Below are 144,179 nucleotides of genomic sequence, written 5' to 3' on the forward strand. Positions count from 1 at the left end.
AATAAGACAAATTTTACGGTAGTCCAACTAGCTGGTGAAGGTGACTTAGAGAAACCAGCAGACCAATTGGAAACCTTGAATAAAGAGGCACTGCAGGACATCGCTCTTGCAGCAAAAACCTCTTTACTTCGCATGCATGATGAGTCAATGCCAACAATGCATTTTTCTACTATTAAACAAGGGATAGAGGAAAGTTTTATCAAATTTGTGGACAGATTTAGAGATGCTCTGGAGAAACAGATAGAGAGCACAGAGGCAAAGAAGGAACTCTTATGTAAGCTTGCCTTGAGTAACTCAAATGAAAAATGCAAAGCCATTTTGAGGTCTCTACCCATGGATACAGACCCCACCATAGAGCAAATGCTAGAATGCTGTACACGTCACATGTCCACTGAAAATACAGTGGCCCAAGCAGTTGCTAAATGTATTGCTGAAGGAGTTTCTGGTGCATATGCAGTAATAGCTTCTAAAGACCAAGCTAAATGCTATCACTGTGGGGATCTTGGACATTACATAAAGGACTGCCCAGAGAGATCACCCCCCCAATACCACCGTAACAATTATCAAAGACCCCAGAATCAGCAGCGCTACCAGCAGCGTCCGTTAAACTCCTTGCGCCTCCCAGTTGAGCCCCGGGCGCTGACAACAAATCAAAGGCCACCCAGACCCAACCCCGCACCAGCCCAGGACATTCCGGACCACAAGAAGAGGATCCAACCCACGGGGCAACCCAGATGGGAACCTGCCGCCAACTGGTAACTGCTTTGTCCATTGACTTTAAAAATGAGAATGTTCACCGTGTTCCCACAGGCAAATATGGGCCAAAAGGTGGTCCTTGGCACATTTTAATTATAGGAGACTCTCTTAATAGCCCAAAGGAGATCTTCATTGTTCCAGAAGTGCTGACAGTGCAGCCAGGACAAGAGATTCTCGTCCAAGTATACTACATAGACTCACCATTTTTTCTTTCAAAGGGAACTCCAATAGCACAAGCCTTTTTACTCCCAAAGGATCACAGGGAACAGATTCCTCTCAACCCTACAGCTATGTGGACACAAGTCTTGGGACCATCCAAGCCTACCATCGAGTGCGGCCTCACCTGCAAAGGCGAGAAGACCCACCTGCCAGGGATGCTGGACACCGGTGCTGATGTGACCATCATCGCCCACTCAGAATGGCCAGCAGACTGGGATCTACAACCTGTTGCAGGCATGATTTCAGGGATTGGCAGAGCTACAGTGTCCATGAGAAGCAAGAACAACATGCTCGTGGAAGGGCCTGAAGGAAAGCTGGCAACCATTCGTCCATTTGTGGTAAGGGCCCCCATCACCCTTTGGGGCAGAGACGTTCTATCCCAGTGGGGAGCTTCCCTACATATCCCCACTCAGGATTTCTAATCGGGGCCACTGAGCTAAGCGCACTGCCAGAAACACCTCATCTCAACTGGAAAAGTCACAAGCCAATCTGGATTGAACAGTGGCCCCTCAATAAAGCCAAGCTGCGCGCCCTAAACACCCTTGTGGAAGAACAGCTCAAAAAAGGCCACATAGTAGAGTCTGACAGCCCTTGGAACTCTCCAGTCTTTGTTCTACCAAAGCCTGGGACAAACAGGTGGAGGCTCCTCCACGACCCACACAGAATCAACGAGGTCATCGAGGACATGGGCCCTCTCCAGCCTGGCCTGCCCTCCCCATCGATGCTGCCTAGAGACTGGACACTTGCTATCATAGACATTAAGGACTGTTTCTTCAGCATTCCTCTGCACCCTGAGGATGCTCCACGGTTTGCCTTTTCCGTTCCCTCTCTTAACAAGGAGGCCCCGCTCAAAAGATATCATTGGTGTTACCTTCCTCAAGGCCTGAAAATCTCGCCCACTATTTGCCAGTGGTACGTGGCTCACATCCTGTCTCCCGTTCAGAAATCATTCCCCGATGCTATCATCCATCACTATATGGATGACATCCTGGTGTGTGCTTCAGACAAAGCTTACTTGGACAATACAGTTAAAAATACTATTGAAACCATAGAAAAGGCAGGAATGGAGATTCGTGAGGACAAAATCCAGTACACCAAACCATGGACTTACCTTGGAGTCCAGATCCGGGAAAGGACCATCGTACCTCAGCAGCTCACCATAAATGATGACCCAAAAACCCTCAGGGACTTACACAGCCTTTGCGGATCCATCAACTGGGTACGTCCACTGCTAGGAATTACAACAGAGGACCTCGCTCCCCTGTTCAACCTTCTTCATGGACCTAAGGACCTGGACTCTCCCTGCACTCTCACAGAAGAAGCCAGAGGTGTCATCACCAAAGTCCAGGAAGCCCTGTCTTCACACAAAGCCCATCGCTTCGAGCCCAGCCTGCCTTTCCAGTTCATCATCCTGGGAAAAGCACCTCGATTCCATGGACTGATTTTCCAATGGGACTCCCAGCTTCAAGACCCTTTGTTGATACTGGAATGGGTCTTTACAAGTAGCCAGCCTACAAAGACACTTACCACCTACCAGGAGGTCATAGCATATTTAATAAAAAAGGCTAGGACTTGCCTTCGCTCTCTTTCAGGTTGTGAGTTCGAATGCATATACTTACCAATAACTCTTACAGACTTGGAGGATTTGATCCAGACCAATGAAAGCCTCCAGTTTGCCCTGGATAGCTACACGGGCCAAACTTCAGTTAAGATCCCAAAACACAAACTTTTTAACCCTGATGTAACCTTCCATTTGATTCCAAAACAAATCCAAAGTAGAAAACCTCTCAAGGCTCTAACCCTCTTTACAGATGGCTCAGGGTCTTCCCACAAGTCAGTGATTACATGGAGAGACCCCCAAACACAAGATTGGCACTCTGACATACAAATAGTGGAGGGATCTCCACAGATCGCAGAATTAGCAGCTGTTGTCAGAGCCTTTGAAAAATTTAAAACCGAGCCTTTCAATCTGGTTACAGATTCATCTTATGTCGCTGGGATAGCGATGAGAGCAGAACATGCTCTTCTCAAAGAGGTTTCTAATCCAAAGTTGTACCAACTGCTCTCTAAATTAATATACCTAATCTCCTACAGAAAGCAACCTTACCATATAATGCATGTGAGGTCACACACAGACCTCCCAGGTTTTGTTGCAGAAGGCAACAGGAAAGCGGATGCATTAGCAATGGCAGCAGAAACTGCTAATGTTCCTAACATCTTTGCCCAGGTTAAGTTGTCACACGCGTTTTTTCATCAAAATATACCTGCCCTTATGAGAATGTTCAAGCTCTCAAAGGATCAGGCAAAGGCTATTGTTGCCAAATGTCCTAACTGTCAGAAATATCAGATACCATCTATGGAGACGGGAGTCAATCCCCGAGGTCTGAATAGCTGCCAGCTGTGGCAGACAGATGTAACTCACTTTGCACCTTTTGGAAGGTCAAAATACGTGCATGTATAGGTCGACACATTTTCAGGAGCAGTATTTGCATCATCACATGCAGGAGAAAATACCATGCACACAATAAAACACTTTCTCCTCGCTTTTGCCGCCCTGGGTGTACCAAAAGAGATTAAAACAGATAACGGACCAGCCTACACTTCCCGCAAGTTAAAGGAGTTCTTCAATGAATGGGGCATAGCACACAAGACCAGCATACCTGTAAACCCCACAGGACAATCCATCGTGGAAAGGACACATCAAACCCTCAAAAGAGTCCTCGATCAACAGAACAGAGACACGAGAATCACATCTCCAGTGGAAAGACTTTGCAAGGCTCTCTAGGTCATCAACTTCCTGAACTGTACAGCATCAGAGCCTGACCCACCAATACTTCGCCACTTTGCAAATACCACCCAAGCAAAGCTCACTGAGAAACCACCTGTGCTCGTGAAGGACCCTGAAACACCCCAAATTTCTGGGCCTCACCAGTTGATTACCTGGGGTAGAGGATATGCGTGCGTGCTACTACCATCCGGTCCAAGGTGGTACCCAGGAAAAAACATAAAGCCATACCTAGGCACTGCAAACACTACTCCTGCAAATGGGGACAAGAACGCTCCTGAGGCAAACACAAGACCACCTCAAAACCAAACCAGCTCTGCCTGGAGACGAAGACATCACCGGATACCCACGAACACAAGAACAGAACGCCCCATTACAAGACAGCAGACAAAACTGAAAGCTAAACAACAGTCTGCTGCATCAGGCCATAGATAGCCTTAACACAAAAGTGTTCTCTGATCTATATGTTGTTACACAGTTTTTTTGAAAAAAAAAAAAAAAAAAACACAAAAAAAAACCCACCAAAAAAACCCCAAACCTGTTATTCCCTCTCCCTAACCTTTTAAAACCCCTTAACCTTCTACCCACTCCTCCTCCCTTAGTGTAGCTTAGAAATTAAAAGAAAAAGGGGGGGAGGAGGGGAACACGTAAAGAACGAGGCAGAAAACCCTCTCATCATCAAGATAACAAATTCTGCTTATATTCCCTATCAGAAGCCCTATTCCTGCCCAAAGATGAAAAATATCTCCGTTGCTGCTGTCCTCACTACTGCCTGGATGTTCTTCACTGTACCGCGTGCCTTCGGCTGGATTAGCCCACAGCCTAGCCATAATGTTTGGGTAACCTTAGCAAAAACATTAAAACAGGACAACATGTGCTTGTCCATGGGAAGCATTGATAACCCACTCTCCACATGTCTAGTAGGAATTCCCTTTGTAGCAGATGACTGGCCTGTCTATAACTCAGAGCTTCTCCGCACCACAGGTAAGAGACCCAATGTGGCTGATACTTGGGATGAGTGGACAAAGATTCTGCCAGATGCTCGAGAGGAACCCCAAGAATTAGATCTGTTGGGGTCCTCCAAGGCCACATACTGTGTCAAATTTTACTTTAGACGTTCAAAAAACAATTGGCCAGAAATTGACCAGAACAAAAAAACATATCGAAAAGAGATATCACCAATTAACAAAGCCTATAATTCTCACGATTGGTGCAATTACACGGCTTGTGTGATTTCTGTGTCCTCTCTCCATCCCAAAGTATTACCCAAGGGAATGTTTCTCATCTGTGGTGACAGAGTATGGGCTGGGATCCCCTCCCGACTCCAGGGAGGTCCCTGTACCCTTGGAAAACTTTCTACCCTTACTCCAAACATCACCCTGTTACATAATTGGAAAAAAGAAAGCAAATCAAAACGACAAAAAAGGTCCTACACTGAATTTGATGAAAATTGCGATCCCAAATTATACGATTGGAACAAACCAAAAAAGATTGCTGTCTCCCTGTTTTTACCCTGGGTAGCTGCAGCTAAAGCCCTCGGTGAAATCAATCACCTTGGGTGCTGGCTCAGTAAACAAGCTAACGCTACTTCTGCAGCCTTGAGTGATCTCTTAAAGGAAGAAGAAACCACAAGACAGGCTTCTCTCCAAAATCGAGCAGCAATCGACTTCCTGCTGCTTGCCCATGGACACGGCTGTGAAGACTTTGAAGGGATGTGCTGCTTCAAGCTGTCTTCACGCTCGGAATCCATCCATGCGAACATCCAGAATCTGAAAGATCTTGTGAAGGACTTGAAAATAGAGAGAATCCCAGACTGGGTCAATGAACTTTTCGGGCAATGGGGATTAACAGGATGGGCTGCATCCTTGGTTAAGGGAATGTTGTTGATTCTCCTTCTAGTTGTTATTGTGTTAGCTATGTTCTCGTGCCTTGTTCACTGTTTCAAAAGAACTATAACGAAAGCCTTTTTTGTAAAAACAGAAAGTGGAGTTTTAGTAAACCCCATAGATTTAGGAAAAGCATCATGGAGAATATGAACAATAGGAATGCTGAAACAGCAAAAGAAAATTCCTGTTTCCCTGTCCTCCGCCCTTAACCTATCTCTGTAACCCTATAAGGCAATGTCATGTTAACCCCTTACCATTGGTCAAGCTTGGATCCTTTCCAACCCTATAAAAGAAGCATACTGTACCCCATTAGTTGAGAAAGAAGAAGAGCAGAGACCCTTCACGGACCTCCCCAAATAAAGCCATCTTCGTGGAACAGCCTGCGCCTTCTCCTTTTCCTCTCTCTCCGTCTGCTGCAGCCTCAAGCCCGGGGCACCACTACCTAGCAAGCAAAGCTGAAATCCTAAGAGCTTGCAATCACTATAGAGCTGGTAATCACCATGCTTGCTAGATGGTAGCCCCGCGGCGTTGGCATGAGCGAGCTAGCCTCGGGCACCCGGTCCCTACTCAGGGACTGAGCTCCTGAGCCCTATTGCTCTGCTTTATGATAAGGCCAAATCAGAGAGGTTATTAATAAGTGATCAGTTTCTAAGGGTCTGGGGAGGCATAGGAATTTTCGGGATAGCTAAGCAGATGACTGAACGGTGTGTGATATGTCAACAAGTAAATAAGAAGGTCATGAGGAAAACACCCAGCGGAGGCTGAGAACTAGCCTTACCGCCCTTTATAAAAAATCCAAGTAGACTTTACTGAGGTTCCCCAGGTACAACGGTGGAAGTTTTTGCTAGTGATAGCGGATCACTTGACTCATTGGGTAGAGGCAGTACCCACTGTGAAAGCCAATGCCAATGTTGTGAGTAAAATACTCCTAGAATCAATCATTCCCTGATATGGGATGGTAAACAGGATTGATTCAGAACAGGGAACTCATTTCACATTGAAGATACTGCAGGAAGTTGTTCAAGCCCTGGGAGTAAAATGGGAATTACACACTCCATGGCATCCACAGAGTTCCGATCAGGTTGAGAGAATGAATCAAACTCTTAAAAGAACTCTAGTTAAACTGATGATTGAAACCCAGATGTCATGGATAAAATGTCTCCCTTTGGCCTTATTAAGAATTAGAACCCAACCCCGGTCAGATTTGTGGGTGTCACCTTATGAAATGATGTTTGGGTTACCCTTCTTGACCTGACCCCAGAAGGTTGCCACCTATGAGGAAGGGGAAGCCAATGCCAAGAAAGATGTTATGTTTATAGCACAAACCTTAGAAGGGCTAAGACATAAAGGGGCAATTCCTCAAACTACCACCCTGGATTTCAGAATCCATAATATTAATCCCAGGGATTGGGTGATGTTTTAAGCCATGGAGAGATCAGCCTCTAACTCCTCAGTGGGAAGGTCCCTTTCAGGTACTGCTCACCACCAAACCAGCTGTGCGAACTGCAGAGCGGGAATGGATTCATGCCCACAGAGTCAAAGGCCCAGTAGAAGAACCCAAAGAATAGACTATAACATCCAGGCCAGGTGAAACGAGATTGACTCTCAAGCAGAGACCAAGAGACAACCAGGAAAACAGCAAAACAGCAAAACACCCAAAACGTAGAGTCAAGTTTCCACCATCCAGCTCGAGAACTGTTTTCCTGTTTTACTGGGTGAGAATTACAAGCATCTGTTGGGGGGAAGTACACAAGGGACTATAAATGTAATGGAGCAGTATCTTTAAGAAAATAAGAAAAAGGAAGGTGGGCAAGTCCAGGTTGGCCCCTTTGTTCACTACCAAGAAGACTTCATAGCCCTGCTGCGGGTAGCAACCCCGTAGGCATGGTAAGGTGGGGGCAAAAAGCCATACCGGACCTCTATAATTCCCCAACTGTCTTTTAATATAAAAGAGACTGGAGAACAAGACCATTTTGGCCTCTGTACTCATCACTTAGAGACACCTGCTATGGGTAGCAAGCCTCTAGGCAGGGTAGATGGGGGCAAAAGCCATACCGGACCTCTGTGATGTCCTTTTGTTCATTCTGGATAAGGGTGTCCAGGGAAAACTGGGGATTTTTTCCTTTTTCCTTTGTTTCCCTCTGTCCTTGCCCACATCAACAGATGCTAGTATGACTCATTGAGTTGAATTTGTAGAGCCAAATAGCTTGTGGAAAAGGAAAAGGGGGATTGTGATAGATGAGTAATGTGATGGTTGACTCTCACAATTAAAAGGCAAATACCATGTATATATGTTAAGAGAAGTTTTATAGATTTATAGTTATTTATAACCCCCCCCCTTGCATTGTTATAAGGGGACGGCCTGGGTTTGGGACATTTGGGAGGGTCAGCTTGCTACTGTGGCAAGATCTGATCTGACCTCCAATCAAGATTTGAGGAAGTAAACTTCACTACTGGACAGCGAAGGAGTTTATGGACAGAACTTTGGGTGGGGCTAAAGGGTTAAAAGGAGAAACCTCCATTGTGTGGGGGAGCACATGGTGGGAAAGTTCCTTTGCTCCCGGTGCTGTAATATTTTCTCTCTTCAGTCTTCTGTTGTGTTTTTGATCAGGTTTTAATAAACCTTTTAAAATTTTTGGAAGTGAGTAACATTTCTCACAAAGCTAAAACTTAAAGCATCATGTGAGCCACAGGGTGGTGTGCGGACATAAAGAATGAAGTTGCATGTTTCAAAACACTGTCCCCATAAGATAAACCACCACAACAGAACTTGAGATAAGTACAGACAGCACAGCAGGAAGGAGCTAATTCTAGGCCTAACACAATTGAAGATTTGGTTAGCATCCATACAAAACTCCCCACCATGGCAAACTGGGAAAGGAAGAAGCTGCTTACACACATTCCAGCCCAAGTTGTGGGAACAGCATCTATGCTCTGTGGATGCCTGGGACTTGGACTGTATAAAAGTGGTACCCCCAGAAGAACACTTCAGGACTCCCACCACCAAGAAGACCAGAAGAATGGCCAGCAAGATGCTGCAGGCATATCTTTTGCTTAATCTCTCTCTCTCTCTTTTTCTCTTCCTCCACTCCCTCTCTTCCTTACATTTACTGTTAAATAAAATCTGTACTATTGACTTTGGCATATGGTCTCTTTTGCCCTTTAATTTGGGCAGAGGCATCTCTTAATAATCGGATCCTAATATTATTTTGGTGTCAGAAGTGGTATCATAACACCCTTGAAGGACTGACACTAACAGTTTATGAAATTATACTCTTTATTTATATAATAGAAAACTGTGACAGGTTAAGGTTTGAGGATTGTTGATGATATTATCTGGCTGCAAAAACACATTCAAAGCAGTATACAGGTAATCTCTAATCCCTAACAAAATCTGGCTCGAGATACTCTATGACACACATAAAGTATAGGTCTTACCCTAAAGGCATCCATGTACGGGAGAAAACAGGTTCAGCCTGTCAACTGATCCCAGCAGTTGCGATGCAGTCTTCCCTACTTCTCCTCATTCTTAACTTAATTTTATACTATTTATTTACATTTAGGTGGAGCTTGAGTGATTCTATTCATACATGCCTTTGTCACTGATTGGTGTAAAATTCTAAGGTATAGTCAATAAAATAAATGCTCTGTGAGGGATGGCCATACTTTGGAGATGAGTAACTTTGGGATGGAGGTATGTGTCAATATTACATCTGAGGTAACCTTTGGGATGGAGGTGTGTGTCAGTTATTACATCTGTGAGCTTGCCATGGTTACTGGTTCAACAGCAAGACATCCTCATTCTTCTCCCTTAATTGACAGCTGTTATGCAGCTTATCAGCTACAAGGTACCACTGAGTTCTCTTCCTTTGCAAGGATTTTGAATAATATTGGAGCCTGGCCATGCCCCCTTCCCAGCTACTGCAAAAAATTAACTTTATCCTGGCTGGAACTTGAACATGCACATACAGATCTCACAAGAGCTGTCACTTAGTCCTTGTAAACACATACACATATGGGATAGACAGCGAGATTATGCAGAGAAATAGTTAAGAGAAGATTTAACGAGAATGTATAAAAATAAAATGATAGGACAGAGAGTGGTAATTAGGCACAGGCAAGTGTTTTCTCTGGCAGTTGTCTTTTAGCCCTTCATTCACACATGGATGCATATAATACTAGAAAAGTAGATAAAATTGTGTCCATTGAAGACAAACCTTGAACAAACTGATGCCTCGTGTGTGACCGTGGTCACAAGGGTTTTCAGGATGAAGAAGAGACGAGAATGTTGACTCCATATTTCAGAAGGCTTGATTTATTATTTTATGATATATGTTACATTAAGACTATACTAAAAAGAAATAGAAAGGAAAAGGTTTCTTCAGAAGCTAGCTAAGCTAAGAATAGACAAGAATGAATAACAAAGATCTGTGTCTCAGACAGAGAGCAAGAGCCAGCTCTGCCATGAGTGGTCAGTAAATCCAAACATCCACAGGAGACCAATCACAGGTCTACCTGTTGCATTCCACAGCAGCAGATAACCATTGTTTACTTTTGGTTGCTGAAACTGCAGCTTCTCACATGGAAAAATCCTAAGAAAGGATTTTTCATGAAAGATGTCTGCGACACTCGTGAAGGCTGACCAAGAACAGAGACTAGACGGAGCTAAAGAATCAAGTAGATATTTATTAGGAGACCTCAGTAGATCCATCTTGGGCAGCACAAGAGCCCAGCCAGGGCTACACCCCAGATGAACACAAAATGGTCACCAAAATGGGCGACCGGTCACAGGGTCTCACACTTTTATAAGTTTTGGGCCATTAGCATATTGGTGCTAATTGTCCAATTACAGCTTTAGCCCATGAAGTCCCATCCTTCTTGTTTTTCTCTCTTCAGTCCACCGTGGTTTATGCTCTTGGGCCTGAAATCTGGATCGGTTGTCCTTAGGTCCCCAGCTAGAGAAGGAATTGTTTTGTCTACCTACTCTGTGAAGAGAGCTTACTGTCCCCTTATATGAAGCCCAGACCCACACACTAAAGCAGCATAGAATCCGAAAAATATAAAAGCTAAAACCTGAGGCATCAAAACCATGGCTGTAGCAGCTAAGAACTGGGTTTGTTGGCAGAACCATTGCATTGTATCAACTTGTTCTGTGTCTGTTCTCATGAGTGTGGTTGGGTCCCATGATCTCTATATAAATTGGGGACAGAAAATAATGGGACTAGATAACCAGGTGTGATGGGTTTAGTGTTGGTTAATTATTAGTGCATTTAATAGAATGTATTTATTTATTTCTTGTTGTGAGATAGGATTAGGAGAAAGTTAAAGTAGGTTTAAAACTTTAAAAGGGTATAAAGAAAAATGTATTAATAGTAACTAAAAGAAAGAGTAATAAAAATTAGAATAAAATTTTTAGGATACTTTTCTTCTTTCTATATATTTTTTTTCCTTATTGATAATGTAAAGAAATAAAACTTAAAATTTTTGTTAGTTTACTACTTTTAGAATTGTTTTTCTTCAGTTTATTTAGGGAGAGAAGTACTTTTTTGTTAATGTAATGGAGATTTTTTTACAAGAAAATAGGTTTTTTTGTGTTTCTCCTTATGAATAGCAGCTGCCTGGGGAAATCTGTAATTGTGAAATCTCTTATTTTTTACAAGCTTTTCTTACATCTCTGTTTATGGCCAATGGCAGCTTATGGGGTACTGTTTTAAAGATTAGCTGATCAAAGGCAAAAGTTCTCATTATCTCTCTCTAAAATAATCTTCATCTCTGGGAACAGAGGTCATCTTCTTCTCTCCCTGGGGGCACAGGGTCTTCATTACTCTTCTCTCTCCTCAAACTTCTTATAGATCACAACTACTTTATCATCTGCTTACTTTGGCATGGAGGCCTTTGCTCGATATCAATTTGAACTCTTCATCTCTTCATGCTTTTATGTGTTACAGGGAAACAGAGTCTGATATATCAATTACATCTTTCTCTACAGCTTTACAAGAGGATTTCAGACTCAGGATTAGGGCATCTCCTCATCCCTCCCATCTGGGACTTGACTTCTCCTTCACTGACTTTGGTGTCTTCATGTTGTTCCTCTTCATTGACTGTATTTTGTTCTTTTTTTCTTACTTAAGGGAGGATTGAAGTACTGAAAGACTTAACATCCCGCCTGGGGCCAGTAGATAGTCACCTGACCCCTGCCAGGCTTGGTAGCTTGTGGCGGGAACTGTGGATGGGGCTGTGTCAGGATTGGTTACATGGCTGGTTTTTGGTTTTTGCTGCATTTAATTCTAGCCATAGGGCCACTCTGTGCAGGCTGCAGGGCCGCCTCTGGTGTTGGACACATGATCTCATGCGGCAGCCATGCTGGGGGAAGGGGACCTGGCAGCAAGATGTTAATAGCAGCAGCCCTGCCCTGCCTTGGCCAGGACCCCGCAGCCTCCCCGCCCCCTGCCTGGTAGCTGCTGGGGCTCAGCCCAGCTGAGATGGGGCCCAGTAGGCTCCTCAGAAAGGGGCCTGGCCCCATGGCAGAGTCAAGACAGAGGCTGGGCCAGGCCTTGCTACCTGTTTCCAGGCTGGAAGGAAAACAGGAAGTTCCTGGGTTTCTTTCATCTTTAATGTGTGTCCTGGGTTGACAAGGAAGTGAGGTTTTTTGGAAGTTGTAGTCAAACCAATCAGTGGTCAGATTTGAATATTGGCACCTGGTGTGGCCACTGGAGACATGGATATGCCTCTGAGAACACAGGGGGTTAAAAAGCAGAGAACTCCCAGGGAAACTCTCTCTTGGTTCCGGTGGTGAAAGAGGTGTTTTTCACAGAGGTGTGTACAGCTTTCTAGTGGTTGGAAGCTTTGCATCACTTCTGTAAATGCGTTTCATGCAAAACCAGGACACCAGGGAAAGCCATCCTTAGTTAATGGAAAGCAATTACTTTTTTACCTCATCTTCCTTCTCATTGAGTCTAATTGTAAAACACAAAGGTAGAGAGCCCAGGCTTCACTTTCTGTGAGCATTGGCAACCTGTTACCATTCCCCACTGTATCTTCTGAAGGTAGAGCATAGCAGTGGTTTATTGCTATTTATGATTATTCTTTACTCAACTGGTGTCAGAATTAGAGGTTTCTGGAGCTTGACAGCATTTCCATGCTTTTGAAGCACAGTTCTTGAGGAAGGATCTAAAACTGCCTGTGTGATTGAGTTAAATTAGCATTATTTCATTATATACCATTTATGCCTCCCATTTGATCCAGTGTTGATATATTTCCCATAAAATCAAAATACACAAGATTTTAAGTCTGTATACATGTGAAAAAATTAAAATCACCCCTCATCTTGGTTTAAGGCAAATTTGGCAGGAAACCTCCGAATGGGGTCCCTTCTATAAATCTATCTAAGGTATAGCACACTACAGGGGCCAACATCAGCAACAACCTTGATAATAAATAACAAATGCATTTACATTCCCACTAAAAAATTTAAGCAAACAAAGTTTTACTTGAAGAACTTGCAACAAAGGTACATTGCAATAGAATATCAGTTTTGCTTGAGTTAAATGCTAAAGGCCATAAGACTAGCTGTTTACTAGGATGCTTTTTAGATGAGATTAAGTTCTTTGTTCTGCTTTTGGAAAACACTAGGCACAGTAAGATCATGAGTATTCCTACATTCTCTTACAATAGAAATCATTGAATGGGCTGATGCATAGCAGGGAAATGAAAATTGTACCACCATTATTTAATTGCAATTTCATCACAGCTATACATTGCTAAAACAGTTACTAAGAATGTACTTTATTCATGCTTTACACAGTAGTATCTTTATCTTACAGTGCTTCCTCATATTTTTGCTGCCTTCTGCAAACATCTCTTCCTTATATATTTCCTTCTTTCACCAGATACTGAAGGATGCCAGCAAGAATGCCTGGAGGGACTTCCACCGTGAGGCAGAGCTGCTGATTAACTTGCAACATGAGCATATCATCAAGTTCTATGGTGTCTGTGTCGAGGCTGATCCACTCATGATGGTCTTCGAGTATATGAACAATGGAGATCTTAACAAATTCCTCAGGTAAATCCACCAATATGTGTCATGTTGGAGAGTCAGAAGTGGGCAGAGAAGGTAGGCATGACTAGAACTTAATGTTAAATTAACAGTTCTCACTGAAAAATACAGAGACCTAAGTGCGAAAATCTGTGCAACACTGCTGATTTGTCTTATGTACTGTTATGTGGGCCTTACTGTTTCTTTACCTATTTGGAAGTACTCAATTTTTACACTTTCCACCAAAAGAATGATAATCAAAGGATAAACTCTATTTTATCATATTCTGAAATGTTTGCTTATAAAACTTGCAGTAGCAATGACTTCCTTGTCTCTTTTCTACTGGCACTTGAGAAGATCCCACTCGACAACTGTCCTGGGTTGTAAGATGTGTATTCTATTTCCCATCTGTTAGAGGTAGAGCAGTTATCCTCTGTTAATTGGGCACTTTATCTCCTTCACAGCCAATCCTCCCTCTGGGGAGATATCTTCTGTTAATGGGCCATTGAATCTCACTACATGGCTGATAAAATTACTTCATCCCATTGTGAGAAGCTCTGCTCAGGGGAAGGAGCCAAGCATTCCTACCTGGATATAATCTGAGATTTGGAACACCACAAGCAGCCTTTCCCCACTGGATTCCAAGAGGAGCAGCTTTCTTTTCCACTGGATTCCCAGAGGAAGACCAGGCCCATCTACACCACCACTGGACTTTCAGAGGAAACCTACACCCTTCTACCAGATCACTGCTTCAACAGAACCACACCTGTCACTCCAGGAGGACTGCAGCCACCATTCAATTGGACTGCTACCAACACCCTGACTAACAGGGTGTCAGGTCGTATTCTGACTCTGTCAGTGTTTGTGGGTTTTCTTTGTTTGTACTATTGCATTTGTATTTTTAATTTTCCTAGTAAAGAACTGTTATTCCTATTCCCATATCTTTGCCTGAGAGCCTCTTAATTTCAAAATTATAATAATTTGGAGGGAGGGGGTTTACATTTTCCATTTCAAGGAAGGTTCCTGCCTTCCTTAGCAGACACCTGTCTTTTCAAAGACAGCAACCTATCTCTGTCTGTAGATGTCGAAAACATTTGAGAATCTACCTCTCTGAGTGTTTTGAAAGGATACCATTAATCTGCTGCAAGAAAACTTTTAGCCATGGAAATTTCAGTGCAATGTGAATTACTACATTTTGGGAGGTAGTTTGGGGCTTTTTAAAAAAAGCTATTCAGAAATGCACATCTGAAATTGAAATTTGGTGGTGAAACAGTCCTAAATAGATGATACTTAACATTCACAAGAATAGATAACTTATGAACCAGTAAGTTATGCCCAGTGGCCTCATGCATGTACAATTGCTTCTAGCTTAAACGTGTTGACACAAAAATAAAGAGTTAAGAGGCAATGTTAGCACTTACATAAAACATTTGCATAAGGGACTGTTGATTCAACATCTCCTGTACTGTTTCCATCAAAGGGCATGTGCTGGCTTTGCCTGGGACACGGAGGTGATTCTATGTCACCTCATGTCATTGCCAGTGGCAGGGAAAAGGGACTCTCTTCTGGGAAAAAAGGGGTTCCTCCCAGGTGAGTAAATGTATCAGGGGGAGCCATCTGGTATTGTCTATTGTCAGAGGCCATTTTTGTGTGCATAGTTTCTTTTCTTGTACCCTCTGTCATTAGTATTCTTGCTGTTACTGTTCTTTTTTTTTATCTAATGTCTGTTTCCAGTAAATTATTCTTATCTTGACCTGTGATCTTTTCCTTATGTGCCTCAAATTCTCTTCTCCATCTCCCCACAGCATGGGGGATGGGTGTGGGGGGGATGCAGGGGAAAGGGGAGAGCAGGAAACTGAGAAGGGAGAGTGGGTGAATGAGACAAAGTGGCATGTGGGTTTTAGAGTCTTGGTGGGGGCACTGAATAGGGGAAAACCATTCCTAAACCAGGACAGCCTCATTTGGCACCCAATGTGTGACTTGAAGGGCTGAAATAATAACAGATCTGCCCAGAGTGGGTTAGAAACAAATTTGATCCAAACATTTGTTGTATTATGTCTGGAGCCACTGGTCACAATGTTGCTTGGTGTGTTCATGTGGGTGTGGCACCTACCCCTGTATATATTCCCACATGTGCTCCTTGTGGTGCTCTTTCTTAGAGTAGGGAGAGGGTTCAGGATTGATTTGTTGCTGTACAGTGGGACATCAGTTTATGATATGATAACATCAAGGGCAAAGAGGGTCATTTGGGATGTGTATTGTGTTGCACTCCTACCCTTAACTGGAGCACTACATTTGGGACTCCATTAATAATCATACCCAGCCTGAGGGAAGAACAGAAGAAGATGATTTTCCCCAGCTTTTCCCCCTTTTTCTCCTTCAGGCTTGTTAAAACACCTTTTGAGAATTCTGAACTCCTTTTGGATGTTATGGAAAGCATGTTCTTGTTGCTAGGTTTGCTAGGTCCCCTCATTGTGGCCCACACCATGTTTAGAGGCAAGAAAGAGATTTCTAGGGAGGTTGTTCAGAGATCTTCACTGAGGGTGGATAGTCATGAGTGGTATGGAATGTGGGAGAAAATGAGCCAGCTTTTGAAAGACTATTATGCTGCAAAGGTTTGGAAGTTCAACCCTGAACAACTACAGGACCTTGATAAAGTGCCAGAAGATTTAAATGAAAAATGCTGTGGCAGTTCCAGAGGGGTACAAAGTTATGCAACAACAAGCTATTGAACAAATCAAACAGAAGATTGTTCATGCAATAGCCCTTGGGACAGTCAGGACAGAGCAGGATGTAAAAAAGGTGCTTTATGCTGCAGCCAGAGAGAATGGTCCATCCTGGAGCCTCTGGCAAAAAGTATCCAGGGAGACTCTAGGATGACCCCTGGGGTTATGAGGTCAGAGATACAAAGGACATGAGGGCTCTTACACCCGGTGTTGGTTTTGAATGGCCTGGTTTTTGGTAGCAGGGGTCCACAAAGGTGGCTTCTGTGAGAAGCTGCTAGAAGCTTCCATCATGTCTGGCAGAGCCAATCCCTGATGGCTCTGTAGATGGACATGCCACTGACCAAGCCTGGGCCAATTAGAGATTATGGTAATGCCTCTGTGATAACATATTCAAGAAGAAGTCAAAACAAAGGTGGACACACAATTTTGATTCCAGCTAGAGAAGAGGAGGAGATAAGAACACATCAGGGAAACAACATGGTGACACCAGGTCAGTGAAGAAGAAGGCGGAGGAGGTGCTCCAGGCACCAGAGCCAAGGTTCCTCTGCAGGATGCGGTGAGGACCATGGTGAAGCAGGTTGTCCCCCTGCAGCCCATAGGGATCCACAGAGGATGCAGAGATCCACTGGCAATCTGTGGGGGAGGTGCCCATGCGGGACTGGGTGGATGCCTGGAGGAGGCTATGATCCAGTGGGAGACCCGGTGGAGAGAGGGGCCCCTGCTTCCAGACTGGAGCAGCCTGTCTTTGGACAACTGCACCCTGTGGAAGAGTGACCCACACTGCAGCAGTTTTGGAAGGACTGCTGCTCGTGAGATTGGAAACACACTGGAGAAGTTCGCAGAGAACTGTCTCTGGTAGGAAGGCACTCCACGGTGTAGCAGGGGAAGTACTCCTCTTCTTGAGCAGCGGAAGAAAACCTCGGGTGACAAACTGAACAAAACCCTCACACCCTGTCTCCCGTGCTGTCGGTGGGAAGGAAGGAGGGGCTGGGGGAAGAAAAGGTGTTTTAAGGGCTTATTTTACTTCCCAATATCGTCCTCTGATTTTGTTAGTAATACATTTACTTTATACTTTTAAGTTGAGTCTGTTTTGCCCTTGGAGTGTTTTCTTCTGGTCCTTATTTCAACTCATGAATCCTTTGGTAAATTTTTCCCTCCTCTGTCCAGCTGTAGAAGGGAAGGGTGAGTGAGTGGCTTTCATGGGTGCCTGGCATCTGGCCAGTGTCAAACCATGACACACCCCAACTGAAAAGGAGATAGTGGCACCTTATGAAGGAGTTCAAGCTGCTTCAGAAGTGATTGACAAACTCTTACAACAGACTCTGGGTTTGTTGCATCATGTGCAGTCCTGTGGTACAAGGCTTCAGGAAAGACTCTGGGGGACACTTCAAGGGGCCTTTGATGGATTAAGGCACACCCTCAGCTGCCTCTTGTAAAGCTGATCTCTCGGGGCCTTTTGGGTCTGATCCAGCTAGCTTTGGACCCTGGCCCCTTGCAGCCTTTCAAGGACAAAAGTAAAAGATTCAAGGTGCTCTTTCCTCTTGGGACCAGAGTCCCACTTTATTCCTTGATAGGAGCCACCTGGGGATCAAGGCAACGGCCCTGGGGGGAAAGAGAGCTGAGGGTTTCCTCCCAGGCGATTTTAAGCCCAGGGGAAGGGGGGCGGAGGAAAATGGCCACAGCCAATGGGATATATGTGAGGGGAGGGGCGAGGGGAGGAGTAAACCAAGAAGAAACCACCACCAGTGGGGCTTATGGGAGAGGGGAGCATGGGACAAACCATGTGATAAAAACCACTTTGGTTGTAGCTTCTTCATACAGTTTTTATTATAATGAACAAAACTTTATATCAATGTTTGAGGCATGAACTATTTCAGTCTCTGACACTCCTGACTGCCAGTGCTGGGCTGGGTGTGTGTGCAAAGGGAAAATCCCTGCCACACATGCCATTGATGCTACTTGGAGTAAGAAGGTCGCACTGATCCCACAGTGAGCTCACAGAGGAAACCACAATTGCCCAGGAATCTTGGAAGTCTCCATGAATTGGCACAAATTATCATCAGAAGAAGAGGAGAAAAGGGTGATGTGCTGAGAGGGTTCCATCCTCTAATCAATTACCTGATAATGAAAAGTGATATGGTCTCTTCACTTATGATTCCTGCTGTATCATAGGGATACATCAAACATGGAAAGCTGCTGTATGGAGTCCTACACGGCAAGCCACAGAAGTTGTTGAGGGACAAGGTGGATCAAGTTTGGTTGCAGAGCTGAAAGCCATCCAGCTGGCTTTCGATATTACTGAATGAGAGAAATGGCCAATGCTCTACCTCTGCAATGACTTGTGTATGGTTACAAATGCTCTGTGGTGGTGTGTCTTGGTTTGAAAGACAGGTGCCTACCAAGGGAGGCAGGAACCTCCCTTGGAATGAAAAATATGACCCCCCCATTCCCTCTAAATCATAACTTTGAAATTAAGGGGCTTTCAGGCAAATATATGGGAAAAGGAGTAACTGTTCTTTATTTGTATGTATATGTATAACAAGATAAACAAACAGCAACAACAGCAGCAACAACAAACAAAACCAGAAACCCAACAACAGCCTTCTCTTGTCTGTCGAGTACCTTCCCCTTGGTGTAGTGTCGAGTTATGAGTAGGTCTTGGGTCTTCAAAAAGACAGGAGCAGTTGCTGGTTGTTGTAAAGTTGTTCATTGCATGAGTACACCAGCCTCGAAGGTGAAGAATTCAGAGTATTAAAGTCCGTGTTAAAAGCTTTCTGGCATAGAGTCCCGATGTTCCGAGCAGAAGCAGCAGAAGCAGTAGCAGCTAGCAGAAGCTACTACCACTTTTTTTTTGTACCCCAATAGAGTGGGATTTTATTAATAAATTATCCAATCAGCTAAAAACACAATTTTAAAACATTCTTTCTACACCTATCCAAGCTTAATTCTAATGTGCAAAAGTAGTGTCAGTTCTTGCACAAAATCTACGCATATAGTTCTATCTGTTCACGCAAAGAGTTTTATCTGTTCTACCTAGAAATACAAGCACTATTTTACTATGTTTTCTTTATGTCTGGAGTGAAGTTAATATTGTGAAAGGTGACACTACTGAACTTTAAACTAGGCTTTAGGGCTTTTTACTAGCTAACACAGTCTCTTAAAGCACTTACGATATATTTCTACTTACTTAAAACTAAAACTTACACTCCTACTTCATGTCTGTGTGGCTTAATATATTTCAGTTTCTCTAAAGATTCCAATTAAATCCCTGCATTCCTTTCTCTCTCTGAGGGGCTCAGAGAGGCTTCTATTTCAGGCATTCCAACAGTGTAGTTACAGTCACAGCCAGTAGGGATGTTGTTGGCTCCCGGAAAGGCAGTTGCGATGATTCCCCCGCGGCTACAGGGGGTGCTGTGGCGCAAGCTCAGCCACCTCATTCACTTGGGTAATAGTGGGTGCAGAGAAATGAGCAGAAGCCTTGGAAGCAGCAAGCAGGAATGGCAGAGACCAGCAGACTGCAGAGTGGCAAACAAAATGTAACAAAAACTCCAGAGCCATAGCAGGATGTGTGGGGTGTCCCAGCAGGCACAGGGTGCTGAGTTACAGTGTAGCGAAGAACCCAGAGCAGTGGCAGAAAAACAGTGGGGCTGGGCAGCAGCAGCCAGGCCCCCAAATGCAGCCAGGAGTGGCTCCTGCGAAGGGCAAGGGGCTTGAGGTCCTAGGTTTTCCCCTGAGGCACACAAGTAGATAGAGAGGGTCCTTTTCAGTGAGATAGGGTGTTAATAAGGTCCCAGTGCAATGGCCGCCCTTATGAGCAAAGGCTCACTTATGGAAAGGAAGAAGCAGTACAGGAGCTGGACTCTGACATTGCAAGAAATTCTCCCCGCAGTAGCAGCAGCTCGACCGTTCCCCCCCATCCTGAGAGCGAGAGAGCTAGCAGCTAAGCCCAACCCCTCACCTCCCAGCCAAAATCTCCTGGTATCTCTGTCCTTCCCAAAACAAAGCACCTCAGGTAGGAGAGTAGCCAGCTGCCCCCTTCCCCCATCTTGGCCATTTCTTTTGCCTCTTAAGTATTGATATTTATCATATCTTAGCAACAAATGCAACAAAATTACCTGAGAGAAAGAAAAAAATTGAGAAATTCTAACCTCCAACAGGGTGGCTAGATTGACAGAAAAAGACCAATTCACAGTGTAGAGGGAAACCCATCTAGGCTGCTGAATGCAGCAAGTCATTACTGCCTGGGTAGAGAAGTTGGCTGTAAAATACGCCATGTAGATGCACACGTACCCAAGAGTTGGGCTAGTGAAGAGCATTGCAACAACAAACAGGTGGGTTGGGCTGACAAGATTGAAGTGTCTAAGGTGGATCTGGACTGGCAACATAAGGGTGAACTATTTCTGGCTTGGTGGGCCCATGATGCCTCAGGTCATCAGGGAAGAGATACAACAAACAGATGGACTCGTGACCAAGAGGTGAACTTAACCATGGACACTATCTCCCAGGTTATCCATAACTGTGAAACATGTACTGCAATCAAGCAGGACAAATGGGTACAGTCTCAGTGGTATGGGGTATGATGGTCAAAATATAAATATGGGGAGGCCTGGCAGATCGATTACATCACACTGCCACAAACCCACCAAGGCAAGTGCTGCATGCTGACAGTGGTGGAAAAAACCACTGGATGTCTTGAGACTTTCCTGGGCCTCATACCACTGCCTGGAACACCATCTTGGGCCTTGAAAAGCAAGTCCTGTGGAGACATGGCATCCCTGAAAGAACTGAGTCAGACAATGGGACTCATTTCAAAAACAGCCTCATAGACACCTGAGCCAGAGAGCTGGGGATTGAGTGGGTGTATCATATTCCTTATCATGCACCAGCCTCTGGGAAAATTGAACGATATAATGGACTGTTGAAAAGCACATTGAATGCAATGAGTGGTGGGATATTCAAACACTGGGATCTTCATTTAGTGAAGGCCATCAGGTTAGTTAACCCTTGAGGCTCTACCAATTGAGCTGGCCCTGCCCAATCAAAACCCCCACGTATCATAGAAGGGGATAAAGTCTCCATGGTGCATATGAGGTACATGTTTGGATTAGTCCTGCCTCAAGAAAAGGCAAAACCATCAGTGGGATTGTTTTTGCACAAGGACCTAGTGTCCCGTCCCACTGTAAAAGGGGAGTCAGGGAGGATTCTTTTTGCTAGATTTCTCAGATGAAAATAAACAGCAAATGTGGCAATATTATATGTGAGAACTGTTTATTGATAAAGAAAGATAAGTGTTACTACCAAATGGGGGATAGAAAAAGGAACCAAAGAGGGAAAAAGATAAACAGAGAGAAACAGAAGACAGGGACAGATTGTTACTGCTGTGTCCCGGGCACCCAGTTAGCATCAACTTGACAGATGGAGTGTGTGTGCTGCGAGCAGCGACAAGCCTGTGCAGCTCTCATAAGCGACTGGGCGCGACTTCCAAGCAGCAGTGGCAGTGTGAACAATGGCTGTGAGCTGGCTGCTGCGGGCTGGCTGCTGCAGGTTGGCTGCTGCAGGCAACATGGGAAACATGGTGATGGTGATGGCTGCAGGCTGGGGGCAGGCAGCATCTGCTCCATCAGGGAAACAGCAGAACACTCAGTTGTCACAGCAATCTGCCTTGGGGAAGCAGTGAAGCAGGGCAGGAGAGGTGTGGACAGGGAAGCAGGACCACAGGGAAGAAAAGGTGAGGGGGGGAAGAAGGCCAAGCTGACCCTCTGGGAGAGCCCCTGTTCCCCCCAAGAAACCCACAGAAAAATGGCCCTGTTGTGTCACAGTTCACTGCTTTTATGTGCTATGGCTCCTCCCACAGCCCGATTTCCTGGCCATTTTTTCCTGAGCATCTGGGGCTCTGGTCCACCAGCCGGTGGGGGGGCCGCTTGCAGCCTGATCGTGGAAGCTTTCTCTCCCCTGATTGGCTGCTAGGCGAAGTCTCCCTGGGGATAGGGCTCCTAGCACATGTACAGTCCTCTATAGTAATTTTTCATCTCATATATAACATGTTGAGGCATAAATAAAAATCAGATTGGTCCCTCTCACCTAGGTGCACTTGGTGAGTAATGCAGAGGGATGGGAAAACATGATGTGTACCTCAAGGGGATTTGATTTTTGGGTGAGAACAGTCTGAAATGTTGAATTGTATAATATTAGTCACTGAATGACTCTGCCACTGTATGTCATAACTCCCATGGACAATGATGATGGGCTGCTCCAGATACACCAGTCATGAGCTTCTAATGCAGCTTACAGTCAGGCAACAGCACACCAGCCCTCATTCCCTGGAAGACATCTAAGATGGATAGAATCTACAGTCATGGACTAAATGAACTCAATAGATGTCTTGGAGGGATGGCCATTGACTATGGAAATGATAGTCGTGCTTGTCTATATATGTACATATATATGTGTGTGTATATATATCTATATATTTTAAAGGTGTAGGATCTGGGCATGAGGAAGAGGATATAGAAGAAGGGGTGGATAATGTCCTGATTCCAGCCAGGACAGGATTAACTGGGACAGGGAAGGGGTCCCTTCCAGGTTGCATAGCATGGCAGAGGGAACGGTTGGGTATTGCCCCTCTGCCCGCAGAGCTGGCTTTGCCCCCAAGCAAGGCAGCACGGACCGGATAGCTCAGTCCCTCCTGGGGACAGTGTCCGAATTCCCAGGCCGCTCGTAGCCATGGCTACCTTAAGCAAGCTTAGTGGATTTCAGCTCTTTAGTGATTATCAGCTCTTAGGATTTCCAGCTCTTTGCTTGCTTGCTAAGGTGCCTGGTAGGCTAGAGGGGAAGCAGATGAGAGAGGAGAAGAAAAAATCGTCCTGGGGTTTCACACTGATGGTTTTATTGAGGGGTCTGGGAAGGGCTCCAGCGATGGCTCTTCTTCTGCCGAATGGGCTAAAACAGCCCCTTTTTATAGGGTACAAAGGGATCCAAACTTGTCCAATAGTAGGGGTTAGGGGAAAGTTACCTATGGGGTTACAGAGATAAGCTAGGGTCCAAGAGGCAGAAGACAGGAGCTTATTTTGCTTATTTTGCTATCTCATCATGACTCAGCAATTCCTACCGTTAAGCCTCAGCTCTCCATGGAGCCCTAGCCAATTCCATGGAGTTCCATGGAGTCTGCTACAGTTGGGTATTGTCAGTGGTTTCCTTTTTAACTGTACACTATGTCATTAGTTTTGTTGCTGTTATTGTTGGTTGTTGTATTTCATTGTTGTTTCTAGTAAATTGTTCTTATCTCAACCCATGATCTTTACCTTTTGTGCCTCCAATTCTACCCTTAACCCCTCCACTGGGGGAGGGGATAATGGGGAGTCATCGAGCAGTGTGTGGTCTGAAGGGTTTTAGTGGGAACACTAAATTGGGCAATATCATTCCTAAACCACAACAACCTCCAAAATCATTGAGTCCAACCATCAACCCAGCACCACCTCAACATTCACTAAAACATGTCTTCAAATGCCATAACCACATGTTTTTGAACACTTCTAGGGAGATATAGGACTACAGTCTCAAAGTCACACCTTATCTGTGCTTGTTCTAGCTAGCAGAGACCCATGTCGATCCAAAAGAATCTCTGTCAATGTTACCGATCATTACAGGTACTGAGGATCTAATTCACAGCCAGCAGCAAGAAGATAAGTAAGATGTATTAAAATAATACAAAAGTTTCATTAGATACTAGCTTTCTCCTCAAGATAAGTAGTGGAAGATAAAGAGTTCTAATTAAGCAGATCCAGACCTTCACGCTTGAGAAAGTCATTAAAATAAAACAACAGTGCAATGAAAATGTACAATGCTTTTCAATAGAAATTTACCTCTGAGTCCTGGTTGGGAATTTCATATCTTCCCTTTTATTCCCCCCCCCCCCCCCCCCCCGACACAGCTACCTGTGGCAGAACAAGTGTAGTTCTTTACATTGTATTAGATGCAATCCCAGCAATGCTATGCACCATCCTTCATCTGTCACTTTGCTCAGGAAGTTCTTTCCCTGGGGCAATTTTATCATCATATTTCTAATAGGTAGTGTCAGATTCGGTCCCATAAATTTTGATTAATTTGCAGCTCTTCCAAAGTCCTATGCCCTTCCCCAAGGGAGAAATTAAGGATACACTTCAACTCTATTGATGTTACGTGGAGTCATGGGTTGGAGACAGACACACGACACAACACTATGAGTCATCAGCAAACAGCAGCAGCTTTAATATGGCTGCCCCTTTTATAGGGGCTTTGGATTTCCTGGGCTCAGAGAGTTGATAAGGATGAGACCTCTCTCCACCCAGCTCTCTGGCCAGTGGTCTATCTGCATCTAAGCTAGAACAGGGTTGGCTGAGGTCTTTGCTTGGGTTTGAATCCAACCTATCTCTGCCTTATCTGGAGACTTGTTTTCTTCTAGGTTGGTTGAGTTTAGGGGGCAGCTTCAGATCATCTGCAATGCAACATATTGATTAGAAAGGCGACTCTGAATATCCTCTTTATAGGAAGGAAGGACTTTTGACAAAAAATTAACATCAGTTCTAGGGTATTTCTTTTTAAAAGTTCAGGGCAGAGGTGATCACTGAAAGATTAGTCTGTGGGAATGGAATAAACAAAGAGGCTTCTGTAAAATCAGACGAATGGAGTGGATAAAAAGGGATATTTAGACTATTATAGGGGGTATCAAATGAGGAATAACCATCAGATAACCTGATTCATTGGCTAAGTACTGGATAGTAATGCTTGCCATAAAATGGTACATATAGGAAAGCTGATATCTGTACCCTCAAGGTACCACAATGTGACGTATGTGTGTGACACTGTTGTGACACATCAATGTCACTGGTGTAATACAGTTAAGGTAAATTAAGTACGTTATAGTGCTTTGATGGGTTTTCCAAATGCAAAATGGTTTTGTTTGCCCTAGAGTTCCCATGAGTCAGTTCATGAGCATCTCTTTCAAGGGATTGTGAGATCTTGAAAAACTCATATTTTTGAAGTTCTTTAGTTGTTCTAACAAGCCTGTGTTTTGTGTCCTCTTCCCATTGTCAAAAAATCCTGTATTGGACAGTGATATAAGGTCTCCTCGAGCCAGATCTTATAAGTTCTTGGAGATTTATATCACATCTGAGATAACTCAGCCACCTCAGATAGCATAAAATCAGCAGGATGGCTTCTGTGGCAGTGTTAGAAACAAAAAAAAGTTTTAATAAAAGGCAAAATAACAAAGCTCTTTACAGAGAAAAACCGAGTCAGGGCAAGAGGTTCTTGCACCTGGTAAAACACATCACAAAAGCAATTAGTTTCTTTGTTCTCTTCTTTTTCTAGTAAATTGCTTAGGCGGGACTTTTTGGCTTCTGTCCAATTGGCTATCCTTAAGTTTGAGGTGAAGTCCCCAAGGTCCTATGAGGTGTCTTATTACCTAATTGAGGAGAGAAACTTCTGTGCTTTTTTCCTTTTTAAGACAACAAAGGATAATTTTGTCATTCCATCAACAGGGGGCACATTCCTATAGGACAGAACTTGTCCTCAGTGGTGAAATTAGCAAAACAGTGTTGTGCTGTGTATATGAATGGAAAATTAGAATTCTAAATCTAAAATTACTGCACTTGTTTCTCTGATGGCACCTGTCTTAGGTTACAATGTAAGATGTAACTAAAACTATGTATTCTATTACCATCTATGTAATATGTTAAAAGGAGGTGGGGCAGTATTCTTTATCTCTTCCATGACTCATCCCTGATAACTCCCTCCAGGGGCTATCTTCTGCTAATGGGCCATCAAGTCTCATTGCATGACTCACAAAATTACATCATCCCATTGTGAAATGCTCCACCCAGGGGGAGGAACCAAGCATTCCTACCTGGATATAATCTGAGGTTTGAACAGCATGGGCAGCCTTACCTGCTGGATTTCCAGAGGACAAGAGCTATATAACCACCACTGGACCTTCAGAGGAAGACCAGACCCTTCTACAGGATCACTGCTTCAACAGAACCACATCTATTACTTCAACAGGACTGCAGCCACCATTTAATTGGACTGCTACCACCACCCTGACTAACAGGGTGTCAGGTTGTATCATGACTCTGTCATTTTAAGCCAGTGTTTTCTGCCTTTATTTTTATTTTCCTATGAAATTGTAGTTCTGACTTGGAATCTCCAGCTAGTTTGTTTTTAAACTAGTACAGTGCCTGAGAAAAAAGTTAGCTAGGAAGTTACTGGAACAGAATAGGAGAAAGGTGGTGGTTTAGGATGGAGATATATTGTTATAAACTACCTGCCTTATTTTCTTAAGCAATTTTACCCATTGTGTAACATTTTTTAAATCACCTGTCTTTCTCACCATGAAAGAAAACAGAATAGGGAAAAAATTCAAGAGGCAAATTCTCCCCTATTTCACCAATGAATTTATAGCCCTTTTTTCATTATATTTGAGTGAGACAATTTTGTGGTTTAGAGCCTACTAATGCCTTTCACTTCTCTAGCTTACAAGTGGCCAGTTACCTCCTTGGCTTGTATTTTGGTGCACGACACATGGACCAGATGCAGTACTGATGGCAGAAGGCAACCATCCTGCTGAGCTGACAGTCTCAGATGATTCACATTGCCCAGCAAATTGCAGCTGGTATGGTTTACTTGGCATCACAGCACTTCATGCATTGGGATCTTGCTTCCCAGAATTGCCTGGTTGCTGAGAACCAGCTAGTTAAGATTGGGGATTTTGGGATGTCTAGATCTGTGTACAGCAAAGACTACTATAGGGTAAGGGAACTGCTATAATCAGTAATAATGGAGATTTTGTTCAGTCATTTTATTGCATTCATGTGACTGATTCTACTTTTACACTGGACAATCTCTGTGAGATGATTTAGGGGCTGGCATACGGAGAAGCTGGTTCTGAGTAAACACCAATGGTATTTAACTCAATTTGGTATTAGTTTTGGTAAATTTGAAGTGAGTTAATCAGAATAAGATTGGCATGTCCTGTTGTTTATATGTGTTAGTTTTCTCTTCTAATAATAAATCATACAACAGTCTCTGGGCAGAAATTTGGCATGTTTGGCTGTAGTAAAGAAGCAGCAGATAAAAAGGTACTCAAATTTGGCTCAACACTCAGAAGATTTAAAATATCTTCTTACACATTCCTAAAACAAATGTAAATTGTAACTTGATTATTGTATAATGTTTCAGTTTACCTAAATAGATATAATGGCCAGCAGCACCGGACAGAACAGTTATTTTACTTGCTGACAGCAAGCATTTCTTGCTTTAAGCCAATTCTTTAGTCTTACTGTTTATGGCATGTCACCACATTTCTCTTCACAGAGAAAAGCAAGGCACAACTTCCCAAGGAATTTCTGGGATTCATATTCCATGAACCTCAGAGAAAAGAAAACCAATTCTTATCTCATTTGCTGTGCCTGTGTTTGTTCACAAGTGGAATGCATTGTGGAAGATTGTTTACCTGAAGAGAATTGGTAATTGGATTCTGGTGTGAGTGTTTTGATTCACTGACCAATTGAATCCAGGTGTGTGTGTGTCAGGACTAGTGGCTGACAGTCACGAGATGTTGTGCAGTTGAGCGCTTGGCAGATTCAGTTTAGATGTAATGTAATATAGTGTAATATAGTATAATAAAGTAATCATTAGCCTTCTGATAAGATGGAGTCCTCCTCATCATTCCTCTCCTTCGTCAGGGGCAAAAATATCCGATAATGGCACTGTTTGCCTCACTCTGGTGAGGGCTGTAACTCAGTGGTGGGTAAGACCATGATGCTTGTTCATATTCTGGCCCTGGCTATTTTCCCTGAGCTCAGTTGTCATAAAATGATCTGTAAAGTTTGCAAAGGGCTTCTAGGATCTCTAGGATAGATAGGACTGTGTACACTGATTATTGTCAATAACGTTGGCTTTGTACTATGTGGCAAGTCATGTAGTTTACAGCATTTGCTGTTCAATACCATGTGTGCAACTTCATGATTGGAACTGGAGTAATAGTGGCCGCTATCAGGTTTTTGTAGTATGGGGGAAGCAATCCATGGCCAAGCTATTAGTTTATAAATGCTAGAGCTGTATCCTGTAACATAAGCTATTCAGAATCTTTAAACACATTCTGTGTTCCATATGTTTCCATGTCTTCCAGGAGGATCTGCTCCATGATCTTCAGTTGCGTGAATCATCCCACTGTAATTCCATTATTACAATTGCATCATAGTTGTACATCCAGCTGTACAATGGCTTCCCACTCCTCCTGTTTGATGCTCATGCTTTGTGCATTGGTGTAGTGTGGCAGGAGAAGAGTCAGAGATCACTTGGGCAGATCTGATCTAGTAGTTTATTGAGTTCTAACCAGTAAATTTAGGTATGTAAAATATTTAATAAGTACAGGTGGATTGGCAGACAATACTTTACTATTTACTACTCTCTTGGGGCGATTTTATGATGATACTTTATTACTTAATCATCTGCTTTATACCCAGAAATGTTTGTGGTATCTTTAAGATGAACCAGGGGGTGGGACTAGAGCCTGGAAACCCCGGGCACGGGCTCTGTTGAATGTCTCTCTCTCTCTCCTCTCCCCCCAGCATGGTTGGCATCTACACAGATTGTTACTTTGTTGCCTTTTTGCTGGATTAATTTTTGCCAACTTAGGCAAGAAGCTTCTGTGTTTTTTTGGGGTTTTTTTCCTTCCCCTGGCCTGGAGGCCTTTCACCAGCAAATCCTTTCAGTAGGTGTTGGAATTTTTTGGGGGGGGTTTTTTGGTTTTTTGTTTTCCTCTCCGGCCTGGGGAGCCTGCGGGGCGGCTCTAGCCAATCCAAACCCCAGAAAGACCAAGCCAGTGAAAGAAGTGACATTAAACTCCACCAACTTTGCCTGCTGAGAGGACTTTTACTAGCTTGCTGGAGCGGGGTCATCTGTGGAACTTGCCCCAAGGCAGCTCAAACCCACCAACTGCAGTCTCTCAGAGATGGGGAAAAAAGCCAAAACCAAAAAGAGAACCCAAAGGGGGAAGAAAAAGAACCTTTGCCTGAACAAAGCCCAAACAGCCTGTGAAGCAAACACCATGCAGTGAAAGGCAGCAAAACCCCCTAGGCAGGGAGATTTTAAAAAATGCCCATGATCACACACACACAAGGTCCCCAGCTGTAGGGTCTTAAAGATACAGTAACAATTTTTGGGCGCAGATACATATGGAATACAATAACATTGTGAGAAACAACTGCTCACTTTGAAAATTTCAAAAGGTTTATTAAACTTTGATAAAAATACAACAAAAGGACTATATAAGGAAAAATTCGCAGTGCTGGGAACTGCCCTTGTGGATACCACATGGTCAGTTCATCTTCAAGAGGGATGCTCAGTCTTTTATAGCCCTGGGGGTTGCATCAGCCAGCCCTGGCCCCTCCTGAAGTCTGTCAGTCAGCTCTTCTTTGCCATTTACTGGTGGAGACTGCTTTCTTGTAACTTGATTGGAGATCAGGTGTTGCCATGCCGCACCCCCTTAGCAACAAGCTTTTCCATTCCAAAATGCCCCATGGAAGGGGCACATGTGCATGCCTTCTTTCCACCTGTCCTAGACAACCCAGGCTGTCTGATGGCAACAATACAGAGGGAGGGGAAAAGGGAACTATGGGGAGAACAGAGGACATCTAAACTACAATAACATAACTGTACATCACTAAAGCTTTTCTTAACATTCACACAATAGTTATCCCTTAATTGCGAGAGCCAATCATCTCATTACCCATCTATAACAACATGAATCACCCCAGGACAGCCACTCACTTCAAAAAGGACACTGAGGTGCTGGAGCATGTTCAGAGAAGGGCAACAAGGCTCATGAAAGGTCTAGAAAACATGTCTTCTGAGGATTGGCTGAGGGAGCTTGGTTTGTTTAGCCTGGAGAAAAGAGAAAAGGAGGCTGAGGGGAGACCAGATCAGATTAGACATTAGAAAAAAAAATTCACTGTTAGGGTGGTAAGGCATTGAAATAGGTTTCCCAGGGAGGTGATGGAGTCAAGTTGGAGGTTTGGATTTTTTTCCTTTTTTTTTTTTTTTTTTTATCTTTCAGGGAATTTTCTCCCATTTGTTGCTTAAGAGATGATAATGACGATACTTAAAAGACACAAAAGATGTAGCAGAGGAGGAGGAGGGGTGCAGCTGGCTGCAGTCTCAGCTTAGCCTTTCTCTTGGGAAGGGCAGAGATACCTTGAGATTTTGGCTGGGGGTGAGGGGCTGGGCTTGGCTCCTCCCTCTCTCCCTCTCCCTCCCTCCCTCCCTCCCTCCCTCCCTCGGGAGGAGACCGGAGGAGGAGATAGTGCTGTTGCTGCTGTGGGGAGAATTTGCTGCCACCACAGAGTTCTGTCTTTTACTGCTTCTTCCTTACCACGGGTGAGCCTTTGCTCGTAAGAGTGCCCATTGAACTGGGACCTTATTAATGCCCGATCTCACTGAAAAGGATCCTCACCATCTACTTGGGTGCCTCAGGGGAAAACTCGAGACCCCGACCCTCTCCTAGGGAACATCCCCCAGCTGTTCGCAGGAGCCTGGCTGCCACTGTCCAGCCCCACTCTTTTTTGCTGCTGCTTTGGGTTTTTCTCTACACTTTTAACTCGACATCCCCTGTCCGACAGACTCCCACGGCTTCTGCTACAGCTGCGTAATTTCTGCTACACTTTGTTTGCCACTCTGGGGTTTGCCCACCTCTGCCGTTCCAGCTGGCTGCTCCAAGGTAGCTACTGTTATAAATAACAAATCGGCCAAATTTTTTTTAGGAAAAAAAAAAAAAAGAATTGCAAACCAGTCAAGCCAGTTGTTGCTGCTACAGTTCTACCTGTTTGTTATTATAATCACAAGTCGTTGTAGTTAATGGCTCCTTTTGTATCAGTAAAGGCCCTGGCTAGGGCTAAGTTAATAGCTCTTCTCCCGGGACAGTGAGGGGAGGGGACGGGACGTGGGAGGGGGGCATCAGAAGTAGCAAAATAACTTCGGGACCAGCATTCCATGGGAAGTGTCAAACTTTCCGAAAAGACCCCAAAAACAATGAGCCAATACAGAATTAAGAAATTAGAGTGATGTCTGGATGTGAGGAACAGAGTGCTGAGCCTGCAGAGATGCTGAAAACCTTTGTTGCCCCTCACCCTGAGCAAAGACATCATCTAAAACAAGACCCCGAGCCAGGAGTCAGTGGAGAGTAGATACCGGGGTATAGCCCTGCTGCTCCCGTGAGGACGGGACCCCCAGCTCTGCCCCTAGTGGACAAAGCTGTGTATATCCCCCGAGTCACCCTGGGAGAGACCACGGAGACTGCAGACCCGTTGGGCTTCCCAATCTTGAGCTGATCACTTTTAATAAAGGCATTAAAAGGAGAAAGAGTCTCCTGCCCTGTTTATTTCACCTACCACAGTCCATTTCACCATCCAGAGGGGCACTGGGAGCAGCTGCCCCTGTGGGTTTGTAAAGGAAGCCCCTTTTCTCTCCCACTGGCTCACCTCCTATTACCAATGTGAGAGAGGCAGCTGAGCTTGCATCATAGCAACTCCTGCAGCCACGGGGAATCATCATACCTGCCCTGCCCGTTCGGGGAGCCCACCAGCACCCCTGCTGACTGTGACCATAACTACATCAAAGGGGAAAGTGCCTGCAGTTGAAAAGGCTGCTACTGGGTTTCTGGTCTTGTTTGTTGTTGCTGCCATTGTCGTTGATTGTTTGCCTTGTTTTACATATTAGTAAAGAACTGTTATTCCTTTTCCCATATTTTTGCCTGAAAGCCCCTTAATTTCAAAGTTATAATAATTTGGAGGGAAGGGGGTCAAATTTTCTATTCCAAGGGAGGTTCCCGCCTTCCTTGGCAGACACCTGTCTTTCGAACCAAGACAAGTCACCATCCCTGGAGGTGTTCAAGAGGCATCTGGATCTAGTGCTGGGTGATGTAGTTTAAGGGTTACAGTGGTAGTACTGGGGGATGGTTGGATTAGATGATCATGAAGGTCTCTTCCAACCTTGATGATTCTATGATTCTATGATCATGTCCTGCCTATGTGTTACTCTCCCTTTGACCTAATGGTGCTACTCCTAGCATACATCCGGCCTTAGCATGAGCTGTGTGTTAACCAAAATCTGAGCAGGGGTTAAGTGAACAGTCATAGGAGGCATCCCTGACTACTGGGGGATCGTGGCATTTGCTGTCCAGAATATCTCATGTGCTGTTAGCCTTCCCTGTTCCATAATGGGTGCTACCATATTCTGACAACAATGCTGTACAAGGTGTTAGGAGCAGGGGGTACTGATCACACTGGGCATCCTTGATGGGATCCACCTATAAGTGCTGAGGGAGCTGGTAGATGTCATTGCAAGGCCACTCCTGATAATCTTTGGTCAATCATGGTGACTGGGAGAAGTCCCCAAGGGCTGGAGTAAAGAAAATGTCAAGAAAGGCATGAAGGAAGACCCAGGGAATGACAGGCTGGTCAACCTCACCTCAATCTCTGGAAAGGTGATGGAGCAGCTAATCCTGGAAACCATTTCCAGGCACATGAAGGACAAGAAAGTCATCAGGAATGGTCAGCATGGATTCAGCAAGGGGAAGTCATGCTTCACCAACTGGAGAAACTTCTATGATGAAATGACTGGCCTGGTAGATGAGGGGAGAACAGTGGATATTTCCTACCTTGACTTCAGAAAGGTCTTTGACACCATCTTCCATAAGATCTTCATGGAGAAGCTGTTGATGTATATGGACTGGATAAGCACATGGTGAGGTGGATTGAAAGCTGGATGAACAGCTGGGCTCAGAGGGTGGTGATCAGTGGCATAAAGTTTCCCTAGAGGACAGAAACAGTATATGATAAGGATCAATACTGGGTCCAGTCCTGTTTAACACCTTCATTAATGATCCCGATGAGTGTACCCTCAGCAAGTTTGCTGATGACACCACACTGGGAGGAGGGACTGATACGCCATAGGGCCCTGCTGCCATCCAGAGGGACCTCAACAGGATGGAGAAATGGGCTGACAGGAACCTCATGAAGTTCAACAATGGGAATTGCAAAGTCCTGCACCTGGGGAGGAACAACTCCATGCACAAGTACGTGCTGGAGGCCACCCAGCTGGAAAATAGCTTGGCAGAAAAGGCCCTGGGGGTACTGCTGTGCACCAAATTGAACATGAGCCAGAAATGTACCCCCTTGCAGCGAAGAGATTTTTTGTATCCTGGGCTGCATTAGGAGTGTTGCCATCAGGTTAAGGAAGGTGATGCTTCCCCTCTTCTCAGCACTGGTGAGGCCACACCTGAAGTCCTCTGTCCATTTTTGGGGTCTCCAGTACAAGAGAGGCATAGATATACTGGAGACCATCCAATCAAGGACCACTAAGATTAGGAGGATTAAGGGACTGGAACATCTCTCCTATGAGGAAAGGCTAAGAGCTGGGATGGTTTAGCCTGGAGAAGAAAGTTCAGGGGAGATCTCATCAATATATATAAGTAACTGAAGGGAAGGTGTAAAGAAGATGGAACCAGGGTCTTTTCAGTGGTTCCCACTGACAGGATCAGAGGCAGTGGGTGCAAACTGAAAAACAGGAGGTTCTGTCTAAACATCAACAAAGATTTTTTGTTTTTACTATGCAGTTGACTGAGCACTGAAACAGGTTGCCCATGGAGGCTGTAGTGTCTCTCTCTGTGGAGATATTCAAAAGGTGCCTGGACATGTTCCCTCTCTAGGTGGCCCTGTTTGAGCAGGGATGTTAGACCAGATGACTTTCATAAGTCCCTTCTAACCTCAACCAGTCTGATGCTGTGATAACACAGGCCTACTGCTTAAAGAAAAGGTCCTGCTCTTTTGCTGCTCCCAGCAGCTGATTCCTGCATCATCCTCTTTTTGCAGCAGCACAAGTGTTCATGCAGCCACTGAACAAACTGCATTGATAAAACAATTCAGCTGAAAAAAATAGCCATTTTTTTCCTGGTTGAGAAGGACAGGATACTTTTTTCAGGAGAACTGCCAGGGACTTTCTGCTTAAAATCTATGCTGATGGAGAGTCTAAAGTAACTATGTTATATGACTGCATCAGAAGGGTAAATAAACATGAGGGAGGAAAATCCCTGTTTGAAGGATGATGTTTGCATAAGAACAAGTAGAGTATACACTGGCCATGAAATAATTTGAGGAAAAGATTCAAATAGTATTTCTAACCAGCAGAGGAATGAGGTTATTGGACAATCTGTGAACAAAGGTACTAGGGAGAAAGTTGTCATCTTAAAGTGATAATGAGAAATTTATGGGAAAAAAATATATAATGGAAGTGAACTATGTGATAGGATGGAAGTAGACCTGAGGGCTCAGAATGCCCGTCGCTGGTTCCTTGAAGCACATTTAAGAAAAAAAAAAAGATATTATTTGTGTCAGAAAGTTTTAGTCCAGCAGTGTCAGCATGAGTAGCAAATTCAAGTGTAGATACTTCATTTTGTCAGGATCACTTCACCTCATCTTTAGTTTGCACAGAATATTCATAGTAGAGTTACTAGCTGTGGGAAATCCAGGACTCCTGTACAACTAAACAACATGATTAAGCAGAAGATGTTTATTGTTTACATTATGCACTTATTTATAGTTTCTAAAACTACTGTACATGCTAGTCACTCATTTCTTCATTGGTGCTTTTATCTTGTCCATGTGTTCCACACGCCCTCTTCAGAGTATGTGATTGGCTACAGTCCAGGTGGCTCACATCTCTCTGTTAGCTAGTTCTTGCAGTCTTGGTATTCTGTTTCTCAGCCTCTTCTTTCTTATTTTAGAACAGTTTATGTCTTAGTAACCTTTATGCATTCCAGAGGGCTCTGATAAGAACTACAAAAGCGGTATGGCAGGTGCACAATGTGGTCTAAGTTGTTCAGATACATTGCTACAACCAGCTGGGTTGGTTTTGGCTGGAGTAGGGTTAATTTTCTTCCCAGTTTCTGGTGTGGGGCTGTGTTTTGGATTTGTGCTGAACACAGGGTTGATAATACAGAGATGTTTTTATTATTGCTGAGCAGGGCTTGCAGACAGCCAAGGCCTTTTCTGCTCCTTATACGACCATGGAGGCTGGGGGTATGGGGAAAGTTGCGAGGAGACAGAGCTGGGGCAGGTGACCCCAACTGACCAAAGGGATATTCCAGACCATGAGACATCATGCTCAGTATATAAAGTGGGAGGAAAGAAGGAGGAAGAGGGGCATGTTTGGAGTGATGGCATTTGTCTTCTGAAGTCATCCTTACGTGTGATGGGGCCCTGCTCTTCTGGGGATGGCTGAACACCTGCCTTCCCATGAGAAGCGATTAATTAATTCCTTGCTTTGCTTTGCTTGCATGTGCAGCTTTTGCTTTGCCTATTAAACTGTCTTTATCTCAACCCATGAGATTTCTTCCTTTTACCTTTCTGATTCTCTCCCTGGTCCTGCTGGTGGGGGAGTGAGCGAGTGGCTGCATAGGGCTTGGTTGCTGGCTGGGGTTAAACCATGATACTAGCATATGTGAAAGACAGCTCCCAGTGGCTGATTTTTGCAAGAAGGGAAAAGTTTTGAAAAGAAAATATTGTCTGACCACAGACAGAGCCAATATTGTTTTTTCCTTTTCTTTTTCCAATGTTGTGTATTTATCATAAGATAAAGTCAAGAGAACAAAGAAAGGGTGAAAACATATAGGTAGTTTTTGAACTCCATCTGTATCTCTTCTTCTTTCTTCATCTTATAATTTCTTTCAAGTAGCATGATGATTTGAATTTATTTATTCAGTTTATGCCCATTTCAAAAACATTAATGGCTTCTGATTGTGACAAGGTTTAAACCAACCCTTTCTGGCTCAATAAGGCTGAAGTTCCATCTCAGGTCAAAAAGGTACAGCTATGAATAGAAAGTGGTAGGAAAGTAGAGGCTTTCATACTGGATTAGACCACTCTTTTCACCTGAGTTTCAAAAAGTACTGCAAATATTACAGTGTATTGGTCATTACATATTGTATGCATTGCTCCATACTTATTTCATAGAGAGTATGAACCAATTAGAACCTTAGCTGCAGTCTAGAGCTTTAGCACATGTTCTGTGATGGTAGCCATACAATAGTCCAGCACTGACATGAAAAAGAGGACATTCATCTCAGACTTCTTTTCTTTTGCACAACAGAGAGAGGGAAATGGCCTGAAGGCTAATCTTCCTGGTGGAGATAATAGTAGAAGATGTAAAATGAACATTCTTTCTGTTATTCTCAAAAGCTCAAAGGCATTTTTGTCTCCCTTCATCTTTCCCTACCACACCTAGCAAAATAGTATTCTCTTAGAAAGATTGTGATGAAGGTTGCCTTAAATTTAATTTCATTATTTAATCTTTTCTGTTGCTGAGACTGGGATCGGGGTGAATAGCATTGAGATATGTTTCTTGATTTCCAGAAGAAGTCTGGGTGTATTGTTCTGGTTTTGTTCTTCACTGCAAGAACTGGGAACCTAGAGCAGCTGGAAGCACGTGTCTCAAGGTGACTGCAGCTTTTGTTTCACATTGAAATCCCATAGAGTATCTTTGGTAAGTGTGACCGTGTTCACAGGGGTCTTAGGATGAGGGAAGAGACAAGGATCTGACTCCATGTTTCAGAAGGCTTGATTTATTATTTTATGATATATATTATATTAAAACTATACTAAAAGAATAGAATAAAGGATTTCATCAGAAGGCTAGCTAAGAATAGCAAAAGAAAGAATGATAACAAAGGCTTGTGGCTCGGACAGAGAGTCCGAGCCAGCTCACTGTGATTGGCCATTAATTAGAAACAACCAACATGGGCCAATCAAAGATCCACCTGTTGCATTCCACAGCAGCAGATAACCATTGTTTACATTTTGTTCCTGAGGCCTCTCAGCTTCTCAGGAGGAAAAATCCTAAGGAAAGGATTTTTCATAAAAGATGTCTGTGACAGGTAAGCTATAATCTTAATTATATAGGTTGTTCCTCTGCCTTTTACAGAGCAACTACTGAATTAAAAAGTACTCAGGATACTTATGGAAGAAACAGGTTAAGTTATAATTATTACCAGCTATTTAATGACTGCTACCCTCTGAATTACAAATCCCTCATCCCCATGAAACACAAACAAAAAAACTTTGCTTGTCATTCCAGAGCTCTTCTGGCATTCACGTCTTAAATTGCAATTACCAGCCATTCACCCCAATGCTTTCTTCTGCTTTATAGAGAAAAAAAACCTTCTTTATTGTTTCCAGTATGTCAGACTGTCCTAGGGTGACGTTATGATGCTTGTATCCCCATTCATGTGTTCTGTTAATGTTGGATATTATGTTCTGTACCTTTAAGACTGGCTCTGAAGAGGGAAAGTTTTGTTTTGGTTTTCTTATCAGCCTGGCGGGACACAGAGACTGCAGCTTTTGCTTTTTCTGCTTTTGCTTTTCGCTTTGCTCTCTCTCGCTCTTGCTTGCTTCGCTTCTGCTTGCTTTTGCTCATTAGCTAGTTTAGCTAAACTGTCTAATTTCTTCCTGGACTGTTTCTCCTTTCCTTTTTCTGACCATTTCGAACCTGCTCTGGACTGGGACCTGGGAAACACCGAGAGTCTGCACCTTGTGGCCTGCAGCAGCTGCCCCAGCGCCGGAGGGACTGAGAACAGAGTGACCACCCCCCCCAAGAGAGACTTTCTGAATTTGTCATCTTTTTTCAGAGCGGTGTCATCCGGTATTGTTCATTTTGTGTGCTGGGGGGTGCTGTGCCTATTAAATAAACAGGTTCTTTCCACTTCTCTCCGAGGAATCCTTCCCGAACCAGTTGGGGGGAGGGGCCGTGTGGGTTTGCTTACTGGAGGGGCCCTAATTTGGAAATTCTCCTCCAAATTTGCCCTAAACCAGGACACAGACTCAAGTAATGATATTAAAAGACACAGATAATAATTTGTTTCCAATAAGTTTTGGTTTGTAAACATTCAATTTGGTTCTCTTATATGCATGAAAGGAGGCGTGTGTGTGTGCACGTGGAAATCTGTGCGCTGCTATTATTCTTACCGTGATGGATTGCCAATTTACAACACCCTTGTAAGAGGTCCTTGTGACCTCTATTTCACTGCTTAGAACTGGGCTTACATGACTACCCAAGGCACAGTAGCCCACCGCTGGAGAAGTCTTTGGTTCCTGCATCAGTATCTGAAGAAAGTAGGGCTATGTTCTCTTCTACCACAGCTCTCCTGTTATATGCCTACCAGGGAAGCTTATCTATCCTCCTGGGGTTCCCACGTAGGACAAAGTCCATTCTTCTTCCTGACTGTTGGCAAAGAGGTAACAGGATTCGTTTTGCCATAATCAATACCCCTGTGCTTGGTCCTAATAATGACCCATTCTGCATTCTTCTAGTAGAGTAATTTGGAGATAATATAGTCTGATAGCCAAGGACCCAGTGTGATACATTAGTAATCTATGAATCAGAGAGTGCAGGCACTGTGCAGAGTACATGCACTCTACCTTCCCAATTTCTATCAAGGTTAGGGTTGATATTTGAACAAAAACACCACACGCTGTCATCCAGCATATGCCAGACCCATCTGTTCAAAACATTAAAACACAGAGTTTTTATTGTGATCTTTAACTGCAAAGCAAGTAGACCACATGTGCTTCTCTTCTGGGAACCCCAAATTAACCTTAGCAGTTTGGCACATAACACTTGCTCTGTTCACTACAATGATTTTAACTCTTTGCAATCAGGGTTGTACACTGTTGTGGTTTTGGAATGGTATTGCCCAATTTAGTGTTCCCACTGAAACACTCCAAACCATGCGCTGCTTGCTCACTCCCCCATCCCCCCTCCTCCTCCCCTTCAGCGGGATGGAGAGGACAATTGGAGGCACAAAAATTAAAGATCACGGGTTGAGATAAGAACAATTTACTGGAAACAGCAATCAAATAAGAAGACAAACAGTAACACCTACAATATCAATAACAAAGTGTACGAGATAGGCAAACAATTAGTATGCAATTGCTCACCATGCCGAACTGGTACAACCCAACTGCTACCTCCACCATGAAGTGGTATAGAATAACTGAGTTGGTGAATAAGGACTTTACAATTAAAATTTTAAAGCGGGTATGTTTTATTCAAGCTGGGATGCATGGGGGATATTTTTACCTTACATGCGTACCTGGCGAGGGCAGGTTTCAGGTTTAAGTACACATTGATCCCCCAAGCCCACACTTCCCATTCCCCACCCACACTCCACCTCCTTGCGCTTCATATTATAATTAGTCTTCTGTGGTGCCATGCCCCCTGGGGGTCGTGGGCAGGGGTCTTCTTGATGAAGTAAGAGATCTTCCTCAGGTGTTCGCTGCTTGCCCTCATCTCTGGGCAGGCGCAGTGGAGGTTTGGCTAACTCCTAGGTCAATTTGTCCTGGCCAAAACCAGAAGCCTGGTTCTTACTGGCTCCTTAAGTGAAAGGTTCTGCTTTATTGGGTTTCCACAATACTTGTATCTTGCTTTACTGAGTTTTCTTATCTTTAAGGCCTTTACCTAGCAACTAAATTCTTATTTGTTCTGTTAAAAGTTGTTTCTACCTAACAAGTTACATGAGTAAGTTTTGGGTTATCTTTTATATTGCTAATTTAGAATTGGAGAATACTGCAGCGAGTGGCTGTGTTAACCTCCTTATCAAATGTACATGATAAAGCATTAAGAGACACTTATTATCGTAGGGATTTGCATTAGGTAAAAGAATTTACTTATTTTCTAGGAAAGGGGGGGATGAAACAGAGTGGAAATTTTCCAGATTAGAAATCCATTTCAGATTTAGGTGAAATGTGCTGCTTTGAATTATTAAGTCTGTAGCTTGCAAGCATAGCTGTTTGGTCTGCGTTCAAGACTGCCTGTTCTTGAAAAAAACCTATGCTGAAAAACCGCTTCAGCCGAAGGACTGAGATAAGAGGGGCCCCTTGAACTTTGAAACAGACAGAGGCCAGGGCTGAGGCTGTAGGAGACAGGGCAGGGTGACCCAGGAGTTCTTTCTGTACTTTCTGAAAAAGAAATCTAGCTGCAAGTGTAACTCGAAATCAGTAAAATGAATATGTATGAATCTATTGTGAAAGTCTATGCATATGAATCAGTAAGGGAGATAAAAAAGGATCAGGAGTTCTCAGAAGTACGCATGTCCTTTAGGGGGAACAATGATCCCCACATGTGTCCAGGGTTGTAATAAACATACCAGCTTTACAACTTTTACAAAGTTGTGGAGTTAGTTTCTTTTCTTTCTGCAAATCATGGTACCTAATATTTTGTGGATGACTCCTTTGTCTTTTCCATCATTTGTATGGCCCCTGGCCACCTTTAGCTGTTCCCCCATGGCTTCCCAATCATGACATTTATCATGAGCCCATTCTTCTGATAATTTGGGACTTGAACTTATTCCATGCTTTTATAAGTAATCAGTGATATCACTTGCTATTCTACTGACTATGCTAATTTGTCATGAATGAGTGGTTTAGGTCACTTAAAGAATCACCAGCAAAGGTGTTGGCAAAAGCAAGTTTAATATAAATTTACAGAAGCCCAACAAAGTTCAATGGCAAGGTTCACTCCCTTACTTACTACATTGATAAAGCACACAAAGGAAAATATAGTAGAGGAAATGTATTGTATTTGAATATCTGTATAGAGGCTTTGCCCCAGAGGTCCTGGTTGTCCTTGATGGACTGCAGCTGTGATGTCCTTAATTGGGCTGCAGCTGTGACCAATGAACTGGGATAACTGGGATAAAAGGGGGCAGGTTAGCCAGTTGGGGAGAGCCTTGAAGGAGCCCTGAACTGAGAGAGAGTAATGTGCAGAAGAAGGTGTCTGTGCTGTGATGATCTGCAGCCATAAGAACACACCAAGGAGGTATGGACTTTACAAATCTGATAACAACAACATGAGACTCTAGAAATAGAACAACAACAGGAAAATGTGATTAGACTCAGCCTTCAGTGATTTACAGAGACCGGGAACACAAAGGAGTAAGGATGCAAAAGAGTCAAGGGTGGAAAAGCAGTAAAGAAGACTGTTCCATTGGGTAATGAGGGTCAGAGTGGACCCCCATCATTGCAGCGGGCCCCCTCTGGGTAATAATTAGCCTAGACTCCATGCATTACAGAAGGCTGACCAATAATAATCTTTATTAAGAAATCCATTGCTCTTTTATAGACAGTTATGATACAAGTTGACTTGATTGGTCCTCCAGTCCAAACACCATCACCATTGGCTAATTAAGAAACCACCCTTTGGTAAACAAATCTCCATAACACATTCTTCATGTTCACAATACCAGGTGCAGCAAGTTAAGATAAGAATTGTTTATCATTCTTTTCTCTGATCTTTTCACAGCCTTTCCCCAGCATGATGCCTGGGAAAGTTGTGTTTCTCTCTGTGGCCAGAGAGCTGCTGCCACAGAACCCCTTGCTACACTTAGACTCAGACTTGATCAACAGTTTATGGCTAAAGGATTTAGCAGTACTTAATCATTGACTAATTTAATATTTACAGAACAATTCAGTAGGATTTACTATAAGCACTACAGTAACTTAATTATAAATCTAAGATGGCAACATTCATGCTACATTTGCTATAGCATATTTAAATCAATTCACATGCGTGCTTACACAGACACAGAGATGTATATATGCATATGTATATGTACAAAGGTACCTGTTAAAAATTCCCCTTGAGTTCAGTGAAATATTAATGTAGGATGCCTTTGCATCTCTCAATGGGCTAAGGGTTGAGCCTTAAGGAGTAAGGGTATCAGTCCAGGCCCCATCATCAGCTTTTGTCGATAGTCCTCTGAGTATCCCAAAATTGAGAGCTTGCAACCTCTAAGAGGTGTCATACTCATTGGGAGATACCTCATCCACAAGGGGACTGAGTAAGTAAGAGGGTTATATGGGACACAGTTCTTACTGATGATCATTTGTGTACTTGCTTATTGGAAATTGTTTGCTGTAGATAACAGGCTGGCTGGTCATTCACTTCTGCATGCCCCAGCCTAGAGTTGTGACCATTTTGCTTTCTTTCCAAATTGTGTTCACCATATATTCTCTCCTACCCTCCTCCCCTGTCTTGCTTTAAAAAGACTGGTGTCTGCTAAGGAAGGCAGGAGCCTCCCTTGAAATGGGAAATGTAAACCCCCTCCCTCTGAATTATTATAATTTTGAAATTAATGGGCTCTCAGGCAAAGATATGGGAGTAGGAATAACAGTTCTTTATTAGGAAAAATAAAAATGAAATAAAAATGCAGTAATACAAAACCAACACTGACAGAGTCAGAATATGATTTAACACCCTGTTGGTCAGGGTGTTGGTAGCAGTCTGATTAAATGGTGGCTGCAGTCCTCTTGGAGTGATAGATGTGGTTTTGTTGAAGCAATGATTCTGTAGAAGGGTGTAGTTTTCTTCTGAAGGTTCAGTGGTGGTGTAGATGGGCCTGGTCTTCTTTTGAGAAATCTAGTGGGAAAAGTCTGCCTGTGGTGTTCTAAATCTCAGATTATATCTAGGTAGGAAGGCTTGGCTCCTTCCCCTGGGTGGAGCATCTCAAAATGGGATGATGTAATTTTATTAGTCATGTAGTGAGACTCAATGGCTTGTTAACAGAAGATATTTCCTGCAGAGAGGATTGGTTGTGGAAGAGATAAAGAAAACTGCCTCACCTGGTTTTAACAGGTGGCCCAATTAACAGACGATAACTGCCCTACCTCTAACAGATGGCAATGAAATACACACCCCTGGCCACATCTTGCATTTGCAACCTCAGACATCCCCACAGCCGCATCCACATATCCTCTTTTCTGTTGATATTTATCCTGATTTTTTTTTACACATTCCCCATAGCTGGACTTTTGAGTTGTTGCTTATTTTACTAGATGCTTCTTCATTAAAATGGTCCTGCTGAGCATAAAAATTCCCTTATTTAAGTGCCCATCAAGGAGAGTAACCTGTATCAGGTTCATTCAATAAAGAAAGGACTCCCCTGCTTTCTTTAGGGCCAAGACAGGTTCTGGGACCCTGTCTTGCTCCTGCAGTTATTGCATCAGGCCTGCACAGGACAGCCATGGATGCTGGGAAGCTCTCTGACCCTAAAGAATTAGAAGTCAGATTGAATTTCATTCAGGCATTATCAGAAATAATCACTGTCTGATAGAAGTATGGTCTATATTGGCTCATATCTGGTGCTCATTGTCATCACTTCAAAATGGCCAATGAAAGTACATGAAACATTATTTTAGGGTTTCAAATTATTAACTCACTTCATTATTTCTCTAGAACAACAGTTCTCACAGAAAACTGGAGCTTCCTCTCACTTTCCATCAAAAAATTAATGCTGACCATAACAGTAACATCTCATTCAGCATTAATTACCTTTGCCAAATATACTACAGTGCATGTACTATTATGCTATAAAATATCCTGTTGTACTGGGTCTGGAGGGGATGGAGTTAATGTTCTTCATAGCAGCCTATATGGTGCTGTATTTTAAATTTGTGACTAAAATAGTGTTATTAATTCACCAGTGTTTCAGCTGCAGCTGAACAGTGCTTTCACAGTGCTCTCACAGCAACAAGACTTTCTATTTTTCACTCTGCCCCCCTAGCAAGTAGACTGGGACAGTGGACCTGAATTGACCAAAGGACTATTCCATACCATATTACAGAATGGTTAAGGTTGGAAGGGACCACTATGAGTCATCTGGTCCCACCTCCCTGCTCAAGCAGGGTCATCCCAGAACCCATGGCTCAGGATTGTGTCTGGACAGTTCTTGAATGTCTCCAGTGAGGCAGACACCACAACCTCTCTGGGCAATCTGTGCCAGTGCTTGGTCACCCACACAGTACCAAAATTCTTCCTTATATTTAGGTGGAGCTTCCTGTGCATCAGTTTCTGCCCATTGTCTCTCATTCTATTGCTTGGCACCACTGAGAAGAGCCTGAATTCATTCTCTTGACACCCTCCCTTCAGATACTTATATACATTGAGGTCCCCTCTCAGTTGTCTCTTCTCGAGACTGAACAGGCCCTCATGCTTGGCAATAGAGGAAGAAGGATGTTTTTGGCTTCCAAAGTGACTGTTGCTCAGAGACTGACAGGACATCGGTCAGAGGGGGTGAATGATTTCCTTTGCATCACTTGTGGTTTTTTTTCTTTCCTTCACATTAACCTTCACGTAAACTGTCTTTATTGTAACCCATGAGTTTTCTCACTTTTACTCTGTCCCTTTTCTTGTTGGGCAGAGAAAGTAAGCGAGTAACTGTGTGGGTGCTTGGCTACTGACCAAGGTCAACCCACCCTGTTTAACCAGATGTGAGTAAAGTGTGAAAATTAAGTGTAATACATTTTATGACAAAGTCTTCATGATCTTGTATTAATCCCGTTTCCTCACTACCTAGTTCATAGTACTCAGCAACAGTTCCACAAGCAACTGTATATTATATGACAGAATGTCTACTTTTGTTTGTTATGAATCTGCCAACTCATAATTTTGTTTGATGTCTTCTGGTTCTTGTGGTTTGCAAAACTGTGTTCTTTGTTCATCTTCTCCATACTGCTCAGGGTTTCACAGACACTGATGATAAGAATTTTATCTCCAGTGACACAAGGCTGACACATGATATTGAACTGATATGGCACAACTCAAGACAAAATTTACAATATAATAAGTGTTGTTTTAGATATCATTTCAGTTTTCTGATAAGACCACTGCTAGAATTAAGAACTTTAGACACAAGCTCCTCTTGAATAGAAATGAGAAATCAGGCTAGAAGTGAAATTCAAAGGACACACCTTTGTCTATTGGCAAATAATATACTTTATTTCATAATTCAGGAAGCTCGTGTGCTGGAGTGATATGGCTTCTTATCCAGACAGACTATGAAAATAATATATTGCTTTTCTGCAAGTGGACATGGCAGGATTGTTCATTTAAGAGGAGACATTTACTTTGTCTGCAAGACCCAGGCATGGAAGAAATGAAAGTAACAATTACTGATTTTTTTCTTCTTTTACTGAGAGAAACATTTCCCAGTATTTTATGAGGAAAGAGCAGATGCTCACCAGGACAGGAGAGATTTTCAGTTTTAGCAATAAGGCATGATGGTCTGCAGAGAGAATTTCTTTGCAGTTATATTATCCTGAGATGGGGGAATAATTCACAAGACCAAAAGTTAACTGGATAAAAATACCCTGAAATGCTATAACCCCCCAAATACTCAGGATGTTTTATTAGAGATGAATGAATAAAGGAATCAGAAGGCAAAGCTTGGTTACAGTTTGGCAAACTAAGATTCAGCTGTATCAGAGACTAAGTATATCCCTGTCACATGGAAGTTAATTTAAGCAAATGTTGAGCTTTGTTGCTACTTTCAGGACTACCATCCTCAATTGCAAAACATCTACCCTTGGGTAGAGTGGCACTAAGACCAGCAGGGAACTGGAGAGATGCAGCAGTCAAGCCAGATGAGGCAGTGGGTAGGATTAGGGTTGAAATCCATTCATTAGTCATTCAGGTTCACTGAACTCACCGAATAAACAGATTCCAGATTGGTCAATTAATCAGTACATTTCACCTGATTGGCTAATTAACAAAACCGCTTTTCTTATAAACAATCTTTGAGAAAAACAGGAAAACAGAGAGTAGGAAAAACAACACCTGGCAGGTTGTTTATAATAACAAGCTATCATTGTTTATCTTCAACTCCCTAAAGTCTCACAAGCCAATTCTGGCAAAACTTATCTAGTTTTCTTGCTCTCTGACCAGGCTGTCACATCCACAGGAAGCCAGGAGAAAAAAGAAATTGTATGATCTCTGGAAGTGTGGTCAGGCTTCACAGTAGGATTACTGCACTATGGTTTGGATATGCAGTAGGAAGACATAAAAGGCCAAAACTCATCCAACTCTATTTAATGTTGGTGCAACCTCCCCTTGAGTACTGTGTGCAGTTCTGGGTCCCACAATTTAAGGATGTGAAGGTACTTGAATGCATCCAGAAGAGGGCAACAAAGCTGGTGAAAGGGCTGGAAGGAATGTCCTATGAAAAGCAGCGGAGGGCTCTGGGTTTGTCTAGTTTGGAGAAAAGGAGGCTAAAGGGTGACTTCAGACTCTCTACAGTTTCCTGAGGAGGGGACATGAAGAGGGAGGTGCTGATCTCTTCTCCCTGGTTTCCAGTGACAGGACATGTGGGAATGGTTCACAGCTGCATCAGGGGAGGTTCAGACTTGACATTAGGAAGCATTTCTTTTACAGATAGGGTGGAGAGACACTGGAATAGGTTTCCCAGTGAGGTGGTCAATGCCCCATGTGAAAAACAGCGTTCACTGCTAAGAGTTTTTAAAAGTTTAATAATAATGATAGTGATAGGATAAAAAAAGGGTGATATTTCCAGCACTGGGTGCTTCTGGCCAACAGCCAAAGAACACACCTGGGACATATAGACAATGTTAGCTTTATACTGTTACATAGCTGAGATACATGCATATTTATGTGCTCCATGCATTATTGAAACATTCTTACTAACTTTCTGATGTTTTGGGTACTCCTTTGTCTGACTTCTTCACACTCTGGCTTATCTGCATGACATCGTGGGTGTCAGGTCAACATATTTTATTTCTTCTTGTGTCTCCATCCTGATGTTTCACATCCTCTAATATTTTAGTATGTCCTCCTTAAATTTAAAATGTTATTCTCTAATTGTCCTCTGGTGCTCTGGTTTGTGTTTTTAGTTACACAAAAGTCTTTTTCACATCTTATGTTTTGCTGAGGTCTATAACGCAGTACATTCATCCCACTATAATTTCCATAAGTCATACATAGATATTATAGTCTACTATTTCTATGAGCAACACAGTGCATACTTAAGCTGATAGACTATATTATACTAACATGCAGCTAAAAAGAGTTATAATTGATACTATTTCTAAATACTTCTCATCACTAACAACATGCATAGGCTAATACATAAATGAAAAAGCCAATATTATCTGGTCATTTTTCACACCCATGTCTGTCAGTGTTTAAGAGGCATTTTGGCAACATCCTTCATAATATGCTTTAACTTTTGGTCAGTGGTCTGGCAGTAAACTAGATGATCATTGTAGGTTCTTTCCAACTGAACTATTCTATCCTTTTGTAGCTCATTGTCATGGGTTGATGCTGCTCAGATGTCAGACACCCACCAAAGCCACTCACTCACTCCACTCTGCAGCTGAACGGGGAGAGAAAATATAACAAAGGGTTCATGAGTTTAGATAAGGACCAGGAGCGATTGCTCACCAAATACCATCAAAGGCAGAAAAGGCTCAACTTAAAGTGAATTTATTACTAACAAAATCAGATCAGGATAATGAGAAGTAAAATAAGCCATTAAAATCACCTTCCCCATCCCTCATTCCTTCCAAGATTTACCTCCTACCCCAGCATTGCAGGGTGATAGGGAATGAGGGTTATGGTCAGTTCAGTACCCGTGGCTTGTCCTGCTGTTTAGGGAGAGGAGTCGTTCCCCTGCTGCACCATGGGAGACAGTTCTCTGTGAACTTCTCCAACATTAGTCTATTTTACGAGCAACAGCTGTCTGCAAACTGCTGCAACATGAGTCCATCCCACAGGCAGACAGTCCTCCCAAAACTGTTGCAGCATGGGTCACTCTTCCACGGGGTACAGTCCTTCAAGGACAGGCTGCTCCAGCATGGGAGCAGGGCCCCTCTCTCTACTGGGTCTCCCATGGTGCCACAGCCTCCTCTAGGCATCCACCTGCTCTGGCGTGGGCTCCACCACAGGCTTCAGGTGGATCTCTGAAACCCCTATGGATCTCCATGGGCTGCATGGGGACAGCCTGCTTTACCACAGTCTGCAGAAGAATCTCAGCTTCGGTGCCTGGAGGACATTAATGGACAGTTTGATAAAAGCCAAGAGAAATGCAAGAGTGGCTGCTAAGATGCCTGTGCCAGTCGCTCAAAATGGTGGAGAGCATGTGGCGTGGGAGTCACTCATCCAAGATGACAGACACCACATGGCATGGGTGTCACTCACCCAAAATGGCGGATGCCACATGGTGTGAGAGCTGCCGCTCAAGATGGCGGAGCCTGTGCGCCATGGGGGGGCAACCTGCGGGGGAGGGGATGCCACGCCGGGCACACAAGGGGAGAGGCCATTGTCTGAGCTCCCCAGTCCCACAGTGTCGGGGCGCCACGCTATTGGGACCGGAGCCCCCCCACCGTGGGCCCCAAACACATTTACACATCCCTCACAGTGGCTGCTCCACCGCGAGTGCCATTAACACCTGCAGTGCTGGCACAGCGACCGGAGCCGTGCCTGCCGGACCTATTCATCATTTCTTCCATGCCTTGTGTTATCATGGAAGTGCTCAGCCCACCTCCGCCAGCAGCTGATTGGTGCATTGGTGCAGTCCTGGACTCCTGCTGATAGCCTGGCCTTCGCTTGACACGCCCACTTGCAGTGGCACCACACACCCCCCCCCCCCCCCCCCCCCCCCCAGAACAGTGCCAGAACCCGGGACAGTGTCGGAACCCAGAAGTGTGCCAGAACTCGAAAGTCAAGCGACTCCTGAAACTAGAAGTGCCCTACTGCACCTGCGGCCGAGGCTTAAACAGCCCGAAAGACCTGTATCACTGATGGATACACAAGATCCCCACAGAGGGACCTCGATTCAGCGCCCTTCTGCCAACCCCCCAGAGGATACCACTCCCGCACAAGATCTGCTTAGCTTCTGGAAGAAGTACTCGAGCATAAAACAAGACCCAAAGGAATTACATGGACAAAACCTTTTATATATACGTGCACAAAACTTTTTGAGTATCATAAACTGGGTAAGACCCTACCTAGAGTTAACCACTTCACTGTTATCACCTCTGTTCAATAGTCTCAAAGTGGCCCTGAGTTAACCTCTCCAAGAACATTAACTCCAGAAGTGAAAACTGTTCTTTAAACAGTAGAGCGGGCCGTAATAGACAGACAAGTTTACTGGGTATGTCCTGAAGTTTGGATTACAGTGTTTATTGTCATTGTTGACTTATATCGTACAGGAATTATTGGTCAATGGGACACACAGTGGTCTGACCCACTGCACATTTTAAGATGGATCTTTTTGCCCCACCAACCTAAAAAGACACCATCTATTATTTTAAAACTAATTGCATAGTTAATTATTGTGACGGTGTTCACAGGGGTTCTTGGATGAGGGAAGAGATGAGGATCTGACTACATGTTTCAGAAGGCTTGATTTATTATTTTATGATATATATTACATTAAAACTATACTAAAAGAATAGAAGAAAGGATGTCATCAGAAGGCTAGCTAAGAATAGAATAGCAAAGAATGATAACAGGTTTGTGGCTCGGCTGTCTGTCTGAGCCAGCTGTGCTGTGATTGGCCATTAATTAGAAACATCCACCATGGGCCAATCAAAGATCCACCTGTTGCATTCCACAGCAGCAGATAATCAATGTTTATGTTTTATTCCTGAGGCCTCTCAGCTTCTCAGGATGAAAAAATCCTAAGGAAAGGATTTTTCATAAAAGATGTCTGCAACAAATTATCAAATGCCGTCTAAAGTGTGTACAGTTAAATGGTAGAGACCCCTCAAAAATTGTTATACCAGTACAATAGTGTAATAGATGATATGTATAAATTTGTGCTGAGGCTACAGTAATCTTGCCTGATGAAAATCCTGGCATACTAAAGGAGGGTTCCGGGAAATTCCCTCTGATGAGATTACAGCGATGTGCACCAAAATCCTAGCCTGAATATTTGTCTCCAGAAATGTTGATTCCAGAGGATAATTCGTCTGACCAAACCCCAGCAATATGCATTCGATATGCATCATCAATAAGATAAATATGTGTCTCCTAGAATGTATATTGCAGGAGATTTTCCTCTAACAAGGTGAATTATTTACCAGTTTCGGGAAACTCTCAGCAAGAGCGACAGCAAGAAAGGAAAAACTACACGAATATGCTAAAAGGATAAAATCAACATAAGAAAGCAAGAAACCCTCCCCGGCAACCCTCGGAGCTTGGAAATGTATAAAAAAGACTTTGTGAGAGCTTTCTCTTCGTGGTGCACAGAGGAGAGGAGCCAAAGTGCCCCACCTGTCTCACCTGACGCTGTTAGCCTGGTTCAGTGCCGATCTGATTTTTGCTTGTGGCCTTTTTACAATTATATTTTAATTATGGAATAAATTCTCCTTATTAATCAAATTGGCTAATTCATTTATAATAATAGGAATATTTTGAATGATGCTTTGCAAATAGCACACCACTACAAATTGCTTTACACAATTATACAGGGCAAATTACCTATCACTTACCCAGCCACAAATTGTTACAATTTGGCAAGACCACTGTGTTATCGCTGAAACCACAGAACCTTCCTGGAGGGGTCCCAAGCAGCTGCCTGCAGCATTTGGCCATGCAAAAAATTATCTTGTGGAAATTCTAGTGTTTAATTCTGCTAATTAGTTATTACCCACTTAAAAATAATCTAAAGGTTTTAAAGGGTGCCTTTTTAGAATTAGTACAAAATTGTGTCAACTACAGATTCCAAAGAAAGATGTTATTAAGTATACTGATGATGCATTTGCAAAAATTAGTAACATATGACAAAATTGAAATCAAAATCTAAACATGACCTTGTCTCTGTTTATTTTTACTAAGCCTTAAACTTGGTGCCTGGCACAAACAGGAATCCAGCCATAAGATATTATTTGATGTTACTTGTGTGTATTCCTTTGATTATTTGTAAGTTGTTTATGTCAGGGAACTTTTTTTTCAGTAAATAATAATAAAGGTTTGTTTTTAAGATATATTAAAGAAATCCTTCTGACTAGGACCTTGGCTCTGGCCAGGCCATGGCCCTGACTGGCAGGGAAGCATGCCATCAAACCCAGGTGTTTCTGTCCTAAAAGCTGGAGCCCTTTCCAAGGTAAGCTTGAGGTCTTGTCCAGAAAAGGCTTTCCAAATCCTTGCTAAGAAAAGGGACTCCCCAGCTATGGCAAACCTTGGAGGATGGTAAGCATCTAAGCATTTGTAAGTATTTTTTGTTCAGTGGTGCTTATTGTTTGCTGGATATATTGTCTTGCTGTTCATAATAAGATAAGTGCATATTATGCTAAACACCTCTCTGAATTTGACAGGTTAAATTATGTTCATGTTATAGTTGTTAAGGCTAAAAACAGAGGTGAGTACTGATAACCTACTCAGCTAGCACAGCAAACAAAGGTTATTTGCCTTGATGTAAGTATATCTAAATAGTACTACACAGTGGAATGAGAATCAAAGACTGAAAAAATTATTTGCCTAGTTGCTCAGTGCTATGCTCTTTCTGCATTTTCTGTTTCAGTGTCTAAAAGCAGAGATGCAAATGTGAAAAATCAAATTCAAAACACCTACAAATATGCATTTTGATTGACTAGTGCTCACCAGGTCAAGGCCTACATGAGCATTGAAACCGTTTAAATAATCCTGTTTAAAAAACCATTATACTCCAGCCTGACAGCCAACATTCATAAACTTAATGCTTCTTAAAGAATTGTCCAAAATACCATAATCCACTAAATTTTTATCACTGAAGCTGACTAACAATTTTTTACTCTAAAGTCACATGTATTAATCTCAGCAGCCCAAACTATTTATAAAATTGTAGGCTGCTATCATCAACTCCCCACAACCAGACATGCTGACACAGGTAAAGCATGCCTTTAAAAAACAGAGAGGGGGGATGTGTGGTGAGACCCCCACAGAGTAGGGTGGCCAAAGCCCTGTACACTTTAAACCATCTAATAATATTGTGAAACTCCCAAAACCCTGCCATCTTAAATCATTGATTTTTTTTATTACAGTCCTCTAGTGATGTCCACTTACCTAAACCTAAGGTATTGGTACGGGACCTTGTCATTTGGAGGCTGTGGGTATGCATATATTTCCACAGATGCCAGTATTCGATGGGTAACAACCCTCTGCACCAGCTGGATAGAAATCTGAGACCTTTGGAATTACAACTCACATGTGACTTAACCTGGACCTCAAGAATCAGATACTTTAACGACATTACAAGCAAAAGGAAATGCTACCTCTGACAGTTTTAAATGTTACCTCTGATAGTTTTAAAGTTGGTTTGTTTGTAACGTTCGAGTTCTAAGTTTTAAGTAATTAGCCTTCAGCATGCCACCCAGCAACATTGTGACTTTGATAGCTCCTGGACATAATCGTAAAAATTTGGTGGGACATACCAATAGCTAGAAAGATTTGGTTTGTCGGTTTAGCGAAGAATTTCATTATCCTTGTACCGTGTTGTCCTTTCTGCAAGGGGCCCCATAGAAGGATAATAAACATGGCTTTTATATTTTAAAACAGGAAGGGGGAATTATGACTGCGATACAGCTGGACTGAGGAGGAGGGGTTTGACTACAGAGAGCGGATGCTAGCCAATCCTTGCTGAAAATGTAAACAGGAAGCTATTGGTCAGTGAGCTGGGTGGTAACCAAATCATAGCGAATCATGTTCGAACACGGAGTCTTTCGAATAGGGTATATAAGAGCTGTGCACACCAACAAATCACTCTACTGCACAAACCTTGGAGCGTCACGTCGTGTCTCCATCTCCCCCAACTGCGACAGTAGGTTTCAGCAGCCCCTTGCCCACAGGTTTGAAAGGAATTTCTTGGAGGAAAGTGAAAAAAACCCTGTTTATTTAACAAGCAAAGTGCACACAGGCATGGGAAAAGAAATGAATAATGGTAGATAATAAAATGTTCTCACTGTGGAGAAAGCTGGTGGATTTTAGAGTCCTGCTTGGCTTCTCCTGAGGTCCAGAGCCAGGATGCAGCATCCCTGAAGGTGCCCTCCCCCCTCCCGCCCCATCCCACCAGGCTGCAGCGTGGGGCTCCCAGTGATGGTCTGGTTTTCAGACCAGAGCAAAGCTGAACAGTTTCCAGAAGAAGAAGCCACAGTCCCAGGAAAACTTCTTGCCTCCACTAACAAAAAAGAAGCTAGCTAAAAAGAAAAGATGTTCTCCCTCTCTCCATGCTGACAATACAGCTGAGAGAGAACCTGGGGTAGGATGTGTGAAAACTGTGCCGAAAGAAATCCACCAGCTTCCCCCCTCTCTCTCGGACCTAGCTTAAAGTTACAGGACCCATGTCTGGGCATAAAGGAGATGATAGGGAATACAGTATCATAAAGTCACCCCAAGACATTCCCTCCCTTATTCCATATAGTCTGCTTAATACCCAAACGAATATATTCTAACTCTACACACATAAATTTATACATACATATATATATATATATATATATATATATATATATCTGTATACAGATAGTGGCAGTGACATTCAGCAAACAGTGGTATTTACATGTGGTTCTCACCCAACATCGAATCTCCCTGCAGCACACAAGGTGTCTCTCCATCCCTCTGCATTACCCACCATGTGCAATCTGATCCCCGAGCAAAAGAAACCCTGCAGATGGCTTTGTCTGTACTCAAGGCAGAATTAATCCAAACGGTCTTTCCTAACAGTCCTCTGACATGTGCTACTGGGACTTTGTCTCCAGCTACTGTATGCAAGGGTTCAGATTGGGCAGGGCCGGCTCGGTTAGTGGAGCTTCGGGTGTTAACCAAACAGGTGGCATTTGCAAAATGCAGGTCTCAATTTTTGAACAATCCCCCACACAGTGCCTTCAAGGTGGTTTTTAACAATCCATTGCACTGCTCCACTTTGCCTGCAGCTGGTACATGATAAGGGATATGGTATACCCACTCAATGCCATGTTCCCTAGCCCAGGTGTTGACAAGGCTGTTCTTGAAATGAGTCCTGTTGTTGGACTCAATTCTCTCGGGGGTACCATGCCTCCAAAGGACCTGCTTTTAAAGACCCAGGATGGTGTTACAGGCAGTGGCATTAGGCACAGGGTAGGTCTCCAAACATCACATGGTGGCTTCTACCATTGAGAGCATGTAGCAGTTCCCTTGGCAGGTCTGATGCAGTGTGATGTAGTCAATCTGCCAGGCCTCCCCATACTTATATTTGGACCACCGCCCACCATACCATAGGGGCTTCACCCGCTTGGCCTGTTTGATGGCAGCACGCGTCTCACAATCATGGATAACTTGAGAAATAATGTTCATGGTTAGATCCACCCCTCAGTCTCATGCCCACTTATAGGTGGCATTTCTAACCTGATGGTCTGAGGCATCATGGGCCCATGGAGCTAGGAACAAGTCCCCCTTGTGTTGCCAATCCAAATCTATCTGTAGCACCTCTATCTTTGCAGCCTGATCTACCTGTTTGTTGTTTTGGTGCTCCTCGTTAGCCCGACTCTTGGGGACATGGGCATATACATGGCAGACCTTCACAGGGAACTTCTCTACCCGGGCAGCGATGTCTTTCCAATCTTCAGTAGGCCAGATTGGGTTTCCCCTATGTTGCCAATTAGTCTTTTTCCAACCACCCCCACAGAGCACTGGCTACCATCCATGAAGCAGTGTAGAAGTAGAGCTTTAGCCACTTGTCTCTTTCAGCAATGTCTAGGGCCAGCTGAATGGCTTTGAGTTTAGGAAGTTAGCTTGATCCATCTTCTCCTTCAGTAGCTTCTGTGACCTGTGGTGTGGGGCTCCATACCGCTGCTTTCCACTTCCATTTCATCCCTAAGATGCGAGAGGAGCCATCAGTGAAAAAAGTGTGTTTCTTCTGCAGGCGGTTGGTTCTATGGTAGAGCTTTCTCAGCCTGTGTCAATTGTTCTTGCTCTTCTTCATCAGTGAGACGAAAGTTTTCACCTCCGGTTGAATTTGTAATTTTTCCAAGATCCCAGGGAGATTCAGTTTTCCGATACGAGTGTGCTATGTGATGAGAGCAATCCATTTGCTCCATGTAGCATTGATGGTGTGGTGGGTAGAGGGAACCTTTGCTTTGAACATCCACCCCAGGACTGGTAGTTGGGATGCCAGGAGGAGTTGTGCTTCTCTACTGTCCTGGTTTAGGGCAAATTTAGGAGGAAACTTCTAAAGGGGTCCATCTAGAAAGCAGATTCAAGCAGCCCCTCTCCTTACTGGTTCAAGAAAAGATTTCCTTGGAGAAAAGTAGAAAAAACCTGTTTATTTCAAAGGCAACATATTCACAAGCATAAAAAATGAATAACATTAAACAATGGAACCTATCGCTGTTCTGAAGAGATGACAAATTTACCAAGTCCATGTCATGGGGTGTAACTTGGCTGGCTCAGTCTTTTATCGGTCCCTCCTACGCTGGAAAATGCCACATCCCAGGCCCCGATGGGCCACAATTGTAAGCTCCCAGTGTTTTTTTGGGTTTTCAGTCCAGAGCAGGGCCAATCAATTCCAAGAAAAAGAAAAGCCACAGTCTGGGGAACTGTTCTGCCTCAACTAGCTAAAAAACAAACCCTATATAAAAAGCAAAGGAGAGCTCTCTTCTGCTGTCAGTGCGGGAAACAACACAGTCCAAGAGAGAGAATGAGGGGGAGCAAGTGCTGTTTCTGCAAACAAACTGCATGCTTCTTCTCCCCTCCCCCCCCCCTTTGCTCTCAGAACCAGTCATAAAGGTGCAGAACTTAATATCCAGTATAAACAGAACAGACGACTGGGGATACAAGCATCATAAAGTCACTCTAGGATACGTGCCTATTACCTCTGAGGTGGCTTGGACTGCTTCATAGGATGCCAAGATTTCCTTCTCTGTTGGGGTGTTCTCAGCTTCGAACCCTCTGAAGCTTTGACTCCAGAATTCCAGTGGTCGGCCTCGAGTCTCCCCAGGCACCTTCTGCCAAAGGCCCCAGGACAGACCATGGTTCCCGGCTGCAGAGTAGAGCACGTTCTTCACTTCTGGTCCTGTCCTGACCGGGCCAAGAGCTACTGCATGAGTAATTTCCTGTTTGATCTAGGTGAAGGCTTGTTGCTGTTAAGGACCCCAGTGGAAATCATTCTTTTTTGGGTAACCAGGTAGAGAGGGCTCACAATCTGGCTGTTCTCAGGAATATGCATTATCCAAAAGCCTATGGCACCTAGGAAAGCTTGTGTTTCCTCCTTGTTGGTTGGTGGAGACATGGCTGTGATCTTATTGATGACCTCCGTGGGAATTTCATGCCATCCATCTTGCCACTTTACTCCCAGGAACTGGATCTCTTGAGCAGGTCCCTTAACTTTGCTCTTTTTGATGGCAAAACTGGCTTTCAAGAGAATTTGGATGATTTTCTCTCATTTCTCAACCACTTCTGTCTCTGTGCTCCCCCACACAATGATGTCATTGATGTACTGCAGATGTTTTGGAGCCTCACCCTTTTCCAGTGCAGTCTGGATCAGTCCATGGCAAACAGTGGGACTGTGCTTCCACCCCTGTGGCAGTCAGTTACAGGTGTACTGCACTCCCCTCCACCTGAAGGCAAACTGACGCCTGCACTCTGCTGCCAGAGGAATGGAGAAAAGTGCATTCACAATGTCAGTAATGGTGTACCACTTCACTGCTTTGGACTCTAGCTTGTACTGGAGTTCCAGCATGTCCGGCACAGAAGTGCTCAATGTGATAGTAAAAGATTTTAAAATCATAGAAAATTCGGGGAGCTAGAAAGAAAGTTAGGCTTAGTAGGCCCTGGGAAAATGTTAAAGGTTGGCCCTGGGAAATGTTAGGCCTTGTATTTGCTAGATCATGTGAAACTGCACCTGTGTAGTCAGTATATGATAAATTATATAGTTGTTAAATGTGATTAGATATAATTATTGTTTAAAGAATCATGAGAAACTATGTTAAGGGTTTGAGGTGGATCACAAGAAATCCATGCTTGGATGAAATCAATGTTTACAATAGAACAATGTAAGTTTAATAATTAATATGTAAGTTATATAATGATAGAATATAAAACATGGCGGAGTCAGATTTAGGTCTGTGTCCCCTGACACCCAGAGCTCTTCAATAAAAGCACCTGCATATAATCATTCCATGATTATGTGTTCCTGAACGCTAACAAGTGATGGAGTCACTTCATTCAAGCCACGATAGTCCACAGTCAATCTCCATTCTCCTTCGGATTTGTGCACAGGCCGAATGGGACTGTTGAAGGGTGAGTGAGCCTTGCTGACCACCCCTTGGCTCTCCAGCTCACAGATCATCTTGTGGATGGGAATCACAGCATCTCGATTTCTCCGGTACTGCTGACAGTGCACTGTCGAGGTGACAATTGGCACTTGTTGCTCCTCCCCCTTCAGGAGTCTTACTGCAGTTGGTTTCTCTGACAGTCCAGGCAAGGTGTTCAATTGCCTAATGCCCTTTGCCTCCGCAGCAGCTATCCCAAATGCCCATCTGAGTCCCTTTGGGTCTTTGAAATACCCGCTTCGGAGGATGTCTATTCTCAAAATGCATGGGGCCTCTGGGCCAGTCACAATAGGATGTTTCTTCCAGTCATTTTCAGTCAGGCTCACCTCAGCTTCCACCAGGGTCAATTCCTGTGATCCCCCTGTCACACCAGCAATAGAAACAGGTTCTGCCCCCACGTGTCACAATGGGATTAGAGTGCACTGCACACGAGTGTTGACCAAGGCCTCATATTTTTGTGGTTCTGATGTGCCAGTCCAATGAGTCCATACAGTCCAAAAGACACGGTTTTCCCTGGCTTCTACTTGGCTAGAGGCAGGGCCCCTCTAGTCCTGGTTATCGTTCCCTCCCTGTGCATACATTCTAGAGGTTCCTTCAAGGGGATTGGACATGTAATCTTCTCTTCCATCATGCCTGGCAGTTCGGCTATGGGCAACTGGAGCTACTTTCTTTCTGGTGGAACTTCCTCTCTGAGTCTTGCCCTCCTTCAGTTCACACACCCGTGCTGCCAGGGAAGCGGTGGGTTTTCCATCCTATCTCCTCTTGTTTTCCCCACAGTCACACAGGAAGACCACAGGTCAGCTCATGAGGTGTACCCCCTTTCCCTTGCTGGGGGACATCTGTGTCTGGTAACAGAACCTCTGGTCTGTAACAACGAGATCTGGAGAAGGTCCTACTTAATCTCCTTCCTGAGTTTCTGGTGAATCTCCTCAATCCTATCTTCCATTTTCTGCATGCGATTTGACAGACTTGTTACTACTGCTGAGATTCTTGGATGTATCGGGTCATGCACAGTATCTGCATATGCCCGGAGCTTCTTCACCATAGCAAGCATGGTCTCATCCCTCTCATTCCACTTCATCATTGCTAAAGCAGAAGCGTGTTCTTGTGGCCCAAGTCATATGAGTTTTAGCCACATCACTAGTGTACATTTTACCATGTCTGGACTCTTAATTGTTTGGTTAGCTTCGAAAACAATGTCTATCACTTCCAGCTCTCTCAGGCATTGAATTTGTTGTTCTATGGTCTTCTATGGAGTTTGCTGCACCCAGACCTCTTCTGGGCACAGGTATCTTTCCTTCACACTTCTTAAGAGCCATGTCCAGAGACTAAGAGCTTCTGGCCCCCTTGTCGTCCCCTGGTCAATACCTGGATCATTTGACAAAGATCCCAAATGCCTCACTTCAGTACTGTCTAGAATTGTATTATCACCTGCAGCGTCCCAGATGCAGACCAACCACCTTAATATAGATTCATCAGACCATCATGTGTAATCCTTTCTTAGGCCACGAAGATCCTTCGTGGACAGGGACTCAATAGTGATTTCTGGTTCTGAGTCCTCTGCTGGCTGTGAGGGTCCTGCCTCCTCCCCATCATCATCCACTGGGCAAATGGATTTGGCTTTGTGCTTCCTTTTCTGGACAGGAGCAACTGCCATTGGCTTAGGCTCCCTGTCCAGTTTAGCTGCAGTCGGAGTGACTGGGGTGTCTGCTGATTTATCTTCCTGCCCCTCTGGCCATATCTGCTGCCCTACAGTGTCTAGAAGTGTGTGATAAGCATATGCTAGGGCTCAGCATATTGCATTGAGTTTCTTCTCATTAGAGTTGTCATTGCACTTCTCTTTCAGATATTTCTGCACCTCCCCTAATTTGTTCAGGGGGAAGTTCCAAGCTATCAGGGCAGAGAATTCCTTCAGGTTTTGGCCTCTGTCCTCCCATTCCCCAGACCACTCAGAATTTTCCACACCTGGGGCAGGTGTCTGGTCATCCCCTCTGTAAATTTCAGCCCTCATTCTAGACAAGCTACAGACAGTATAGAGGAAGCCTACCAGATAAAACACCAGGAAAGTGGTATCTTTAGCATCCAGGGGAAACTGAACCTTCTCAAAAGGTGACGTACCAGATTTGAAGGGGAAGAAGGAGATAAAGGGCTGGGAAACATCATCCCCTACTTCTCCTTTAACGGACTGGGTGTAATTACTAATAAACCCCCAAAGCAGGCTACTGAGACTAGGACAGAGAAACAGCAGACCATACACATTTTGAACAGCTCCCAGTACCTCTGTTAACCTTCTATAAATCATCACCACCAAGCACATCAGTATAGTAAGCCTGATTCGTACCCCTGCTCAGTAAAAGTTACATGCCAGGGACAAAATTGCCCCCATCTGTGGGCAGGCAAACATGCCTATGGACCAGAGAGACATTATCACAACAAACAGCATGGTGACTACTGACTGCTCTACCCCAATACAAAGTGATTCAAACCAAAATGTAATTATTACTGCGTTTTTTTTCACTTTCTCCAGCCCCACATTGGGTGCCAAGAATTTTGTCTTGGTTTAGGACAAATTAGGAGGAAACTTCATGAACAGGTGTCTCCTCTAAATAAAGGTAGGTTTTGGCAGCCTCTCCCCCCACAGGTTTGAAAGGAATTTCTTGGAGGAAAGTGAAAAAAAACCCTGTTTATTTAACAAGCAGAGTGCACACAGGCATGGGAAAAAGAATGAATAATGGTAGATAATAAAATGTTCTCACTGTGGAGAAACTGGTGGATTTTAGAGTCCTGCTCAGCTTCTCCCAAGGTCCGGAGCTGGGATACGGCATCCCTGAAGCCTCCCCCCACCGGGCCATGGTGCGGGGCTCCCGGTGATAGTCTGGTTTTCGGTCTGGAGCAAAGCTGAACAGTTCCAGAAGAAGCCATAGCCCCAGGAAAACTTCTTGCCTCCGCTAACAAAAAAGAAGCTAGCTAAAAAGCAATGATCTTCTCCCTCTCTCCGTGCTGATAATACAGCTGAGAGAGAACTTGGGGAAGGATGTGTGAAAATCACGCAGAAATAATTCCACCGTCTTCCCCCCCCCTCCCCCCCTCCTTTGGACGTAGCTTCAAGTTACCAGACCCATGTCTGGACATAAAGCAGACTATAGGGAATACAGTATCATAAAATCACCCCAAGACACCCTGGTTTAGCATCTCAGTACTCTTTCTGGAGGAATTCTTTCTAAATCTTTCATTTCTTTTTTCTTCAAGTTGGAGATCACACGATGCTACCTATTCGTTGGATGCCTCCAGAAAGTATGTACAGCAAGTTCACCACAGAAAGTGATGTCTGGAACCTGGGGGTCATATTGTGGGAAATCTTTACCTATGGCAAATAGCCATGGTATCAGCTCTCAAACAATGAGGTATGTATATTATATTTTCAAAGGAGGGTAGCATTTTGACTGATGGTATGGCATCTCTGGGGAAATGACAATAGCAAATTTATTTAATTAAAGCAATAACCTTGATATGTATTTATGGTATTGTCACAAACTTTGTGGTTGAAGTTCTTCTTTTTCACCTTCTTCACCCCAAGGTGGGTGGAAATTATCCAAGTTGGACTATACCAAGTTGGGATGTAGCTTCTTCCTTTGTATAGGGTAGTCTGCTCTGTGTGTTAAGAAAGATCATGAGGCAATAAAAAGGAGCTTACCTGTCTCCCAAACTGGCACTGGGTGATTTCAGTTACATATCAGGAAATGTCATTGTCATTAAGTGGTTCTCCTAACACATTTTTTAATAGATGAAAGGAATCTGGAGATCTCTTCATACCTGGGAAATCAAAAGTAATCCCTTTTTTGTGATGAGCCATGGTGGTACTCATAAATTGTAAGGAGGGAGGGAGAGGTGCTCTATGTAAGATGATTGAAATAGCTTACTTCTGAGACAAGGTGAGATTGATAGACAGGTACAGGAGATATGGTACTGCTTCCCTACCACCATTCCCTCATGAATGGAAGGCATAACATGGATTAACATCACATCGCATCAGTTAAGGCATCCTACATTAATGTTCCAGATCATAGCTGCCCATACAACTACCTAGAAATGCAGCATTTTTGCAGAGGTGGCCAGGTGATTGCCCCCAATGAGACTGCTGTGGCTATTAACAGCTAGCTCTTCCATGGGTGAGGTCTACCTAATTGGAATGGCTACACTGATCCTTTGCTTGTGATTTCTCGTAGGTGACTGAGTGCATCACTCAGGGCTGAGTGCTGCAGCGACCTCGCACATGCCCCAAGGAAATATATGAGCTGATGCTGGGATGCTGGCAAAGGGAGCCTCACATGAAGCTCAAGATCAAAGAAATTCATTCCCTCCTCCAGAACTTGGCTAAAGCATCTCCAGACTACCTGGATATTCTATGCTAAAATATCCTAGCATTTTTTTTCGTATGGTCTGCATGAATGAATGTTCTCAACTGCCACTGAACTCCATTAAAATGTGTTTTTACCTTTACAGTATTAATGACAAAGATATGGAGAAGCTTTCAAAGGCCATACAATGTGTACTTCTCCATTTATAGACACAACATTGACTTTTTAGATATTACTGAAATATATCCTCACTCTCTCTCAGTTTCTATAATTTTTTTCTCTCTGATCTATTTGGCTTCTGCATTATTGTAAGTCTACATAGACAAAGGCCTTAAAAACTTGATCTATTATATCAGGAGACTCTCCAGTTTGCCCACCACAACTAACAATGTCTTGTATTTGTGCATTTCATATGGATGAGAAAAGGGGAAAATATATTTGACTTGAACTTTGTGATTTCTGCTGTATAGATATTGTGAGTCTTTTTGCATTCACCTCAATTTTTTTGCTTCAGCATATGGGTGGAAAAAGATTATTGTTCTCTACATGTAGCATATTTCTTTCAGAGACAAAGCTAGATGAAATGAAAACAGCATTTATCAGCTTCACTGTCTGAAGGAACTATGGGATCAGATGGCATCCAACCCCACTAAAAACACTGAAAGAGTTTAATGGAAGGCAGGAGGAGGTTTAATACTTCCCTTCAACAGTCTTTTTGAGGAGTAAAGGGATTGTTTGAGGAGGTGCGTGGCCAGCATTTTTCATTCTGAGATAGTCTATGGTAAAAGGGAAAATGATATTGTCAGTGATGCATAAAACTACGTTACAAAATTATAAACAAAGCACATGCCCTTGTTTTCCCTTCTTGTAGGATATTGGCATGCCACTGGTAAAAAATGTTCTCCAGCTAGTCTTTGGCAATAAAGGCTGACGCTAGGCTTATTAATGTACAGGATTAATTTCAGGCTCAAGTGTTAAAACTAAGGATTTTGTTAAGATAGGGCAAGATACAGATGCTGGAACAGATGCATCTTATACAGTGCTTGTCCAGCACCATATTCTTTCCTTCCTCAATACTTTTTTTTTTTTTTTAACTGTGCAAGCAAAACTCTGCATGGTGTTTGTTGATTAATGACCTTTGTGCAGAAATCAATCTCTCAATTTATAGTACACCCTTGTACAAAATCATTTATGTCAATGCTAGTGCTGTCATCACCAACATCCACTTTTAAAAAATGTATTTGGATGAGCATTGTGCATCTACAGTATTTGCATGGCCACTGTGTTGATGATAAATGCATGGGTATATCTGTTGTTTTTCAAACCAGAAGTTGAAGATTTCAAATTTAGAGGTAGTATTATTTTTAATATGAATTCTTACAAATGAAAACCTACCTTACCTAGTCTTCAAGACTTTTGCCTTCCTCTATGAAGGAGCATTGCTGCAGAGTGATTTTCCCTTTGTTTTTCTCTTTTTTTTTTTCCTTATTGACATGAGCCAGATCAAAAGAGTCCTTCATCTTTGTGTTGGGAGTATTGTATTTAATAAATTAAACATTATGTTTTTAAAATTATAGAATCATAAAATATCCTGAGTTGGAAGGGAATCACAAGGATCATCAAGTCCAACTCCTGTCCCTGCACAGGACACCCCAACAATCCCACCTTGTGCCTGAGAAGGTTGTCCAAACACTCCTCGAACTCTGTCAGGCTTGGTGCTGTGACCTCTGCCCTGGGGAACCTGTTCCAGTGCCCCACCACCCTCTGGGGGAAAAACATTTTCCTAATATCCAGCTAAAGCTCCCCTGATACAGCTCTATGCCGTGAAGTTGCAAGTGTTCCCGTAATATTCTTTATATATAATTTGTTTACATATATTATTTATTAAAGCACTTTAGATTTTTTCTTCAGAAGCTTTTAGAGATATTTTGAACATTTTCAAAAGAAAACACCTCACTGGACAGTGGTGGATTTTTTCCCTTCTCAATCTCATTGAAAATGGAGCATTACAGATAAACATGAGAATATAACTACAAAGCCATACTTGTTTTTTCTATAATAAACTAGATGTTATTTCTAAAACCAGTACTGAACTGGAAACACACAAAAAGTCTAAGGAATATTACGGCAAAATTTGTCTTAAAATTTTATTAGACTGTCTTAGAAATTCACATAGAAAGCTAGATAAAGCCTGAGCATCCAGCAAAACTCATTCTCTTGAGAATCTTATTTTTATGTTTTAAAGGAATTTACAAATAATTTTTGACATAACAGCAGTGGAGAAGGAAGATGTCAGTGTCTGCTGATACTGTGCAGTGGGAAAGGGTTGCAGGTGGAAGGGAGGTGTTAAATTTCTGCCTGCTGTATTCTGTCTTAGTTTCTTATGAGCTTAAGAAAAAGGCACCTGAAATTCTTCTGTTGCAACAGACTCCAGCCTGAAAGCAAACACTTATCTTTTGTAAGCACTGAAAAAATGTATGCTCCCAAAAAGAACCAACAAAAACCAGATCAAACAAACTCCTGAAATTGTACTTAGTGCCATCTTATTTTTTATTTACTAGTGAGACTATTTTGGAGAATAGCTAATGTTACAATGCATTATGCATTGCAGTAGCAGTATGTTAAACTTCTAAAGGATCAAATGGTCTACAAAGCCACCAGTATGGATAGCCTTAAGCGATATCATTGCTCTTCTTGATCATGCATAAAAGGTGGTGCTGGACCGAGAGTTGGTGATTTGGGGGATAGATGTATTGGAAATTTGGTGGGGGGAGGAGGAAATGTTTTTGGAAAGTTTTCATTTTCCCTGTTTCTTTTTACTTGTAGTTTAGTTAATAAAGTTTTCTTTATTTCTAAGTGGGAGCCTGCTTTGCTTATTCCTGGTCACATCTCACAGCAGAAACCAGGGAGAGTGTATTTTCATGGGGGCACTGGCATTGTGCCAGCATCAAACCATGACATATCTCTGTGCGAATATATGTAAGAAAGCTTAAAAAATGCTGTGCAACAGCTGTGACATAGAGAAGTGAGGAAATATGACAAAACAACCCTGCATGTATGCAAGGTCAGTGAAGAAGGAAGGGGAGGACATGTTCTGGGCACAAACAACCAGTGGAGGACAATGGTGGAGGAGATACCTACGCTGCAACCTGTGGACAGCCCATGCCAGAGCAGGCTCCTGTCAGGAACTGGCCTGTGAAAAGCAGGTTCTCTTGCAATACTCATCCTGAAGCAGTCCACTCCTGAAGGACTTTACCCTGTGGAAATGACCCATGCTGGAGCAGTTCTTGAAGAATGCACATGGGAAAGGTTTGTGAAGGACTGTTGTCCCTCAAAGCGGCATTCGTCACCTGGCATGCAGTAAGCCAATCACACAAAGAGCCAAGACATTTGTCTATTTCATATTTGGGCAAAGATGGGTGCTAGCACACTGTTACTAAAGAGTGTTTGAGATCGCTTAAAAAATCACTGGCAAGAGTATGAGCAAAAGTCAAATTTAATATTAAGTGACAAAGCATGACATATTTCTTGGCAAGATTCACTCTACTACTTACAGGACAGCAAAGGCATAGCAAAGGAAAACAAGCAGCAACAAACTGTTTGGAAAGATGAAAGTTTGACAAGAAAGTTTCACAGATATGTATGCTTGGCAGAAAGCTCTCTGAATGTAGAACCTGAGAACAGAATAGAGATGGAAGCAAGTTTTGACATAGAAGAACAATAGATGTCTAAATTGAGAATTGCTGAGCCAGTTGTTACTGGACAACTAAGAAAGCAAAAGTTAAGTTGAGTTGGAAGGGGGTTTTATGACTAGAGAAAAGGATATGTTGACTACAAAAAAAAAAAAAAAAAGTTTTTACCAAGCAGAAATAGGTTTTAGGAAAAGCAGAAAGATACCATAGGCAAACATGCCAATGTGGCAAGTAGAAGAAAGGTGTAAGAATTTTCCACTGCAAGAAAATGGAAAAACAACTTTAAGCTTAAACTGTAACATACTAATTCATGTGATTGGATAGTAATGGCCATAATATGGTAATGATAGTAGTTATGATAGGCTATAGGTAATAGTAAAGGTATTGTATATGATGCTAATTGGTTGTTATGTATTAAGATGCTCAGCAAAGGAAAATATATAATGCATTGTAACCAGAACTAAAGTGGCTTCAGGCTTGCCTATAAACTGTAGCTGGCAGCTGTAGGCGTGGCTCTGTTATCCACAACCCAAGACTGCTTTAACATCTATACAATAAACAGCATTTTGAAGAGCCGCCTGGAGTCCCACATCTCTCATCTCAGGCTCTTACAATTGGTGCCCGCATTCTAGTAGGCAAACTCGGACTTTTGGCAGTAAGAGACTTCCCAGTGAACTTGAAGGGAAGTGGCCGCAAGGACAAACAGGCACCTGAAAGGAAGGTGACCAGGGCCCAGACAGCCGTTGCTTCTGGACAGTGCCTGGGCCGGAGTTCAACATACAGCATTGTCCTAGGGTGACGTTATGATGCTTGTATCCCCATTCATGTGTTCTGTTTATGTTGGATATTATGTTCTGTACCTTTAAGACCGGCTCTGAAGAGGGAAAGTTTTGTTTTGGTTTTCTTATCAGCCTGGCGGGACACAGAGACTGCAGCTTTTGCTTTTGCTGCTTTTGTTTTTTTTGCTTTGCTGTCTTGCTCTTGCTTGCTTCGCTTCTGCTTGCTTTTGCTCATTAGCTAGTTTAGCTAAACTGTCCAATTTCTTCCTGGACTGTTTCTCCTTTCCTTTTTCTGATCATTTCGAACCTGCTCCGGACTGGGACCTGGGAAACACTGAGAGTCTGCACCTTGTGGCCTGCAGCAGCTGCCCCAGCGCCGGAGGGACTGAGAACAGAGTGACCACCCCCCCAAGAGAGACTTTCTGAATTTGTCATATTTTTTCAGAGCGGTGTCATCCGGTATTGTTCATTTTGTGTGCTGGGGCGTGCTGTGCTTGTTAAATAAACAGGTTCTTTCCACTCCTCTCCGAGGAATCCTTCCCGAACCGGTTGGGGGGAGGGGCTGTGTGGGTTTGCTTACTGGAGGAGCCCTAATTTGGAAATTTTCCTCCAAATTTGCCCTAAACCACGACAAGCATCTGCTGCGACAGAGGACAGCAGGTGAGCACCGGGTAATCAATGGGGCAGAATATATCTGAGGATCAGAGAGATGTGTATCAGCATTTAAGATCTTTGATTAAATCCAGTCCAAGTAAATTACCAAAACAAGAGCTCAAAAATCTTCTAGCATGGACTGTGACCAACTTCCCAAATGCTGACTTTATGGCTGTCTATACCAGAGACTTTTGGGACTTCATGGGGGTCAAATTATATAATGCTATTTCTCGCTGCAACAAAACAGCAGCAGAATTACTCCTGGTTTGATGGGTGCTTGTTGAAATCATCCTTCCCCCCCCCCATTCCACCTGAACCCTTGCTGCCGCTTCCCCCTGCGCCGCCTCGCCCAGCCTCTCGAGCTGAAAGAAGGGGGGGGGGGGGAAGGGGGAGAAGAAAACAGCAACTGCCGCTGCAGTAAGAGAGGTAGACAAAACTAAAAGCTACTCTACCTCAGAGGATGATGGGGATCCCTCAAATCCAAGACCAAGAAACCCCGAAAAACAACCAGATTTGTTTCCAAATAATCCCAGAGATTTCCCCATGACTGGAGAAGATCTTTCAACCCAGAAAAATCCTCTGGCGCTGCTTCCTGGGTCAGAGGTATCCCCGCAGAGGTCAGATAATTTTCAATTAACAGACTGGCATGAGATAAGACGTCAAATCTGCAAAGACGAGAGTCTTAGTCTTTTAGCTATGCTTGTGATATTTGGCCAGCAGCCCAGCAGTCCCAGAACGTGGGTTCCCATTCCTCCTCATGAAATTAAAGAACTGAGGAGGGCTGTGAGAGACAGTGGTATATGCTCACCGCACTTTAAACAACTGCTGAAAAGCACCCTGGAAGGACACATTCTTATACCAAATAACTAAAAATTTTGCTAGCATGATTCTCACAGACTGACAGTATATGCTATGGGAACTCAAATGGAAAAGAATGCTTGTAGAAATATTGTCAACATACAGGCAAAGCACTGATGCAAGTCTTCGTACCCTTACTATATCCAAGCTGACCGGGCAAGACCCTGATGACAGGAACATAGATCAATTGACTTTACCCAGAGTAGTATCTGATGACATTAAGAAAATGGCTCGCAGAACCTTTTTGCAAATTCAGCCTGCAGGGAATTTTGAAAAAGCTTATAATCTAATTAGCCAAGAGTCATCTGAGCCATTTACCACGTTTGTTGACTAAGTGCTAAAGGCAGCCAAGAGGCAATACAGTGACAATATTGCTCGTCCAATTATGGTGTGTGATATTATTGAAAATAATGACAATGAAGAATGCAAATGAGTTATCAAAGCCCTTGGACAAGATAAACCCACAGAACTTGAAATGATTAATGCCTGTAATAAGATTGGGAGCCCCCAGCAGGTGACAACTATCCAGGCAAATGAGCTTGGAAAGACTTGAGGAGAAAAAATTGCAAGAGCTCTTACAGCTCAGTCGGTTCAGGTGGCTGCTCAGGAAGCACAAGCAGAAGCACGAGATCAAAAACTTACTGAAATCTTGGCTGCTCTTCATTTAAACTCTCAACAACAGAGCAACACTATGGCTGTAATGCAAGCTACTGTGGCCTCAGGTCCATTCTATTTTTGTAAAAAACCTGGCCACATAATAAGAATTTGTCTGGAGGCAAAAAGAGTTGCACAGGCACGGGACCTTTGTCCTAAATGTAGAAGAGGAAAACATTTTGCTAAACAGTGCCACTCTAAATATGACGCTGAGGGAAACCCGATTCCAGAAAAACTCCAAAATGAGCACGCAGCGCCACTGCGTGACAACACAAGTAGTGGCACCACAAGTACCCGAGAACTCACCCGGGGTGAGATTTGTGAATACCCCGACTCTGAAGCAGTTCACCTCATTGCCAGTCAAATCCCAGGGTGTGACCCAGACCTACTACCTCCTGGGTCCTGGTGCACTTTGGCTACCTCCAAACCAACAACCTTTTTGAAAGATAATGGCTATGATTATATTTCAACGGGAATTACTGGAACCTCACAAAAAAAGACAAGACATTTTAGTTGTTGGTAAAGAAAGGAACAAAGGAACAGCATTCTTGGGCTGCTTCTCTTGCCTCGTGTAATGTCTGTTGACTGCAATGAAGAGTTATTGGTGTTAGCTAAAGCCTACTATCCCCCCCCCCCCCTGCATATTCCACCTAGAACCCCTATAGCCATTGCTATAGCACTGCCTCTGGAGACTGCAGATGAAATGCCACCACGCTGTTTTTCAGTTGCTCCTAAAAATCCTGATGTTTTTTGGGTCCAAAAAATTAGCCACCAACAACCACTGCTGACTGTGAGTTGTCAAATTGTGGAGTTCAAGTTGATATCACAGGCATGGTTGATACAGGAGCCAATGTTACTGTAATATCTCATTCTCTTTGGCTAAGAGATTGGAAGTTGATAACTCCCTCAGGCAGTCTCACCAGGCATCGGAGGTGCCACTCTGTGCTTACAAAGTGAATCTATGATTAGTGTTACAGGACCAGAAGGGAAGAAAGCACTAATTTGTCCCTGTGTAGTGCAGAAACCCATCACGGTGTGGGGAAGAGATTTGCTTTCTCAATGGGGGGCCAAAATTGAAGTGGTTTTTTAATAGGGGCCACTGAGGCAGTCATCACTCTGAAGCTGACCTGGAAAACTAACACCCCTGTCTGGGTAGACCAGTGGCCCCTACAAGATGAAAAGCTGAGTGCCCTCAAAAAACTAGTGGCTGAGCAGCTACAAAAAGGCCACATTAAAACCACTACCAGTCCTTGGAATTCACCTGTGTTTGTCATCTGCAAGAAAATTCTGACACCTGTTACATGATCCTAGAAAGATCAATAACAGTAATTGAAAAAATGGGCCCATTCCAACCTGGCCTGACTAACCTTTCCATGATCCCAAGAGATTGGCCACTTGTTATTGTTGATATAAAAGACTATTTTTTCAATATTCCACTCCACCCAGATGATGCTCCTAGTTTTGCCTTTTCTGTTCAAAGTACAAACCTACAGGAACCGCTTCAAAGGTATCATTGGTTTGTATTACCTCAGGGCATGAAAAATTCACCTAGTATTTCTCAATACTTTGTAGCCCGTGTGTTGTCTTCAGTCCAAGAGCTATTCCCACAATCAATTATTCTTCATTACATGGATGATTTGCTCATTGCAGCACCAACACAAAATCAAATGGAAAAGACTCGTGACAGTGTTGTTACTGAAATAAAGAAAGCTGTATTGGTTGTTTCTAAATCAAAAATACAAGAGACTGCTCCCTGGAAATATTTAGGCTGAAGGCTGACAGAACAATCTGTTAGACCTCAGAAGATACAACTCAGAACCAGTGTTCACACATTGTGAGACCTACAAAAGCTCTTAGGAGAAATTAATTGGATTAGGCCTGTATTGGGAATCACTGCTGATGAACTCACTCCAATTTTTGATTTGTTAAAAGGACACAATGATATTAAATCCCCCAGATCTCTTACTCCTGAAGCTTGCAAGGCTTTAGAGAAAATTACCAATGTTCTGCAAAATAGACAAGCACACCCCTGTATTCCAGATAAACCTTTTTTCCTTGCAGTTTTAGGAGAAACGCTGAGACTGTATGGCCTCATCTTTCAATGGGACTCCTCTCAAAATGATCCTTTGTTGATAATTAAATGGGTTTTTCTTTCTTACAGGTCACCAAAGACAATCTTCACATCTTTAGAGATGATTTCTCAAATTATCATCAAAGGCAGAGCAAGGCTTCTTTCTATAGCAGGTCGTGAATTTGCAATCATCTATTTGCATATGATTAAAACCTATTTTGATTGGGCAATGCAAAAGTCAGATTTGCTGTATACTTTGTTGGATTTTCCAGGTGTTTGCTCCATTCATTACCCAGCACACAAATTGATCAAAGCTAAATTATGCTACAAAGAGAAACCCCTGATCAGTGAAGAACTTTTAGATGCAGTTACTCTTTTCACTGATGGGTCAGGACAAACACACAAGTCAGTAGTTACATGGCAAAATAAAAATACTAAAGCTTGGGAACAAGATGTTCAAAAGGTTGAAGGTTTTCCTCAGATTGCTGAATTGGCAGCAGTTGTAAGAGCATTTCAGCTCTTTCCAGAACCGTTTAACCTAGTCACTGATTCAGCATATGTTGCTAACATTGTTAAAAGAATTGAAGGGTCTGTTTTAAAAGATGTTAGCAATGACAAATTGTGTCTTTGGCTCACCTGTCTTTATCAAATTTTGTTACACAGAATTAATCCTTATTTTGTTTCTCACATTAGAGCTCACTCTGGTCCCCTAGGATTTATGGCAGAAGGGAACGCATGAACTGATGCATTGGCATCAGCGGCATCTGGTGAAGGGGTTGCAGCAGACATTGAAGATTCTACTTCAGTGCTTCCTGCAGCTACCTTGCCTAACATTACTGAACGAGCTAAATTGAGTCATGCCTTTTTTCACCAAAATGCACAGGCACTCAAATGAGATTTTCACATTTCCCTAGAGCAAGCACAAGCCATTGTACAGGCTTGCTCCAACTGCCAGCTTGTCCAACCTCTCCCTTCTACAGGAGCCACCAACCCACGAGGGTTGGAGGGTTTGCAGAAATGGCAAACAGATGTCACAAAGTACCCTTCTTTTGAAAATTTTAAAAATATCCATGTCTCCATGGACACATTTTCAAATGCAGTTTTTGCTTCTGTACATACAGTAGAAACAGCTAAGCATGCTTGCCAGCATTTTTCACAAGCATTTTCCTCAATAGGTGCAATAGGTGTTCCTCAAGAAATTAACACTGATAATGGTCCTTCATATGCTTCACAAGAATTGACCTCATTTTTAAATGACTGGGGTGTTTGCCATACATTTGGTATTCCTTACTCTTCCACAAGTCAGGTGTGACGGTGGTCACAGGGGTCTTATGTTGAGGGAAGAGACGAGGATCTGACTCCATGTTTCAGAAGGCTTGATTTATTATTTTATGATATATATTACATTAAAACTATACTAAAAGAATAGAAGAAAAGGTTTCATCTCAGAAGGCTAGCTAAGCTAAGAATAGAAAGGAATGAATAGCAAAGGCAGCTGTCCCAGACTCTCTGTCCGAGCCAGCTGTGCCATGATTGGCCATTAATTACAAACAAGCACATGAGACCAATCACAGATGCACCTGTTGCATTCCACAGCAGCAGATAACCATTGTTTACATTTTGTTCCTGAGGCCTCTCAGCTTCTCAGGAGGAAAAATCCTAAGGAAAGGATTTTCATGAAAAGATGTCTGCAACAGTCAGGGAATGGTAGAAAGAACACACCAAACTCTAAAACGCATTTTAGATCAACAGAAAGGGGTAGGACCCCAGGCTACACCTCAAAGGAGATTGAATAAAGTTTTGTATGTTTATAATTTTTTTATAACTCTGCAGAAGAGCCTGATCCCCCCATTTACAGACATTTCATGAACAACAAAAGAGCAAAACTGAAAGAACATCCCCCAGTTTTAATTTAAAATCTAGAATCAGGACAAATAGAAGGACCATATGATCTTATAACATGGGGCAAGGGGTTTGCGTGTGTTTCTACAGATACAGGACTCAAGTGGATTCCAGCAAAAAATGTGAAACTGTACCACGCATCAAAGCCCATTGACACTTCCACATCAGCCAGTGACCCCGTGAGTGGAAGCTGAGAAACAGGCACCCAAACGTGAACTATGCAGAATCACCAAGAGAAAATTGTCTGCCAGAAACGGATCAAGAAAATAATGGAGTTTTATTAATATTTTCACAGGTGTATGCTGCTTTTACCCTTTTTATTTTTGCAGTGAAGCTTTACCTGTAATTCAACCAAAGACAAATGTTTGGGTTGCTTTAGCCAAGGCCCCAGGCTCTGACACCATCTGCTTATCCAACACAAGCCCCAATAAACCTTTTTCAACTTGTTTAGTTGAAGTGCCTTTCCCAGAAGGTTTTGATGTCACTTTTGATAAATATTTGCCATATGACGATCATCACATTTCCCCAACTCCCAGCCCACAACACCAAACTTATATTGATAATTTAAAGTTGATAAATCTGACCTTCAATAATTAGAAATTTTAGGCTCATTAACTATAGACACTTGTTATTTGTTTCATCTTGTGAGAAAAAATGGCCCTCATCTAAACGTTGCTCCTTATCACCCAGTTTATAGTAATATGACTTCTTGGTGTCGTCAAATTAGGCTTCTTACATATGATGAACCTCACACAGATTGTTTTAACAAACTTCCAATTTGATTTCCTAAAGGAATTTGGCTCATCTGTGGAGACAGGGCTTGGCAAGGTATTCCCTCAAAACTAGATGGCGACCCTTGTGCCCTAGGACAACTTACAATAATTGCTCCCAGTGTCAAAAAAGCAATCAAAAAGAAAAACAGAAAAATAAGATCTTCCTGGGGGCATCATTATGAGGGCAACTGCAATAGTGATTTTCACCCTTTGAACTCTGGAAAATCAATTGTTACGAGCATTTTTTTGCCCCAGCTACATTCTTCAATTGCTTTGAAACAGTTAAACAAATTTGGGTGTTGGCTCAGTAAAGAAGTAAATGCCACCTCTACTATGATTAGTGATTTGCTGGCAGATGAAGAGGCAGTCAGACATATCACTTTACAAAACAGAACTGTCATTGACTTTCTTTTACTAGCACATGGGCATGGCTGTGAAGATTTTGAAGGACTGTGTTGTATGAACTTGTCTGATCATTCTACTTCTATTCATAAATGGCTGAAAAACTTAAGAAATTTAGCTAGATGTCCTAGGGTATTGGAATAATTACCAATATAGCTGGAAAGGACATGCCTGGGCTTGTCTGGCCCTTGCTGCTTGACCAAAAGGCAGCAACTGTGGTGATTTCACCTCAGACACACCTTTGGCTAGCTAGATGCTGCAGCTGGATGCATAGAGACAAGTCCAGACATGCAGGAGCTCAGGTTTACCTTGGCAGAGAAGCTTTAAGGCGAGGTGAAGGAAAAGGAGTCGGTTCTGATGGAGGGTTTCAATCCAGAGCTTTATTTCCTGGCCCACAGGCCTCTGAATGCAGTAACAGCTCCAACAGAACACTCCAAACCACGTGGTTGCTGTCCATTTTACCTGGGGGAGAGGGGGAGGGAAGGAAACGGGGGACCACCAACCAGGTACGAGTGGGGAAGTCTCAAGGGACAAAGGACACCTGGATGGCCCAATGTCCTCCAGGGGTGGAGGGCATCTTTTGAATTTTGCCAATCACTTGACGCCCTTCTGGAATGCCAGGATTGACAGACCGTGCTTAGCAGGGGGCAAGGGAGGGGGAGGGAGAGGTGGCTGACACACCTGGGGAAGAAATCCTCAGGGAGAAACCCAGGGTGTCTGAGGCAAACCATGACATCACACCACAACACTAGGGTGACTTTCTAATGCTTGTATCCCCAATTGTCTGTTCTGTTTATGTTGGATATTTTATTCTGTGCCTTCAAGACTGATTCTGAGAGCAAAGAAAGGGAGAAGAAGCACGGAGTTTGTTATGAGAGACTGCACTCCTCCTCCACATTCTGCCTTGGACTGTGTTGTCTGGCCATGGATGGAGCAGAACAGAGCCCTCCTTTGCTTTTTAGTTAGTTTAGCTAGCTGAGGCAGAGAAGTTTTCCCTGGACTGTTTTTCTCTCCCTTTCTCGGAACCGTTCAAACCTGCTCCAGACTGGGACCCGGGGAAGCACCGAGAGCTTGCACTTTGGGGCCCACTGGGACCTACTCTGGGGCAGCAGCCTTTCCCAGAGCCAGAGGGACTGATAACAGAGCGACCACCCCCAAGAGAGACTTTCTGAATTTGTCATCTCTTCAGGGAGATGAATGAGCCTTGTCATCGGATATTGTTCATTTTTTGTGCTGGGGAGTCCTTTGCCTGTTAAATAAACAGGCTTTTTCCACCTCTCTGTGAGAAAATTCTTTCCCGAACTCGTTGGGGGGCGGGTTCATGTGGGTTTGCTTTCTGGGGGGCCCCCTTTTTGAGGTTTTCTCCCAAACTTGCCCTAAACAAGGACAAATGATTGGCACCCAACTCATGTCTTGAGAGAGTGGAAAAAACCCTATTCTAATTGTATTGTGGTTGCAATTACTCTGTGTTGGTATAGAGCAGTCAGTAGCCATGTTGTTTGACTTCATAATGTCTCTTGGGGTGAAGGCTTGCATGTGTTTCTGGTCTCCAGGTTTTTTTGAGGTCATAATACCTCTATGGTACCTAGGTTTGTTTTCTTATCCAGAAATAGCTCTGGTATTGTCCCTAATATGTAGTTTTTGCAGTAGAGGGGCAGTGACCAGAATAGCTATCCTGCTGGGCTTGATGGTAATGACTTGAAGGAAGTTTATAAAGGTGCTGGAGTCTGTCCCAGGTATGAATGGTTCATGGCTATGGTTGTGCACCCAGTTTGTTACAGGAGGAGAAGGGGATGAGGCTTTTCAGCCTTTGCTTTCCTTCTTCTCCTCTGAATCTGTTACATTACTACTGGAAAATGTTCAGTTTCCCCAGAATGTTAAAGAGACCATCTTTCTGGTATTCAGTCTGGTAACCTTCCTCTATACAGTCTGCTGCTTCTCTAGAATGAGGGCTGAGATTTCTAGACGGGCTGATGAGACCCCTGACCCAGGAGTAGACCCAGGTGTGGAAAATCCTGAGTGGTGTGGGAAATGGGAGGATATGGGCCAAATCCTGAAGGAATTCTCTGACCCTATAGTTTGTGACTTTCCACGTGAACAAATTCAGAACCCAGCTGAGGTGGGGAAATATTTGAAAGAGAAGTATCAGGATGACCCTAAGGAGAAAAAGATCATTGCAATAAGCTGGGCCCTGACACATGCTTATCACACACTGCTAGATACTGTAGGGCAGAAGACAGAGGAAGGGGGGCAGGGAGATAAATCAGCAGCTATCCCAGTCACTCAGGCTGCAGCCAACAGCCCAGGCTCAAAGCCAGCAGCCAAAGTAGAAAGTGAGCCTAAGTCAGCAACTAAACCAGACAATAAGCTTTAACCAATGGCTATTGCTACCAGCACTAGAAGTGGAAAGTCCATGGACAAGACCGACCAGTGGATGATGATGATGATGATGATGCAGGAGAAGGACCCTCAACGCTATAAAATCAGGAGTCAAAGCAGCAGGTGCAAGATCAGATGCAAATATTGAGTCCTTTTCCCTGAAGGACCTTCGTGGCCTACGGAAGGATTACACTCGATGACCTGATGAATCCATAATTAGTTGGTTAGTCCATCTTTGCGATGCTGCAGGCGAGACTAGAATTCTGGATGGCACTGAAGTGAGACATTTTGGATCCCTGTGACATGATCCTGTCATCGACCAAGGAATGATGAGAGGGGCTAACCCTCACAGCCACTGAGCATGGGTCTTGGAAAGTGTAGCACAAAGATACCTGTGTGCAGATGGCCTCTATATGCAGCCAAGTCAGGGGAAGACCATAGAACAAGGGATCCAACGCCTGAGAGAAATGGCAGTGGCAGAGATTATCTTCTCAGATGACGTTACAACTAGGAATCCAGACTTGGTTCCATGCACGTCTGTGATGTGGCAAAAACTTGTGCGACTTGGGCCACATGAATATGCTTCTGCCTTAGCCATAATGAAGAGGGATGAGAGGGATGAGACCGTACTTGATATGGCAAGGAAGCTCTGAGCATATGCAGATGCTGTACATGGCCCAACACGTGCCAGAATTGCAGCCGTAGAAACATGTCTGCAGAAATTAGAGGACAAGATAGAGGAGAATCATAAGAAGCTCAGAGAGGAGATTAAAGAAGACCTTCTCCAAATCTCAGCAGTACAGATCAGAGGTTCTGGTATCCAAGGCAGACGTTCCCCAGATGGCGAGAGAAGGTACACCCCACGAACAGAGCTGTGGCTCTACCTGCGTGATTGAGGAGAAAACATGATGAGGTGGGATGGAAAACCGACTGCTGTTCTGTCACGACGGGTGTGTGAATTGAAGGAAGACACGGCTCAGAGAGGAAGTTCCACCAAAAGGAAAGCAGCTCCAGTTGCCCGCAGCCAAACTGCCAGGTATGATGATGATGACATGTCCGATCCCCTTGAAGGAACATCTAAGACATATGCCCAGGGAAAGAAGGACAACCAGGCTTAGAGGGGCCCTGCCTCCAGCCAGGTAGAGGCTAGGGAAAACCTTGTTTTCTGGACTGTGTGGATTCGTTGGCCTGGCACATCAGAACCACAAGAGTATAAAGCTTTGGTCGATATTGGTGCGCAATGCACATTAATCCCATCAAGACATGTGGGGGCAGAATCTGTCTCTATCGCTGGCATGGCAGGAGGATCACAGGATTTCACTTTGGTGGAAGCTGATGTGAGCCTGACTGGGAATGAGTGGAAGAAACACCCTATTGTGACTGGTCCAGAAGCCCCATGCATTTTGGGCATAGACTACCTTCGAAGTGGGTATTTCAAAGACCCAAAAGGACTCAGGTGGGCGTTTGGGATAGCGGCTGTAGTGACAGAGGGCCTCCAGCAATTGAATACCTTGCCTGGACTGTCCCAGAATCCATCTACAGTAGGACTTCTGAAGGGAGAAAAGCACCAAGTACCAATTGCCATTTCCACAGTGCATCGACGACAGTATAGAAACTCTTGGGATGCTGTGATTCCCATCCATAAGATGATACAAGAGCTGGAGAGCCAAGGGGTGGTCAGCAAGACCCACTCACCCTTCAACAGCCCCATTTGGCCTGTGCAAAAATCTGAAGGAGAATGGAGATTGACTGTGGACTACCGTGCATTGAATGAAGTGACTCCACCACTGAGTGCTGCCGTGCCAGACATATTAGAGCTCCAGTACGAGCTGGAATCCAAGGCAGCGAGGTGGTATGCCACTATAGACATTGCCAATGCATTTTTCTCCATTCCTCTGACAGCAGAATGCAGGCCTCAGTTTGCTTTCACGTGGAGGACAGTGTAGTATACCTGGAACCAACTGCCCCAGGGGTGGAAGCACAGTCCTACCATCTGCCATGGACTGATCCAGACTGCACTGGAAAAGGGTGAGGCTCCAGAACGTCTACAGTATATTGATGACATCATTGTGTGGGGGAACACAGCCGCAGAAGTTTTTGAGAAAGGAGAGAAAATCATCCAAATCCTCCTGGGAGCTGGTTTCACCATTAAAAAGAGCAAAGTAAAGGGACCAGCTCGTTAGATTTAGTTCCTAGGAGTGAAGTGGCAAGATAGACGGCGTCAGATTCCTACAGATGTCATCAACAAGATCACAGCAATGTCTCCACCCACCAATAAGAAGGAGACACAAGCTTTCCTGGCTGCCATAGGCTTTTGGAGGATGCACATTCCTGAGTACAGTCAGATCGTGAGCCCTCTTTACCTGGTCACCCGCAAGAAGAACGATTTCCACTGGGGCCCTGAGCATCAACAAGCCTTTGCCCAGATCAAGCTGGAGATCGCTCATGCAGTAGCCCTTGGCCTGGTCAGGACGGGACCAGATGTGGAGAACATGCTCTACTCTGAAGCCAGGTACAATGGCTTGTCCTGGAGCCTTTGGCAGAAGGTGACTGGGGAGACTCGGCGTCGACCACTAGGATTTTGGAGTCAAAGCTACAGAGGCTCTGAAGCCAACTACACTCCCACAGAGAAGGAAATCTTGGCTGCCTATGAAGGAGTCCAAGCCGCCTCATAGGTGACTGGTGCAGAAGTGCAACTCCTCCTGGCACCCCGACTACCGTTGCTGGGGTGGATGTTCGAAGGCAAGATTCCTTCCACCCAGCACACTGCACTTCCCTCCATGGCCTGTATCATGCAGCGCTCCCATATAGGTAAAGTTTTTTCCCTTTCTTTCTCTTTCCTCCTTTCCTTGCTCCTTTTTTTTCCCCTCCTTTCATTTTCCCTTCTTAGGAATGTGGGCCTTGTTGGGAGGGCCTGTAGTTATCTGTCGAGATGGGATTGGGAACAAGTAGGGAATCTCCCGAGGAGGAAGGAGGAAGTGAGGAGGTACCAATGAGTCAAGGGGTTAAGTTAGCAATGTAGTTAGCAAAGATCATATACTGTGATTAGAGCTTAACAAGAAAATCAGTCAATACCAGGTGGGGATAACTGAAACAAGGTTAGGAATGACAGGTGATATATGAAGTGTTGTAAGAATGCAGGAGCCAGAAATACCACTGACTTCTAAGAATAAGAGGAGGTTTGAACTGTGACCAGAAAGTCAAGGAGCCCTGCCAACTTGACACAGGTGAAGAGTTTACCATGAGGAAGGTGTCTTACTTCCTACCCAGAAGCCCACTGACCCAATTAAAGAGGACAATTGCTCAGCCATAATGGATATTCAGCTGCTTATAATACGAAGCAGGCAGGTAATGATTATGTATTATGTGTCCTTAGAAACTGCCTGAATATGTAAAACCTTTTCTGTATAAATAGAGAGCAGGAGTCTCCAACTTCTCACACATGTCTTTGGAAAAGATTCCATATGCGTCTGGCACTGTAATAAATACCCTTCTTTTCAACTTTAACTAGTTGAAGAGTCATTCTGTCTGTGCTTCACTGACAGGTATACCCACAGATAGCCTACTAGGAAGGAAACTAGCTCGGTGGAAATATGACCCCAGTACCAGAGATAAAGACAAGCTCAAAATGATACAGTACTGCATGGTGGAATGAACTAAAAGGGAAATTAGGATCAATCATGTACACTGGCCGAGACATGGATCAGATAAAGGGTGGATATGTCAGGCATTAAACATCTATGCAAGAGCTAAGAAATCATTCAATCAGGGAGAGAGTAACTATGCTGCCTGCTGGGAAGGGGAGACCACCCTCGAAGGTGAGCGTGTTTAAAGTATCAGAAAACAAACGGTGGTCACAGGGGTCTTAGGATGAGGGAAGAGACGAGGATCTGACTCCATGTTTCAGAAGGCTTGATTTATTATTTTATTATATATATTACATTAAAACTATACTAAAAGAATAGAAGAAAAGGTTTCATCTCAGAAGGCTAGCTAAGCTAAGAATAGAAAGGAATGAATAAGAAAGGCAGATGTCCCAGAGTCTCTGTCTGAGACAGCTGTGCTGTGATTGGCCATTAATTACAAACAAGCACATGAGACCAATCACAGATGCACCTGTTGCATTCCACAGCAGCAGATAACCACTGTTTACATTTGTTCCTGAGGCCTCTCAGCTTCTCAGGAGGAAAAAATCCCAAGAAAAAAGATTTTCATAAAAAGATGTCTGTGACATGTCACCTTTTTTTATTTAGTTAAATTAAAAAGAAAAGTGATTGTAATTTCGTCTGCTGTACCCATGCAGACGAAAGAACAAACACTTGACAGGTTATCTGTTGCCAATCAAAACCTCAATCAAGTGCTGATGTGGAATGAACATGGAAATTCTTCACCTGTAGAACATAAAATTCTATCATATCACTAAAACAATCTTACAATATAAGAAAATGGAAAAACAATGCCAAGAAAGTTCAAGTCCAAACAGCTGAGTTTCAGGAGAAAGTCCATGGACTGAAGATGTTCCTCTCTGACATCTCTGAAAGTCCCTTTTGGTCCTGAAACAGGCTTGCAGAATCCTGAAACAACAAATTGCTAAAGAAAAATCCATCAATAGTTATCAAAAATCCATTGACAGTCATCAAACAATTTCAAACAATTTTGAGAAAATTTCTGGAATGTCTTGGCCACAGCCCTTTATTGAACCACTTGGGTGGAGGCTAAGTTTTTTGCTCTTCAATGTTTTTCTGCTGCTACTAGCTCTTTCAACTCTTTTTTTTTGTTGTTGTTGTTGTTTTTAGGGTTTTTTTTTTTTTTTTTTTTTTTCAGAAAGAGCAGCAGCAGCAGAGAGCCTGAGAGGCCCTGGGGAACCCTGGCCCTCTTGGAAGGATCAGGAACTCCAGACCTGGCTCACAAAACAGTGGTCCAGGTCCTAAAGGGGGAAGCAAAGCCCCCAAACCCAACAGCTGGCCAGGCGGTGGCCCAGGGAACCGAGCCAAACAGCCCAGGCCCAGCCCACAAGGTGGGCTCTGTGTTGTCACAACCCTGCACCCTGCTGCCAATGGAATGGCAGAATGAGTGACCAAATGCTTCCTTCCCCCTGAACCACCGACCCATATCGGCAGTGGGGGAATAGAAGCTGTCCCGAGAATCTTCATCTCAGGTCTGGGAATGTTTTTTCCCCACAGCAAGCGAGCGATGGTCACTTTCTGCTGTTTCCCCTGCCCCTGCAATGCAAATGCAAAAGGTGTTCCTCCTATCTGCCTCCCAGTACCACCCCCATCCCCTCCGGACTGGGGACCAGAGGCAGAACTTTCGGGAGCCACCTCCCCCTTGCCGCTGGGGCGTGCGAGGGACGGCAGGGATTGCAACCCCCAAGGGGAATCCGGCCCTTGAAAAATGCGGAGTTTGAAAGCAGGCAGCCTGCCTGCGCCCACACTCAGCTGTCAGGCCATGCCTCCTCCACGGAAGGAGAGGCCGACGCCCCCTTCGCCTGTCCCAGCCCTCCCCGCAGGGGCAGCCCCGGGACAACCCGAAAAACCTGGAGGGGAAGTCACGCTGGTTGCAGGAAGTGCCGCTGGGGGCGGCGGGACCGCGGGTGACTCTGATGAGGGTCCCGCGGGCTCGGCGCTGTTGTCAGCGTCATCCCAAACTGGGACCGGTTTGGCGGAAGGTGGCGAGGCCACCGGGGGGGCTGGTGGGGGCAATGAGGCCAGAGGGAGTGCATCCCCCACCGGGCCAGAGGCAGCAGCCGCGTCTACTCTGGGTTCCGGAATCTGCAGCGCAGGCGCAGACAGCCAGTCCAGCAGAGCCGACACGGGAGATGGTGGGAAAGCCTGGGGGGCGGCGCTGCTTGCCGATCGCTGTTGTCAGCTGCAAGCTCCTCCATCGGCGCGGTGGGCGAAGGCGGGGCCGCCGCGGCCAGAGCCCCCACAGGCTCTGCTGGAGGGGCAACCGTGGGAGGGGCTGCGGGGACCGGCACAGGGTCGGCCCTTGGCGCATCCACAGGAAGCACAGCCTCGGACACACGCCACTGTTGATCGCCATTGTTGCCGAGTGTGTTGCCTAGCAACAAAGGTGAAGCCATGGGAAGCAATGCTTCTGAGATTGGCCGCGCAGGCACACTTGCAGAACCAGCTGGGGCCACGGGCAGGGCCGCCCGGAGAGGTGGCCACCCCCCTGGGTCGGGTTGGGGTGGCCCCGCGGGCCCAGGAGACAGGGCCCTGGGGACTGGTGCTGCCCACAGCGCTGGGCGGGGCGAGGTCCACAGGGCTGGCTGGGGCGGCGCAGCCCACTCAGATTCCCCCTGAGAGCAATGAGGGGAGCATAAAGCAGCTCCATCTGAGCATGCTCCAAAGACAAAAAAAACCTCTCCTTTGGCTGCGGGCAAAATCTCGGCCCCCCACTGCGATTCAGGGGGGCTGAGAAGCACCACATCGTCTTCCTCCAAAGGGTATTCTCTGGTGAGATCTGGGGGGAACAGGGCCTGCCCCCTGCAATCAGCAATCCACTGAAAGGCAGCTGCTTTCCGTTTCAAGACTGGGAAGAGTGTCCTGAATGACGGATGAATCCACGGGTACCCTAAGTCCTCAGTCCACTGCAGCTTCGAAAGTGGATTCAATGCATTCCCATATGTACATATCAAGGGCATAGAGCACATTCGTAAAAAACCCATAGAACTTTGCCCATCGAAAAAACTCATAGAAATGTCTCTTCACCATAGGAACTCTGTCCTCATGACCCCATTTTTGCCAGAGGGCAATAAGTTTCTCCTCTGAGGGGGAGAAAGGAACCTTCACCTCCATAGGGACCCTCACCCACATGTGCAGCCACATTCTGCGAAGGGCCGCATTGTCAGGAAGGGAAAAGTTACCAGTACCTTGTGACAGTGTCCACCAGGCTCTGGCAGGCTGCTTGATGCTGCTGAGCTTTCCAAACATCTTCTCTGGAGGCATTTCAAAAGGTTCTCTTTGTGGTCAGCCTTGGCTATGAACTCAGTCCAAATTCAGGATCTGCAGTTCTTCAGCTCCTGGCTAGAATTCACTTCTGTGGTCACTTGTGAGGTGACCATCAATGCCACACACTCAGGATTTAGCCAGTGTAGCAGTGCTTCTCTGGGGTCTCACCAAGTGATGAATCTTTCTCAGTCACTCGAGGGTCACCATCTGTGACGGTGGTCACAGGGGTCTTAGGATGAGGGAAGAGACGAGCATCTGACTCCATATTTCAGAAGGCTTGATTTATTATTTTATGATATATATTACATTAAAACTATACTAAAAGAATAGAAGAAAAGGAAAAGGTTCTCCTCAGAAGGCTAGCTAAGTGTCCTGGTTTAGGGCAAATTTGGTAATTTCCAAAGGAGGGCCCCTCCCAAAATCAAACCCACACGGCCTCTCCGCCCAACTGGTTTGGGTAGGATTCCTCGGAGAGAAGTGGAAAGAACCTGTTTATTTAACAGGCACAGCACCCCCCAGCACACAAAATGAACAATACCGGATGACACCGCTCTGAAAAAGATGACAAATTCAGAAAGTCTCTCTTGGGGGTGGTCGCTCTGTTCTCAGTCCCTTTGGCGCTGGGGCAGCTACTGCAGCCACAAGGTGCAAATTCTCAGTGTTCCCAGGTCCCAGTCCAGAGCAGGTTCGAGATGGTCGAAAAAAAGGAAAGGAGAAACAGTCCAGGAAGAAATTGGACTGTTTAGCTAAACTAGCTAATGAGCAGAAGCAAGAGCAAGCAGAAGCGAAGCAGAAGCAAGAGCAAGAGCAAGGCAAAAAGCAAGAGCAAAAAAGCAAAAGCAGCACTATGTACAGCCCGTCTCTGTGTCCCACCAGGCTGATAAGAAAACCCAAACAAACCTTTCTCTCTTCAGAGCCAGTCTTAAAGGTACAGAACATAATATCCAGCATAAACAGAACACATGAATGGGGATAGAAGCATCATAACGTCACCCTAGGACATTCCACCCCTTATCCCCATATCATCAACATACTACCACACATCATGCATTTATTCACACAAAATTTCCATCTGTTCCCCCAAAATTTACAAGCAATACCCATCATGCCCTCATCACATCCCTACACTGGACCACTGAATTCAGGCCCTATACTAAAGAGCTGCAGGATTCCCCCCTTTCACTTTACTAAAGCAAAGCTCCATCTATCACTTGCTCAGGCATTGGACACTTGCACATTTCCTTCTCCATCTTCCACTTGCCCAGACCTTCAACACTTACACATTTCCTTCTGTCTCATGTCTGTATAGTTTAATGTACAGACAATGGCAGTAACATCCAATGAACAGTGATATTTCCATATCATTCTCACCCCACAATCAGATCTCCCTGAGGTACACATTGTGTTGTTCCATCCCTTTGCATTATCCACCATGTGCAACCTGGTCCCTGAGCAAAGACAACCCCACGAATGGGTTTGTCTGTACTCGAGGCAGAATTGATCCACACGGTCTTCCCTAACAAACCTCTGACATGTACCAATGGAACTTTATCTCCATCTATTATATTCAGGGACTCAGACTGGGCAGGACCTGCTCGGTTGGTGGAACCTCGGGTCGGGTGTTAACTAACCAGGTGGCCTTTGCTAAATGCTGCTCCCAATTTTTGAAAGATCCCCCACCCAAAGCTTTCAGCTGGGTTTTTAGTAGTCCATTGTACCTCTCTACTTTTCCTGCAGCTGGTGCATGGTAGGGGATATGGTACACCCACTCAATGCCATGTTCCCTAGCTCAGGTGTTGATAAGGCTGTTCTTGAAATGAGTCCCATTGTCTGACTCAATCCTCTCAGGGGTACCATGCCTCCAAACGACCTGCTTTTCAAGGCCCAGGATGGTGTTCCGGGCAGTAGCATGAGACACAGGGTAGGTTTCCAACCATCCTGTGGTGGCTTCCACCATGGTCAGCACATAGCGCTTGCCCTGGCATGTCTGGGGCAGTGTGATGTAGTCAATCTGCCAGACCTCCCCATACTTGTACTTGGACCACCGCCCACCATACCAGAGCGGCTTCACTCGCTTGGCCTGTTTGATGGCAGCACACGTCTCACAGTCATGGATAACCTGAGAAATACTGTCCATGGTTAGATCCACCCCTCAGTCTCTTGCCCACTTATAGGTGGCATCTCTGCCCTGATGGCCTGAGGCATCATGGGCCCATAGAGCTAGGAATATCTCTCCCTTGTGTTCCCAATCTAGGTCAATCTTGGACACCCCTATCTTTGCAGCCTGGTTGACCTGCTCATTGTTTTGGTGCTCCTCATTGGCTCTATTCTTGGGGACATGGGCATCTACATGGCGGACATTCACAGGTAGCCTCCCTACCCTGGTAGCAATATCTTTCCACTCATCAGCAGCCCAAATTGGTTTTCCTCTATGCTGCCAGTTAGCCTCTTTCCACCTCTCCAGCCATCCCCAAAGAGCATTTGCTACCATCCATGAATCAGTGTAGAGATAGAGCTTTGGCCATTTCTCTCTTTCTGCAATGTCCAGGGCCAGTTGAACGGCTTTGAGTTCCGCAAGTTGACTTGATCCACATTCCCCTTCGGTAGCTTGTGCGACCTGTCCTGTGGGGCTCCATATGGCTGCTTTCCACTTCTGGTTCATCCCTACGATGTGACAGGAACCGCCAGTGAAGAGAGCGTAGCGCGTTTCCTCTGGTGGCAGTTGGTTATATGGAGGAGCCTCTTCAGCCCGTGTCACTGGTGCTTGTTCTCCATCTGTGACACCAAAATTCTCACCTTTGGGCCAATTTGTAATGACCTCCAAAATCCCAGGGTGATTCAGTTTACCTATACGGGTGCGCAGAGTGATAAGAGCAATCCACTTGCTCTGTGTAGCACTGGTGGCATGGTGAGTGGAAGGAACCTTGCCTTTGAACATCCACCCCAGCAACGGTAGTCGGGGTGCCAGGAGGAGTTGCACTTCTGCACCAGTCACCTATGAGGCGGCTTGGACTCCTTCATAGGCAGCCAAGATTTCCTTCTCTGTTGGAGTGTAGTTGGCTTCAGAGCCTCTGTAGCTTTGACTCCAAAATCCCAGTGGTCGACCCCAAGTCTCCCCAGGCACCTTCTGCTTAAGGCTCCAGGACAAGCCATTGTACCTGGCTGCAGAGTAGAGCATGTTCTCCACATCTGGTCCCGTCCTGACCAGGCCAAGGGCTACTGCATGAGCGATCTCCAGCTTGATCTGGGCAAAGGCTTGTTGATGCTCAGGGCCCCAGTGGAAATCATTCTTCTTGCGGGTGACCAGGTAAAGAGGGCTCACGATCTGACTGTACTCAGGAATGTGCATCCTCCAAAAGCCTATGGCAGCCAGGAAAGCTTGTGTCTCCTTCTTATTGGTGGGTGGAGACATTGCTGTGATCTTGTTGATGACATCTGTAGGAATCTGACGCCGTCCATCTTGCCACTTCACTCCTAGGAACTAAATCTCACGAGCTGGTCCCTTTACTTTGCTCTTTTTAATGGTGAAACCAGCTCCCAGGAGGATTTGGATGATTTTCTCTCCTTTCTCAAAAACTTCTGCGGCTGTGTTCCCCCACACAATGATGTCATCAATATACTGTAGACGTTCTGGAGCCTCACCCTTTTCCAGTGCAGTCTGGATCAGTCCATGGCAGATGGTAGGACTGTGCTTCCACCCCTGGGGCAGTTGGTTCCAGGTATACTACACTGTCCTCCACGTGAAAGCAAACTGAGGCCTGCATTCTGCTGTCAGAGGAATGGAGAAAAATGCATTGGCAATGTCTATAGTGGCATACCACCTCGCTGCCTTGGATTCCAGCTCGTACTGGAGCTCTAATATGTCTGGCACGGCAGCACTCAGTGGTGGAGTCACTTCATTCAATGCACGGTAGTCCACAGTCAATCTCCATTCTCCTTCAGATTTTTGCACAGGCCAAATGGGGCTGTTGAAGGGTGAGTGGGTCTTGCTGACCACCCCTTGGCTCTCCAGCTCTTGTATCATCTTATGGATGGGAATCACAGCATCCCAAGAGTTTCTATACTGTCGTCGATGCACTGTGGAAATGGCAATTGGTACTTGGTGCTTTTCTCCCTTCAGAAGTCCTACTGTAGATGGATTCTGGGACAGTCCAGGCAAGGTATTCAATTGCTGGAGGCCCTCTGTCACTACAGCCGCTATCCCAAACGCCCACCTGAGTCCTTTTGGGTCTTTGAAATACCCACTTCGAAGGTAGTCTATGCCCAAAATGCATGGGGCTTCTGGACCAGTCACAATAGGGTGTTTCTTCCACTCATTCCCAGTCAGGCTCACATCAGCTTCCACCAAAGTGAAATCCTGTGATCCTCCTGCCATGCCAGCGATAGAGACAGATTCTGCCCCCACATGTCTTGATGGGATTAATGTGCATTGCGCACCAATATCGACCAAAGCTTTATACTCTTGTGGTTCTGATGTGCCAGGCCAACGAATCCACACAGTCCAGAAAACAAGGTTTTCCCTAGCCTCTACCTGGCTGGAGGCAGGGCCCCTCTAAGCCTGGTTGTCCTTCTTTCCCTGGGCATATGTCTTAGATGTTCCTTCAAGGGGATCGGACATGTCATCATCATCATACCTGGCAGTTTGGCTGCGGGCAACTGGAGCTGCTTTCCTTTTGGTGGAACTTCCTCTCTGAGCCGTGTCTTCCTTCAATTCACACACCCGTCATGACAGAACAGCAGTCGGTTTTCCATCCCACCTCATCATGTTTTCTCCTCAATCACGCAGGTAGAGCCACAGCTCTGTTCGTGGGGTGTACCTTCTCTCGCCATCTGGGGAACGTCTGCCTTGGATACCAGAACCTCTGATCTGTACTGCTGAGATTTGGAGAAGGTCTTCTTTAATCTCCTCTCTGAGCTTCTTATGATTCTCCTCTATCTTATCCTCTAAGTTCTGCAGACATGTTTCTACCGCTGCAATTCTGGCATGTGTTGGGCCATGTACAGCATCTGCATATGCTCAGAGCTTCCTTGCCATATCAAGTACGGTCTCATCCCTCTCATCCCTCTTCATTATGGCTAAGGCAGAAGCATATTCATGTGGCCCAAGTCGCACAAGTTTTTGCCACATCACAGACGTGCATGGTACCAAGTCTGGATTCCTAGTTGTAATGTCATCTGAGAAGATAATCTCTGCCACTGCCATTTCTCTCAGGCGTTGGATCCCTTGTTCTATGGTCTTCCCCTGACTTGGCTGCATATAGAGGTCATCTGCACACAGGTATCTTTGTGCTACACTTTCCAAGACCCATGCTCAGTGGCTGTGAGGGTTAGCCCCTCTCATCATTCCTTGGTCGATGACAGGATCATGTGACAAGGATCCCAAATGCCTTGCTTCAGCGCCATCCAAAATTGTGGCCTCACCTACAGCATCCCAGAGATGGACTAACCAACTAATTATGGATTCATCAGGTCATCGAGTGTAATCCTTCCGTAGGCCACGAAGGTCCTTCAGGGAAAAGGACTCAATATTTGCATCTGATCTTGCACCTGCTGCTTTGACTCCTGATTTTATGTCAGGAGGCATTGAGGGTCCTTCTCCTGCATCCTCATCATCATCATCATCATCATCCACTGGTCGATTAGTCTTGTCCATGGACTTTCCACTTCTAGTGCTGGTAGCAACAGCCATTGGTTTAGCTGCTAGCTTAGGCTCACTATCTGGTTTGGCTGCTGGCTTTGAGCCTGGGCTGTTGGCTGCAGCCTGAGTGACTGGGATAGCTGATTTATCTCCCTGCCCCCTTGCCTCTGTCTGCTGCCCTACAGTATCTAACAGAATGCAATAAGCATATGCCAAGGCCCAGCTCACTGCAATGATCTTCTTCTCCTTAGGGTCATCCTGGTACTTCTCTTTCAAATATTTCCCCACCTCAGCTGGGTTCTGAATTTGTTCATGGGGAAAATCCCAGACTATAGGGTCAGAGAATTCCTTCAGGATTTGGCCCATATCCTCCCATTTCCCACACCACTCAGGATTTTCCACACCTGGGTCTAGTCCTGAGTGAAGGGTCTCATCAGCCCGTCTAGAAATTTCAGCCCTCATTCTAGAGAAGCAGCAGACTGTATAGAGGAAGGTTACCGGATTGAATACCAGAAAGATAGTTTCTTTAACATACAGGGGAAACTGAACATTCTCCAATAGCGATGTAACAGATTCAGAGGAGAAGAAGGAAAGCAAAGGCTGAAAAGCCTCATCCCCTGCTCCTCCTGTAACATACTGGATGCATAACCATAGCCACGAACCGTTCATACCTGGAGCAGACCCCAGCATAGTTATAAACTTCTTACAAATCTTTGCCATCAAGCCCAGCAGGATAGCTATTCTGGTCACCGCCCCTCTGCTATAAAAACTATGTATTAGGGACAATACCGGAGCTATTTCTGGATAAGAAAATAAACCTAGGGACCATGGAGGTATTAGGATCTCAAAAAACCCTAGGGAGCAGAAATGCATGAAGCCTTCAACCCAATAGACATTATGAATTCAAAAAGCATGGCTATTAACTGCTTTAAACAAACACAGAGTAATGGCAACCAAAATGCACTCAAAACAGGGTTTTTCCACTCTATCTCAAGCCCCATGTTGGGTGCCAAGATTTTGTCCTGGTTTAGGGCAAATTTGGTAGAGAATTTCCAAAGGAGGGCCCCTCCAGTAAGCAAACCCACACGGCCCCTCCCCCCAACTGGTTTGGGTAGGATTCCTCGGAGAGAAGTGGAAAGAACCTGTTTATTTAACAGGCACAGCACTCCCTAGCACACAAAATGAACAATACCGGATGACACCACTTTGAAAAAGATGACAAATTCAGAAAGTCTCTCTTGGGGGTGGTCGCTCTGTTCTCAGTCCCTTTGGTGCTGGGGCAGCTACTGCAGCCACAAGGTGCAAACTCTCAGTGTTCCCAGGTCCCAGTCCAGAGCATGTTCGAGATGGTCGAAAAAAAGGAAAGGAGAAACAGTCCAGGAAGAAATTTGGACTGTTTAGCTAAACTAGCTAATGAGCAGAAGCAAGAGCAAGCAGAAGCAAAGCAGAAGCAAGAGCAAGAGCAAGGCAAAAAGCAAGAGCAAAAAAGCAAAAGCAGCACTATGTACAGCCCGTCTCTGTGTCCCACCAGGCTGATAAGAAAACCCAAACAAACCTTTCTCTCTTCAGAGCCAGTCTTAAAGGCACAGAACATAATATCCAACATAAACAGAACACATGAATGGGGATACAAGCATCATAACGTCGCTCTAGGATACTAAGCTAAGAATAGAGTAATGAATAACAAAGGCAGCTGTCCCAGACTCTCTGTCCAAGCCAGCTGTGCTGTAATTGGCCATTAATTACAAACAAGCACATGAGACCCATCACAGATGCACCTGTTGCATTCCACAGCAGCAGATAACCATTGTTTACATTTTTTTCTGAGGTCTCTCAGCTTCTCAGGAGGAAAAAATCCTAAGGAAAGGATTTTCATGAAAAGATGTCTGCCACAGGGACCCATTAGAACACTTGCCCCCTCCACCTCCATTAGCCCCAAACACGCCTCCCTTGCCCCTGATGGGCCTAGCCAAAACACTAGAAACAGTGTGGCATAATGAGAGGAAAGCAGATCAGGGGATGGAGCCAAGGAGTGGGATTATATCCTCTGAGAGAAGTACCACTGGGTGGGGTGCAGAGAGGATTTTGATTCTAACCATACTGCTCAATTCCTGTGACATAAGAATGTTCAAAAAATAATTAAAAGGATTACTAGAGGACCCCATTGGATTAGCGGAGCAGTTAGACCAGTTTCTGGGGCCCAATATTTATACATGGGAAGAGATGCAATCAATAATGACCTTGTAATTTACACCAGAAGAAAGGCAGATGATCCCGGCAGCTAGGATACAGATATGGGAAAGGGACCATATGCAAGGACCTCCTGGGGATCTGAAAATGCCCACAGTGCACCCTAATTGAGGCCACAATAGTACTGGGGGAAGGCAAGACATGGAGGAGTACAGAATATTAATTGTAAGAATTATCAAGGAAGCAGCTACATGAAATCAAAATGTTTGTAAGGTGTTTGATGAGCAGCAAGAGAGGGAAGAAACGCCAACAAAATGGCTAGAAAAATTGAGTAAAATATGAGGCAATATTCAGGGGTTGACCCTGATACAGTGGCCATATAGATCTTGCTAAAGATAAATTTCATCACTCACGCTTGGCCAGATATATGGAGAAAGATAGAAAAGTTAGATAGTTGGCAAGAAAGGAAATTAGAAGATCTTTTTAAGAGAGGCACAGAAGGTGTATGTAAAGAGGGATGAAGAGAAAGCCAAGGCAAAGGCAAAGGCCAAGGTAATGGTAACTACCATTAGGGAAGGAAACCAGCACATAAAGAACAACCCATGTAAGGGGAGGGGACCTTGAATGCGAGAAGATAGATGGTGGGGGATGCAGCTCCTTGGGACTGGACACAAAAATGAGAATTTGAGAAACAAGGGAACCTAAGACCAGTTTGCTTTTACTGTAAAGAGAATTGATATATTAGAAAAAAATGCCCCCAAAAAGAAAAGGACCTAAGAGCCTATGAGACTGAGCAAAAAGGAGAAGCAGAAGACTAGGAGTGTCAGGGCCTCTACCTCCTGGGGACAGAATACCATCAGGAGCCCTTGATAACTTTAAAAATAGGTCCCCAGAAGGAAGAATTTGAATTCTTAGTAGACATGGGGGCTGAAAGAACCTGTGTTGGTAAAATTCCGAAGGGGTGCAGAAAGGGTCAAGATACCATGCAAGTAGTAGGTGCAAAAGGGGAAGGGTTCAAAGTCTCAGTTATAAAGCAAGTAAAGTTTAAAGGGACAAATAAAATAGGAATTTGGGATGTTTTATTAGTTCCAAACACAGGGTGCAATTTATTAAGAGAGGATTTTGTAGGAAAGACATTCTGTGATGTTCTTGTGAGCCAGCAAAGGCTTCCTGAAGATAAAGGAAAGCCCCATATCTCTCCTGAGGAATACACCAAGGTTGTCACCATGGAAACATGATGAAGGAGAGAAAGTTAAAAGATAGAGACTCTAGCTGGCTTACAGAATGCCATGACTCCTTGATCACCTTCTGAGAAATTTGTTTCTTTCTTATAACCAATGGGCAGTGAATGTGTATGTTATCTTGAAAAAGTAGAAAAGCAGCATGTTGCTATAATACATCTCTCTTGCACCCGTCTGATGGAGTCATGGTACTTTGTGCTGTGTTGCGCTCTATAACAACAGGATTTCCCAAGTGCAGTTGGACATTAGAGTACTCCCAGAGGAAGGGAAAATGGTGGTATCCTAGGGTGACATTATGATGCTTGTATGCCCAATCAGGTGTTCTGTTTATGCTGGATATTATATTCTGTGCCTTCGTGACTGGCTCTGAGAGCAAAGGCGGGGAGAAGAAGAAGAACGGAGTTTTGTTATCAGCCTGCTCTCCCTCCTCCACTGTGGTGTCTGGGCACAGAGGGGGCAGAACACAGTGCTCTGTTGTTTTTTAGTTAGTTTAGCTAGCTGAGGCAGAGAAGTTCCCTGGACTGTTTTTTCTTTCCCTTTTTTTGGAACCATTGGAACCTGCTCTGGACTGGGACCCAGGGAAACACTGAGAGCTTGCACTTTGTAGCCAACCGGGGCCTACTCTGGGCAACAGCCTTTCCCAGCACCGGAGGGACTGATAACAGAGCCACCACCCACCGGAGAGATTTTCTGAGTTTGTCATCTCTTCAGAGCAACGAATGAGTTTTGCCATCTGGCATTGTTCCTTTTTTTGTGCTGCGGAGTGCTTTGCCTGCTACATAAACAGGTTTTTTCCATTTCTCTCTGAGGAAATTTTTCCTGAACTGGTTGGGGGGAAGGGCTCTGTGGGTTTACTTTCTCAGGGGGGCCCCTTTTGGAGGTTTTCTCCCAAATTTGCCCTAAACCAGGACAGGTGGTTTAGCTTCTCCAATTAATGGAAGAAAATGAGGAAGAAATTCATAAAATGACATGGGCAAAACTGAAAAACCGAGGTAAATTGAACATGAAACCTATAGTAATAAAAATAGGTACTGAGAAACATCCACTTCGGGTACGACAATATCCACTCTCCCTGGAAGGGAGATGAGGATTACAGCCAGTGATCCAGGATCTACTTGAGGAGGGGACCTAAGAACCATGTATGTCCCCCCATAATACACTCATATTACCAATAAATAAGTCAGATGGGACTTACAGGCTTGTCCAAGACCTGAGAGACATGAATAAAAGAACAGTGAATCGATACCCAGTATTGCCTAACCCCTATACACTACTGAGTAATATCCCCCCAGCACACCAGTGGTTTAGTGTGATAGACCTAAAAGATGCTTTTTGCGCTTGCCCACTAGCAGGAGATAGTAGAGATATATTAGACTTTGAATGGGAGGACCCTGATTCAGGGAGAAAACAACAGCTTTGATGGACTAGGTTACCCCAAGGGTTTTCTGAATCCCCAAACCTATTTGGTCAAGCACTAGGAGAAGTACTACAACTTTTCTCTATCAAACCTGAGATAAAACTTATCCAATATGTAGATGATTTGTTTCTCTCAGGACAGGAAGAAAAAGAAGTTTGGGACTCCACCATAGCATTGATAAATTTTCTGAGGAACCAAGGACTTCGGGTATCAAGTGAGAAACTCCAATTTGTAGAGACGGAAGTAAAATACCTAGGACGTGATTTGTCAAGGGAGCCGACGACTGAACCCTGAGAGGATTACAGGGATAATATCACTTCCACGGCCAAAAACTAAGAGGGAGGTTAGAAGGATTTTAGGCTTGTTGGGATATTGTAGGCTATGGACTGAAGGATACATGCAGCCCGTCAGGTTCTTGTATAAAAAGCTGGTAAAAGAAGAGTTTAGGTGGGAAAAAGAAGATGAGCAAAAGTTTGAAGCTTTAAAGCAAAAATTAGTCAGTGCACTGACACTGAGTCATCCTGCCTTAGACAAACCTTTCTATCTGTTTGTAGATATACAAAGAGGGGTAGCACATGGAGTATTAGCCCAAGAGTGGGGTAGATCCAGGAAAACAGTGGCCTATTTATCAAAACTGTTAGACCCTGTCAGCCAGGGGTGGCCATCCTGCATTCAGGCAGTAGCAGCAACCGCCCTACCAGTAGAAGAAAGCAAGAAATTAACCTTTCGGGGAAAATTGAAAATATATACCCCACACTCAGTTAGAAGTATCCTGAACCAAAAGGCTGAGAAATGGCTCACTGATTCCTGAGTGTTAAAGTATGAAGCCATCTTAATAGATAATGATTTAGAACTAATCGTGAGCAACCAACTCAACCCTGCCCAGTTTTTGTATGGAGAATCTGATGAGGAACTAGTACATAATTGCCTAGAGGTTATAAACTATCAAACTAAAGTAAGAGAGGATCTAACACATCAACCACTCCAAGGAGGAAATCAATTGTACATTGATAGATCTTCAAGGGTAATCCAGGGGCACTGGGTATCAAGGTATGCTATAGTAGATGAAGAATTAGTGGCCATAGAAAAGGGAAAGTTACCTTCCAATTGCTCAGTCCAAGCATGTGAGTTATATGCCCTAAAACGAGCTCTAGAAATATTAACACAGGAAAGAGGAACAATATATATGGAGTCAAAATATGCTTTTGGAGTAATGTATATCTTTGGGAAAATTTGGGAAGAGAGGGGGCTATTAAATTCAAAGGGAAAGGGACTGATTCATGAAAAACTTATTTTAGAAGTATTAGGAACCTTACAATTGCCAGAAGAAGTAGCAGCAGTATGTGTTAAAGGACATAAAAAAGGGGTGACTCAAGAGCCACAAGGGAACAATTTAGCAGATTTAGAAGCTAAAAATGCAGCTGAATCAGGGACAGAAAAACTAATGATGGTATTAACCCCTATGAGAGAAATGCAAGAAGTCTCCGTATTCAGTGAGACAGAAGAGAAAGAAGTCCTTAAAATAGAAACCAAGAAAGATAACGAAGGGAAGTAGAGATTAGCAGATAGGAGGCAAATGTTGAATAAACCCCTTGCCAAGAAAATGCTGGAAGGCATGCATGGTACAACACATTGGGGTACTCAAGTTATAAGTGATCAATTTCTAAAGAACTGGGGCTGCATAGGAATTTTCAGAAGAGCTAAGCAGGTAACTGAACGGTGTGTGGTATGTCAACAAGTGAATAGGAAAGTCATGAGGAAAACACCCAGCGGAGGCTGAGAACTAGCCTTACGGCCCTTTCAAAACATCCAAGTAGACTTTACTGAGTTTCCCCAGGTACAGCGGTGGAAATTTTTGCTACTGATAGTAGCTCACTTGACTCATTGGGTAGAGGCAGTACCCACTGTTAAAGCCAAGGTCAGTGTTGTGAGTAAAACACTGCCAGAACCAATCATTCCCCGATATGGGATGGTAAACAGGATTGATTCAGACCAAGGAACTCATTTCACATCAAAGATACTGCAGAAAGTTGTTCAAGCCCTGGGAGTAAAATGGGAATTACACACTCCATGGCATCCACAGAGTTCCAATCAGGTTGAGAGAGTGAATCAAACTCTTAAAAGAACTCTAGTTAAACTGATGATTGAAACCCAGATGTCATGGATAAAATGTCTCCTTTTAGCCCTTTTAAGAATTAAGACCCCAACCCTGGTCAGATCTGAGGGTCTCACCCTATGAAATGATGTTTGTGTTATCCTTTTTGACTGCATCCCAAAAAGTTACTACCTATGAGGAAAGGGAAGCCAACGCCAAGGAAGATGTTATGTCTATAGCACAAACCTTAGAAGGGCTAAGACATAAAGGGGCAATTCCTCAAACTACCACCCTGGATTTCAGAATCCATAATAGTAACCCTGGGGATTGGGTGATGATTAAATCATGGAGAGATCCACCTCTAACTCCTCAGTGGGAAGGTCCCTTTCAGGTACTACTTACCACCAAATCAGCTCTGCAAACTGCAGAGAGGGAATGGACTCATGCCAACAGAGTTAAAGGCCTAGTAGAAGAACCCAAAAAATGGACTATAATCTCCAAACTGAGTGAGATGAAATTGACTCTCAAGCAGGGACCAAGAGACAACCAGAGAAACAAGACATCCAAAAAGTAGACTCAAGCTTCCATCAGCCAGCTCAAGGACTGTCTTACCTGTTTTAATAGATGAGAATAACAAGCATCTGTTGAGGGGAAGTACACAAGGAACCGTAAGAGGTATTGAGGCTGTTTCATTAAGAAATTAAGAATCACAAGTAAAGACAAGGAACAGAGGGCAAGACCAGGTTCACCCCTTGGTTCGCCACCAAGAAGATTCCATAGCCCTGCTGCGGGTAGCAACCCCATAGGCATGGTAAGGTGGGGGCAAAAAAGTCATACCGGGCCACTATTATTCCTCAAATATCTTTTAATACAACAGGAACTAGAGGGCGAGACTGGGTTGGCCTCTGTACTCCCCACTAAGATACACCTACTATGGGTAGCAACCCCATAGTCATGGTACATGGGCGTCAAAACCATACCAGACTTCTGTGGTGCCCTTTTGTCCATTCCAAATACGTGTCTAGGGAAAACTTGAGATTTTTTTCTCCTGTTCCCACTGTCCTTGCCCACATCAACAGATGCTAGTATGACTCATTCAAGAGAGAGAGAGATTTTTTTGAGTTGATTGTTCAAGTCAAATGACTTATAGAAAAATAAAAGGGGATGGTTCATGTTATAGATGAGTAATGTGATGGTTGACTCTCACAATTAAAGAGTGAATATTAAGTATATGTTAAGAGAAGTTTTGTAGATGTATGGTTATGTTTCCCACCCCCCTTGCATTGTTATCACGGGATGGACTTAGTAGTCAGGGCCTTTAGGAGGGTCAGCTTGTTACCTTGGTAGCACCTGGCCTCCAATCAAGATGTAAGAAAGGGATCTCCACCACTGGACAGTGAAGAAGGAGTAGATTGACAAGACTTTGGGAGGCACTAGAGGTATAAAGGGCGGAACATCCATTTTGTGGACGAGCACATGGTGATGGAATCCTTTGTCCCTGGCACTGTATTTTTCCTTATTCAGTCTTCTGTTGTATTTTTGATAAGATTTTAATAAACCTTTTTAATTTTTTTAAAGTGAGTACCATTTCTCACAGTTCATGTGAGAAAGTTGTTTCTCCTCACTTCTCAACAGAATGTTTAAAAATTCAGTAAAGGACAATAGGGGACAAAATCAATAAAGCAAAAGTAACAGCACTGGGTGCATAGCTGTAGCCAGAGGCACACCAGCTAACCATAGCAACCCTTCTTATATATCCTTTCTATTGCATCAGTCAAATACATATTCATAAACAATTATACATATTCAAATATTTCTTCAAACTAGTTTGCATGTTCCAGGAGCTTTTTTCCATGATCCCTCCACTGATCCACCTTTTTAGAGCATGTGCAGTAATCTTGAATGTGGTTTTGAGGGTCATGTGCTACTTTTTCACAACGGACACCTGTTCTGTGGTTTCAGCAGGTGACAGTTGTTGATTGTCGGTCAGTAGCAGGGGTCCTCATCACGCTCATTCCTCAAATTTTATCTGACCATGCAGACGGTTTAGCTATTTCAGTTATTGCAAGTTAACCACAAGTACACTAAATCAACATCATCTACTTCACAAATATGTCTGAGTTATTTTAATTATTTTCAGTTAGCTACAAAAATAAAAGCATTAGTTATCATTTCACAACTATAGCTACTTGTGCAAAAGTTAACATCATATTATAATGCACAACACATAGCATCCATTTTAATATTTGCAAAAGCCAAAACAATAGTTGGTGTTTACCACAGTTCAGATCCCATAGCCAGTATTTTTGTGCCCGAAATTGTCACTGCCTCCTTCGCCCCTCCCTCTCCCCCCCCCAGCTTGAGAATATAGCAATGGGTGAAGGGCAGCCGGGGATCTTGCGGGGGGTTGGGGGCCAGGGACTGCCCTTTCTTCTGGTGGGGGTGATCGACATGGCAGCCACACGACATGGTAGGAGAATCTGACCTGAAACCCTGTTGTCCTGTAGTTCTTGGGGTTTTTTCTTTTCTTTTGTTTTTGTTTTTTCTTTCTTCTTTTGGCACTGTGACCAGGGCCTGCTGGCTCACTTCTCTACTCTGCCTCTTGGAAGTTCAGAGCCAGTCCGAGTGGTGTTGAGACCCAGGAGCACGCCTGACCAGGCTGTTCCCTCTGCACAGCAGCCGGACCTTGGGACCAGGCTGTGAGCTATGCAAAGAGTAATACCCCACCCAGGCCCCCACTGTTTTCTGTCGCTGCTTTGGGATTTTTGCTATACTTTGACATCCTACATCTGCCTGGACCCCTTGATGCTTCTGCCACTGCTTTGGAATTATTACTACAGTTTGACTTACTGCCCCTGGGTGTCTGGTTCGGCTGTCTGTCTCTGCCCAGACACGGGTAGGGTGGTTCTTGGGTGGCACGCATTTCAAAGGATGAGTCTGGACTCTTCAGCTTTTCGATCTTCAGATTGTTTATTGTTTCTTATCTACAAAATTTTCTGTCTGCCCAACAGAGGTCTGACCTGCAAGGCAGCCAAAGGCACTCTGACCACCCACGGGGCGGTCATGTCTTTTTATACTAAAATCTACGTACATGATATTTACCTTTATTTTCCAATACTTTTCACCCATGTTAGCAAGTGCACCTTCACCATAAACCAATCCCCAAGTGCCAACATCACCACAGAAGATGGAAGACAAGAAGAAGAAAGAAGAAGGACGAGACACGCCCTGATCCCTCCATCTTGTCTCCATAACCCCCCTGTACCAAAAACCTTAAAGTTTATATTTCACCCTATAAATGTGTCCCTTTTACACCCTTCACTCTAAAGAGATTCTCATGTCCTCAAACTGCTGTCACTTCTGTGGATGGATCAAAATCAAGCCACCAAACACTCCTGGCAACATTCCAGGATTTTCGAGACCCCCAAGGGTTTTCTTGGTAACTCTGGACATCCGGAGTGATGTGCTGAGTTCCCACACCTGGGGTCTGCTTGCGTCTGCTATTCCAGCCCACTGCTCTGAGGGTCTGGCTACAGTCCAGCTCTGTGGGAACCCAGAACATGCCTCTGGTTGTCCAGGATGGCCAGGACCTCTGCCAGGGGGCTCAGAAGCCCTGGCACGGAGCCCAAAACACCTGTGGTTTTGATTATGACCCGTGGAGCAAATTACCAACCTTATATGAAGATCAGCAAGCCACAACAGTTTAGGTAGAAAAATAGTGAAGTTATCATGGGGTGGAAAAGTAGATTTTAGGGTTTTTGATATGGGGGTTCAGGAGGCAAAATGGAGGGAACTGGGCGTGTCCAGCCTTTCTCCTTCTTCTTCTTGGCCTCCATCTTCTGCTGTGATGTTGACACTTACAGATTGGTTTAGAGTAGAAACTCACTGTCTAACATAGGTGATAGGTATTGGAAAGTAATTGTAAACATTGTATACGTAGTTTTTAGTATAAAGACATAACACCTCCCCGGGGGCAGGCAGGGTGCCTGGAACTGTCCTGCTGGACGGACCTTGGCAGGGCAGGAGAAAATTTTTTATAGATAAGACACAATAAACAACCTTGAGACCGAGAACTGAAGAGCTCTGACTCATTCTTCAAGCCCCTGGGCTGGGAAAAGAGACTTTTAACAATATCGGGGTCACAGTGACCCAGAAAGGCCCCGAGACAGCTCGCCACCCAGAGTGACACTGAGACAGGCTGCTCCCGGTAAGTTTTGCAAGGGGAGCCATCTGCCCTCTTCCCCCGTCGCTCAAGCCACTATTGCCACATGGAAAGGTTGCTGAGCTTGCGCCACAGTGCCCCCTGCAGCCACGGGGAAATCATCGCACCTGTCCTGCTTTGCCGGGAGCCAACAGAGCCCCTGCCAGCTGTGACCATACCTACACCAAAGGGGAAAGTGCTTGATAGGCGAGCGAAAGCTGTTATTGGATTTCTGGTTTTGTTTGTTGTTGCTGTTGTTGTTCGTCTTGAGAGGTGTGTGTATATATATATATATATTCTAGTAAAGAACTGTTATTCCTTTTCTCATATCTTTGCCTGAAAGCCAAGTAATTTCAAAGTTATAATTTGAAGGGAAGTGGGTCATATTTTCCATTCCAGGAAGGTTCTTGCCTTCCTGGGCAGACACCTGTCTCCTAAACCAGGACATAATGATAATTGAAAAGGAAAAACAAGTGATTCAAAATGCAATTGCTGACCACCCACTGACCGATGCCAGACCCCCTCCTTCCTGAACCTAGACTGGCTGCCCTTCGGGGTAACTCCCCACAATTTATATACTGGGCATGATGTTCTATGGTGTAGAATATCCCTTTGGTCAGTTTGAGTCACCTGTCCCAGCTATGGTCCCTTCCAGTTTATTTTGCGAGCCTCTTCACTGGCAGAGCATGAGACAAGGAAAAAAAAATCCTCAACTTAGGATAAGCACAAGTTAGCAAAAACCTAAAACATTGGTGTGTTATTAACACCATCCTCATTCTGAATTCAAAACACGTCACTGTAACAGCTACTGAGAAGAAATTAATGTCAGCTGAAACTAGGACAACCCCACAGATGTTGTTATAATTGCTTCTAAACAGAAAAATAGCAGTCCTATTGGACAGTCTAGTTCAAAGTTTGCTGCTCAATTATTCCATGTGCAATTCATGGAGTTCAGGTGAGCTATAATTTGAGGGGTTCCACTTCCTCTGATTTCTACTCTTCATTTGGGGCCTTTTTTACATGGGGATGATTGATCCACAAGTCGATACCCTTAACTTTCCCTTCTGTATAAGTGGTCAGGAGTACCAAGTAGGGTCCCTTCCATTTCTCCTTTGGAGTCCAGACATAAACTTCATCTCCAAGCTGGAAGAAGCTCAACAGAAAACACTCTGGGAAAGGTTCAGCTAACAGAGGTAAAATCCAGGCCCTGTAACCAGGGTTGTACAGCTGGCATGTGCTTACCTCGTGCATGAGGCAGTGATTAGTTGAGGAGGCACATGGACACCACATGGTCAGAGAGCTGATTGGGTAAAGAGACACATGAACAGTCACACTGCAGTGGCAGGCAACCAATTAATGCTTGTTTTGGGTTAAGTTTAGAACATAAAAGGGTTTGGTTTGTTACAATAAACGATCTTCTTCAGAGAAAGCAAGGAGGTCCGTGTGTCTTTGTTCCCCATTGCTATGGTAAATTATTATTTTTTCACTTATATCTACTCATATTTTGCTTCTCCTTATTGGTGGAAAGGGATTGGTTAAAGCTATAAGGGGAGGCAACTCATTTCAGAGTGGCTACCTCTTACACTGCCTTAAACCAAGACAAATCTATTTGCCAGTACTCTCCAGGATCTTGTTCCCTTCTTAATTCTCCCAAAGGTGGCTTTCTTATTATTTTAGGATTATTTTCCCAACACAGCTGACATTTTAATACTATGATATCAGCAAGTCTTTGCATATAGGGTCCCATTGCATATCATTTAATGTTTGCAACCATTACATCAGCTCCCATATGTGATTCATCATGAGTCCTTTTCAGGATTTCCCTTACAATTGGGGTGGTTGTCAACACCTGATTGACCTTAGTTACCCACCATCCTTTGGCTGTTTTGACACATTCTAGTTGTTTAGCCAGTTTATCTTCATGTTTTGCATACTCTGAGGGTTGCCAGTCTATCTTTCCTGTAGGCAATTGAATCCTTTCCAACAGTCTGGGGTCCATTCAAGGATTTATCCTGGTCCTTTATGGCCTCATACAATGGTTTGGCCAATAGGCTAAATTTTAGTATCCATAGCCTACACCAGCCAGGCATTCTCAGGAATCCTTACAGCTCCTTTTTAGATTTTAGAGGTAATATTCAACAAAAAGCTTCTTTTTGTTCTGCACTCAATGTTCGTGTCCCATGTGATAGTTCAAAGACCAAGTAAATCACAGTCTTTTTCATTGACTGGGCTTTCTTCTGTGAGACTCGATATCTGGCTAATCCCAGGAAACTGAGTAAGGTGATTGTGGCCTGCTTGCATTCTAGTTCAGTGCCTGGTCTCAACAGTATATTATCCACATACTATAGCAAGGTAATATTAGAATTCTTACCTTGCCATTCTTCCAACTCTTTAACCAGTATATTACCAAAGAGGATTGGGCTGTTCTTAAATCCTTGAGGCAACTTGGTCCAAGAAGGTTGTGTTTTTCTCCTGGTGGTTGGACTTTTCCACTCAAAGGTGAATAGTTTGTGAGTACTGCATTCTTGGCTTGACCAAATTTCTTTGAAGCCCATACCAGAGGGATTAGAGTATTCAGAATTTCATCCGGGATCTCAGCAGTTTCTTCTTCATTTTCTGTTAATATGCATAATTGCATTTTTCATGCTGTTTCCTGTAGCACATGCAACTGGATAGAGTTGTCAGAGAAGATTTGTGGCAGGACCTTTTACCCCCTGACACAGCAGAAGCTTCTCTCTCCATCTCATATGGCTAAGCTAGGCCAGAATGGTTTGTCTTGTGATGAATTATCTTGGCTGAAAACACTCTTAGCCAGCAGTAAACATCCTGTCTTAAATGGTGAGAAAGGAGAAGCCAAAATTAGTGACTACAGATGCAAGCAGCTCTTCTTGGCTACCTGTCCTGCCTATATGATGCTCTCACTTTAACTTAATGTCACTGCTCCCAGCATATATCAGGCCTTAGCATGAACTGGCTTACCCAAAACCTACACAGAAGTTGAGTGAACAGTCACAACAGGACTCAGTATCAGGGTCGGTTCTGTTTAATAAAGGGTTTATGAAAGGCAGGTCCTGCTTGACTAACCTGATCTCCTTCTATGACAAGGTGACCCACTTAATGCATGAGGGAAAGGCTGTGGATGTTGCCTACCTGGACTTTAGTAAAGCCTTTGACACTATCTCCTGCCATATTCTCCTGGAGAAACTGGCTGCTTATGGCTTGGATGGGTGCACTGTTCACTGGGTAAAAAACTGTCTGGATGGCCAGGCCCAAAGAGTGGTGGGGAATGGAGTTAAATGCAACTGGAGGCCAGTCACAAGTGGTGTTCCCCCAGGCTCAACATTGAGGCCATCCCTGTTTAATATCTTTATTGATGACCCAGATGAGGGGATTGAGTGTAGTAAACTTGCTAACGATACCAAGTTGGGTGGGAGTGTTGCTCTGCTTGAGGTTAAGAAGGCTCTACAGAGGGATCTGGACAGGCTGGATTAATGGGCTGAGGACAATGAGGTTCAAAAAGGCAAAGTGCTGGGACCTACGCTTGGGTCACAACAGCACCCTACAGTACTACAGGCTGAGGGAAGAGTGACTGGAAAGATGCTCATCAGATGCTGGTCATCAGCTGGCTAAACGAGTCAGTGTATGCACAGGTTGCCAAGAAGGCCAGTGGCATCCTGGCCTGGATCAGAAATAGTGTGGCCTGCAGGACTAGGGAAGCGATTGTCCCTTTGTCAGTGGCACTGGTGAGACTGCAACTGTGTTCAGTTTTGGGCCCCTCATTACAGGAAAGACATTGAGATGCTGGAGTACATTCAAAGAAGAGCAATGAAGCTAGTAAAGGGTCTAGAAAAGAAGGCCTATGATAAGTGACTGAGGGAACTGGGTTTGTTTAGCCTGGAGAAAAGGATGCTGAAGGGAGACCTTATCACTCTCTACAACTACCTGGAGAGAGGTTGTAGCAAGGTGGGTGTTGGTCTCATAAGTAGCAAGTGATAGGACAAGAGGAAATGGCCTCAAGTTGTGCCAGGTAAGGTGCAGATTGGATATTAGGAAAAATTTCTTCACTGAAAGAGTGGTGAAGCATTGGAACATGCCGCCCAGAGAAGTGGTTGAGTTACCATCCCCAGAGGTATTTAAAGATCTGTAGACATGGTGCTTAGGGACACGGTTTAGTGGTGGGCTTGGTAGTGTTGGATCAGTGGTTGGATTTGATGATCTTAAAGGTCCTTTCCAACCTTAATGATTCTGTGATTCTGTGTTTTGCACCGTGTTGTGTGTGTGGGAAGAGATACAGTGCAGGGTTCTTTCTATCTCTCAGTAAGAAAGGCCTGATAACAAATGGTGTGATAAAATAGCTAGTTTAATAGGTTAGAAAGAAAATACTAATATAGATAGTGAGCAAATATTATGATAGGTACAATGTACTGTCAGGGGAATGCAAGATCTGTTATCTCCTCCTGTGGGGCTCTCAATACCTGCTGCATTCTAGGGGAGGCATGAAAAGTTAGTTAACCTTTATGGGATTTGTATGTTTTCCAGTAAGTCACTGAGACAGGGCAGGGTAATTACTTGGTCCTGGCATATACTCCCTTTTTTCACTAAGGATAGGGGGGAAAAAAGCATGTAATTGGTCTATCCGTGGTCCTAAGTTCCTCTTGTGATCTTTTCCCTTTTAATTGATTATATTTTTCCCATAAATATGGGTAGGCTTCCCATCAATTTAGCCTTTTGGAACTCTGGACTGAAGTAAAGCTATGAATATCTTCTTTCAGGTAACTTTTTTCTTTTCCAGTTTATCTACAAAGCATAGTTTCTTCTATCCAATTTTGGCTTGACATTTGTTGTGTTGTTTCTGTATAAGTTGGACTGTTCTGTTCCCCCTATCATGTAATGGTTCTGCCCTGGTTCTCCCTTCCCTCCTTTATGCTGCCAGTTATCCCAACTCCTCCCCAGTTGCCTTGAAGATTAATGTACCCTTTCTCAAATCCCTCCCCGGTGCCCTGTCCATCACTCGGCACTCCCACCCTTCTCTCTAGAATCTTCCAGCTAGAGAGTTGAGTGAGTGGCTCAGGGGCCGGGACTCCACCCTCAAGTTATCCCCATTGGTGTTCTCCCTAAGTCAATCTTTTGTATCCCACTCCCCTCTGAAACCCTATTCGTCCAAGGACTGACTCCTCCCTTGTTTCCCTCCCTCCTTATAAGCTGTTGCAACTTCCCCCTCCTTCTCTTTGCCTGTCGGTTCCCCTGGGACTCAATAAACCTGGATTCACCACAGCTGGAGAGTGCTCTCTTATTTCTGCTGACTGTAGCCATAAGCCAAGCCACGTCCTACCACAAGGTAGCGCTGCTGTCATAGCACAGGGCGCTTGCCTTAGGTGCTGTCCCGAACCACGGAGATCGGGATAGTGCCCCTGTACTGCTAGCGGTGCTGGATAGCTAGCTGGGACATCTGAGAAGGACAATCAATCTTTCTCCAGCATGACCACTTCAGGCATTGTCCTAACTGCCCTAGTGCTAGAATTACATCCCAAATCACTTTTCCCTGGGCAGCTCCCAAAAGTGATGTCATGGCCCCTTTAAGATCAAAAGGTGTCCCAGGGTAGTGAAGGCATGGTTTTAAACACATTATAGAATAGCCAATCCTCTCCAAAATGTCCCCCTATTAAACTATATGGTTCCATGTCACTATGCAGTCATTGCAACCAAACAGAGAGGGGTGCTGTAGCTTTATTGTCCTCTGCAACCAGAAAAAATTAGCATTTGCATTTGCTTGAGCCCTTATTAATCATTGTGTCACCACTGGATTTTTGCAATTGCTCCCAGAAGTGCTACTTCTTGTGGAGTTAGTTGTAGAATATGCTCTCCTTGGTCCCACATTCACAGTAATCATTGTCATAATCTCTCCTCAGACTTCTGCCAATACTAGTCCATCAAATTCTGGAGTTTGGCATGAGTATAGTCTTGCACTGATATTGTATGCTGCAACACTCCAGGGGGTCCTTTTACTTTGCATAAAAAAGGGCAGAGGGACTTGTAGCACCAGCCAGGTGACTGGACACTCAGGGAGACAGAAGGAGCCAATGACTCAGCAAGAAGACCCTAGACTAATACACATAGACTGGAAGGATATCGTAGCAAGTTGACCTTGTCTGGGTGTCAGCTGCCCACTAAGTTGCTCTATCACTCCCTTTCCCAATGGGGCAGGGAAGACAATAAGACAGAGAACAACCAGTGAGATAAGGAAGTTTTATTACAGTGAAAGAAAGAAATGAGCAAGAGTCTGTGCACACATGAGCTAAAGGAAAAAAAAAGTCAATTTTTACTTCCCATCAACAGCAATGTTCAGACACTTCCTGGGAAGCAGGACTTCAGCACATGTAATGGTTCCTCCAGAAGGCAAAAACTGAAGAATCATGAATGCCCCCCCCCCCCCCCCCCTCCTCTCTCCCTTAGTTTTATATATCTCAGCTGACGTCATATGGTATGGAATATCCCTTTGGCTAATTTGGGTCAGCTGGCCTGGTTGTGTCCTGTAGCAACATGGGGTTTAGATGGTGGCTGCTGCTACCTATATCTTATTTCCCAATAAGCATCACCAGTGGAAAAGCTGCTTGGGTAAGCATTCAAGCAAAGCAGTCAAGTCCACACACGCCACACTCACCACGGCAAGCTCAGCGAAGGGAGGCAGAAGGGCCTTCTGTATGGTCAGTTCCAGCGAGGTTTATTTCAGCAGGCCGAAGGGAAACCAGGGACAAAAGACAAGACCATGTACTGTGCACAAGCTTAAGTATGGGAGGGCACAGGGGTGGTACAAAGGGCAGGGCAAAGGGCATTGGCCTTCAGGGAAGATGGGGTCGGCCACCAGGGATACCACGATCAATGAAGGAACAAGGAAAGGAGAAACCACTAGAATTTGGGACATATGGGGAAGGGAACAGGAGTGGTTCATGGTGTTAAGCAAGAGTCCATGAGGAAGTCCTTTCTGTCTGCCCAGGTGGGGAAAACTCTATGGTAAATGTCTCCAAGGCAAGGCCCTGGGGATTTTCCTGAGGGGGAAGGATTCAGAGGATTCCACAGTGTCCTCTCCCAGGATCTTGCCCAGTCCCAGCCCATTGTTGGGGAAGGAATGTCAGAGGGACAGCGCTGCTCAGCAGTAGCCAAAACACTAGTCTGTTATCAACACCTGTCCAGCTACTAATGCAAAGCACAGCACTGTGAGGACTGTGAACTTTACCTCAGTCAGGCCCAATACAATCTCCACCCCTTATTCCATACCATTTGAGTCATACTCAGATCCCATCTAATCTATATTTTCCCATTACTAGAATGCTTTCTTATCCACACATACAGCTTAAACTACATCCTTAAAGCAGCTCTATACCAAACATGCATTTTTTAATTAGCTACTATCACCTGTCCTTTCACATCCAGCAGGATGAGAGGTCAGGACAGGAGAAGTAGTGCACTTGATGGTTGAACACCGACACTGTCCTGGTTCATCATAGCATTCTTCTTCCTCCTCACAAAATTTATTCTTCATCAGTTCACATCACTCCTGCTACTTTACCTCCTGCAACATACAACTCACAGCATAGATTATTCTTACCCCAAGGTTAAATCTCCTTGAGGTACACACCAGGTCTCCCCATCCTCCTGCATCATCCACCAAGTACACCCAGGTCCTTGGGCAAAGACAGTCCCACAAATAGGTTTGCCTTTTCCCATGGGGGAAGAAATCCACACTGACTTCCCCAGCCACATCCCTATGTGTAATGCAGGGACCTTGTCTCCTTCCACAGTGTCTGGCAGAGCCAATCCCTGATGGCTCTGAGGATGGACATGCTGCTGGCCAAGGCTGGGACAACTAGGAATGATAGTAACGCCTCTGTGATAACATATTTAGGAAGAAAATCAAAACAAAGTGGAGCACAGGTCTTATTTTTGTCTAGCCAGAGAAGAGGAGGAGGTGAGAACATGTGAGGGAAACAACATGGAGACACCAAGGTCAGTGAAGAAGGAGGAGGAAGAGGTGCTCCAGGCACCTACGCTGAGATTCCTCTGCAGGCTGTGATGAAGACCATGGTGAAGCAGGTTGTCCTCCTGCCGTCCATGGAGGTCCATGGGGGATGCAGAGATCCACTCAAAACCTGTGTGGGAGGTGCCCACGTTGGAGTGGGTGGATGCCTGGAAGAGACTGCGATCCAGTGGAAGAGTCGGTGGAGAGAGGGGGCCCCTACTTCCAAGCTGGAGTATCCTCTCCTTGGAGGACGGCACCCCATGGAAGAGTGACCCACACTGCAGAAATTTTGGGAGGACTGATGCTCATGAGATTGGAACCACATTGGAGAAGGTCATGGAGAACTGTCTCCTGTGGGAAGGAATCCCATGGTGTAGAAGGGGAAGGACTCCTCTCCCTGAGCAGCAGAAGAAAACATCGGGCGACAAACTGACCAAAACCCCCACACCCTGTCTCCCGTGCTGTCGGTGGGAAGGGGGGAGGGGTTAGGGGGAAAAAAGTGTTTTAAAGGGTTTATTTTACATCTCAATACCCTCCTCTGTTGTATTGCACTGAGTAGTCTATTCAGTTGTTATTTTACACTCGGTGATTGGAATTTTGCATTGAGTAATTACTATTTTGCACTGAAGTGGTTTGTTTGTATCACATGGTTTTTTCCAGTCCCCCCCTCTCCTCCAAATCCTGTGGTGGTAGTTTCCCCCTGGGTTAGTTCCTCCCTTCGCCCCTCCCATCAGTTGAATCCCATTGGCTGTAGTCCCTTTCCTCCATCCCCCTTCCCCTGGATTCAAAATCTCCCATCATGAGGCATTCTCTCTCTTTCTTCTCCTGGACGCCTCCTTCTTCCTCGGACAGCTCCCTTTCACAATAAACTGGGACTTAGGTCCCGAGAAGGAAGAGTGGCTCTCGTCTTTTACTTTAGTCCTTGTCGGTCCAGAGCTAGCCAATTGACCCCCACGAGGCGAGAACTCAGCAGCTGGCGCCCAGAACATGGGGTGTCCCGCAAGGTCAAAGACCCATGCAGTAGCTGGATATCCATGTGTGGATTTTTCATGCTTTTGGACCATCGGTTTCCTCGGAGTTGTCCGCTGTTTTGTATGGCAGCAAATCACGAGGGAGGACTGGCAGCCCGCCCCAGCCCAAGGACTTCCTTGCAGCAGTTCCAGCCAATTGAGGTCCCCAGGAGGGATAAGTAACCCCCACGAGTGTTAGTGGGGACCCCGGAGTGACCCCCGGGCGGTGGGGGTTAATCTCCAGTGCAAGGGAAGGGTGCAACCCCTTTTGGAGGGGTTTGTGTGTGCAGGCACCGGCGCAGCACCGGCACAGCACCAGCAGCATGGCTTTGGGCTGCGAGCAGTTTCTGTGGTGCTGCGGTGCCGTGGCTCGGAGTGCTGCAGTTTCTGTGGTACAGCAAGCAGCAGCGGCTCTCCGGTGTGGGCGGCGGGGAGGAAACCGCAGCTCATATCGCACGCAAATGGTGGTGAGCGGTGGGGACAGGCACCACCTCCCCTCACAGCTCCACCCCCCTTCCTGTTCCTGTTTCCCACGTGCCCCCCGGGGTGGGACGAGGGGAGGGGGTCGTCCCTTATCCGGTTCCCAAGGGGGGGTGCCCCCCCTGCCAGGTCCCACGGAGGGTGGGACCGAATGGGGGAAACTCTGGGGATCAAAACTAGAGGGAAGAAGCCATACCCTCAGCTGCTCCTGTCTCATATACTGGTAAGGGAAATGGAAGTAGAAACTATCAGCCTTTCTCCTACCAAAGCAAAAGAGAATTGTGCAAGCCCCAAAAAGAATTTGGCCAAGACAGTGAGATCTTTAGAGGCATGATGAAAGCCACTTTAACATCTCTTGAATTTGTTCCGGCTGACCGCTGAGATCTCTTCCAATGTCTCCTAACCCCATCAGAGTTCGATCTATGCAAAAGCACATGGAAGAGATCCCTGAGGAAACTCCTAGAGGAGCTTGAGGAAAACACCCAGGGTGCACAAGATTTAGAAGAAAATTATATCACCTATGAACATCCATATGGCGAGGGGGAATGGGCTGACCCTGAGGACCAAGCTCGGGTGTTATCCAAATTCATTCTAGATAAAATCTTGGGAGCTGCAGAAAAGACTTTTAACCAGTTGCCAACAGTTGAAGCTAGGGGTAGTTATCTTAACATTAAACAGTATACTTCAGAGAATTGCTTGCAGTTTATTGACCGTCTTCGTGCACAAATAGAAAAACAAGACCCCGTGGCACAAGCAGAGATAATTAAGGAGATGACTCAGAGAAATGCCAATGAAGTCTGCCACAGGGTGCTCCTAGGACTGCCTATCGATCCTGCACCTACACTAGCCCAGATGATAGAAGCATGTGCCAAGAAAACAGAACTGTTTGGTGCACAAGAGACAAGGTCAGCAAACCCAAGGAATGTAGCAGATGTATCACCAGGAGTGAGGAGGCAACAGATGTCACCAGAGCAGCTCCAACATATCATCAGCTTCCAGTGCAAGAAGCCAGGACACTTCGCCAGAGACTGCCCTCAAAGCCAGCAGCAGAAGAAGAAAACCAACAAACAAAAAACTAAGTCTGGAGCGCAAGCCCACCCCGCGCCACGATATAAATATAGTGGGCTCCACAGTGGGGAAAACCTCTCTCAAAACAGAAAGGGGGAAGAAGGGAGGCGAAGCGTGGCAGCAAAAGAAATGTTTGCATACCAAAATCTGGCAGCCTCACAAGTGTTTCAAGCTTGTAACCACCAAAGCTTCTCTTTTCTGGTCTACCCAGTGGACAGTCATTAGAGTGGACCTGCTGGAGGACTCATGGGACTTGACGATACATCACACAGGACTGGACAGTGAGTACTTTGTTATTGGGGACACCACACACACACCCGTGGAGATTGAGGTGGCTCTCATGACCATCAAGGGAGACATACCTAGCATCATTCTCCTGGCACACTGCCCTCAGCCACCCTTCTATTTGGCCAAGGGGAAAATCATCACCCAGGCCATTCCTGTTTCAGAGGAAATCCCAGTAGATGACAAAGCACCTGGCATCTACTGGGCAGAAGTGGTTGGACAAACCCATTATGGGATGCAACCTAACCCGTGGAGCAGACCATCTCCATGTGAAAGGGTTGCTTGACACACGGGCAGATGTGACAATCATACCCAAAGTTTGTGGCTGTCACATTAGGACTTGCAACCCGTGGCTGGCAAAATCCAAGGTGTAGGAGAAGTCACATTGGCAAAGATCTCAAAAATCATCGTACAAATTGTAGGGCCAGACAGAAAATTGGGCAGTGTCGATCTGTCACCAACTACAAAGCTCCCCTGGGGGCAGAGACACCATGTCCCAGTGGGGGGTCAAATTGGTTATCCCTAAGACACCCCAGGATTTTTAGAGGCAGCCACTGTGGAGCGCCCTGCCCACAAGTTAACATGGCTGGATGATACCCCAGTCTGGGTGAATCAGTGACCACTCAGCAAGGAAAAGCTTAAGGCACTCGAGGAGCTCATAGAAGTATTGGAATTGAATCCCAATATTGCCGGATGGAATGTGCCTGGGCTTGTCTGACCCTTTGCTGCTTGACCAGAGGTGGCAGCTGTGGTGGTTTCACCTCAGAGACACCTTTGGCTGGATGCTGCAGCTGGGCGCTTCAGACAAGTCCAGGCAAGCAGGAGCTCAGGTTTACCTCTGGCGGAAAGGCTTTAGGCGAAGTGAAGGAAAGGAGTCGGGTTCTGATGGGGGGTTTCAATCCAGAGCTTTATTCCTGGCACACAGGCCTCTGAATGCAACAACAGCTCCAACAGAACAACGAACCACATGGTAGCTGTGTCTTTTAAGGCCAGGGAGAGGGGGAGGGAAGGGGTAGGTATCCCACCAACCAGGTAAGGGGGGGGGGGGGGGGGGGGGGAAGTCTCAAGGGACAAGTGACACCTGGATAGCCCATTGTCCCCAGGGCTGAGAGGCATCTTTTGAACTTCGCCAATCATACAACGCCCTTGCTGGCATACCAAGATTGACGGACAGCTCTCAGCAGGAGGCAAGGGGAGGGGAAGGGAGAGGGTATTGGCACACCTGGGAAAAGAACTGGGATAGCTGAAACAGGCTATCACATCACACTGCAGCATAGAAGAGCAATTGGCCAAAGTCCACATAAAAGAGACAACCAGCCCTTAGAATTCCCTGGTCTTTGTAATAAAAAAGCCAGGGAAGGATAAGTGGCAGCTCCTCCACGATCTACAGGAAATAAACAAAGTAATTGAGGACATGAGGTCACTCCAACCAGGTATGCCCTCCCCAATAATGCTCCCCCAAAATTGGCAATTGGCTGTCCTGGACATCAAGGACTGTTTCTTCCAAATTCCCCTACACCCAGAAGATGCCCCATGGTTTGCCTTCTCAGTTCCTGCCATCAATCAAGAAGCCCCAATGAAGCGCTACCACTGGAAAGTATTGCCTCAGGGGATGAAATACAGTCCTTTCATCTGCCAGTCGTACGTGGCTTCATTGCTGTCCCTGGTGCACGCCCAAAAAAGGGAAGTCATCATCCTCCACTACATGGATGAACGTGCTTGTGTGCACCCCGGAGACACTATACTCCAACACACACTTGACCTAGTGGTTAAAGTTTTAACCTCTGCTGGATTCCAACTGCAGGAAGACAAAGTTCAAAGGATGCCACCTTGGAAGTACCTGGGCTTGGAGATCACTGTGGGGACCATTGTTCTGCAGAAATTGGAAATCAGTTGTGATCCCAAAACCCTAGGAGATCTCCATTCCCTGTGTGAGTCTTTGAACTGGGTCAGGCCCTGGCTAGGTCTCACCAACGAGGACCTAGATCCCCTCCTCAATTTATTAAAAGGGGAGACCTAGCTTCTCCCAGGGAACTGACCCTAAAGGCAAAAAATGCAATCCAAAAAGTGCAGAAGGCTTTGATCGAAAGGCAGGCTCATCATTATCAGCCCAAGCTGCTTTGCAAATTCATTGTCCTGGGAAAGCTACCACACTTACATGGTTTGATATTCCAATGGATCGAAGGGCAGAAGGATTCACTCTTAATCATAGAGTGTGTTTTCCTCTCCCACCAGCAATCCAAAACCATCACGCAGCCACAAGAGCTAATAGCTCAGCTAATCTGGAAGGCCAGGGTGAGACTGCATGAGCTGGCTGGTTGTGACTTTCAGTGTGTTCACCTCCCGGTCAAACTTTCTAAGGAGGGAAAGAACTGTCCTGAGGGGTTGACCAAAGAAATGTTTGAGCACCTGCTCCAGAGCAATGCCAGTCTCCAGCTATCTCTGGACAGCTACAGTGGACAAATATCAGTCCACACCCCATCACACAAGCTGTTTAATGAGGAATTCCACCTCAGTGCTCCTGAGAAAAGGAGTCATAGGCCACTCAAAGCACTCACAGTGTTCACTGATGCATCCAGGGCATCCCACAAGTCGGTGATGACTTGGAGAAATCCCCAGACTCACCATTGGGAAGCTGATGTTGAGTTTGTAGAGGGGTTGCCCCAGGTCGCCAAACTGGCCACAGTTGTGAGAGTCTTTGAGAAGTTCTCAGAGCCAATTAATTTGGTCACCGACAGCCTACATGGCGGGAGTAGCGTCCAGGGCAGAGCAGGCAGTTCTCAAAGACATCAAGAATGAGCATCTCTTCAGGTTGCTCTCAAAACTAGTTTATTTAGTTCTATGTGATGCACATGAGGTCACATACCAATTTGCCAGGCAAAATCACAGAAAGTAATTGCAAAGCAGATTCCCTTGCTGCCCCAGCAGAAATGTCACATCTTCTGGATGTCTTCCAACAAGCAAAGCTAAGTCACCAATAATACCATCAAAATGTACTGGGTCTAATCTGCCAGTTCCAACTAACACGGAGTCAGGCTCAAGCCATTGTGGCCACCTGTCCCAGCTGCCAGCTCCAGGCCGTGCCATCGCTGGGTATTGAGGTTAACCCCCAAGGCCTTGGGAGCTGCGAAGTGTGGCAAACAGACATTACAAACATTCCCGGTTTCCATCGCCTTAAATATGTTCATGTCAGCATAGTCACATTCAGGTGCAGTTTATGCCTCTGCCCACACAGGGGAAAGGGCTGCACATGCCAAACAACACCTGGTGCAAGCCTTTTTAGTGCTGGGGATCCCTAGAGAAATTAAGACTGACAATAGTCCAGCATATGCATCCAAGGAGTTCCTAGAGTTTGTCCAGCAGTGGGGAGTGGAGCATAAGACAGGCATTCCCCACTCCCCCAAAGGTCAAGCTGTAATTGAGTGTGCCCACCAGACGCTCAAACAAGTCCTGGCTAGGCAGAGCAATTTAACAGGGTGGATGTCATCACAACAAAAGCTCTGCAACGCCCTGTTTACAATTAATTTTCTAAATTGTTCATTTGAAAATATGAGTCCTCTGGTGGTACATCACTTTCACAGTAATAATCAGTTTAAGTTGTCACAGCATCCACCAGTCCTAATTAAGGACCCAGAAACTTGGGAAACCAAAGGTCCTTTTGAGCTCATTACCTGAGGGTGTGGCTATGCATGCGTATCCACCCCCACAGGCCCACGTTGGATACCCCAAAAGTGGGTAAAACCTTTCGTCCCCAAAAATCCAGCACCAGCAGAAGGGGATGAAAAACATGCAGCTGTCGCTTCAAAGAGAGGACGCCGTCAGAAAAAGGAGAAAAAATCTTCCTAAAAGATTTGGCTACATTCCAGCAGACCCCTGACTTTTAATGTGCTTTAAAATGTTTGTTTTTCTTTTTTAGAAAAGAAACCTACATCCCACTCAACCTCGCAATGAGCCCTGTCCAAGTTGTCATCCTGTTTGCACTGAGCAGTCTGACAGCCGCGTGGATCATCCCTCAGCCATGCCAAAACATCTGGGTGACCCTGGCACAGACGCTCCAACAAGAAAATATATGCCTGTCCACTGCAGCAACCAGACATCCTATGTCTACCTACCTGGCAGGGATTACATTGCAAGCTGGAGAGGATCCAGCCAGTTTAGATATACCTATACCTGACCCAGGTCCCAAATGGCACCACATCCAACAACACAAAACCCGTCAGTGGCGGGCTGTAATAATTAGGAACCCCATAGATAAGTGGCTACCAAAATTGCCCAGAGCAGCTCAGGACCCCCAAGAATTAGAGCTATTGGGCTCCTCCCCAGCATCATACTGCATTCACTTTATCTTCATCCCATTGTCTAGTACTAAACCAACTAACAATCTACTGCGGTATTGAGAAGAGTTCACCACCAAAAGGTGGTGTAATATTCCAAGCCACGTTACAGCAGACAACCCATACCATTCACATCCCAAAAGTCTCCTGTTCTGGTTTGAAAGCAAAACCAGTGAGAGACTCCAAGTCAGAAATACAATTTATTAGGAAAAGGGAAAAGAAAACCAAAATACATGCAATAACGCAAAAGAAAAACCATTGACAAAGTCAGAATACAACCTGACACCCTGTTGGTCAGGGTGTTGGTAGCAGTCTAGTTGGATTGGTGGCTGCAGTCCTCCTGGAGTGGCAAATGTGGTTCTGTTGGAGCAGTGATCCTGTAGAAAGGGTGTAGTCTTCCTCTGAAGATCCAGTGGAAAGATGGCTATTCTTCTGGGGATCCAGTGGAAAGACTGACTGCTCTGTCCTAAAACCCAGATTATATCCAGGTGGGGATCCTTAGCTCCTCCCCCCTGGGCGGAGCATCTTACAATGGGCTGTTATCATTCTAATGAGTCATGTGATGGGTCCTCGATTGCCCATTAAACAGAAATGGCTCTCAGAAAGAGTTATCTGAGTCATGAGGCAAGACATTGATGGGCCCATTAACAGGAGATAAGGAAAAACAGTGTCCCTCCTGGTTTCAACAGCTCTTGAGGATGGGAATAGAATAAATTTTTATATTGCAACTTAGGACACCTCCCTAAGGGTCTGTTCCTAATTTGTGGAGATCTGGCATGGGCAGGAATCCCATCTCAGCTTTTAGGAGGGTCATGTACCATTGGGCGGTTGTCCCTGTTGGCACCCAACCAAATTTTGATTGGCGAATGGATTCGAAAAAACAATTAGGCCAGCAAAATTCAAAAGAGAAGTGCTGACAATTTGGACCCAAATTGTGATTCAGAAATTTTTCATTGGGCCAAGTCAAAAAGAATTGCTGCATCCCTGTTCCTTCCATGAGTCACAGCAGCCAAAGCTCTAGACGAATTGGGCCACCTAGACTGCTGGGTGGTCAAGCAGGCAAACTTGACATCCACCACCATCAGCTCCCTCCTAGAGGACAAGGAGATTACCAGGCAGGCCACACTCCAAAATCGTGTGGCCATAGATTTCCTCCTGCTGCTGCATGGACACGAGTGCCAGGAATTTGAAGGACTTTGTTGCCTGAACTTAACCTTGAAAGCACCCAGCGTCCACGCAGCTCTCCGAGAAGTGAAAAGCTTGATCCAACAAGTCAAGCAGGAATCCAAGGACTGGTTCAGCAGACTGTTCAAGGACTGGAGACTCTTGGGGTGGTGGACTTCAATACTTAGGACAATTCTGTTCTTTTTTGTAGTTCTTTTCCTAATTGTGTTAGTGTTCAGAATTCTATGTTGTTTGATTTTAAAAGCCACCAACAGTTTAATCCCTACTGCCTCAGAAGTCAACCACACAGAGTTTGTGGACCAAAGGCAAACTAACAGTCCCGCAAATCATAGGTGGTGGAAAAATTCATATTCTGAATCAGAATAGGCCCAAAGCCTTTCTTTTAACTTTGATTTAACAGAAAAGGGGGAGGTGTTGTATTGCACTGAGTAGTTTATTCAGTTGTTATTTTACACTCGGTGATTGGAATTTTGCATTGAGTAATTACTATTTTGCACTGAGTAGTTACTATTTTGCACTGAAGTTGTTCATTTGTATCACATGGTTTGTTCCGGTCCCCCCCCTCCTCCAAATCCTGTGGTGGTGGTTTCCCCCTGGGTTAGTTCCTCCCTTCGCCCCTCCCATCAGTTATATCCCATTGGCTGTAGTCTCTTTCCTCCGCCCCCCTTCCACCGGATTTAAAATCTCCCTCCATGAGGCATTCTCTCTTTTCCTTCTTCTGGACTCCTCCTTCTTCCCCAGACGGCTCCCTTTCACAATAAACTGGGAGTTAGGTCTTGAGAAGGAAGAGCGCCTCTCATCTTTTGCTTTTGTCCTTGTCTATCTCGCCGGGGTCCAGAGCTAGCCAACTGACTCGCATGAGGCAAGAACCCGACACTATGCCTTTTATACCCCTGGCCCCCTCCCAAGGTCTGTCAGTCAGCTTCTTCTTTGCCATCCCATTGGTGGAGATAACTTTCTTACTACTTGATTGGAGGTCAGGTGTTGTCATGCCGTGCCTCCTAGTAACAAGCCTTCCCTATTACATGTCCTTCCTCTACATGTCCCCACCAACTAAAACTGTCCAATGTCAACAATTCGGGGGGAAAGGGACTATAGAACAGAGAATGTCCAAACAAGGAACCACAGTAACAACTCTACGTCAATAAAACTTCTCTTAACATATACACAATAATCATCCCGTAATTGCAATAGCAAATCATCACATGACCTATCTATAACTGTGGTAACCGTGACTTTAAAAATCCCGCCTGCCAGCAGACGGAGCGGAAGGAATTCGCGGTTTCGCGGCTCGACGCGCGGGAGCCGCTCCGTCGTCAGGGACGTGCCGGATCGGCGTTCAGCTCTGCCAGAGGCGGATAAAAAGGCACGGCACCAACAGACAGGGATGGGAGAGTGTCCCTCCGACCAGGGCCAGTCCAGGTTTTATTCCAGAACGCGGAGTAACACCCAGGGGAAGCCGCCGGATCGAAGGGCGGCGGGGGGAGGGAATACACGTGTTATATAGGAGAAATGGGAGGGGGAGAGCTCAGACAGGCAGCGAATCGGGGCTCATGGTGAGCGCGGGCTTTTCAGAGAGACAGGACGGGTGGCCAACCGAGAGAGCTCAAAGGTGGGACCCCGGTCCCTGGCCCAATAATCTCATGTATAACACCGAAAATTCTGGATAAAAGGGGGGCATTTGGGGGTGACAGAAAGGGTGCGAGTTTCCAGGGTAACTGGTGATTGACAGATAACTGGGAAAGAGGGGGAATTCCAGACAGAACCATTATACAGAAAGAGGGGGTAACAGAACATTCCAGCTTAAACCGGGGGAGCATGATAACACAACACAACATATAACAAACAACTCTTTGAGTGTGACTGTCCAGCCAATTCCTTATCCACTGAGTGATCCATCCATCAAATCCGTGTCTCTCCAGTTTAGAGACAAGGATGTCATGCGGAACAGTATCAAATGCTTTGCACAAGTTCAGGTAAATGGCATTAGCCACTCTTCCCTCATCCACCTCCCCTGTAACCCTCTCATAGAAGACCACCAAATATATCAGTCACTATTTGCCCTTAGTGAAGCTATGTTGGCTGTGACCAATCACCTCATTATCTTCCACGTGCCTTAGCATAGTTTCCAGGAGGATCTGCTTCATGATTTTGCCAGGCACTGAGGTGAGACTGACAGGACTGTAGTTCCCTGGGTCTTCCTTTTTTCACTTTTTAAAAATGGGGGTTATAAGTTCCCATTTCCAGTCAGTGGGAATTTACCTGGACTGCATCGATTACTCAAATATGATGGATAGTGACTTAGCCATTTCCTCAGTGTTGGAGGTTAGGATTCGTTTCTTCCTTTTTGGGTTTTTTTTTCTCTCAGGTACCTTTAAACCAAACCCTGTGTAGCTTTTGCTGCACCTTACAGGCAGGTTAACACCTTTAAAGTAAAGAATGTCTTTTTCTTACCAGGGGTCTTGCCCCAATTTCCTTTGAACCAGGGATTTAAGGTTCTCCCTGAGAATCCCTCGGTGCCAGCTGGGGATTTTGTGATCCCTTGGATGCATTGAAATTCAGGAGTATGTCCCATCTGGGTGGCCAAAACTGTTACGAAAAATTCAGTAAAATAAAAAAACCTCAACACCAATGTAGCATTAAGAAGAAGGCATTCTTTATTCAGCTGGATGCACAGGGGGATACCTCCTCCCAAAGCTGTGCATGCTGTGTTGCTATAGAGCACGACACAGCACAAAGCACCAAGACTCCATCAGAAGGGTACAAGAGAGGGATTTATTATAGCAACATGTTGCTTTTATAGTTTTTCAAGATATTTACATTTACTTAACATACACATTCACTGCCCATTAGTTATAAGAAAGATATAAAGTTCTCAGTGGATGATCAAGGAGCCACGTCATTCTGTGAGCCAGCTAGAATCCGTATCTTTTAACTTTCCTTCATCACATCTCCATGGTAACAACCTTGGTGTCTTCCTCGGGAGAGATATGGGGCTTTCCTTATCATCAAGAGGCCTTTGCTGGCTCACAAGAACAGCACAAAATGCCTTTCCTACATGCTGAGTACAGGAAAGTTTCTGTTTATATACTGTATTCTACATTGTCTGAGGGTGACTTTATGGTGCTTGTATCCCCAGTCCTCTGCTCCGTTTATGCTGGATATTTAGTTCTGCACCATTAAGACTGGTTCCGAGAGCGAAGAGGAGGAGAAGAAGCACGCAGTTTGTCTGTAGAAACTGCACTTGCTCCCTCGCATTACTCGCTCGCTTTCATGGACTGTGTTGTCTGCAGCACAGACAGCAGGAGAGAGCTCTCCTTTGCTTTTAGTTAGGTTTTTTTAGCTAGCTGAGGCAGAGAAGTTCCCCGGACTGTGGCTTTTCTTTTTTTTGGAACTGTTCAGCCATTGTTCGGTCCAGGAACACCAGGACTATCATCCTGGGGACCCCAAGCCACACTGCAGCTGGGATGCCAGACCTGAGCCTCGGAGGGACTGAGAAAAAGCCAAGGACACACCCAGGAAAAGGACTCTCTCTTTCTGATCCACAGAAGGACTTTCTCAATTTGCCATCTCTTCAGAACAATGAGAGGTTCCATTGTTTAATATTATTCATTTTTTCATGTTTGTGAGTACTTTGCTTGTTAAATAAACAGTTTTTTCCACTTTTCTCAAAGGAAATTTTTCCAGAACCAGTTGGGGGAGGGGCTGCTTGAATCTGCTTTCTAGAGGAACCCCTTCAGAGGTTTCCTCCCTAAATTTGCCCTAAACCAGGACATTCATACATATTCATTGATTGTCCCAGGCTAAACATCATATGATAATAATTTCCCTGAAATCATTAACATATTTCCCCTCCCTTTTACACATGCATTCTTTTGTCCTGGCCGGTCTCTCTAGTGGTCCCTAGTGGTCATACACCCCAATGTTTCAGTTGATCTGGCTGAGTTGGCAGGGCACTGGGGCTGGTGAACTTCCAGTTCTCCTTCTTACGCAATGGGCATTGAGCAGTTCCATAGGCCAGTGGGGTTTGGTAGAACAAACGTTGTCATAGTTCACCAAGTGTAGACAATTTATCATCTGGTAACACTACTGGGGGCAGTTCTATATTTTCCCAGTCCCTGCCTTTGCCTTCTGAAACTAGGGCAGTGTAGCTGGAGCACTTGCCAGTAGAGACTGAGGCAAAGAAGTTGTTGAGTACCTCAGCCTTCTCCATGTCCTAGGTAGCCTGGTCTCCCATTTCCTTCCAGAGAGGGCACACATTTCCCCTAGTCTTCCTTTAATCAACAACTTTACTTAGAAGCTTTTTTTGTTGCATTTGATGTCCCTGAACAATTTTAATCCTGTCACAGCTTTAGCTTCCCTAACCGGATTCCTGGCTGCTCGGACAATCTCTCTATATTTCTCCCAGGCTACCTGTCCCTGCTTCAACCCTCTGTAGGCTTCCTTTTTGTGTTTGAGTTCGTTTGTCCAGCAGCTCCTTATTTATTCATTTAGGCCTCCTGGCATTTTTGCCTGACTTCCTCTTCATTGGTGTCACATGAAAGGGGAAGATTTTTCTCAGCCCTTAATATTTGATTTGTCTGTCATCTCCCCAGGAAAGCCAAGATCTTTGTGCCCAACCAGTCTGTCAGTGTCCTGTTATGGGGACCCTTCACTGAACGGTCCTGCTGGATCAGAAGGAGATTTGACTGACATTCAGGGACAGATGCCAACAGCATAAGAGAGACCCCTCAATGTGTCTTCCAACTTTATGACCCCTCAGCAGGTCTTCCACTCTGAGTATGGTACCCACTGCTGGCGACTGCCAGTGCCCAGGAAGGACTCACACTAACAGTTTATAGAATAACACTATTAATGTAAAATTGTGACAGGTTGAGGTTTAAGGATTGCTGATGATAGTATCTGACTGCAAAAATATATTTAAAACAATATACAGACAAGCTCTAATTCCCAATAGAAATATTCAGTGCACATAGAATATGGTTCTTACCCAATAGGTATCCCTATGGGGTCTCCCAGGTTCAGCCCATCAACTGATCCCAGTAGTTATGATGGAGTCTTCCCTAATTTTTCCTCATTCTCAGCTTATTTTTAAACTATTTCTTTATGTTAAGTGAAGCTTGAGTGACTCAAGTCATATATACCTTTGTTACCAATTGGTGTAAAGAAGTCGAGAGTTCTGTTGGAGCTGTTGCTGGATTCAGAGGCCTGTGGGCCAGAATAAAGCTCTGGATCAAAACCCTCCATCAGAACCGACTCCTTTCCTTCACCATTGCCTTAAAGCTTCTCCGCCAGAGGTAAACCTGAGGACAACCTGAGCTCCTGCAAGCCTGGACTTGTCTCCCAGCACCCAGCTGCAGCATCCAGCTAGCCAAAAAGTGTGTCTGGGGTAAAACACCACAGCTGCTGCTATTTGGTTCAGCAGGAAGGGCCAGACAAGCTCAGGCACATCCCGTCCTGCTATATTGGTAATTATTCCAATAAGAATGCATTGCTTCTGAGCTTGGAGGAGGTGATCCTTGAATATCAACCAGCTTTTTTGGGTTTGTCTTTCCTTCAAGGCTTAATACCATGGTACTCTACCAAACAGATCCCTGAAAGGCCAAAGCCTGCTTTCCTGAAGTCCAAGATAATGAGCTTGCTGTGTGCCCTCCTCACTGCCATAAGGATCTCAAACTACACAGTTTCATGGTCACTGCAGCCCAGGCTGCCCTTGGGCTTCACGCTCCCCACTATCCCCTCCAAGATCCATCATAGCACCTTTCCTTGTTGGCTTCTCTGTCACTTGGAGAAGGAAGTTATCATCAATGCATTCTAGGTTGCTTAGCTACTACTGTGTTGTCCCTCCAACAGATATTGAGGTGGTCAAAGTCCTCCGTGAGGACTGGGGCTTGTGAGCATGAGGCCACTCTTATCTATCTATAGAGGGCCTCATCAGCTCAGTCTTCCTGTCCCGTAGCACACACCCCCACTAAAATGTCACCTTTTTCCTCCCTTTAATCCTAAGAGCTTGATCAGTTCCTTATTCCCCCTCCCTTCTATGTGTGTTTTATTAACCCTTCTCTGTGTGTCATTGAGGAAGTTTCTGGATGTTTGTTGTGGGCTGTAGGTTCACTGCAGATTGCTTGGAACCAGCTATCCAGCTCCTTTTCTGCCTCCCTGAAACTACACAGTCTTCTCACTGCCTCCTATAGCTCAGTCGCTGCAGGAGGTCTTCCACCTGGACACACCTTTTGCAGGTAGTTCTGCTGCCTGTCCATGCATCAGGGGAAAGGTCTAGGGGTTTCCTGCAGTCTAAGGTCTGCACAGCAGCCTGTCCCTTCATCAGGCCACTGCCAGGGTAGATGGTACACACCACCAGGTGGGAGCTACAACCTTTGCTCTCAGATGAGTACCCAGTGTATGGAAAATCACACTATGAAAAGCCAGTGTCCATAAAGGAGAAAAAGGAGTCCTTCAACTTTATTTGAATAAAGGGAGAGAGTCCACCGGGGCACATGTCTGCAGGGTTTTCTCTCTCCACACTAGCCTGAACTTCTGAACTTTGGGGTAAAATGACAGGTTCAAGGCAGGATATGTGGTAGGCAGTTCGGGAGGGTTGTACCTTCCTAGTACCTCAGCCAATGGGGAAAGGAAGAGGGCAACATGTGGCCAGGAGTTTATGATGAAAGGAGGCTGAGCCCTCTGAAACCTGGAGACAGAAAATCCCTGTGGGTGTGTGCCCTGGTGGACTCTCTCCCTTTATTCTAATAAAGTGGCAGGACTCCTCTGTCTCCTTTTTGTACATAAACCTCTGGCATTTGTGGATTTTCCTGAAAACTGGGGGCTTTGCATTAGGGATCTTTCCACCGTCTGAGTCTGGCGTATGGCAACATGAGCTGGAGGCGCACCTCACCCAGTTTTGGTGATCAGCTCCCGTTGGCGCTGGCTGGCACCGGGCGATTGATTGGGTTCCCAAGACCATCCAGGAGACAGATGAGAGATGGACCGGGGGGGGTTGTGAAGAGTCCACAGGATATGTATGCCCAAAGGGGGCAGTAAGGGAAAGTTAAGAAAGGGTCTCAGCATATCTCACTGGTCAATACAACTTTGGGGAACAAAACACGGCAGGACGCCCAGGGTGGGCAGCAAAGGAAAGTCAAAAATGGTCTCAACTACAGGGATGATGATCCAAAAATACCTTTTAAGGGTCCTTTGGGAGAATGTTGAGATGGTTTGCACATTCTCCAAGAGGTAGTTAAGGACATGGACGACCAGAGGGGGCAGTAAAGGGAAAGGGGACAATAAGAGGCAGCAAGAAAGGGTCTCGGCAACTGTTATAGATGAGTAATGCAATGGTTGGCTCTCACAATTAAGGTATGAATATTATGGGTATGTTAAGAGAAGTTTTATCGATGTATAGTTATGTTATTGTGATATATTCTCCCATAGTCCTCTTTCCCCTCCCCTTTTATTGTTGTCACAGGATGGCCTTGGTAGTCGGGGCATTTGGGGGAGGGCAGGCTTGATACTAGGAGGCACAGCATGGCAACACCTGAACTCTAATCAAGTTGCAAGAAAGTAGTCTTCACCAATGGACAGCGATAAAGAGTTAACTGACAGACTTTGGGAGGGGCTAGGGTTGCCTGATGCAACACCAAAGGTATAAAAGGTAGAGCAGCCATTTTGTAGGTGAGCCCATGGCAGTTTAGTTCCATGTTCCCAGAGCTGTAATTTTTCCTTGTTCAGTCTTTTGTTGTATTTTGTTAAGGTTTAATAAACCTTTGAAATTTGAAAAGTGAGTGTCGTTTCTCACAAATGGGAACTCGTCTGAAATAAACACCTCATCTCTGTGGCCCTAGGAGATTTTGAAAGAGAAGTGCATCCAGCCGCAAGTTCAGAGGCTCAATCGGCTTCTTCTGGGACCATTGGTGATCGCAGGTCGACACCCCAGGGACAGTGGAAGACTGATTAACAAAAAAGCAGAGGGGGAAGGTGAGTACCATCTTCATATTCACTTTGTACAGGGTAGCCCATAATCTGAGTGCATGAACCCAGCTTCAGGCAGTAATGCACAAGATCCATACTGGAGTCCGTTGAAGATTAAGGACTGGATGGTTGGGCAGCTATATGGCAGGATGCGTAGTAAAGGACGTGGACAGCAGGACGCATGGGATAGAGGGATAGGAAAAAGTTGCAGCATGGGGTCACCGGCCGTGGGGCTGAACGCAGTTCGCACACAGTGCTGCTGAGGGTCAGAGGCTAGTTCGGTTATGCAGCGGTCTTGTAAACTGCAGGCAGGAGCCCATGTGGGGGGCTTTCAGCAGTTGTCCTAGAACACTGAAAGGTTCCCGGGCGTGGAGCTGGCACCAGCGGCGGGAGAACCGTCACTCAGGGGGGAGTGCGCTTGTATAGGAGGGTTCCGGCGCACAAGGCCAGCCCCGACAGCTGGAGAGCCGCTGCTTGAGGGAGCACTGCGCTTGTATCGGAAAGTTCCTGGATGCGGAGCCAGCACCAGCAGCAGCAGCAGAGACCAGAAACACTAGGCAGCGGGCAAGCAGAGACCGCAAACAGGGAGCTGTATGGGGTTTCTCGAGTGGGGACCACGGGGGGGCTGCATGGGCGGCAGCGACTGGCGGTGCTAGCAGTCAGAGACCAGCCCAGTTGTGCAGGGGTTTCCCAGACTACAAGTGGGAGAGTGCAAGGCGGTGACTATGACCCCAGCAGGGTAGGTCAGGGGAGAGAGGGAAAGCAAGAGGGAAACGAGGCATAGGCCTCACCCCCCCCTCCCCCCCCCCACTTTCTGGGGCTCCCTCCCGCGCAAGCAGATGTCTGAGAGCTTCCTGCTCCCAGAGTGAGCTGCTTAGGCAGAGCTCATCCTTGCCTGTAGTCCCAGCAGCTGGAGAAGACCCTGGGAGACGCCACTGTGAGTCAAGATGGGAGGAGCCAGCATCGAAAATGGGCTGTGGAGCCAGGCAGAGATAACATCAGACCATTACAACAGAGACAGTGAGTCACAATCTCTCACTCATTCTCCTCACCAGGCTGTTTATTCACTTCTGCTTTCCTAGAGGAAAGATGGGGGGTTTTGGGGTTTTATCTTCTTTTCTTTTTCTTCTCCTGGCTGTTAGAAAGGAGGGCCTTTTGTAACGAAGAGCTGCTAAAAGGATAGGACTAAGAACCAGTAAAAATCCCCAAGGAGAGAGAAAAATGAGGGGATGCCCCTGGGCAGCCCCCCAAGGGAACTAGCCTGGTAAGAGTATGGCCCCAACACCAAGAGGGAGATTGGGTCCGGTCATGTGTGCTGGCTGTGGTGTAGGTCAGATAGGGAGGGAGTGGAGGTGTCAGGTTTTAAACATCCGTATAAAAAACTGGGGAGCAGCCCCAGCACAGATCAAAGGGAATCTCTTACTGAACAACCCTTCTAGTTCTGGCCTCTCAGTCCTGAATCTCAAAGGAAAGCTACTCTGCACCCCACTCCGTCCAAACAGAAAATCCTAGACTCGAGAAAAACACTGGCTTAGAGTTTGCTTTGTTTTCCTCCTCCCTTTTGCTACATCCTGCTGCCTTCTCTCTATCTGTGAACACTAATTTTTGATCAGGTGTAACACAAAACAGTTGTTCTCCACTCACATTTAATGCTAACAGGTACTACTTCTTCAAATTAAGAGAAGAGCTTATCTGTCAAAAGCTTAGCTATTTCTAATAAATTACTTTTCCCTCTTTCAGTTGGGGATAAAATCTTGACAAAAGGAACGAAGAACTCTTTCAAGGTCACTGTCACCTCTTCCAGAGAGGCTTGGCGCTTTCCTTACGGTGTGTGCCAGCACAGATTCTCTGTGTGTTGTTTGTACTAGGAGGGAAATTTCTTGGTTGCCTTTTGTTTCTTCATTAAAGGTGAATGACGGTAGGCAGAGCTGCAGATCTCAAAAGGCAATGTCAAAAATAGTTGTTGCTACAAGAGTTACTTGTGAGCCCCAGTCACACTGAAGATTAAGTACCTGATTGATATTAAGAATATTGCTTTATTTAGAAGTTTCCATTAGCAAATTTTTTAAGCATGTATATAGGCCTGAGCACCTCATGGAATTATTTTGTAAACCTGTCATAATGTTTTTATAACCTGTTGTGAACATGTGGAATGTGTTATGGAGATTTGTTTACCAAAGGGTGGTTTCTTAATTAGCCAGTGGTGATGGTGTTTGGATTGGAGGACCAATCAATTCCACCTGTATCATAACTGTCTATGTGAAAAATGCCATTCACTTGTGTTAAAATTTTAGAAGTTTAATAGTAATAAAACAGTAATAAAAAATAGTAGTAAAAATTAGGGCAATAAAAATTTGGACAATCAATGTTAGGACAATAAAAAGCAAAGAATTACAGACAGTCGAGGTGCTTTTTGCACTCTGCCACAAAAGCACGCTTTGCTAACAAAGGATTAACCCTTAAAAGCAATAGCCTGTTGCATATTCATATCTCATACATTATTCAAACATTCTTTTCAAACAAAGGGTGTTTTCTGCTTAATTTCTGCTCCCCTCCTCATCTTATAAATCAATTTCTTGGCTCCTTGAAGTCTGGGAGAAGTCTGGATTTTCCTGATAAGGAGGCAATAATTCTTTTCTTTGGATTTTGGTGTCCTGTTGCTGTTATCTCTATACAAAGAATTTCTTGATTATCTTATCCATTCCTTGAGTTAGTTACAAAAAGTATCTTACATCACATAGTTTCTATTTAAAAATTATGTTATAGTCTAAAAACTATATTTACCACGCTACTTAAAAAGATTAATACAGCACTACTAAAAAAAAAAATTCATACCGCATAACTTTCCAACATAGCACATATAGTATTCATTTTAATGTTTGCAAAGAGCCAATCATATAATATGCATTTTTCACAGTCTATAAGAGCAATGGGTTTCTTAATAAAGATTATTATTGATCAGCCTTCTGTGAATCATGGAGTCAATGCTAATTATTACCCGGCTGGGGGCCCATTACAACGACAATAACCTGTAGATTCCACAGCTCATGTTTAAAACCAAAAAGGCTTTTCAGGCCTTTTGTAATAGAATCTGTATAAGGATGGGAGCCAAGGTGGAGACTAGAGCACAAGGGGGTAGCCTGTAAATGCCTGTCTTTCTGTGTTTAGCCAGCCCCAACCTCCAGAATGACATACCTGTGCTGATGTGCAGTAACTGTTGCTGGGGCCACTTCCTCACCAGAGGGAGATAACCAATAAATTGTCTCCAAAAACAAGGTCTGTGTGCCTTGTGTTGCCTGCAGACACCAGACCTATCTTAGGGTGTGTGGGGAAGAAAGTTAAAAAAGTGAATAGAATTTATAGTGGCATGTTGTAACTAATTGTAGGCATGATTAACTGATTAAGTGGTATAACAGATGGTAAAGAAAATTATATCACAATGTCCCACCCACCCATACTCTCCTCTCCTGTTCCCATCCGGACTGTGTCATGATCCCACAGAGAGAGACACCCGCAGGGGGTCAGGGTCAGGAAGGCTCTGGGAGAGTGCTGTGTATGTGGGTGCCACTGTGCACGGCTCTGTGTGCACACATAGGTGCTGAGGTGCATACGTGTGTCAATGTGCATGGCTGCATGCACAGGTGTTTTCTGATGTGCCCAGATGTGAGTGTACACGTCCTGCTGTGAAAAACAAGGTTCACTCTCCTGGTAAAATTTAAAAGTTTAATAAAAGACAATAGGATGCAAAAATAAAGCAAAGATTAATGGGCCAGTGCTTGGCATTCAGCCAAGAGCACACCTGCTATTTCGGACACACCCTTTACATATCTTTGCTATTGCATCAGCCTATTGCATATTTATAAACAATTATGCATACTTAAACTTTTCCTCAAACTAGTTTACATGTTCCAAGAACTGTTTTGCATGGCTGCTCCTCGGGTCTGCCTTTTTAGAGCATGCACATTTCTTGGCTGTGGTTTTAGTCCATTCTTATTATCACCTCCAGCTTGGGCTTTGGTCCATACTTTCTACAGATGGTAGGTGCTGATAGTTGGCATGTCAGCAGCAGGGGTCTTTATCATATGTTCATTGGATGTTATCCCAACCAAGCTGTCGGAACCCAGGATATTCCTCTGGCTACCCTGGAGGACTTGAGACCCTGGCAGGGGGCTCAGAGACCTTGGCATGGAGTCAAAGACACCTATGCCTTCGATTTTAACCCATGGAAACAATTAGCAACTTTGTGTGAAGAGTTACAAGCCACAAGGGTTTGAATAGAATGATAGTGAATTTATCACAGGGTGAAAATGTAGAATTTTTAGGTTTTAGAATGAGGGTTCAGGAGGCAAGATGGAGGAATTTAGGTGTTTTTTCTTTCTCCTTCTCCTTAGCCTCCATTTTCTGCTGTGATGGTGGCACTTTTGGATTGGTTTAGAGTAGAGACAGACTGTCTAACATAGGTGATAGGTATTGGAAAATTATTGTAAATAAAGTACTCGTAGTTTTTAGTATAAAAAGATAACACCGCTGTTGTGTTGTGTCTGTATAAGTTGGACTGTTCTGTTCCCCCTATCATGTAATGGTTCCGCCCTGGTTCTCTCCTCCCTCCCTTGTGCTGCCAGTTATCCCAACTCCTCCCCAGTTGCCTTGGAGACTAATGTATCCTTTCTCAAATCCCTCCCCGGTGCCCTGTCCGTCACTCGGCACTCCCACCCTTCTCTCTAGAAACTTCCAGCTAGAGCGTTGAGTGATTGGTTCAGGGGCTGGGGCCCCACCCTCAAGTTATCCCCATTGGTGTTCTCCCTAAGTCAATCTTTTGTATCCCACTCCCCTCTAAAACTCTATTCGCCAGAGGACCGACTCCTCCCCTGTCTCCCTCCTTCCTTATAAGCTGTTGCAACCTCCCACTTTTTCCCTTCAGCTGTCGGTTCCCCTGGGACTCAATAAACCTGGATTCACCACAGCTGGAGAGCGTTCTCTTTTTCTGCTGACTGTAGCCATAAGCCAAGCCACGTCCTACCACAAGGTAGCGCTGCTGTCATAGCACAGGGCGCTTGCCTTAGGTGCTGTCCCGAACCACGGAGATCGGGATAGTGCCCCCGTACTGCTAGCGGTGCTGGATAGCTAGCCGAGATGTCCGAGAAGGACAATCCTTCCCCAGCATGACCGCTTCACACCGCCCTGAGGGTGGTCAGTGTGCCTCAACCCGACCTGCTAGACAGACCTCGGTGGGTCAGAGAAAGAATGTTATAGATAAGAAAAAATAAACAACCTTGAGAACGAGAGCCAAGGAATCCCGTCTTCTTCTTCGGTCTCAGGGCTGGGAAAAAGAGACTTTCTAACACCTCGGGGTCATCTTGACACCAGACACCTCGTCATCAAGCAGGCAGTTCAATTACCACAAGCATAACTATAGCAGCTATTTCACTACTATGTCTAAGTTTAGTTAACAGCAGAAATAAAAACTATATCTTTATAGTAAAGTTACTTTAACATTATACATATAGCATCCATTTTAATATTTGCAAAAAGCCAATATTATAATATGTATTTATAACAGTCGTCCCTCTTCTTTTTTATAAATCATTTGGCTTGAGCAATAATTCTTGCTTTCTAATTATTCTCTCATTTTTTTCACAAATCAATTTTACTTCTTCAGAGGGGTCTTCCATATAATTTTGCTTCTTTAACACTACGATCTTTTGTGCCATTCCAGATGTAGCCAATTTTGGGTCCATAGGCATTGTTACCACTTGCATGCCTTGGACTACGCTGGTGATTAGCTGAATAAAACAGGGGATCAAGCAAGGAAGAAATATCAAACCAGCTGTAGCACATAAAAGGAAGAAGCCTAACTTCTTCCACCATTCTATTCCCAATACATTATCCCACCAGCTAGTTTTTAGCCTTGGTTCCCAATTTTGGACCGGTACATGGGCTATTTTTCTGATATTCTTGGCTATATCCAGGATGGCATACCCATTGTCATCTATTTTCAAACAACAATCTGATGTATTAAATTTTCCACAAACACCGCCTTCTTCAGCTAATAAATAGTCTAAAGCCAACCTATTCTGATACACAGCCACTCTTGTTTGGGTTTGTTGCCTTGATATTAATTCTGTTGTCCGAGCAGTTTTATTTGTTATTATCTCTACAACTGCTTGGAGTCTTACAATACGATTCAGCATATAAATTGGGGTTCGATATCCCCAACTCCCATCTTGTGCCCAGGTGGCTGGCCTGTATGTTTCCAATATGCATTCAGGAGGCCATTCCTCATCTCCCCATTTTTGAAGTCCTCCAATCAATTCCCTTTTATTTCTTTTCAGGTCCTCATAAACAGGTACTCCTAATTGATCTCCATCTGGTCCTGGTAAAAGAAAAAATCCTGGCTGTATGATTCCCAGAGTATAACTCCCTTTCCACCGAGAGGGGACTCTTGGGTATGCTCTTTTCCCACGTATCCAAAATAAACCATCTGGTGCTTTCCAATAATCATTTTTCTGTTGATTTATATTCTCCCAAAAATTTGATATTTCTGGGATCCCAAAATAAGGATTCTTGCCTGTATCATTACATTGGAAAAGTCTGATTTTTTTATTATATTTACAATTTTTTTTCTTTTGTTTTTCTCTGAGTTCAATACAGAGTTGGTTCCTCTGGGATCCACCATGTAAGAGTTCCATTACTAACTTTATATCTCTTACGGGGAGTATTACCTACTTTGCTAAGAAAATTTTTCCCAGTGTGCCAGAGACATTCTTCTCCTATCACTGTTGAACTTAAAATCCACCCTTCTGGTTAGTTTTCCCCCATTATATTTGTCCAGTTCCACTTAAAGAGTTCAACCAGGCCTAATCTACTGCCTTTCCATGTCCATTCCTCTGTCATCAAAGCCCCTCCACAGACCCAACAGTTGGTTATGTTAAATTCCTTACTTATTCTTTCCCCAATTCCTCTAACAGGTTTTTCCCAAATCTCGAGATATCTATTTCTTTTTCTAATTGATGTTTAAGTTTTGTATACAAATCTTGATGTGGGGTTGATACAGAGTTAGATTGCTGTGCTGGCTTTGCTTTTTTGCTTACTAATTGTTCTTCTACCAAATCTTGGACCCTACCCCTAAGGGCAAATGTGAAACAAACCCATCTCTCACCTTTTGGACACTGACTTTCCAATCTATTACCACTTGTTCCTAAGTTTTCCGCAATCCAATATTTTTTCCCGTTCTGCATGCAGGTACCTAATTTGGATGGGTTATAACAGTGACTGTTGACATGGGTGTGAGTAATAAAAAAGGAACCTTGGGTTTTTTTCAATGTAAGGCATTTGGTAGCATTTTTGACATGATTTTGCTGGTATACCGAAAGGGAAAAGACAAAAAATGAGTGACAGAAAAAGGAATAACAGAGGTCCACTATGGCTTATATCCCCCACTTCCCATGCCTATGGGGTTGCTACCCATAGCAGGTGTATATAATCTTCTTGGTGGCGAGTACAGAGGCCAACCCGGTCTTGCCCTCTATTTCCTCATCACTTCCTTTTTGCTAATTTCCAGGCAAATAGTTTTTGACACTCCTTAACTGTAGTTTCCCACCATTTCTCAGCTATCTCCCATTGAACAGGCACTAGTAATTCCCATCCACAAAGCAAAGTTATTATTTCAGTTGTTCTATCTGGATAGGGAATAGATTTGGCGCGTGACACTTCATGCAACGAGAGCGTTGATTTTGTGAACTATGATGGCAATTTTTTCCCCACAATTTAAACAATTACATTTAACCCAGCTACCATGTCCGGTATTGGGATGAATCAGACAGGGTATATGGTATGGTACTGATGGAAGTTGTACTTCCTCCTCTTCTTTGCTTAAGTCACAGGCTAAGGCCAGAATATGTGAACTCTCTGACTGAAACAGTCTTGATCCTCCTGTTTGGAGTGGAAGTATTCCTCCCCAAGAGGGATATCAGAGGCGTCTCAGAACTTGTCCAGGTGGCACTTGAAACCACTGATATAAGCTTGACCTTATTTCCATTTCCCAGTTAGGTATGATTCTTTGTACATTCCTTGGATCATTTGAGTCTTCCCAGTTCATTACCACCCAGTCCCCATTTATGAATCAATTTGGTATCACCTGGGTTAGATGGTATAGTCCACTCCTCAGGTTCCTTCACAGGTCCTTTAATTCTGCTGGCGTGGATCCACCCTCTTTCCCTGGTTCAGATTGCTGCCTCAGTCATCAGTAATACCTGAAAAGGACCTTCCCATTATGGAGTTAAAGATTGTTCTTTCCATGTTTTCACTAGTACCCATTCCCCTGGATGGATATTATGGATTTTAAATTCTAAAGGTGTGGTTTGAGGGATTATCCCTTTCAACTGCAAATTTCCAAGCGTTCTTGTAATTGTGTTGACTTATTTTCTAACACCCCCTACTTCATACGTAGCAATTTCATGTTGGGTGGTCAGAAAGGATAATTCGAGCATCATCTCATAGGGTGACACTCCCAGGTCTGACCTGGGTTGTATTCAGACCCTCAAAAGAACCAAAGGTAAACATTTTACCCACGACGTTTGGGTTTCAATCATTAATTTTGTTAAAGTTCTCTTTAAAGTCTGGTTCATTCTTTCTACCCAGCCCAAACTCTGTGTATGCCATGGGGTATGCAATTCCCATTTTATTCCCAAGGCTTGAGTTATTTACTGTAAGACTCTTGACGTTTAATGTGTTCCTCTATCTGAGTCTATTCTATTAACCATTCCATACTTGGGAATAATTTGTTCCAAAAGGGTTTTACATACCACATTAGCTGTAGCTCTGACAGTGGGAACATCTTCTACCCAATGAGTTAAATGGTTTATTACTACTAATAAAAACTTCTGCACTTGTGGAAGTTCAGTAAAGTCTACTTGGATACTTTGAAATGGTTGCAGAGCTAACTAGCATCCTCCTAATGTTGCTTTTCTCATTACCTTTTTATTTACCTTTTGGCAAGTTATACATCGCTCAGTTATTTGCTTTGCCAATCCAAAAATTCCAATGCACCCATAATTCCTTAAAAAGTGATCACAAAACCTGAGTACCCCAATGAGTTTTTTGATGCATGTCTTCTAATATTTTCCTAGTAAGTGGCTTACTAAGTAACTGCCTTCCATCAGGAAGTTTCCATTCCCTAGACTGATCTTGCTTTCCCCCTGTCTTACTTAATTCCTTTTCTTTCTGTTTCACTAAACTTTGGAACTTCCAATTCTTCCTTGTCTGGGGTCAAAATTAACATAACCCTTTTGGTCCCATTTTCTGCTGTATCTCTAGCCTCTTGATCTGCCAAATTATTCCCTCTCATTTCTGAGGTCATTGCCCTTTGGTGTCCTTTAACATGTACTACAGCTATTTCTTCAGGCAATTTTATTGCTTTTAAAACCTCTAAAATAAGTCCTTCATGCATCAATCCCTTTCCTTTTGAATTTAGTAACCCCCTTTCTTCCCAAATTTTTCCAAAGGTGTGTACTAACCCAAAAGCATACTTTGAATCAGTATATATGGTTCCTTTTCTTGTGTGCTAAATAGTCCGATGCTTGTTTTAGAGCATAAAATTCACAAGATTGAGCCAACCAATTTGAAGGTAATTTTCTTTTTTCAATGGTCTGCACCATTTGCCCATCAACTAAGGTATATCCTGACATTCTTTTTCCTTGTAAGCATCTGGATGGACCATCAACATATATTCTTTCCCCTTCTGGGAGGGCTTGTTCTGCTAGATCTTCCCGAACTTTAGTTTGGTATTGGATAATTTCCAAACAATTATGTGTTAAGTTACTTTTTGGTTCCCCATATAAAAATTGTGCTGGATTCAAACTTTTGTTTACTTCTAGTGTCAAGTCATCACTGTCTATCAAAATTGCTTCATATTTTAACATTCTAGAGTCTGTCAACCATTTTTCAGCTTTTTGATTTAACACGTTTTGAACCACATGAGGTGTACACACAATTAGTTTACTTCCAAAAGTAAGTTTATGGTTCTCCTCTACCAGAATAGCAGTAGCTGTTATAGCTTGAATACATACTGGCTAACCATGGCTCACTGGATCCAACAATTTTGATAAATAAGCTACTGGTCTCTTCACTCCTCCCCACTCCTGGACTATAACTCCATGAGCTACTCCACCTTCCACATTCATATACAGATGAAAGGGCTTTTCTAATGAGGGTAAGCTCAAAGCTGGTACCAAGGCTAGTTTCAACTTCAGTTCTTCTAATATATTATCATCTTTCCTGGTCCACTTTATATCGTCTCCCTCTGTCAATTTTTCATATAAAAATTTTACTGCCTGCATATACCCTTCAATCCATAGTCTACAATATCCCAATAATCCGAGCAGCCTTCTAACTTCCTTCTTTGTAGAGGGAGGGGCAAGAGATAAAATCCCTGCAATCCTCTCAGGATTTAGCTTTCGGCTACCTTTGCTTATTAAGTGGCCAAGATATTTTACTTCGGATTCCATAAATTGTAGTTTCCCTTTTGATACTCTTAATCCTTTTTCCCCAAGAAAATTCAAAAGTTTTATAGTAGCCTCTCCAACTTCAGCTTCCCCTGATAATAAAAGATCATCCACATATTAGGTAATTTGTATTCCAGGAGGAGTGGGGAAAGTTTGTAATATTTCTTCTAAAGCTTGTCTAAATAGGTTTGAAGACTCAGTGAATTCCTGTGGTAATTTTGTCCATCTTAGTTGCTGCTTTCTGCCAGTATTCGGATCCTCCCATTCAAAGGTGAAAATATTTCAGCTTTCCCCTGCTAATGGGCAAGCCCAAAAAGCATCTTTAAGATCCACTACACTAAACCACTGATGCTTAAGTGGGACTTAAAAGAGTATAGGGATTGGGTACCACTGGCTAATGGGACCCATGTTAACTTATGGAGTATTGTTTTAAAGATGAGTTGTTCAAAGGTAAAGGTTCTTATTATTTATCTCTAAAATTTTTTTTTTTTTTTTGAGAATAGAGGTCTTCTCTCCCTGGGAGTATAGGGTTTTCATCACTCCTCTCTCTCTGTTAAAACTTCTCATAAGTCATAACTACTTTATTATCTGCTTATTTTGGTATGGAGGCTTTTGCTTGATATTAATTTGAGCTCTTCATCTTCCCATGTTTTCATGTGTTATAGGGAAACAGAGTCTGATGTATCAATTACATCTTTCTCCATAGCTTTACAAGAGGATTTCAGTCCCAAGATTAAGGCATCTCCTCATCCTTCCTATCTGGGACTTGACTTCTCCTTCACTGATTTCGGTGTCTTCATGTTGCTCCTCTACATTGTTTGTATTTTGTTCTTTTCTCTCACTTGAGGGAGAATTGAAGTACTGAAAGAGTTAACATCTCGCCTGGGGCCTGCAGATGGTTACCTGACCCTGGCCAGGCTGGGTAGATTGCAGCGGGAATTTCAGTTGGGGCTGTGTTAGGATTGGCTGCATGGCTGGTCTTTGGTTTTTGCTGTGTTCAATTCCAGCCACAGGGCCACTCTGCATGGGCTGTAAGGCCGCCTCTGGTCTCAGCTGCATGATCTTGTGTGGCCACCATGCTGGGGGGAGGGGACCTGGCAGTAAGATATTAACAGCTGCAGTCTAGCCCTGCTTTGGCCAGGGCCCCGCAGCCTCCCTGCCCCCTGCCTGGCTGCTGCTGGGGCCCAGCCCAGCCCAGCCAGGAAGGGGCCCGGTGAGCTCCCCGGAAAGGGGCCCAGCCCCGTGGCAGAGCCTGCCCATCCCGGCCCAGCTGAGACAGGGACCGGGCCAGGTCTTGTTACCTGTTCCCAGGCCAGAAGGAAAAGAGGAAGTTCCCAGGTTTCTTTCTTCTTTAACATATGTTTTTCACAGAGGCGTGTACAGCTTTCCAGTGGCTGAAAGCTGTGCATCACTTCCGCAAGTGCCTCCCATGCAAAACCACCACAAGACTTTAGCAAAACATAAAACGTGAAAAGGCTTTTGTGTAACTAAGAAAAACAGTGCAAGATCACCCACTGACTGACCCATCCAAGTGATAACAGTGACACAAGAAAGAGCACCAGAGGAGACTGGGGAAGAGCTCATTAACTCCTCTTATCAGAAAAGGTGTGAAACAACAGGGATGAAATCACGGGAAGGAATAAAATTTATTGACTTGATCTCAGAACGTCATACAGATAAGTCAGGATGGGAAACCTAAACACGAAGAGCCCCTGCAACATCAAAAGCTCTTGGCAATGTCTGAATAATGTATTAGCTAATGAATATGCATGTAACCCCAGCAATGTAACCATATATAGAGAATATGATTTTAAGTTTTTTAGTGTGCTCTTTGGCCATTTGTCAAAAGCACCCCAGTGCTGGAAATATTGTCCTTCTTTTATCCTATTATTAAACTTGCAAAAATTCTAAGGAGTGAACTCTGTTTTTCACAATTTGTAGGTTCCACCGAGATACACCTTGAGTCTCCGTGGCTCCAGGGTTCCTGGGTGGGAGGTTCACAGCTTAAAATTACAATGGCCCACCTGGGCTTTTCCTGCTGCTACAGGAGACCGCAGGTTAACCCTCGGTCTGTAGGATAAAAAGGACAAAAAAGACAAAGGGGAGTAAACCTCCCTAAGAAACCGTGGCAACTCCTAAAACCGATACATGAAAAACCTAGATGGGTGAGCATATCGCAAAAAGGGGATTGCAAAAAAGTGTGTGCGTGTGTGAGACGTGGACGAGACAGTCCCCGATCTGCAAAGTGAGTGTGGAGTCTTCCTAACTGCTTTTCCGTTTCTCCATGAGGGGCCTGACCTGTCACGAGGCAACGAAAATGTTGGAGACTGAGTGATAGCCTGGAATGGGGAAGGATTAGCTACCTTGGGGTTAAAACAGGGATTAAGGAAACAATGGGGACTAGAATTGCCTTTAATTTCAACAGCAGGAATCCTAATTCCAAGATACTACTGTGCTTGACCCATATCTGACTGCCTGTAGGAATCTTGGCTATGTTGAGGGTTGGGTTGGTACAAAGTCTGCAAAAAAATGAAATGCAGAAAATCTGAAACCCCAATATACCCTTGAGGCATGAATGGTTAGGCTGATGGAAGTGTTAAACTGTTGAGCCCAACACACTGAGGAAGCTGATTAGGTCCACTTGATAGCAAAGCAAAAAGTGAAAGCGTTGTAGAGGGGCCTTTTAATTTTTTGTCTATGTGTTGTTACATGGCTGGGATTTTATAAGTATTTGGGTGGTGAGAGAAAGGGTTTAACTTTTGGAAATCTTTGAGGGGTTTAAGACGATTTTTGGGAAGCAGGGCATTGTGTTAACTAATAAGCATTTGTAAAGGAATATTAGAACCTAACTCCATGACAAGAGTACCTTATTATTGGGTAAATGTTTGTGGGATGTATGTGTATGTCCCTCCTTTCATGTGACTGAAGTGTATAGCTGCTGGATGAATGAGACGTCCTTTTGGTGTGAGGTGAGTAAGGAGCCTGGATTCACCGGAGAGGGGCAAATCACTTATTGTGTTGCTTTGTAATAAAAATTTTCTGTTGTTTGTATGAGTGCAATTTTGTGTTTGAGTTGTGGACCTGAGTGTGAGCCTTGGGTCTTGTATGAGTGTAAAACCTATCATAAGAGGTGGTACTGTACTGCCTCTCGCAGGAATGCCTGGTGTCAGGAGTGTCATAGGGCAGAATTAGGAACCAGATTTCAGGCAATATTTTTTTTAATTTCTGTAGGACACAAAGAAGTAGGTGGCCCAAGGTTAGGAAAAGCCTGGAGGGAAGCAGAAGCTGAGTCACAACAGGCAGAGATCAGTAGTGTGCAGAAGACGGTGTTTAGTTCCCAGGATTTGGACAATATCTGAGGAGAATTGGGAGAAAACCTGTAAAGAATGTGTAGTTAGATTTGCTTGGAAACTAAGAAAGAAGAAAGGCCACCAGAATGGTGTGGGAGGTGCTGGGACAAGCAAATAAGAATGAAACATAAAGCAAGCAAAGAGAAAGCACTGATGGATATACCTCCCCATAGCCCCCAGGAATAACACTGGCACAGTGAGACCATAACCTTGACACAAAGAATAAAAATAAGACCAAAATTATATATTATTGTATGATAGAATGGACTTAAGAAGAGATAAGATCAGATCATTCATTCTAGCCTATGCATGGCTCCTTTGAGAAGGAGATGTGCCAAGCTTTGAATATTTATGTGAATGCTAAAGAAGCAGTCAGCCAAGAAGAGAAAGACTATGCTGCCTGCTGGGTGGGGAAAGCCTCTCAAGTGGAAGTAAACGCGTTTAAAATAACAGAAACCAAAAACTGGGACCCTGTTTGAATGTTGGGGACACAAGACAGACAATGGACTTTGGACCTGGTTAACATAAGAGATTTGATAACAGGATGCCTTGGCAAAAGCAAACAGAACTTTGAAAATTAGACCTAGATTGCAAGAAGATTCAATCAGATGGATTTACCAGAAAATGTCATTAAACTCTGCAAGCAAGAGATGTTGTTATATGCATACGTTTGTGTATATGATTTTAACCTAATCATTGTAGTACACATTACTAGTCTCCCTAAAAGAGTATATAAGCATTTGTATCCTGCAATAAAATCGGATTCTGATCACCGAGTCAGTCTTCCCATCTCTCTCCATCGCCGACAATTGGTACCTCCGTGTGAGGAAATGAACCGGTCTGACTGGTGGCAGTCAGCGAGCCCCTGGAACTGATCATGACAGTGAAAAAACCACATCTGGGCCCACAATTGCCTGTCAGCTGCGACTGACAGGTGAGCCAGGGGAACTAAAAATATGGAAAAAGATATGTCCAAAGAGAGAGACATCTGTGAAACCATGTTCGCCCTTCTGGACAAGCATGACTCCCCCATGCCAAAGCAGGACCTTAAATCCCTTTTACTCCTGTCCTGGAGAATACTTTTTAAGACATTGAAAAAGCAAGAGCAGTCTCAGACTGTATCCTCTGCGGATGCCGCTGGCCCTCTGCCTCACTCTGACTCTCCCTGCCCACCTGAAACTGGCATCTCTGATACTGAAGAGCAGCCACAGCCATCAGCCTAAGTCCCTGCCCAGACAAAGGAAGGGAAGGCATCCTTTCTCATGGTTGTTAGCAGTTTATATCGCTAGCGGCTCTAGCAGTGAGGAGGAGGGGAAGCCCTTCGATCCAGGACCGATAGATTCAGATTATGAGACTGATCCATTCCCTCCTGACCCTCATGATAAATGAATGCAGCTAAAGAAAAAGACTCTTAAGGAGGGGGACCCCCAAACTTGCTTTGGGTATGGGACATTTGGGCATTTGAAAAAGGACTGTTTCAAAAAGGGGGAGGCCAGATCCAAAACTCCCAGTATTTGCCCTTGGTGCTGTAAGGGAAGGCTAATCAATGTTGGTCCAAGTATGATTTTGAAGGGCATCCAATATCGGGAAACCCGAGCTGGAGCGTGGCACCACGTGAAGACACAGATGCCTCAGCTGATGCCTCAGAGGGACCACTGCAAGCCTCAGCCCAGCCGCCATCCCAAGTAGCCTTTGCTGAACCACAGGCAGCCCTAGCCGGGCCTCACTGACCTACAACCAGCCACCCTGGGCAGCGCAGGAATGGACCTGGCAACCTCCAACACAATTCATCTGTTCATTTGATTCCCATAGGAGTTTTCGGACCACCTGGACAGCGTATGCATACTTTGTTTGTTTGTTCTCCCTGGAACTATTGACTCTTACACATGGCATGGACTCCCAAGCTGCCCTGTGTAGTCCCAGCCAAGGGCAATGTAGCTCAACTTATACCCTTTCCTGCAGTACCCCTATCTGCACCCCCGATAACTGAGAAGAGGGAGGGGAGTTTTGATTCTACAGGGGTCCTGCAGATTTTTTTGCTTCCACAGGTCTCAGCATCCAACATGCCAATGCAAAGTGACTTTGAAAGGTAAAGACATACTCCTAACAGGACTCTGATACAGGAGCCAATGTGACTGTTATCTCAAAAGGCCAATTGGCCATTAACGACTGGGCCTCAGGTACTCTCTGGCGTGGGTGGAAATATCAAAAGCCTGCAAAGCCAACACTTGGTGCAAATAACAGGGCCTGATGGGCTGATAGCCACAGTTAAAATTTTTGTGCTGTCTGTCCCCCTGTTTTTGGGGGGGAGGGATGTGTTAACACAGTGGGAAATTTTTATGCATTCAAATTTTGACTAAGAGTCATTGGGACACTCAACACCGCCACAAGAGTCCTTGGCGGAAGTACCCCAGGCACTTTCAAGCATTAGAAGCAGCAGCAGCTACCAAAGGGACACTTGATACAGATCTACAGATCTAAAGCCCTGAGGGACACCTAGCCCTGGTAAATGGGTTATACTTTCCAGTTACTTGCCTTTTTTTTTAACAATGTATTTTGTTGTGAATTTTTCGGTACAGCTATTTAGTACTATATAACTGTCAAAAATAGGTTAGAAACTGTTGTAAAATAGTTAATAATTGTTAAGCACGTACTTTTAAAAAGTTTGGTTATTATATTGTAAAAGGGGTTAAAAGGGTGGTTATAAGAAATATGGTACTCAACGTACTGTATTACACCTAAGTAAAGTGCACCACCCCCCCAAGCAAAAACAAGCCAGCCTGGACAGAACTGTTATGGCCAATCAAGTGCCTTGACCTTCATGCAAATGAAGGATCCCAACAGAAACCAATCCAAAGGAACAAAAAACAGTATAAAAAGGGGGCATCCGAGTCGGTGATACTGTGTCACTCCACTTGGAACATCGGGAACATCCCTGGTCAAGAAAGGAAGAAGATCCAGTGCTGGCTCTGCAGGATCCTCGCTCGTTGGGAATGTTCCTGCTCGGCCCATGGGCCCCCATGCTTTAGGCCTTATAATAAAAGCTGAAATCACTTTAATTCTGGGAGTGTCTTCTCGTTTATAACAGCTTGGGTGCTTGTCCGGGATTCAACCTCGCCCAACCAAGACCGGAGGATGGGACAGTCACCTGTCTTCTACAGAGGGACCTTGTGTCAGTATCCGAGAAAAAGGCCTGAGGCACATGAGGCACAGCAGAGCAAGACGCTAGACGGTAAGTATCACCCATCCACGGGCAGGGGGAGGGGCCAAGGGGACGGGACGGGGGGGGGCGCTGTGCAGACCGCTTGAGACAGGGCCAGCAGCTCGAGTGGCCCAGAGCCCCGGAGTGAGTGAGGACTTTCTAATACCATGGTTCCAGTTTTCCGCAAAGAGACTGGCTGGGAACGGAGGGAAGTGAAAGAGGGAAGACCAAATGAGGCACCCCCTCCCCGCCCCCTCACCCCTCCTTGTTACTTCAGTCAGGGCACCTGGGCAGGCCCCGTTAAAGCCTGGCAAGCCATTGTTCCCTGGGCGTGTGGGGGCTGTGGTAAGAGAGAGTGAGTCATGCTCAAATCAGCCTCACAGGTAAACTAGTGGACACACCAGCAACAAGAGGCAGCCACATTCAGGATCCTTTCTGAAGACCCGGCGGTACTGGAGCCCGGAGAGGCCGACCCTAAGGTGAGGGGGCCACAGTATCATAGGACTTTTATAGCACTGTGGCTGCGAGGGGTGGTTGTGTGGCCCATTCCTCAGGGTACAGGGGTGGGAAGTCCAGCTTGGGCAAGGCACGGAGGTCCAAACCCCTGACTCTGAGGCTATCTCTAGGGAAGAGGGATAGCCAAACCTCAGGGGAGGCGGGAGGGGTCCGGGTGTGGGCCTACACGGATCAGTGATTCTCTGGCAATGGGGGTCCGCTTTGTGTAAGTCTAAGAGGTTTGCTAATGTTTCCTCTGTCCAATAAAGGAAAAGGAAAATTTACAGGGGTGCTGAACCTAGGTCAGTGGGGAAACTTCGGGTGTCAGTACTCAAGGCTCTGAAGTGTCGAAAAAAGTACCTACATAGTCCGAGTGGGTGAGGCAACCAAGGGCCAGAACTCGAGTTCTCCTGCTAAGCAGAAGTCGAGATGTATGAATGAACAGGCCTGAGGGTGTGAAAGAATGTGTGTGTGAGTGAGATAAGAGTAAGTGTTCCTTAGATAAGAACACCAGATAAGAGAGCCCAGGGGCACCAAAATCGATTGTTGAGGGCAAGGAGACCTGTTGCATAAACAGAAAGATATTAAAATTTAAATTCAGAGAAAGAGAATTTCTCTCTCTTAAGTTAAAAAGAGTAAGACAGAACTTTTAAAAGGGCCAGTAACAGTAAGCAGTTTTATTTACCGGCCTGAAAGCATATAGTAAATGAAAATCACCATGGGTCAGAGCCACAGTAGATGAGGAGGGCGACCAAAGAAAAAGAATAAGAATATTCCTCCTGGTAGCCCCCTTGGTGATATACTGGATGACTGGAATAAGTGGGAAACAACTAAAAAGTTAGATCAAGTGAAGATCATTTATTATTGTGTGGAACATTGGCTAAAGAGGAAATTACAACAAGAATCTTTAAAGTGGCCCTGGTATGGAAGTAGAGATAAGTGGTTATGCAATTTATTATATCAGCAAGTGTGTAACCAAGAAAACCCTAATTCTGAAGGAGTATGTTACTTGCTGGGTCAAACTCTTAGAAGGAGATACTAAGGTATACAAACTAAAAAACGTATAAAGAGCAGAAATCAGAGGAAAAAGGTAAAGAAAATGAGGGCGTTATTCAAAAGAGGTGGGATCCCCTTGATTATGTAGCCCCCCAACTCTTCCTCGAAACTATCAAGCCACCCCCCCCCCCCCCCCCCCCCCCCACTTAACACCCAGCCTCCTGCTTCTCAAAACCTACCTTTATCCCCTCCAATGATCCCCAACTCTCCTCTATCTCCTCAGGGAATCTCCATGTCACTTTTACCCCCTCCAACAACTCCACTCCCTCATATATATCCCCCCCTTCATGCTTTTCCCCTGCTGCCCCCTACACCCACTAATGTGCAGCATGTTCAACCTGTAAGTCAGAATACAACACCTTTCCCTGAGAAAAAAACTCTGGATATATATCCTCCAACCTAACAACTGTACCCTCCCACAATGATAACAAAGAATTAGTGAGCCAATCAAATGACCCTTCAGATGCTGGCCCTTACTGTAATACTAGATCAAAAAGTGGTGTAAGGCCAGAGGAAAATCCTGACAGGCTGTTTCCCCTGAGGGAAGTTCCACTAGGAGGGGGGTAGGAGGAATAGGTTTTGTAAATGTACCCCTGACAGCTTCTGACGTAAGAATATTTAAGAAGGAGCTGATTAGTTTAGTGGAAGATCCAATTGGGACAGCACAGCAAATAGATCAATTCCTGGGTCCCAATATATATACCTGGGGGGACCTGCATTCTATTATGAACATTCTCTTCTCCCCAGAGGAGATAGGCCTCATAAGATCAGCAGGGATAAAGATCTGGGAGAAGGAGAACCACACTGGACCCCCGGGTGAGCAAAAACTCCCTGTAGTGAACCCAAATTGGAATTCCAACCAGGAAGAGGGCTGGAGAAACATGCAAGACTACAGGACCGTAATTATAGGAGACATAAAAGAATCTGTACCCAAAAGCAGTGATACCAAATTGGCATTTGATGGGAGTCAGGAAAAGGATGAGTCCCCAGGGGCATGGCTAAATCAATTAAAATGAAATTTTCAGTTACATTCCGACATTGATCCTTATGGACCAGAGGGCCAAGTATTAATAAAAGTACAGTTTGTTACCAAAGCTTGGCTTGACATTACATGGAAATTAGAAAAATTGGAAGACTGGCAAGAAAGGGGAATTACCGATCTGTTAAGGGAAGCTCTGAAAATTTATTTAAGGAGAGATGAGGAGAAGAGCAGAAAAAAGCAAAAATTATGGTGGCAGTAGCAAGAGAAAGTGTAGGAGTGGGAAGAGGGGAGCCAAAAGGGGGAGCAGAAAATAAAGGGAAGCTGGGTAAATGGAAAAGACCACCATTAGATGATGTGTATTGCAATTACTGTGCCGGAAAAGGGCACGTTAAGAGGTCCTGCAAAAAATTACAAATGGA

This window comes from Agelaius tricolor, unplaced genomic scaffold (assembly GCF_023055355.1).
Source record: "Agelaius tricolor isolate 1412-34295 unplaced genomic scaffold, bAgeTri1.0.p SCAF_21, whole genome shotgun sequence".
NCBI lineage: Eukaryota > Metazoa > Chordata > Aves > Passeriformes > Icteridae > Agelaius > Agelaius tricolor.